This window comes from Danio rerio, chromosome 9, assembly GCF_049306965.1.
Source record: "Danio rerio strain Tuebingen ecotype United States chromosome 9, GRCz12tu, whole genome shotgun sequence".
Lineage (NCBI taxonomy): Eukaryota > Metazoa > Chordata > Actinopteri > Cypriniformes > Danionidae > Danio > Danio rerio.
In genome coordinates this window covers 18,345,777-18,467,672 of record NC_133184.1, presented here as the reverse complement: position 1 = coordinate 18,467,672, position 121,896 = coordinate 18,345,777, and the positions used below count along the sequence as shown (strand labels likewise).

The 121,896-nt window shown below is 34.2% G+C and overlaps 4 protein-coding genes and 1 long non-coding RNA gene across 8 annotated transcripts; 4 read left to right on the top strand and 1 right to left on the bottom strand.

Annotated features, from left to right (window-relative positions):
* Nucleotides 1–878: 878 nt before the first annotated feature.
* fbxl3a (F-box and leucine-rich repeat protein 3a) lies at nt 879–14,846 on the top strand. The gene is given in 7 exon segments (NM_001005773.3): nt 879–1,203; nt 1,968–2,346; nt 5,615–5,737; nt 5,820–5,991; nt 9,900–11,900; nt 11,983–13,016; nt 13,069–14,846. Coding segments are annotated over 4 exon segments (1,296 nt in total). The 5' UTR covers nt 879–1,203; nt 1,968–1,986; the 3' UTR covers nt 10,541–11,900; nt 11,983–13,016; nt 13,069–14,846.
* A 484-nt stretch (nt 14,847–15,330) lies between these two features.
* Nucleotides 15,331–24,446, bottom strand: cln5 (CLN5 intracellular trafficking protein). The gene is made up of 4 exons (XM_009304580.5): nt 24,250–24,446; nt 22,570–22,744; nt 22,272–22,497; nt 15,331–19,830 (listed from the first exon to the last, which is right to left on the bottom strand). Exons 1-4 carry the CDS (start codon nt 24,351–24,353, stop codon nt 19,346–19,348), a joined length of 990 nt encoding a protein of 329 aa, XP_009302855.2. The 5' UTR covers nt 24,354–24,446; the 3' UTR covers nt 15,331–19,345.
* A 266-nt stretch (nt 24,447–24,712) lies between these two features.
* On the top strand, nt 24,713–42,324 carry rsph1 (radial spoke head component 1). 4 transcript variants are annotated; one of them, XM_073912558.1, is made up of 8 exons: nt 24,713–24,858; nt 25,059–25,155; nt 25,248–25,353; nt 27,156–27,246; nt 28,690–28,825; nt 33,396–33,467; nt 41,113–41,218; nt 42,044–42,324. In XM_073912558.1, the coding sequence occupies exons 2-8, from the start codon at nt 25,063–25,065 to the stop codon at nt 42,064–42,066; spliced, it is 627 nt and encodes a 208-aa protein (XP_073768659.1). In that variant the 5' UTR covers nt 24,713–24,858; nt 25,059–25,062; the 3' UTR covers nt 42,067–42,324. The 4 variants fall into 4 exon arrangements, with proteins under 4 accessions (XP_073768659.1, XP_073768657.1, XP_073768658.1 ...); XM_073912556.1 differs by having other exon boundaries at nt 25,059–25,172; XM_073912557.1 differs by having other exon boundaries at nt 24,850–24,987.
* Nucleotides 42,325–45,354: 3,030 nt separating this feature from the next.
* stx19 (syntaxin 19) lies at nt 45,355–57,766 on the top strand. The gene is made up of 2 exons (XM_009304578.5): nt 45,355–45,568; nt 53,535–57,766. Exon 2 carries the CDS (start codon nt 53,635–53,637, stop codon nt 54,523–54,525), a length of 891 nt encoding a protein of 296 aa, XP_009302853.3. The 5' UTR covers nt 45,355–45,568; nt 53,535–53,634; the 3' UTR covers nt 54,526–57,766.
* Nucleotides 57,767–107,079: 49,313 nt separating this feature from the next.
* Nucleotides 107,080–109,681, top strand: LOC137496423 (uncharacterized). The gene is made up of 6 exons (XR_012385251.1): nt 107,080–107,233; nt 108,518–108,697; nt 108,782–108,883; nt 108,958–109,017; nt 109,109–109,283; nt 109,380–109,681. It is a non-coding gene; the product is annotated as an uncharacterized lncRNA (long non-coding RNA).
* The last annotated feature ends 12,215 nt before the right edge of the window (nt 109,682–121,896 follow it).

The following is a 121,896-nucleotide window of genomic DNA, read 5'->3' as shown; positions in this document are numbered from 1 at the left end:
GTGTATTTGTCTGTCTGTCGAATCTAAAATTGTCCTGCACTTCTGGTCCTCTAAAAGGCGTGTACAGAGAAGCTTTTTTTTTTTTTTTTTTTTTTTTTTTTGTGTACAGAGAAGCTGATCTGGGAACAGTTGTATGGTGCGCGTCAGTCAGCGCTTACATGCATTCACTGGTTCAGAGGTAGCATATGAAAGGCGACTATCGCACAGCTTTAATGGAAAGAAAGTGAATGCAGATATTTTTAATATTACTTTCAGCGTGCTTTCAAGATTAAAAATCTATTAGAAATATGGGAAAATACTGAATGATAGGAAGATGGGAGAATGGTGAAGTACGGGATATTCGGCAAAAACGCGAGGGTTACTTGAATGAAGTGAACAGGAAGTGTTTTGGGGAAACACAGTTTTGCGAGATAACGCAAAACATCAAGGGAACGCACAAAAAATTAAAAATATGTTTTCCTATCACTCTGTTTTTTTGTTCTCCCACCATTTTCCCCACCATCACGTTCCCTTCTGGGTCTCCGTAGAAATAATAAGAAAAGGAATCATTAATAACGCTAATTGTAATTTATTATTAAGCACTGCGAAAGAGCTGTAGACTACTAAGTGGTGCTTGTTACCTTTCTCCGCGCTTTTTAGGCTCCACCAAATCACAGTTAGTTGTCACTTTTATAGTTTGTTTATAGAGCTAATTTCCATGGCACTCGCATGTGAATAATTGGAAACGTAAATTAAAAACGCAAAAGCTTAAATGTGGTGTTTAAACGTCGATTCGAAGGCAAAAAAAGTAGTACTCTATGAGAGGATTTGGTCTCTGAGCCACCGTTCGCCCCCTGGAGGAAGAAACGAGTTGGGTTATAGAAAACAACAACAGGAAACCGCCCAATGTGGTTCGCGCTTGTCTCGACAACAACATCGCCATTTTCAGCTCTGGAAGGGAGGCGGGGACGCCGAAATCTCCCGCGGTACAGCAGAAGTAGGTCAACCAGCAATATCGCTGAGACATACGCACACAGGCTGCCGAGAAAACAACACGTATTAACTGAAATCTGTGCTTATTCGTTTCCAATGCGCGTGCTTTGCTCCACTTCGATGATTTCGGATTCCGGGCCCGGTTGACATTCGGTTGATTTTTCTGGTTTCGGTTTATTTTTTACTGTTAGCGAGCGAACTAGACGGAGAAAACAGTAACACACAAAACAGGTAATTTGGGGATTTGCAGCAAGGCTTAACCTTACTAGATCTTTCTGTGTAAGTTATGTCTAACTTATCTAACCCAATGTGTGTTTACAGGACTGATTATGTTTTATTCAGGGATAATATACTGTTTAGCTGCTTATGTTTACTCAGATAGATGGTTGGTTAATGGCCAGGCCAAGCTTTTAAAAAAACTTAAATTTGCTGCGAACAGACATTCATTCAGCCAAACATGATTTTGTTTTTGTAAATATGTTAAGTTAACTTGTTTTGAGGATAATTTAAACCATTTTAACGCAATTTAACGTTACATGTATATACACCCTGAAAATAATCAATGATGCATGTCATGGATGCTTGCAGCTGGTACTGGTTGTGTATGTTGAGGTAAAGTTGGTTTTATATTTACACATTCTAATATAATTTCAGAAAAGTATTATTTACAATTTGTAAATATCAAAATTATATTAGCAATAACAATCAAAGTACAACATTGTTCAAAGTCAAATAAATACTGCTAATGTTGTATCGACGTTATAGTCAGTGATTTCAAACCGAATATTCAAAGTGACATCGCAAACAATATAGGGAGTATGTCATAAGTTGTCACCGAACGAATCTGTGAATATAAAACTAATTTTACCTTAATGTTGTGTGTTCGTTTGTTTATCTGTCTGCATATGTTTGTGTGTTTGTACATTTGTTAATGTCAATGCGTGTGTAGTTGCTTGCACCTGGTTTGTTTACACTCCACATCTTGTTCTCAACAGTTCCCTCAGATCCCCAAAAATGAAAAGGAGGTTGAGCAAAGAGTGTGAGGACAGCACCTCATCATGCGAGGGGCAGACAGTGTCCTACAAGAGACCGAAACAGCCCTCCGAGGACTTTGGAGATCTGCAGTCCAATTGGGTTCGACTTCCCCAGGAGATCCTGCTTCACATCTTTCAGTACCTGCCCCTTCTTGATCGAGCCTTCGCATCACAGGTTTGCCATAACTGGAACCATGCCTTCCATATGCCAGAGCTGTGGAGATGCTTTGAGTTCGAACTCAACCAGCCGGCCACCTCTTACCTGAAGGCCACGCATCCTGACCTAATAAAGCAAATAATAAAGAGGCACTCTAATCACTTGCAGTACGTCAGCTTCAAGGTGAGAGGCTCATGTTGGAAGGTCATGTAATGGTCAACAATTCTGGTATGGGGAAAAATAGAAATGCTACTACTACTACTTATGTGGTAGGTTATTGGCAGATTTGTCTTGATTTGATTTTAAACAGTTTACAAATCAGGCTGGCTTTTAAATGGTTAGTTCATCCAAAAATCAAAGTTTAGTCACATTTACGTTCACCTGCATCACGGTTTTTGGGGTGATATTTCATATAAAATGACATCTAGAAGAAATTTAGCTCCTCTCCTGTTGTTCCAGATATGTAGGTTTTATTATTATTATTATTTATTTCTCATATGAACGTTGGTAACCAAATAAATTCTGGTTTATTTGACTTAAAGCAGGGGTGGTCAATCCTGTTCCTGGAGATCTACCTTCCTGCAGATTTCAGTTGCAACCCATTTCAAACACACCTGTCTGTAATTATCAAGTGGATTTCAGGTCCTAATTAATTGGTTCAGGTGGGTTTGATCAGGGTAAGAGCTAAACTGTACAGGAAGGTAGATCTCCAGGAACAGGATTGAGCCCCCCTGACTTAAAGGATCACTCCACTTGTTATTATTTTGATCTAAATGTGAATATCGGTATATGGAAATGTTTTTACTTAAATGTGGCATATTTTACCAAAACGTAATGAAGGCATTGGGAATTCAAATTTATTAACACTTTTCTTTGTACATAAATGGAGATATGGTGGATATTTTACACTTGGTTGATCTGTTAGGCTAGAATTCTTTAATAGCTTTGGCTACTTTTTAAATTTTTTTTGGTCAAATACACCCTCAGTGAAGAGCTAAAATTTCTCAGGCTTCATTTGAAATGGCCTTCTGTGCTTTTGTGTCATTTGGATTTGTCATGATGATGAGTAAATGATGACTGAAGCTTTGTTTATTATGAGTCACCTCAAGGAAAATTTGTAGACGTCTTACAATTATCTAGATGTTATTAAATCAGGGGTGCCCAAATCTTTTCTTATGAAAGGCCAAAAACCAAACTTGATTGAGGCTAGTTAGCTAAAGGTCAATATAGTCGGGATGGGTATTTTCCACATTTATTTGATATTATTTATAAAAAGTCTAGAAAATATTGCTTTATATTAACTAATACACTATATATTTTTTCATTTTGTAATAACGTTTATAACAAAGAAAATTTTTATACCAACAAAACAAACAAAAAGGTTACGCCAAATTAGAAATGATGATCTCTGTGTTAAAGGCATTCGCCTCTCAGCTTAACATAGAAGATTATAGTAAATTGTAACGGTGTCACTCCAGTTTTCAGAGTGGAAGTTCAGTTTAGTTCAGTTCAGTGGTTTAATTTTCACTGCTGAAAGTCCAAGCATTGAAGAGCAAATCCATCCACGCGCAGCTCCACAAGTCCCGAACCATGCAAGCCAGTGGCGACCAAAGGCAACTTTAATTTTTACACGGTTTACATTAAGTCTTGTGCACACTTTTTAGGAATAAAATAATTATTTAAATAAACAATGAACCCCAAAACCATACATATTCAACAGATACTAGTAAACATAATAATTTCAGGCAAGTCTTTATAATAATGATCAAACTGTATGTGTAGTTGTGCCTGGTTTTTAGATGGAATGTTTTATCGTTATATACACTAAAAATTTTTGCAAATGAGCAGCTTTCTGTTTATTCATGTTTTTATGTTAAATTTTTCTGTGATTATTCGTGCTTTTAAATCAAAATGTAGTTTATTCTGTCAAAACCTAAACACAATAATTCAGTTGATTGAACTGTTTTGAATATTTTTAGATCTGTGTGTACAAAGATGCTGGAACACATCCAGCATCGACCAAAGCCAACTTTAATGTTTACACAGCTTACATTAACTCATGTGCAAACCATTAGTAGGCCCATACGGAATCTGCATACACAGAAATCCGCAGATTTCTGCAGAGTTTTAGCTCATCATTGAGTCTATGTAATTACTTGCGTAAATGTGTGTAATTTTATATTTATTTATAGTTTTTCAATTCATTTCACAAATATTATTGTGATATAATAATAATAATAGTAATATTAAAATGTAGATATGATTTTTTTTACAATACGGTATTTTTATATAATATTGTCTGTCTTTTAGTAGACGCATTATATGAGACACTTGCTTTGTTTACCAAATAAGTGGATCTAATTGGATTTGCATTGTAAACATTAAATACAAGTTAAAGATGTATTATTTTTATTAGTAACTAAATAGTTTTTAGTTATGATGCTCCTAAAATTATTCCACATAAATCCGCAGATTTTGTTTACAAAATTCTTTGCAGAAATAGCAAGAAATGTCCGCAGGTTCTGTCTGGCCCTAACCATTAGTAATATAAATAAATAAATTTTTAAAATAAACACTGAAACCAAAAACCATAAAAGTGCAACAAAGTCAAGTAAACATTATGAATTCCGACAAGTCTTAATAATTAGGATCAAATTGTATATGTACTTGTGCCTGTTTTGAGATGGAACACATTTTTAGCTAAAAACACAAAAAAATATTGTAAATAAGCAGTTTTTTGTGAATTCAGGTTTTTATTCAAAACATTTCCCTGATTATTTATGCTTTTGAGTTATAGGACCTTGATTTTCTTCCAGCAACACTAACCCCTGTAAAGTTTAAAAAAAGTGGCTTTTATTGATGTTTTAATAGTTTAAAGTGATATTGTCTGGGTTGGTGTTCTGTATTATGGTACAATAACTTGGCAGTAAGCTGCCATTACATTTTCTTATTCATTATTATTTCGATATTTCATTTTTTTTTTTGTTATTTCAGACTACTTAAATGTCAGTAAAAGTCACTTTGTTAAACTGTAGCATTGATCTAAGGTCTACAGAGCAGAGATGAAGGTCTCATAATGTAATTCACATCCGTAAATAAACAGAAAACACTTGTGAATCACAAAATATGGAAACTAAACTTTTTACAGTGTAGAAAATGTGTCCGTATATAATCATGCACTTAACTGATGTGTTTGGCTGTAAGAATGCATCTACAAATGATTCTTTAAACAGTCAGATTTTCCACCAGAGAATTGAGTGATTTATGAATTTATAAAATTATTTATTTTTGCTAATTGTTATTTCTGCTATTATTATTACTATTAGTTTTTCAGTATCTTTATTTATTTATTTTTTTTTAGTTTTGTTTACTTTTAAGTTGGCCATTTATTATGAAATTGTCGTCTTATTTCACTTAATGTTAGTGTTTTTGTTTACTAAAATCTGTACAGGTGGACAGCAGCACAGAATCAGCAGAGACGGCATGTGATATCCTTTCTCAGCTGGTGAACTGCTCGCTCAAGACCCTCGGCCTGATCTCCACTGCACGACCAAGCTTCATGGAGCTACCGAAGGTATTAGTCAATACTTCATTATGGCTGAGCTTTAAGTTGACGAGGTGGCTTGTTTTCTGATGTTTGATTTTTCTTCCTTCAGTCTCACTTCATCTCCGCACTTACTGTGGTATTTGTCAACTCAAAGTCTCTTTCTTCTCTGAAAATTGACGACACGCCAGTGGACGATCCTTCACTCAAGGTTCTGGTGGCTAATAACAGTGATACACTCAAGCTGTTGAAGATGAGCAGCTGTCCACATGTTTCTCCTGCAGGTATGATTTGCTCATCTGCTGCTGGAATATGCTGTTAACTGAGGGATGATTATAGATTTTATGATTATAGATGTTGGTCAGTTCCTCCATACCTGTTTTGAGTTTTTGAGAATGCCCTTTTATTTTAAAATAAAAAAAATAATAGCTTTATTAAATGGATTGTTCAGGCAAAAGTTATAATTCTGTCATCATTTACTTATCCTTCACTTGTTTCAAATCTGTTTGAGTGTCTTTTTTCTGTTAAGTACAAAAGGAAAACACACTGAAGAATGTTGAATAAAAAAGCCATTGAATTCTATGGTATTTTTAGTTTTACTATGGATGTCAGTGTCTGCTTTCTTCCAACATTCTTCATAATATCTGGTTTTGTTTTCAACAGAAGAAACTTGTAAAATTTTAGAACCACGTCATTTTTTTCTTTTTTTAGCTACAGAAAAACTTAATTTAGTAAACAATTAAGTAGCACAACCTACAAGCATCAAAACAATAATAAAGGTAAATTGTGACATGCGTAAATATTCAGATCAAAAATATTGTTGAATATTATTAAAACAGTTTAATTTACAAAGGATAAATTACATTTGTCCAAGTGACAGTAAGTGCATATATAATGTTTTCATAAATTACTTTCACACAAAAAGTTAAAAGCTGTGTTCAACATTGATTATAAGAAATGTATGAGTGGCTAGTGAGAATATTAGAATGATTTATAAAGGAGCCTGTAACAATGAACTCCAGAAAATCCAGCTTTGAGATTTTATTGATTATTTTAAAAACATTCAAATATGTTTTTATGACAGTATTACTGTTTTTACTGCATAAGGTACTTAAAGATACAAAAGATACTTAAAGAAACATTAAGAACAACTTTTGGACAGTGCCGTATGGGTAGAAAAACAATGATCTCAAAATATATGCCTTCCAAAAATGTATTCATTAGGTCGTTGTGACCTACAACAGTTTTCCGGTTATGGCCAGTAAAATGTCTGACAGTGTTGTTTGTCTGTGACGGTCATTGTTCAAACTCTATTAGTCACATGCTGCTAATAAACGAGGCGTGAACAGGCTGAATATGATGATAACTTTGGTTTATAGCTTATTGACACGCCTGCAATACTGGCTGGCCAACTCGATGGAGGAACAAACTAAATAAAGAAACGCCTGTCTGCTCCTAATAGAGGCTACCGGATTTATTGTGATAGACGCACATCAGTATTTTCTCTGATACTGAATGATTCCAATAGTGGTGTCTATTTAGCTCCTACTTAAGAAAAAATATGCATATTTCATGTAATTTGTTTACATAAAGTGTAAGGCAAACTAATATTTTTTTAGAAGGATTGATAGTATAAAACACTTGTCATTTCCTCACTTTTTTTTATTCTAAATCTTTATGACTTTCTCTTTCTCATGAATTTGAAGTATTTTTCCATATTGTGAAAGCGAACAGTGATGGGTACTATTAAGTTACAGATTCATCAAACTAGTGCAATGTATTCCATATAACGTGTTATATACAAAGGTTTTTTTTCCCACTCCACCCTCCATCTCAAATTTAAATGGGTTACAAAAGTCATATGGATTGTGTGCAGCTAAAGATAGTGTAAATTAGGGCTGCACAATTTATAGTTTCAGCATCGTTATCGCAATGTGATCTTTCTCAATAGTCACATCGCAAGTATATGCAATATTGAGTCTGCATTATAATTATATAATATAATAAAATATATTATATAATAATAATAATAATAATAATACAAAGTTTTTTTGAGACGTGTGAGGGTTTTAAAAGCATTCAGGCCTAAGAAATTGTAATGTCAGTAACTTTGACACATCAATAACGGTTGAATTGTTTTTTTAAAACCTAGGCAGTATATTTTACATTTGATCATTTATTTGATTACATTGATTATACATATGATTAATACCTGAGTACAGTTCGACCCCTCTGAAAGCAATCCAACACTATTTAATTTTTGTATCTTTTTCTTTATTGTATTTATCTATGCTTCTAGATTGTTATTTATCTATGCTTGTAGATACATACATCTCGCAGGATAAAAAGTATTGTATTGTGAGATTTTTCTAATATCGTGCAACCCTAGTGTATATAGTAGGTTAGTCAGACGGACTAATGCAAGTCTGCTTTTTATTTACTATTTCATTTAATTTCATAATGTTTATGAATCCCTTTATACAATGTATTTGTAGACAATACCACAATGTATGACACTATTTTGACAGAACCAATTGAATCTATATTTAATATAGGGTTGCCTGGTTTCCACAACATAGCTAGCCAAATGACCAGTCAAAACTCATTTTATTTATCTGTTATTTTTTTGCCGAGGATAACATTTTACATGAGGTGGTTTCAACAACCACCTCCTTAAGTGGTTTGAGCTATTCTAGAATGGGTTTCAGAGGGCATTTATTTACACATGATCAGATAGCTATTCAGTCAGAAAAACAGCCCCCTTCAGTCTTTCCTCATGTGCCCCTGCAACTATCAAATGTGTGCTTGTTCTATTTCAGCATTCTAGCACAGTTTTTATCATTGGTAAAATACACATTTGGTATAGAATAACATTTCATTGCAGCCATTCATTCATTTTTCTTCGGCTTAGACAATATTTTTATCAGAGGTCGCCACAGGGAAATGAACCGCAAACTTAACCAGCATATGTTTTGCAAAGCGGATGCCATTCTAGCTGCAACCCAGTACTGGGAAAGACCCATACACTCTCACATTCACACACATACACTAGGGCCAATTTAGCTTATCCATTTACCCTATAGCGCATGTCTTTGGACTGTGGGGGGAACCAGAGCACTTGGAGGAAACCCACACAACACGGGGAGAACATGAAAACTCCACATAGAAATTTCAACTGACCTAAATGGGGCTCGAACCAGCGACCTTGCTTTGAGGTGACAGTGCTAACCACTGCGCCATCAGGCCACCCCTTCATTGCAACCATATAAGTATAAATGCAATATGTCATCTTTAACCCTGGAATAAAAATAAATAAGCCTGCGGCAAGTTGTTAAAAATATAACAATTCCACTGGAAAACCACAGACTAGGCAACCCAGGATGTGCATCACTTATTTTATTTCTTTACACTTAATACATTTTTCTTGCTGCCCGAGTTTCCTGTAAAATGATACCAACATTTTGCATTTACACTTGCATGCGAGTATGGAAAGCTTTTCATTTTGGGTAGGGCAAGTCCAAGCAAAAACCTGAAAAGTACATTTCCTCACACTCAAGTGGTTCTAAACGTTTATGAATTTATTTGTTTCTTTTGAATCTGATCAGTGCATTAACTTCAAACCAGCATAGGGAACTTTTTTTTTTCATTATTGAAGCATAGTTTGTTGTGAGGTATCATTTCAAAATGCAGCACAGTGAATGTGTCACTGATGGACGACATCAAATTTTGGGCATGTTTTCTTGTGCGTGTCTGTGCTTGGTGTATCTTCTTTGTCCTTTAGTCTAACATTATGACAGCTGAGATCTTACAGTTTGACAAGGAAGTCAAGTTCATTCAGTTTCATTTTACTCATTTAGATATGAGACAGTGTTTTGTTGATTTGTCCTACCCTTTTAGATTGTCCTACCTTCTATTTAAAGTAGGCAGCACATTTTGATGATGAAATATGCAACCCATCAGACACCATTTGATGTGGGATTTCAGGCTATATTACCACTTTAAATCACCACAACCTCAGAACCATTCAAATGCAGTGTTGGTAGCAAAACCTGAAAGGTAGGATAAAATGTCTGGGGTTTAGAGTCTCTAGTCAGATGTTGATGTTAAATTTGAATAATAATTTGTAACGCTTGTGCTTTATAAGCCATGGCTATTGGTTACAGATGAACCCATCACTGTTCTGTTGTTGCAGGAATTCTGTGTGTTGCTGATCAGTGTCATGGTCTGAGAGAACTGGCGCTGAACTACCACCTCTTGAGCGACGAGCTCCTGTTGGCACTTTCTTCAGAGAAACACGTTCACCTGGAGCATCTGCGCATCGACGTGGTAAGCGAAAACCCCGGCCAGCAGTTCCACACCATCAAGAAGAGCAGCTGGGACGCCATGGTGCGCCATTCGCCCAAGTTCAACCTGGTCATGTATTTCTTCCTGTATGAGGATGAGTTTGGGCCCTTTTTCCGGGATGAGATCCCAGTCACGCATCTCTACTTCGGCCGCTCTGTCAGCAAGGAGGTCCTGGGCCGCGTCGGCATGAACTGCCCACGTCTGGTAGAGCTGGTGGTGTGCGCGAATGGTCTGCGGCCACTGGATGAGGAGCTCATTCGTATCGCAGAGCGCTGCCAGTTTCTATCAGCCATTGGACTGGGTGAATGCGAGGTTTCCTGCAGCGCTTTTGTGGAGTTTGTGAAAATGTGTGGCCGTCGGCTCTCTCAGCTGTCTATCATGGAGGAGGTGCTCATTCCTGACCACAAATACGGTCTGGATGAGATCCACTGGGAAGTCTCCAAACACCTAGGACGTGTTTGGTTTCCAGACATGATGCCCACCTGGTGACATTTTGCATTTGAAAAGTCATCAGACGCAGCACGGGACACTCCTAATTTGGTAATACGGACTTTTTTGTTCTCACAGTTACTTCACAGGGTTTGTACATGGATTTGATTGGAGATTGAAATTCCTTCTATGTTAGTAATGAATTTGGACTGTGATGTCAGGAGAATTTCACCCAAAAATTACAATAATGGTATTTACTTTCCTATAAGCTATTGAGAAAAAAAAAGAAAAACAAAATACACTTGTTTTTGTTCTATAGAAGTCATACAGGCTTGTGTAATTGCACAAGGATGAGAAAATAATGACATCATTTTTATTTTTGGGTGGACTATCCCTTTTTCTTGTTGTAACATATATACCAGGCCTATTGAGGTCACGATCTTGTTAAAATCAAAGGTAAAAATATATAATTATATTTAATTATATTTTGCATCAAAAATGCCATTTTAGGACTATTATGTCATTTATTTGGTCATTGTGTAATTATTTTCACTATATATTTGTTGTTATGCGTTGAGTAATTCTCATTACTATAATTATTGTTATTTTACAGCTCTATTTTTACTACAACAAAATACTGCCATGATCTATAACTTTTACACACACTTTTCACAGCGCAAGACGAGAGCAATTTTAGGGCTGACAGGACACAATCAAAAACAAATAGTGATTGTATGGAGCTAGATAAGTGTAAAAAAAAAAATAAATTTACAATATATAATTCATACATCCACAACGCAATTCACATTTACAAAGTACAGTTTGTTAGCTCAAAACACATTTCGTAATGCACAAATCCAATTCATAAACTTAAACTCAAAAATACACAAATCTAATTTGTAAATTCAAACCGCAATTTAAAAATAAACATCTAATTTGTAAATTCAAAAGAAGATTCAAAAATACACTAATCCAATTCTAAAATTTAAAACATGATTCAAAAATACACATCCAAAAAAAAAATTCAAAAAACAATTTGAAAATTCAAGACGATTCAAAAATATGCAAATCCAATTCTAAAATTTAAAAGACGATTAAAAAATACACAAATCAAATTCTAAAATTTTAAAGATGATTATTCAGAAATACACTCGTCCAATTCTGTAATTCAAAAGACGATTTAAAAATACACAAATCCAAATCGAAAATTCAAAAGGCAATTCAAAAATACACAAATCAAATTCTAAAATTTAAAAGACTATTCGAAAATACACATCCAAATCGAAATTTCAAAAGACGGTTAAAAAAATACAAATCTGATTCTAAAATTTAAAAGATGATTATTCAAAAATACACACGTCCAATTCTGCAAATCAAATTGTAAAATTTGAAAAACAAATCCCAATTGTAAATTCTAAAGGCGATTCAAAAATGTCCAAATCCCAATTGTAAATTCAAAAGACGATTCAAAAATACACAAATCCAAAACGTAAATTCAAAAGACGATTCAAAAATACACAAATCCAATTCCTAAATTCAAAAGACAATTGTAAAACCTACAAATTCATACTCCTGTTTGGCAAAAATATACTTGTGAATTCACAAATTGTGTTGTATTTTAGTATTGTGCTTAGTAAATATGAATTGTGCTGCGCATGTTTGAATTTTATTTTGTTAATTTATTAGTTTTGAGACTGATCTGGCTCCATATTAATTGTACCACATAAAAAGTCAAGCTAACTTTTTGAAGTTGAAGGTTTATTAATTTCTTTTTGGAAACTCGTGTTTCCAATTGAACATTTTCTTTATAAAACTAAAAATAGGATTGTTGTATACATTGTAGGGCTGCACACTATTGGGAAAATCTGATATTGCGATATTTTTCTATTGCGATTATAAATACAGTTTCACCTGAAGGTTTGAATAGCACTATTTCATGGTTTTCAGTGGAGTTTAACACAATTCAGATACAAAAAATTGACTAATCACAAAAACACAAAACTAAAATTTTAAGAAAATGTTTTTTAACATAAATCGTAAAAGTCATGTATAAATAGAGTAATTAACTACAATTCTGTAGCTCCTGTAATATATAATCCAGAGTAAACATTGCATGTCTTGCAATATGATTATTGCAGATGCGCACATTGCGGTATCGATGCTGAAACGATATATTGTGGAGCCCTACACATGGTATTATATGTTACAATAATTCACTTTTTCTCTGCTGTGTCTCTGTTTTCAGTGGCTAATCATTGTCCATCTTCTATTCAGTCATTCTTTTAAATCACAAACAATGGTGTTTTCATAAGAATTTAAGCTAGAATTTAATTCATCCAACCAAAATTTGTCCAAAATTCTTTTTCAAGCTAGGGTGACTGATTATCCACTTGTTAAGTGTGACGCCACGCAAATCTGCTTCCGGGTCCAATAGCTGTATCAAACTGTATGGGGAGACTCATCAAATGGTTGTAATAAACGTTTACAAAGATAACATATATATATATATATATATATATATATATATATATATATATATATATATATATATATATATATATATATATATATATATATATATATATATGTATAACCATGCCTAGTATCGATGGCTAGAAAGTTATCAATTTTTTTTATAAATTGTTACAATTTTGGTATTTGTGATGCAGTAAGTGCAGAGACTGTTGTGTTGTAATGATTTGATATAAAATTCACTTTAATGTGTGATATAAATAAATATTTTCGCTATTTAAATGAGTAGCAGCTTGGACCTGGAAACGGTTTTCCATTCGTCACTGATATGTCACAACTTAAATGGATGGAGTCATACTGGTGGAAAGGATGAACCGGTTAATTCCAGTTCTCACTAGGAATCTTCAGCAGCTTCTCCTAGTGGCTTGGACAGCCATAACACTTTAGTGAGAGGTCTTTTTCCCCTCATTAATTAGTTCAAATAATAATGTTTGCTCAATTGAAAGTGTGCTGACTTGGTTATGTAGATAATTAACTCCTTTATGTGATTAATACTTTTGGTATTGCAGTGCTTTTTGTACAAAAATAAAATATGTATAGTTGAGGATAAAATGCACCTTATACCATACCAAATGAAAATATTATTATTTTTTCTGGTGGTTTAGGAGGATGGAAAGCAATTAATTGTTTTTATTTTGATGTAGCAGGATCAGGGCTTAATTTGTGGCCGAACTAGCTGGATCCGGCACCTCATTTTACCGATTTTCCCCCCGCCTCACACGCAACCCCACCTTGCCCTTCACTTTCTTCGGCGACCTCCCAAAACCTCTTCACTTTTATTAGTCTGCGACAGTCAATTCCCACCACCCCAACTCGCTCTTCACTTTTGTCCGAGACACCTCTCCCTCCTCTGGTAACATGCCGGATCCGTTAACCCGATCTTTCCCTGGACCTCGCAATTTACAAATTAAGCAGTGAGCAGGATGGAGGTTGCAGAATGACATATTTTCAAGGTCTTATGTATGTTGGAGAGGAAGGAAATGAGAGGATCTGTGTTTAGCTCACAAAACACACGTCCTCAGATTTAGAAAGACACAATGAAGCATTGATTGGTTTCTATTAGATTGTATGAAGAATGTTGTGCATTGACAAACCGAATAGAATGAAACAATGAATGAATTCATCTGGATATGCAAACAATTTTCGCTTATCGACCTCTTCGGTGGTAACCCCTTTCGTTTCAGTTCAATATGTATTGGAGTGAAGCAGAGAAAACCTTTTCCTTTAAGAAGGAAGCCCCATGTGTCTGTATATAAAATGCTGTGTGTTTTGATGTAAATAGAAATACCGGTTTCTCTTGCACCCTCTGTGGAGGTTTGAAGTGTATTTTGTGCTGATTACTTATTGATGAGTGGGAAATTTTCCTTGATGGATTCCTATACCCTTGTAATTAGAGTTGATCATTAGTGTAATTTATTTATATGCTGTTTTTATTTGAATTAATCGCTTACATCGATAGCTTAACTTATCAAATGTAATGCTCCTTGATGATTTATATACATATTAAGTATCACGTTTATTAAAAGTAGTAGTTTTCATGCAGAGTAATGCTTGAATGATCAAAAACTTACCCAAAAAGGGAAGCAGCAGCAGCTTAAACATTCACATACAAGTGTTATTTTATTAAAAAAGAATGGAGCTTAAGTTTTAGTCTTGATTAACTCCGTTTAAAACAACATCAAACCAAGTGCTTATGTATTTGTTTTTCTGAAGCAAGTGAGCATATTGCTTGTATTGCGAATATGAAATCACATTTATTTTGAGCTGTAAAAACATGATTAAAACATATTGTCTTATGTTGAATTAAATAATGGCAAATAAACATTTGTGCAGACGTTGTGTGTTTGAGTCAATGTTTTACAAATATTGTTCATTAAGTTGACATTTGTAAATGTGTTGTATAAAAGTAGTACAAAATTTAACATGCATCTTTCATATGTTCATCTGTAGTGTAGAAAATTTCAAGCAACACTTATAAAAAAAAAAAAAAAAAAAGGCTTATTTTTAGTCAAGTCCCCTACAGTTAAACAGATCAGTTTCACAATTTTTTAAATCCATTCAGCTGATCTCCAGGGCCCAGTTTAAAAAAAAATAAAAAAATTCTGGTTCAAATTAGTCCAGATTTAGAAATCCCATGTTTTGCTATCCAGGATTAATTGATCTATCTTAATTTTAAGAGAGTTTTAAAGAAACATTGGGTTGAATCACTATTATCCAAATACCAAATTTCAGGATTAGCAAATCCTGTTTTCAGAGCCTTAATTGGAACCAACAGTGTAGCCTACTGGCTTAGCAAAGAACATCAGGTAGGCAAAATACCAGTGTCCACAAACAGCCATTGTTTGTTTTAATGGCAAGAAACAGAAACACTAATCAACAAATATTTGACATTTTTTAGTTTGTTCTAATACAATGCTGCTTTAATATTTTGTTGTTCACCGTATCTCATTAGATGTGACATGCATTAATATTGCTTCAAATACAAAAAAAATTTATATATCCATAACCATTAGGGTGACGTGGTGGCGCAGTGGGTAGCACAATCGCCTCACAGCAAGAAGGTCACTGGTTCGAGCCTTGGCTGGGTCAGTTTGCATTTCTCTGTGGAGTTTGCATGTTCTCCCGTGTTCGCGTGGGTTTCCTCCAGGTGCTTTGGTTTTCCCCACAAGTCCAAAGACATGCGCTATAGGTAAATTGAAAAAACTAGATTGGCCGTAGTGTATGAATGTGTGTGTGAATGAATGTGTATGGATGTTTCCCAGTGATGGGTTGCAGCTGAGAGGGCATCCGCTGCGTAAAACATGCCGGTTCATTTCGCTTTGGCAACCCCAGATTAATAAGGGACTAAGCCGATAGGAGAATGAATGAATGAGTATCCATTAAGTTTGTGATCATTCACTTAAAAAAATAAAACTTTTATTTTAATTGGTTTATTTGGTTGAAAAAAAATCACAACTGAATTCACCACTGTGATGCCATCCGGATAATACTGCTTTTTTATTTTTATCAAATATATCCCCATCTGAGTTCAAGGTTTTGAATAACGCAAAGGGCAGGTTTGATCTAAATCAAATGTAAAACTGGATTGCATGGTCTGATTTTAATTCAAAATTCCTGTTACTTTTGAAAAAAAAAAAAAAAAAAAACATTTTCAAGATTTGATGCAATCCATGATCCAAAAGCCAACTGGATTGCTTTTGAAAAACTGGGCCCAGGTCTGGCGGTAGCATTGGTAGCTTAGCCTAGTATAGATCATTGAATCGGATTAGACCATTAGCACTTCACTCAAAATGAGTTTAGATAATTTTCCTGTTTAGATCTTGACTCTTCTGTGTTTACTGACAAAAAATTTAAATGAGCTATTTTTTTTTTTTTGCTGATATGGTTTGGAACTGTAGTAGTCAAAATTTGAAGTGGATCAAAATTGTGCGAACACAAGTACTGGTGTCGTTCAGTAATTTTAGGGTGGTTATATATAAATAAAATTCATTAGCAGTTTTCTGTATATTGTGATTCATATTTAAATTTGGTCCTGTTTGTTTATGCACTTAAATTGCATTTATGGGTTGTTGTCGATCTTTCTTTCAACAACATTTAACATTGAAAAGTTAAAAAAGTGTCTTCTATGAACATTTTTATTAGTTTGAATTGATATATTGTCTGGGTTGGTGTTGTATACAGTGCATCTGGGAAGTGTTCATAACGCTTCACTTTTTTCACATTTGTTTATGTTACAGCCTTTTTCCAAACTGGATTAAAACTATTTATTTCCTCAACATTCTACACACAATACCTCATGATGACAATGTGAAAAGAAGTTTTTTTAAATTGTTGCAAATTTATTAAAAATAAAAAACCTGAAAATCACATGTACATCAGTATTCACAACCTTTGCCTTGAAGCTCTAAATTGAGCTCAGGTACATCCTGTTTCCACCGATCATTCTTGAGATGTTTTAGAAGCTTAATTGGAGTTCACCTGTGGTAAATTTAGTTGCTTTGAAAAGGCAGACACCCGTCTATATAAGGTCCAAGGGTTGACAGTGCATGTCAAAGCACAAACCCAGCATGAAGACAAAGGAATTGTCTGTAGACCTCCGAGACAGGATTGTCTCAAGGTGCAAGGCTGAGGAAGGTTACAGAATTTTTTTTGTTGCTCCGAAAGTTCCAAATAGCACAGTGGCCTATCATCCGTAAGTGGAAGATGTTTGAAATCACCAGGGGCCTCATGTACGAAGACTTGCGTGGAAATCTTACTAAAACATTGCGTACGCACAAAGCTGTAAATGTGCGTACGCAGAAAAAAATTCAGATGTATGAAACACTGCGTACGCCAAATCTCACGCATATTCTTTTGTACATCCGAATGAACGCAAAACTGAGCGCAACATGCACAAGCACAAAACCCCTCCCTGCCTCCTCCCCCATATGAATATGCTAATGACTCTATTTTGGCAAAACCCAACGAAAAAGCAACGGCAAAAGCAAGCAAAAAGAGAAACTTTGAACAGAATGTGAATTGGAGATGCTGCTTTCAGAGGTAGACCGGAGAAAAGCGGTGTTATTTGCAATTTTGTTCTCCGGAATGAAAAAAAAAAAAAAAAAAATAGAGTGGGAGAGTTTAGCTGATGCGGTTAACACAGTTGGGTCTGAACATCGCACTGAGTGAAGTAAAAAAAAAATGGTGTGATTTATAGGTGAAAAATGCTGCAGTTCCCATAACAGTCTCAGTGGTGCTGCTTGTAAGACGCATGTCAACAAGTTTTGACACGTTCGAGCATGAACTCGGTTCGAATCCAGCGTCTGATGAACTCTTTCTTCTTTTTTCCCCGCTACATGTCAGATTTTGCCAACTATTTATCACGAGAAAGACAAGTAGGAATCATTAATAAGTTTGTGCATCATATTTTATTTGCACATTTATTGAATGGAAATGTTTCTGATTTACACATGCAAATTCATCTTCAGATAGTGTCTTTATAGCAATGTGTGTGCAGTAGATAGCTCAGATTACATTGGGAAAACAGGCGACTGCTGCAAATTGTGCTTTAACGTTTAGCTGGTCAACTGTATAGTATGGAAACCTTATATACCTGCTAGATGAACCCGTCTCATACAGCTGCCATTGCAAGGCTCAAAGACACTTTGTAGAGAGCAATTTAACACAACTGCCTCTAGGAGTCGCCAAAGGAAATAAAACAGACACACACAAAAAATGTGCGTACGCCAGCCAGAAAGCTGGCGTGGAGCTGCGCACATTCCCACATTCAGTTCATCGTTAGTAAATCTAAACATGAGCGATTCTGAGCGTGAAACCTGGCGTACGCAAAGTTTTTGTGCGTACGCAGCATTGATACATGAGGCCCCAGGACTCTTCCTAGAGCTGGCCGGCCATCTAAGCTGAGTGATCGGGGGAGAAGGGCCTTAGTCAGGGAGGTGAACAATAACCCAATAGTCACTCTGTCTGAGCTCCAGCATTTTTCTGTGGAGAGAGGAGAATCTTACAGAAGGACAACCATCTGTGCAGCAATTTACCAATCAGACCTGTATGGTAGAGTGGCCAGACTATATTAATGGAGTGGCTTCACAACAACTCGTGAATGTCCTTGAGTGGCCCAGCCAGAGCCCAGACCTAAATCCTATTAAACATCTCTGGAGAGATCTATAAATGGCTGTACATCGTCACCTCCCATGCAACCTGTTAAAGCTTGAGAGGTACTGCAAAGGCAAATGAGCAAACATTCCCAAAGACAGGTGTGCCAAGCTTGTGGCATCATATTCAAAAAGACTTGAGGCTGTTTATGCTGCCAAAGGTGCATCAACAAAGTACTGAATACTTGTGAATACTTGTACATGTGATTTTTCATGTTTTTTATATTTGAATCAATTTCAACAATTTTGAAAAAAATATTTTTTCACATTGTCATGATGGGGTATTGTGTGTAGAATTTTAAGGAAATAAATTAATTTATTCCATTTTGTCATAACGCTGTAACATAAAAAATGTGGAAAATGTGAAGCAATATGAATACTTTCCGCATGCACTGTATATACATTACATTATCCATTATATTACTTCAAACTACTAAAATGTCAATAAAAGTTACTTTGTTAAACTGTAGAGCTGAATTTTCAAAATCAAAAGTCGACAGAGCAGAGATCTACGTCCCATAATGCAATTTGCAACCATAAATTAACGGATACGGATAACACTTGTGAATCACAAAATATGTAAACTAAGAATTTACAGATACTTTTTCACAGAGTACAGAGTGTTCCTTTAAAAATCTAATGCTTATGTTATACCAAATCTATTTTACCGAAAAGTGTTTAGTCATGGAAAAGGAATCTCCTCGTAGGTGATCTTTAGATAAGGATATTTCATGGGCAACTTCCAGTACTGAGAGTTGTAGTAGAAATAGAAAGTCTTTTCCACGACCATCTTTTCAAGAGCCTCTAACAGACTTTTGATCATCTCTACCATTGATTGGTGAGAGCGAAACGAGTAATAAAACTGTCTGATATCTGCGGCCAGATCTTTTGTAGAAGACTGCTGAAAGATGCTGTCATCCCCCAAATAGAGAGGCTCCCCGCTGTACAGATAGATCTTTGTGTATTTCAGTGGGGTCTGGCTGGACAGTTGCGTTCCCAGGTCCATTAGTTTCTTATATGTGCGGTGAACAAACTGGGAACAATCGTAGGAGTCGAACCACGTTGTGGCATTTGCACCGGAGTCAGACTTTACAGTCCAAGTCTCATAATAAACACCCGTTTCATTGTCCTCCTGAACCCAGCGAGCCATTTCATTAAACAGCTTGCCTAAAAAAACAAAAAAATATGTGAGAAAAACAGCATAAAAATGTCAGCAACTCAAAACAGAAATATTCTTATGTTCACTGTTAATATAAACCTATTATAAGTTGTAGTACTTTAACATAAAACCAATGTCACAAATGTAATATTATCTAACAAAATGGGTTACCTAGAATGTAATAATACAGTTGGAAAAAATACTTTATTTTTTAAATACTCCCATAGTGCTTTTTAACGGAAGATTTTTTTTCCAACAAAACTTTCTAACTCATTTCTAATGACAATTTCTTTTGTCTTTGCATTATGACAGCAACTATTATTAATCTAGTTATTTTGCAAGATACTTGTATTCAGCCTTAAGTGTAATTTAAAGGCTTAACTAGCTTAACTAGGCATGTGAGATAATTTAGGAAATTCAATGGACAACAGTGTTTTTTTCTGTAGAAAATTGGGAAAATATTTTAGGGGACTAATAATATTGACCTTTAAAGCAGTTTTTACATTTTATTTCAGCCAACCTACAAGAAATAAGACTTTCTCTAACATTAAAAAATATAACAGGAAATACTATGAAACTTTCCTGCTCCATTAAACAGCACTTTTGAAAAAAAAAAATTAAGGGGAAAAAGAAGGACACACACACACACACACACACACACATATATATAAAACAGTATATAATAATAATAATAATAACAATAATAATAAACATTAAAATAAACAAATATACAAATACAATAAATATATAATTGTGAAAAATATTGAAAAACACTTATACTGACATAAACTTAGTAACATATCCAAAGGAATTTTGAAATAAAAAAAAAAACTTGAATTTTAAATTATGACAAAAATCTTGCTGCCAAATTTGCTGCCAAATCTATTTGTCTGAAGTAATACATTTTTAAAATTACAGTTCATTTGTTTTTTTGGCCTCAGATACGATCCACAACAGAGACTTCAATTAAAACAGAGTCATTAAACAACAGGAGTTGTTGGATTTAAATATTTCAGATTGAGTTTTTTGTCTTTTCTTTTTAGGTTTTTTTGATATATAGATTTTTGACTCTGGACCACCAATGTTGGGGGGGGGGGGGTCAAAATATAGATTTTTCTGTACAGATCAAGTTCCATGAAGATATTTAGTATATTCCCCAATGTAAATATATCAAAACAAATTTTTTGATTACTTTTAAGAAATACGAGTAGACTATATTATAAAGAAGTAATATGTGAGTCAAAGTTTGAGTAATACCCACTGTTAAAAACTTGTTGAAAAAATTTGTAGGTGATTTTTTTTAAACTCTTAACTTTTTACTCTTAAACTCTTAACTTTTAGACTTGATCAAATTTTGTCTTATGATAACAAACCATACATTAATGTAAAGCTTATTTATTCAGCTTTAATGCAATGGGTGTTTTATGTAAATCATGTTATTTACTAAATTATTAACATATAAAAATAATCAGGAAATGTTATGAACAAAGTAATTCATATATATTTACACATTTTGCTTTAAAGCGGACCTATTATGCAAAAAAATAATAATAATTATAAGGGGTTTAAACAGTTGTGTGGCAATAGTCTGTGAATATAAGAAGCTTCTAATGGTAAAAAGGTTTTAATTTTTTTTTTTATAATCACATTTCATAAAAACAATCCGCAGAAACACTTTGATTGACATTTGTACGTGTCATCAAAGGGGAAAGCCTTGCTCATTAGTGAGGATCTCTCCTTCATTAGCACATGAAGTTAGTCTTGCTTTTGAATCTGCCACTATGCTGACACGTTAGCATTTGTAGCTCCGCCTTCTTTTGAAAGTAGGGCTGGGAGCAAAATCTCATTTCAATTAAAAGTTAACCAAAATAGCACTAACAGGGTCAAAGCCTAAAAGGGGAAGTTTCAAATAGTACATTTATTTATTCATTTTCTTTTCGGCTTAGTCGCGTCACCAAACAGGGGTCACCACAGCGGAATGAACTGAAAACTTATCTAGCATATGTTTTATGCAGTGGATGCCTTTTCAGCCACAACATACACACTCTTTTACACATACACTATGGCCAATCCAGCTTATTCAATTTACCTATATTTTCAATATTCGTTGACCGAGGGAAACCTATGTGAACACGTGGAGAACATGCAAACTCCATATAGAAATGCCAAGTGACCCAACCAAGGCTCGATCCAGCAACCTTCTTGGTGTGAGGTGATTATGCCACCATGACATCCCATTTCAAAGAGTTAAAAAACATTATTTGTTTGGTATTTTGAACTAAAATTTCACAAACACACTCTAGGGAAATCGGACACTTACTTTAAATCTAGTAAAAAGACACATAATAGGTCCACTTAAATGCTTGAAATCATGTTTCATCTTCAATCTATATATACAATAAACGATAAGTGTTTTTTTTCATGAATAAATTAACGTTAAGAAACCTACCTGAAATTTCTCCTATTTTCTCCAGACTCCCATTCTGTTTCCAGTGTATATCATCAATGCCTTCATAGAAGCAAGCGGCTCCCTGGTTGCACCAGAAAGGAGCACTCAAACCCTCTCTTTCATGAGGAAACGTGCAATTCCCAAGCTGAAACAGCTCGTACCACTCCATAGTGTAATTTCTTCCGGTATTTGCGCTCGCAAAGCCGACGGCATCATGCATGATGTGCTGGACAGTGCAAAACACTTGATTAGACTCTCAAATAAACTCTTAATGAAAAAAAGCAAAAAGTCCACTTACAAACTTTCCCATGATGTCACCGTATTTGAACTCCCACACAGGAGTCTGAAGTCTGAAGATGGAGATGAGGTCAGATTCTTTCATGACAGGTATCTGACCAGCTGGATCTCCAGTGGGGCAGAATGGGTATAAAGCCTGGCAGAAGGGATCAACATCTGGACGCTTGTCGACTCGCCTAGAAATTGATACGATGGTGTTAAAGTTGCTTTTGTATGTTTTATTAGGAATGTAATTAATTAATTACAAATAGCAGTCATAAGTTTGGGATCAGTGAAATTCAGTAAGAAAGCTATTCTGCTCACCGTGGCTGCATTTATTTAAAAAATACAAAATACAGTATAAGGTGTAAAACTGCAAAATACTATTACACTTTAAAATTACTGTTTCCTTATTAAATGAACTTTAAAATGAAACGTGTTTAAGCATCAAAACTCAGTAGTGTCTATAGAGGACAAAACCTGCAGAAATAATAAATAAAAATGCAAATAAATAAAAAAAATTAACAAACCCACAAATTCCAGCATAAAACAATAAATAAATATGCAAATAAATAAATATATATATATATATATATATATATATATATATATATATATATATATATATATATATATATATATATATATATATAAAACCCACAAATTCCTGCATAAATAAAACAATAAATAAATATGCAAATAAATACATAAATATAAATATTAAAACCCACAAATTCCTGTATAAATAAATATATAATAGTGCGAGCATGAAAATTAAATAAATTGCATGGATGTTTTCGGAATAAGAAAATGCTAAACTGAAAGTAGATTTTTCCCCTTTCACACCGCACTATTAATTATTTATATAATTATTAATGCAGGAATTTGAAGATTTATATACATTTATTTATTTACTTATTTATTTGCGTATTTATTATTTTTATTTATTGTTTTATTTAAGCTCCAATTTGTGCATATACTTATTCATTTATTTGAACATTTATTTATTAATCGTTTAACTTATGCAGGAATTTGTAAATTTATATATACATTTATTTATTTATTTTTGAATTTATTTATTTATTGCTTTTGCAGGTTTTGTCCTCCATAAGTGTCGCACCGTCGTTTAGAAATCATTTAAATGGGCTGTTTTGCATTTCTGTTATGATCAATTATTACTGTTAGTGCCAGTAATAATTGATCAAAATAGAAAAGCAAAACAGCACATTTATTACTGGCACTAATTATTTTTACTGGCATTAATAATAAGTTGTACAATCAACAATCTTGAATTTTTTTTGTCTGCTTCCTGTAATACATTCTTTTATTAAAACAAAATAACAGCATTTATTTGTTTGCATCATAAATGCTTAAGTTCACTGTGGACAATTTAACATGTTGAAGTGAAGTAAATACAGAAATATAAAGAAGCAGCCCTAGCCAACAGTTTTCACCACAGACATTAATAATAAACTATATATATATATATATATATATATATATATATATATATATATATATATATATATATATATATCAAATGTATGTTTGATGAGGTTTCTTTAAAAATATGTTTAAAATTAAATCTTACTCATCTTAAACGTTTGTGTATAAGAAATCATTAAATCATTTAACATTCAAACCATGTGATCACACACTCAGCAAAAAAAAAAAAAAAAAAAGTCAAGTGGCTGCAACTCACTTGTAAGGCACTGGCCAGACCTGCTTTCCATTTACGATAGAAACGACCAACCCCACAATCCAACAGTGAAGCACGGCGTGAAGAAAATAAACGGAATACTTCATTTCTGCCCCAGGCTCGCAGAAACACTAAAGTTGCTGTCTTTCTTGCAGCTCTGTATATTGTTTCTAGCTCACATCCTTGTTTTCGAGAACAACGGTCACGTGACAGTCTAAATTGAGTCAAGTGGTCTGTCACGAGCTTCTGTACAGGCTGCTATCCCGTCAAAATAAAAGCCAGCCGTTCTGTACTCGCCCCTCTCCTATATTAATTATTATTATTTTTTTTTCTCATATGGAATGTGATTTCAATCAATTAGTCAATGAAAATGAAGTTTGTAAAGACTTTGAAAATGAAAATGAAGTTTGTTTTTCTTGTATTTATATGTATGTTGGAGTTAAGACGCACTCACGCACACACACACACACACTAAATATAACGCAACCGAGTTTGGACCGAGTTTGGACACCTCTGGAATCAATGTAATTAACCTGACTGTAAAAGTTGAAGCATTTGAAGGAGTGAAAGCCATTTCGCGCATGCGTCTTTAATACATACGGCGTTGCTATGGTAATAGTAAACAACCTTGAAGTCAAGTTTTTCTTTGGGATTGTTCTTTAGTATTTGCTCGTTAAGCTCAGGTTTATCATGTCTGACGTTGGTTCTGAAGAGTTTGACGAGGAGCGAAGCTCGCTGGGGGTCAGTCACTGTCGGAGGCTTTATTCAGATAACAGCAGATGACTGTAACTTTAGCTCCTTTTGTGTTGCAGGAATATGAGGGAGACAGAAATGAAGCTGGAGAAAGACATGGACAGGGCAAAGCTGTCCTGCCTAATGGAGACACTTACCAAGGAGCATATGAAAATGGCAAGAGATCCGGCCAGGTCATTTACTTGAATACACTATTTAGCTTTCCCAGTTTATGCCGTTTCTAAATCTTGTGTTGTCTGGATTATCAGGGCACGTATAAATTCAAGAATGGGGCCAGATACACTGGCGAATGGTACATGAATTTAAAGCATGGAGAGGGCACATTTTATTACCCAGATGGTTCCAAATATGAAGGTATGTATTTATTTTCCACATCACCCCAAGTATATCAATCTGACCATGAATGAACAACACAGTTTACAACTGGAAATAGACTGAAGACTTTCAAGTTTGGCAACTAACGTTAACTGGAATAAGTTTAAGTTATTAAAACGTATAACTGAGAAAAAACTTAAATAAAATTGACAAATATTATAAATATTTCTAAACTAAAATATTTAATAAAAAAAATGTCAACATACTTACAAAAATAATAAAAATTATATGATAGGTATAAAAAACATATTTTATATACATATATGGGATGTTCTACCAGAAATGTACATTACCTATCCCTGAAATAAAAACATTAATACAGTGAATTAAAAGTATTTCATCCCAAATATTTCTAAAATGGACTTCTACGAGTTATTCGTAAAGGAATATGTCATACATTTGGTTCTTAGATTTTTTTTTTTAATTAAAACACTTTACACTGTACAAACTAAGGCTGTGCAATTAATCGAAAACGAATCGCAATTTAAAACATTGCGATTAGTAAAATCGTAGGAGGCTGCAACATAAAATATATATGCATATATGTAAACAAAAATAATGAATAACATTTGAGGTAAAGGGGTGAGGCAGTGGCACAGTAGGTAGTGATGTCGCCTCACAGCAAGAAGGTCGCTGGTTCGAACCTCGGCTCAGTTGGCGTTTCTGTGTGGAGTTTGCATGTTCTCCCTGCCGTCACGTGGGTTTCCTCCAGGTGCTCCGGTTTCCCCCACAGTCCAAAGACATGCGGTACAGGTGAATTGGGTATATATAAATATATATATACACACACACATACACACATACATACACACATACATACACACATACACACATACATACATACACATACATACACATTTAAAGAAAAAGTTCCATTTGCTTGGATAAACTGAAATCATCATCCTCGCTAGATGGTGTGGTTTCTAGTACAGCTTTAACCCTCTGGTGTCCCTTATTTGGGAATCAAACTTGTGGTCTAAAAGCTGTGGTCACACTGGAATTTTCTCCCCATAGACTTCTATTCATATGCATTTGGATGCGTCAGACCGGAAATGCAAGGTCATGCGACAAGTTTCACAGTTCGCTGCGTTGCGAGGTTCAAGCTTGGTAAACTCTGACCTGCGAAATCGCATTACTTGACTGCGTGAAACCAACCAAATATCAAAACATGACCTTTCTGGACAGAAATTTAAAATATGGACCAATCGCTCAATTTTTAAATGTGTAATTATCTTGTTTAATCCCACCCCTTTTCACAGCGCCGTACACAGGATTTTGCACGCTCAAACTCTAGTTTTACTACAGCATGAGTCAGACCCTGTAATGATTTTTATAAGTAAAAATATACATTTCTGGTAGAATATCCTATATAGAAACTAAACCATTCTATTGCAGTACTTAATAAACTTTGTTAATGCCAATTTTACTTATACGTTTTTACATTAAAAGCTCAGAGGTTTTACCAATATTTATAGCTTAAAGCAGCGATCACCAATCTTAGTTCTGGAGGGCCGGTGTTTATGCAGAGTTTAGCTCCAACTTGCCTCAACACATCTGTCTGTAAGTTTCAAGTATACCTAGTAAGAGCTTGATTAGCTTGTTCAGGTGCGGTTGATTAGGAGTGGAGCTAAACTCTGCAGGACACCAGCCCTCCAGGAACAAGTTGGGTGACCTTTGGTTTGGAGTTTCAAATAAGGTTGTCTCACATAGTATAATGTTGTGTAAAAAGAAGGTTGTTTAAAATAAGGTTGTCTTACATAGTAGTTCTTTCTTCTGTTCAGGAATGTGGGTGGATGACCAGCGGCAAGGTCTTGGTGTTTACACATACCCTAACGGAGACACATACGATGGTGAATGGCTGCACCATCAAAGGTATTTAATTTGCTGGCTATTAATTGATATTGTACATTGGCTTTATGTAATGTAATGTGTATTTATAAAGCATGTTTATATTGTATGGCCATACACCCAAAGTGCTTCAAAATCATGAGAGGGGTTTCTCCACACCACCACCACCACCAGTGTACAGCATCCACTTGGATATATCAATGGCAGCCACCGGCCAACGATGCGCTCACCACACACAGCAGGGGGAGTGGAGAGACAGTGATAGAGCCAATTCAGTGGATGGGAATGATTGGAAGACTATGATGGTTAAAGCCCGAGAGGGAAATTAGCTGGGACACTGGGGTTACATCCCTAATCTTTAAGAGAAGTGCCATACGATTTTTAGTGAAAACAGAGTCAGGACCTTGGTTTATTGTCTCATCTGAAAGACGGCACCCACTGACAGTGTAGTGTCCCCTTCACTTTTACTGGGGCATTAGGACTCACACAGCCAATGATATTTTGAGGGAGGGGTCCTGTCGTTACTTCATCTGACCGCAAGGGGTCGAGTCGGCCGACTGCTCTGTAATATTCAGCATGCTAGATACTGGACTTTTGTCTGCGAGGTGTCGGCGACGCTTCAGCAAGTGTCTTTGATGCAGTGTTCACACATAAAGATTGCCGGGCACCTGCAGATTTCTTCTCGTTCACAGCCCGATCTATCGATGAGCTTGTTAACTTTTAATTTGGCCTCAAATCAGGCTTAAAATTCTGTGGTGTGTGTGTGTGTCTATATATATATATATATATATATATATATATATATATATATATATATTTATTTATTTGAAACTAGATTACATGATTACAATTAATTATGCCTAATTATATCATGCAACTAACCTTAGACCTATCCCTCATCATAATCCTTACTGTGACATGTGTGCACACAAAGGTAAAGTTCCAAATGAAGCTTTTTTTGAAACAAAGGAATGGTCAGACAGGCAGAGTCAACAGGAGCGAACAATACAACATGGGTAATCCAGTAGCGAAATCCATAAAGTCAGGCAATGATGTTGGCAGGCTTAAAAACACATCAGACATCCCAAAATGATCCAAAATCAAAACACGGGTAAATACCAAAAACAAGAACTGGGAAAACGCTAGTGATACAAGCTGAGATCTGTTGAGGGTGAGGTGTATATATAGTCCTGGATGTCAGTCCTCATGAGCTTTTAGCTGTGTAATCAGTGGTCAACTGGTGTGTGTGTGTGTGTGTGTGTGTGTGGAGTGCCCTCTAGTGTGTGTGATGTGCACTCAACTTGGTGGCTGTGACACTAACCATATACTTTAGTAAGTACACGTGGTTAATATATACTACTCAGTAGGTAAATGAACAGTTACAGTGTAACAAGGACACATTAACATAAAGTGTAACTTTAGTATTTTACTGCAGCTTTGAATTAAAATGTTTGTTTTTTTTTGCAGACATGGACAGGGTGCATACACATACCATGACACAGGTTCACAGTATGTGGGCACATGGATAATGGGTAAAATGGAGTCAGCTGGCGAGCTCATCTATCTGAACCACAGATATCAAGGCAACTTTATCAATAATAATGTAAGTTATGCTCTACAAATTATAATCTGAGCTGAAAACATATTACTATATCTATTTACACTTAGTTACCATCATGAGAGAATAGCATTTAGTTCTAAATGCAGTATCTATACAGTCCCTGACAAAAGTCTTGTCACTTGTGTACAAATTGACCTGAAGTGTAACTGAAATATTTCCTATCAAGATTTTTTATTATGTAAAAAATGGCTCAACAGCTTTTGTAAAAATGTTTCAATGCAAAATAAAACTGTCAAAGTAATGTAATACTCCCAGCTTTGTAAAGCCAATTAAGTCATTTTTTGCAAAGATGGAAGTGTTGTCACCTTGTCATATGAGCTTCACCTATGGACTAATGGATATGACTGTAACATATTGTAACCTGCATTCTGGAAATAAACATTCCATTTAACATTCCAGAAAACAATCTGGGTGAATCGCCAGGACAATAAAATCACTTGGCGACGAAAAGTCTGACTTAGTAATCCGTGGTGACATGTTAACAAGTCTGGGAGACTTTACAGAACCACTCTCTGCCTACTTCAAAAGAACATGACAGATAAGATAAGAAAGAAAAGAAACCCTCTTTAGCCAACGTTCTGCTCACAGACAAGACATTCCTCAAAATTAAACAAAGACATTTAGAACCCAAATCTCTTGTTTAATTTCATTTAACTTTTGTAATGTGTACAATCCCTGATATAGACTATACACATTCGTACTTTCAGGCCTTTTTAAAAGCATCAATGATGTAAGGATATGGGAACTATGTTAATGTACCTTTAATGTGATGTACTTGTAGAGTGTTTGGTGTCAATAGAATGCCCTCGACATTTTATAACACATGATGCATAGATCGAGACCATAGCTCACATTGTTTTATTCTTTAAAGCCCTGTATTAAATGCCTGTCCGCATGCTTTAGGCAAACGCTCAAATTTGCATACGCGCAGCCCAGAGACAAAGGAAGGTTCGCGCGCAAACTTTGCCCTGAAATCATTGGTCAGAATGCTGTACGGGTTGTCACGTGACCCGCAGGTATAAGCACACTTTCCCCCAAACATCTGGGCAGAAAGAGAACGTCCCAAAAGAAGAACATCATTGTCGGTGGCCTTCGGGCCACACGTGGCTTCCTAAGCCGCATGGACTTTTTCCCGCCACGTTTTCTTTATTTTCCGGCAAAGTAAATTCAGTTTAAAGTTTGCGATCGTGTTCGTCCGAACTACATTACAAACTCCACGCATCAAAGGACATCAAGAGTAGTTTTCATCACGACGGAAGAGAGACGCATAAAAGAGACCTCCAGACATGAAAAACCAGGTGATTTTAGTTATGCGATTAAGCTGTGCCCCTTTTATCAAAAAGGTGTGTTTTTTTATAGGGATGTAACGGTATTGTAAATACCCTCATACCGCAATATTAATTTTTTTCGATATTACCGAAGTCGCATGACTCGGTAAAACTATAGGTCTTCTGAGAAAATTTGCTCAGGCGAATGAAGCGAACGGGAGGTAACGAAAACTACAATTGCCATCAGCCCATGCTTGTCCATCATCCCTTGCGGTCTGTTGTTGCTACAGATCCAGTAATGCGGAAATGGAGTGTGCTGCTAGAAGCGGGGATGAAAAGAGCTGGAAAACTCTAAAGCAGGTCGCACACCAGAAGCGCCGCTCGGCGCCGCGACACGGCGCGTACATGACAGATTAAAGTATCGCACACCAGACGCGCACATTCAAATGATATTTAACATGAAACTAATCAGATGGCGCTCTGTGGCGCGGCTGAAAAATGAACTGCGTCCTGAGCCGTCGCCGGGCGCCGCCGACAGCCGCCGACTTGCGGCGCCGGTGTGTGTATCCTGATAGAAACCTATGATTAGAATTCTAAAATACATGGCGCTGCGTGGCGCGCCGCCGAGCGTCGCTTCTGGTGTGCGACCTGCTTTACACGCACAGTTCAGTCCTGCATTATCTCCGTGTAAGTTCAGACTTCGCAAGTTTGATCAAGGCTGCAGTCTCTTCTCAGTTTGATATGGAAAAGCAGATTATACCGAGGACACGGGTAAATCTTCAAAGGGAACAGTGTACTTTATAACTTCATTCACATCACCCTGGCTTCGTTGTTTCACTTTCTCAACAATAAAATGTAAACATGATTTAAGGAACTGCCTATTTTCATTTTAATATTAGCAACTTAGACAGCAGAAATGTTGAGGCGCCGTGCTGCATGAGCGTCATCACTGTGTGGATATTTATAACAAAACGGAGCCGATAACAACTGCCTCCTTTCAATTTCAGTGAAAATACGAAACACAGCCTCTCTTTTGCTGAGTATCAGTTTTAAGAATCGATAATGGCCATTTTAAAAGTATAACATACAATAAGTTTTTACATTATAGGAAATAAAGGCGATCAGTCAGTGGAGTATTTTCATAAGTTTTGTTTTTTCCTGTAAATGATTCAATAAATACCGTACCGTGACATTCATACCGAGGTATTACCGTACCGCGAAATTCTGATACCGTTACATCCCTATTTTTTTATATAACCTTGGTGGTCCTTAATGGTGCGTGTGGAACTGAAAGTTTTGTCACTCTTTAATCTGAAATCTATATTTTCTAGCTTTACTATTTCTCTTTGCTGTTACACGTTCTATAGACCCGATATCTCCACGTGGTTTACCTTTGTTTTGTGTTTAATGTATGTTTGTGCGTTTGTTTGTTCGTTACGTCTGACTAATCAATAAATTCCATTATAATCAAATGAATTGTATTGTTTGCCTCACGAGAAAATGTCACTGAAATACAGATTCCCCTGCCTAGCTATTATAAGTTGTTTAAAACTTTTGAATGATTAATCTACTTCACAAGAAGTAGCAATTAAATTCCCTTTTTCTAAATGAATAGATTACAGTGTCCGCTCGGAAGAGCGGCGGCTCTGCTTGTGTTCGTTTGGTCAAATTGACAATAAATTGATCCGGAATATTAATGATTAATAATAATTCGTTATTGTTGATAATTAATATTCATAATCTGGGAATTCGCTCGGTCGCGCGAGCATGATCATTTACAATCATATGTTTGTTTGACCAAACTGACTGAAGCTTAAGCCGGAATATTAATAATTAAGAATAAACCGTTATTGTTGATTATTAATATTCATAAAATGAGCTAATTTCATGCTACATGACTAATGGACTAGAATAATGGATCAATTAGGTCTCAGGTATGTATAAAAATAACCCCAGTACACTAGACCTTCACATCAACTGCAACTAGACCTCTGCAAACATGCCTAAGATTCACCCTGAGACTAAAGTGTTGATTATCAAGAGGCTGAAGACTAGATCCACTGCTGATGTAGCAAACACCTTTAATGTGTCTCAGTGTCAAGTACAAAGGATAAATATATATCGAAGGGACCTCGCAAGACAGAAGTGGACCGCTTGTTGGCTTAAAAATCCAAGGCCAGCCTATTTTCCAATGCAACAGAGCTCCATGAGACCTAGTCACCTGAAGTCCCTATGTCAACAAAACAGTTTGTCGGATTCTCTCGAAATGGCCTCCATGGCTGTATCCACACCCAGAAGACAGCACTAAACAAAAGACAATTGAAAAAATGTGTGGCATTTGCCATGGCCCACAGCCTGCTAACAAGATGGATCTGAAATTCACCCAGAAAACAGTGAAGTTTGGCAGTGGAAAAATTATTGTCTGGGGTTACATCCAGTATGGGGGTGTGTGAGTGATCTGCAGGGTGGAAGGCAACATCAATAGTCTAAAATACCAAGAAATCTTAGCTACCTCTTATTATCCCAACTAAAAAGAGGCCAAATTCTGCAGCAGGATGTGCTCTATTGCACACTTCCTTCTCCAGGCGAAGAAGAGTAAGATGCTGCAGGATTGGCCAGCTCAGTCACCAGACATGAACATCATTGAGTATATGTGGGGTAGAATGAAAGAAGAAGCATGAAAGATGAAACCAAAGAATATTGATTAACTCGAGGAGGCATGCAAGACGGCTTTTTTTTTTTTTTTTTGCTATTCCTTATGACTTCATTAATAAATTGTATGAATCCTTGCCAAACCACATGGATGCAGTCCTTCAAACTCATGGAAATCATACAAGATTAAACTAGGATCTCACAGCACCACTGCTTAGTTTTCTGACATTTTGTATTATTTGCAGTAAATTTGTTTAATTTTTGTATAGGTGACAACTTTTGTCTTTCTAAAATTTGACTATTCTGTCATGATTGAATGATAAATCTTTTTTTCAGTGAAACTAACTTATTTCACTGCATTAAAAATCATCTGGGAGGGTTTTAGCTTTTCATATGAGCTATTTGTAACACCAATTGATTAATTAAAAGTCAGATTAATAATAGCAGGTGTTTGTACAACATAGATAAACGCCAATACTTTTGTCAGGGACTGTATAGTATAAATGTTTAACATATATTTATATGGTGACCTCAAAACCAGAGGAGAGCCTACATATTATTATGTTCTTTATTAACGGCAGCTGTAATTATATGTATTTTACAGTTATTTTCATATAATCTTTTTTTTCTAGCCTTCTGGGCCAGGCAAGTATGTGTTTGACATTGGTTGTGAGCAGCATGGAGAGTATCTCCAGATAGAGCAGGTATGTGTGTTTAAACTATATGCATCATATATATGAGATGTAAATTCATGACCTGAAGTGTATTTCAGGTGGAAGAATCTGGCTTCCCAGGGTAAATTTATAAGACAATTGATTCCTGCCTTTTTGTTTTTCTTTGCATGTTTAAACTGTTTTCAAAAACTGGCACTGGTCCTGCTTTATATTAAATGGCCTTTACTATGACAATCAAAATATAAATACAATATATTTGATGTGTTTATAATGTATTGCAGAACACGCCTGGTGCTATTGAGGTAAAGATTTGGTGGTATAGGTTGGTTTAAGGGTGGGTTAAGGTGTAAGGGATGGTCAACAGTGTAATTATAAATGTACTTCTGAAAGAAATTACAGATGTTGTACATGCTGGTTTTTAATCAAGCATAAGTACAATGTAAAACTATGTATTTACACCATATTTACATTTATATTAATTACTAATTTCAGTGTAAGTTCATTAGTTAAGGCCATATATATATATTTTTAAACTGTTGTCTTTTAAACATATCCTTAGTTTTCAACTGTTTTGTTGTATTTGGCATATTAAGAGAACACTTTTGTGAAAAATGTGTGCGCAAAATTAAATAGAACGTGCGCTTGCAATCAGTACATTTGGAATTAGAGTTCTTTCATCAAAGACAATAGATGTAATTATGAGATATTAGATTAGATTAGATTCAACTTTATTGTCATTACACATGTACAAGTACAATGCAACAAAATGCAGTTTAAGTCTAACCAGCAGTGCAATAGCAGCAAGTGCAGGATACAGGAATAAGTTAGAAAGGGCAGTTATAGAAAAACTATGGTGATACTTACAGATGGATGTACTATCAAAATTATATACAGGTTGGATAAGCTATGAGCAGATTTACAATATATGAATATATGTGCAGGTTGCTATTAATAATCAGTAGAGTGCAGATAAATAAACATGATTACAAGTGTATATGTTACAATATATGAATATATGTACAGGGATAGATAAACATGATTACAAGTGTATATGTTACAATATATGATTATATGTACAGGTTGCTATTAATAATCAGTAGTATGCAGATAAATAAGCATGATTACAAGTGTATATGTATGGTGGGTGTGTACATAATTACAAATGCCCATATGCAGTGGGTACGTACAGTTCAATAAGTAAACAGTTCAATGTGGTGCAGTGAATGTGCAAATTTTATATGTGCAAATGTTAAACAGTGCAGTTATTGCTAGGAGTTTAAGTTAGAGGAGAGTGGGGGGTGTATTGGGGGGGCAAAAGAGTCAGTGTGGGGCAGAGTTCAGGAGGGAGACAGCTCTGGGGAAAAAGCTGTTCCTCAGTCTGCTGGTTTTTGTCCGGGGGAGCCTGAAGCGCCTGCCGGAGGGCAGGAGAGAAAACAGTCTGTGAGCGGGGTGAAAGGTGTCCTTCAGAATACTGCGTGCTCGGCGCAAACAGTGTTTCTTCTGGATGTCCTCTATGGCTGGCAGTGTGGTCCCTGTGATGCGTTGGGCAGTTTTCACCACCCGCTGCAGTGCCTTACGCTCAGCAACAGAGCAGCTTCCATACCAGACTGTGACACAGTTTGTCAGGATGCTCTCTGTTGTGCAGCGGTAGAAGTTCACCAAGACGGCTGATGAAAGCTGGTTCTTCTTCAGTTGCCTTAAGAAGAATAGGCGCTGGTGAGCCTTCTTGATCAGGCTGGAGGTGTTGGTGGTCCAGGAAAGGTCCTTTGAGATGTGGGTCCCCAGGAACTTAAAGGATGAGACAGGCTCAACGGCCATCCCATTGATGTGAATGGGATCATGTGAGCCTGTTCGTCCCTTTCTGAAGTCCACAATGAGCTCCTTGGTCTTGTTGGTGTTAAGGAGCAGATTATTGTCGGTGCACCAAGTGGCCAGATGCTGTATCTCCTCCCTGTAGGCCGTCTCATCATTGTTGCTGATTAGACCAATCACTGTGGTGTCATCTGCAAATTTGATGATTGTGTTAGATCTATTAACAGGCCTACAGTCAACGGTAAAAAGGGAGTAGAGGAAGGGGCTCAGCACACAGCCCTGTGGTACAGCAGTGTTGAGTGTGACGGTGGTGGAGCAGATGTGACCTGATCTAACATTCTGAGGTCTGTTAGTCAGAAAGTCCATAATCCAGTTGCAGAGTGATGTGTCGATATCCAGCTCTCTTAGTTTGATCAGTAACTTGGAGGGTATGACAGTGTTGAATGCTGAGCTGAAGTCCACAAACAGCATTCGTGCATAAGTGTTTTTATTGTCCAGGTGTGTGAGTACAGAGTGCAGTGCTATAGAGACTGCATCATCTGTGCTCCTGTTGCCACGGTAGGCAAACTGATGTGGGTCCAGTGTGGATGGCAGAGAGTCTTTTAGATGTGCCAGGACCAACCGCTCGAAACACTTCATGATGATGGGTGTGAGTGCTACAGGCCGGTAGTCATTCAGGCATGTTGGGCTGGAGTGTTTGGGCATTGGCACAATAGAAGTGGTTTTAAAGCATGTTGGCACAGCTGCTAGTTTGAGCGACAGGTTGAAAATGTCTGTGAATCCCCCTGCGAGCTGTTCCGCACATGCTTTGAAGACACGCCCAGGAATACCGTCTGGTCCAGCAGCCTTACGCACATTGTGTACTTCTGAGGAGGTGAGTGTGATAGGTGAGTGGTCGGTGGAGGAAGTGATCCTGGTGAAGGGTTCTTTATTGTCTCTATCAAAGCGGGCGTAAAAGTCATTTAGCTCGTTCAGGAAGGAGACGTCTGTGGCTGTGGGTGTGGACTGGCTGGGTTTGTAGTTGGTGATGGCCTGGATGCCCTGCCACATGCGCCGAGGATCAGAGTTGGAAAAGTGCTCCTCTAGCTTTAGCTTGTAGCAGTGCTTGGCCTTTTTGATGCCCCTCTTCAGATTAGCCCTGGAAGTGCTGTAGGCCTGTGCATTCCCTGATCTGAAGTCAGTGCTGCGTGCCTTCAGCAGGAGGCACACCTCCTTGTTCATCCATGGCTTCTGATTCGGGTATGTGGTGATTTGTTTCTGGGTTGTAACACTGTCTATGGTGGTGTTGATATATTCTAGAACAGAAGAAGTGTAACTGTCAATGTCTGTGTGAGAGCCATGTGTGGCCTGGGAAGCAAACATACCCCAGTCTGTGTGTTGAAACCTGTCCTGGAGTGTGGAGTCTGCCCCCGCTGGCCACACTTTGATGGTCCTCACTGATGGCTTCACACGGTCGATGAGGGGTGAGTATTTGGGGGTAAGGAACAAAGAAAGGTGATCTGACTGACCCAGGTGGGGGAGGGGGGTCACAGCATAGGCTTCAGCTATGTTTGTGTAAACATGGTCCAATGTTTTGTTTCCCCTTGTGTGGCAGATGTTTTGATGGAATTTAGGGAGCACTGTCTTAAAGTTTGAGTGATTAAAATCCCCCGCAACAATAAAAGCAGCCTCCGGGTGAGCAGTCTGTTGTTTGCTGATGGCTGCATGAAGTTCGTTCATAGCCAGCTTTGCATCAGCGTCGGGAGGAATATAAGCAGCAGATATTATGGTGGATGTGATCTCCCGTGGTAGGTAAAAAATATCATTAGATATCATTTAATCAACACTCTAAAAATCCTGCTATAACTATGATACACTTCCATTCAATTGCAATTTAAATACAATTTAGTTTATAAAATAGTCCACGTTATTTGACATGAAATGTACATTGAGGCCCCGTTTACACTAGTGCGTTTTAGTTTTAAAACAGTGTTTTAGAATGAAAGCGATCCGCGTCCACACTAGCGTATCACCCAGCGTTTCTGAACAGCTCTCCGTCTACATTAAATTCCTGAAAATGCACATCATGTGACCACACACACACTCTCGGGCAAGCGCTGCAGCCTATCTACCCAGATGAGAGCTGTGCTAGTCAGACTTCTCATCAAGCATCTCCCGCTGGATCTTATCTCACTATATTTATTAAACGTGATATTTCATTCATCTTGTTGTCTATATCTAACGACATTCCCCGACTTTGGTCATTGGAATCTATTACTTGTTCTCAGGTAACGTGTTTTGGCTAAGCGCAAATATAGGTTAATAATTAATGTAACCACATAGCCTACATTCTGTATATTGAATAATCGCTTGCTTTTTTCTATAATGTATAAACCTATTGTATGTTATACATTTATAATGGCAATTATAGATTATTAAAACTGATATTCAGTAAAAGAGAGGTCACGTTTCGTATTTTCACTGAAATTGAAAGGAGGCAGTTGTTATAGGCTCCGTTTTGTAATAAATATCAACACAGTAAAGATGACGCTCATAAATGCAGCACAATGCCTCAACATTTCTGCTGTCAAAATAGGCAGTTTAAATCATGTTTTCATTTTATTGTTGAGAAAGTGAAACAACGTAACCAGGGTGATGTGAATGAAGTTATAAAGTACACTGTTCCCTTTAAAGACTTACCAGTGTCCTCGGTAGTCTGTTTTCCATATCAAACTGAGGAGGGAGAGTCTGCAGCCTTGATCAAACTTGCGAAGTCTGAACTTACAAGAAGAGGATGCAGGACTGAACTGTGTGTAACGTTAGGCTACTTAATAGTGAGAAAAAAAAAGTCCCAATCAGATAGGCTAATGTCGGCAGCCCCGCCTCCCTTTTCAGATATCTCTGTTTTCCCCCATCCACAGTGAGACGGAGCAGCAGCGTTTTAGAATGAAAACGGCCTCTCTACCGTTTCCAAAATGCTCCATTTTCAGCACTCGAAAACCCTGGCGTAGTGTGGACAGATGGCGTAACCGTAGCAAAACATGCGTTTTAAAACGAAAATGCATTAGTGTAAACGGGGCCTAAAAGTATGCTGATGTGCACATTTTCACACTTTTTTATTACTGAATCTAGCCAGTACTAAAGGAGACAACTAATAATGAATGGAATTTTTTTTAGTTGCGTTCTCCTTACCCCCATCAGGGACAGAGCTTCTCTATTGCTATTTTGGCTTTTGGAGAAGAGGTTTTATGAGCTCTTCTGGATATATTGTTGCTGTGCTTCTTAATGGTGCAGTTTGCCTGCTGCATGCCAACAGCTCTCATGCAGTGTTCTTTTTTTTTTAGACTAATCAGGAGTGGAGTTTTTTTGTTTTGAGCACTTAGTTTTTCAGATTAGTATGCTAGTAAACATTACCAACTACTAGATAAAACTAAATGAAATATATTTCAATTATGTTTTAAGCAATGACCCTCATGAAAACAGATTATACCTGAATACATGAAAGCATACCAAGACACTAAAAACCAACCAAGGCTCATTATTAAAATGTATATTATTTTTGCAGGTTTGTTTTCGCAAATCTACTAGAGGCTGCTGTGTAATCCTTTTCAGATATCAAAGTTTTTTCGCAGGTGCTATTCGCGCATACTGTTCTCGCAGAAATCCACTAGAGTCTGCTGTTGACTGACTGACTGACCGACAGACCGATATCTCCACCCCCCCCTTACCTAAACCAAACCGATAGTGTTTTTAAAAGCACTGATTGACCCGATCACCTAGTTCCCTAAACCCAACTGTCAGTGTTTACAAAAGCATTCCAGCAAAAGATAAGCCCTTGTCCAATTTTTATCACGTTTTCAGATCTTACCACATTCTTACCCTGTTATTTACTTCATTCTTCTTACTACATTACTGGTTATTTACTACATTCTTCATCAGACTCGAACCCCTTGTGTGCAAGCGCCCAAGAGGATGCGACGCTCCGTGTGGAGTGCGCTCTCACCGCTGGGGGACACTGCTTGCTCTGGCTTTGGAAAGTAAAGGAGATGGCATCCACGATCCTGTGGGCCAACCTCTGTTTAGATGTGGCACTTCCCTTTTGCTGACCACCATAACAGACAAAGTGCTGCTCAAAGAATCTAAAGCTCTGAGTGCGATGCACATAAACTTCCAAAGCGCGAACAGAACACCGTAATTAAAGGGCTGGGTCTGCCTCCCCCGTGGGTAGTGCTTGCAGGCTCACTACCTGGTCCTTAAACGGTGTGGTAGGAACTCTCAGGACAACGTGAGAGTAGGCCGGCCCAAATTTCAGGCACGAGTCACTGACTGAAAATGCCTCCAGATCCCTGACCCTCTTGATCGATGCCAACGTGACCAGCAGAGCTGTCTTCAGGGACAGAAATCTCAAGGATACTGAGTCAAGTAGTTTGAACAAATCTTCGTGTATGCTCATAAGCACCACAGCGAGATCCCAAGAGGGCATGAGAGGAAGCGGAGTGAATTTAAGCCACGTAAACTTTCAGTGTGGAGGGCGACAGCCTGCGCTCCAACCTATCCTGAAGTTACCCAAGTCTTTCTCGCTGCATCCAGGGACCATACGTGGAGGTTCCAAAGATCTGGGTGAGGGTGCCAGATGGTGCCCTGTCTTTAGAGAGGAGGTCTTCTCTCAAAGGGATCTGGCAGGCAGGGGTCGTCGCTTCTTTGAAGGTCGACCTGTTTGCTTCCTTGAAGCAAGCCCATATCAGCTGGACGGACTCGGAGTGGAGTCTCCATTCTCCCGGACGTAGAGACTGCCGTGAGAGCGCATCGGCTGCACAGTCGAGCTTGGCGAGCGAGCGGATACGCCACCGTCACTGTGCTGTCCAGCCTGACCAGCACGTGTTCCCCCTCCAGCACTGGTAAAAGACGGCACAGAGCGAGAAATACTGCCAACAGCTCCAGGCATATGATATGCCAATGCAACTGGGTCCTTTTCCGCAGGCCCATGGCTGCATGCCCGTAACACATGGCTCCCCATGCTGGAAGCATCTGTTGAGATGACAACATGCCTGGACGCCTGTCGTAGAACCACTCCGACCTGTAGAAACGCAGGGTCCCTCCAAGGGCTAAGGGTGTGGTGACAGTGCAGTGACAGTTACTTGGTGTGTGCCTGCATGCCATGTGCATCTGGGGACTTGATTATGAAGTCAGTGCTGAAATAGTTTATATGTAGCAGTCCGAGCAGCGTGACAGCAGCTGCGGATGTTGTATGCCCCAGGAGCCTCTGAAAAGATTTCAGGGGAACCATAATTTTCCAGTCGAACTCTCTGTTCTGCCCTCTCCATGCTGCCCTGGTTTAAGTTTAGTTAAGTTAAATATTAAAGTCTCTCTCATTCACACTACGGCCAATTTTGTTTAATCAATTAACTTATACTGCATGTTTTTAGGGGAAACTGGAGCATCTGGAGGAAACTCGCGTGAACACAGGGAGAACATGCAAACTCCACACACAAATGCCAACTGGCCCAGCTGGAAGTCGGACCAGCGACTTTTATTTCTATTACACTTTTTAGAATGTAGATTGTGCAAAAGCAGCTTAACAAGTTCTAGTACAAATCTTCAGTTCAATAGATACAGTTGAAGATCAATTTAGTTCAGTTCAATGTAATGTACTGTAAGTGTCACTGCTGTAAGCCCAAACACTTCACCAATGCACAGATTTTGCACCGAATTCACATTGTATTAAGTGAAAGTATTCAGTTAATATAAACACATTTTGGGATCAAATCTTTTTATCTCTAAATGAGTTTTTCTCTAGCAAAATGTTTTGAGATACATTTTGAAAAATATTGCTGTGCAATGATTTTGTGTGGAGCCAAATTCAAATGACATTTGTTGACGGTAGGTTAAAGGAGATGCAGAAGAAGAAGAACCCGCAATGACAACCATTCTAAAATGGAAACCCAAGGCAATTACTGCGCTTTCTGTTTGGACCACTGAGAGGGACTCAGGTGCTGTCAAATTCATATATTTTATTTATCATTTAATAGTTATGTATTAATATAAAACAATATTAAAACACAGTTATATGTCACTATATAACATTGGTAGTAATTTTGTTGTCCTATATGTAAATAAACAATGCTCTGCATAAATGTAAAGCCCAATTTTGAAAATGTATACATATTTTTTATTCATTTCCCAGTGAAAATAGACAATATATTTTGGTGCATTTACACAAAACAGTTGCATTAAACAGTTATATTCATGAAAAATAAGAGTTTTGTTACTTAACACCTTTAGGAATAACTCAAATGAGTTAATTGCATTAAAAAAAAAGACAAATTAGTTTGGGAGTACTTATTTTTAGACTCTGATATTATTATATTTTTAATTTAATTTAATTTTATTTATAGTTTTCGGCTTTGGCACTGGCTAATCTAATGTATGCACAAATATCATCCTATAGATCATTTCAATGTGGTGATGTCATTGGCCCATAACATTTCCTGCTTGTTATTAAACTATTTCATAACTGTAATGAGGGAATTCAATCATAACTTAATGTTAAAACAGCTATCATAACATTATTTATCAACATGTGACTCATTTTGAATTCTCGAAAGATATAGAAATTAAAAATGTAAAACAGGAAATATTTTGGGAACATTGTTTTTGTTTACATTCCTCAAAATGGTCTATAGAAAATATTAGTTTAAAAGAAATCTGTGAGGGGTGTACTCATTCATGCTTAGAACTTTATATAAATTATGCTTAGAACTGAAGTTTTTCAAAAACAGTAAATTGAACTGAAGTACTGTGTTTGTTTATTGCAGGTCACACTGCGGTGGAGGAGTGATAAAGACAGACCTTCAAAAGACGAGGAAAAAAAGAGCGGAGAGTTGAGGTCCTGTTGAATAAACCTGCAATACAGTGAGACTGTGAGCTATGTCTTGTGGAGGAAGTGGAGTGATGGGATCTGTCACAATACTAAAATAAGTAATCATGGTCCTGTATCAGCCAGTTTACTTCGCAGTGATAACCGTCTGACTATACATTATCATGATTATTGTTGACACATAAGTTAATTCCTTAATAAATGCTAATCAAATATCAATTCCAGTTTCAATTATTGCGTCATGTTGGAGGAATGAGAGTATTGAGCTCTTGAGTTTGTAATTGTAACAGTAGCTGATTTAATACAGTATGTATCATCTTTAAACATAAATATTCACTCTTAAGCCTAAAAACTTGTTTGAGAGGGGTCTGGATGCAGACCTGGTGCAGTGCAATCTGAGCTGCATCCAATGCTTTTTAATGGGCTCACCTAACCCCACCCCTAACCCTACCCCTCACCGTGACGTCACTCGCTCAATTTGAGTGCATTGTATCTGACACTGCATCACTGAGTGATGCAATCTCAGCTTGCATCATCAAGGCTGCATCCAGATACTATTGACTTGTTTAGAGATCACAAAATCTGATTCAATAATACAATACCTGATAACAATGTTTAGTTTTTTAACATTAGTAAAACCAATTGCTAAAAATGTTAACAAAAACTAATAAGGAAAGTTAATAATCAGTTAATTTTAATTGTAGCATTTACTAGCCCAATTAGACAAAAAAAAAAATGACCACAATGAAGTTTTATTAACTAATGTTAACAACTTTTGTAAAATAGTCTACCACATCAATGTATTGGACATTATTGTTACTTAATTCAAGACACTAACGTTTATCAATAGGAGCCATTTTTAAACTGTTTCTGAAAGATCTTCGTTTGACTATTTCAATGTGGTTGTGTCTTTGACTTCTGGAAATTTCCTGCTTGTTATCAATGGATTTAATAAATGAAACCAGGTAATTCAAAGCTAACTTAATGTTAAAACTAAAGCTATCTTAATTTTTTTTTATCAATATGTGGCTCTTTTTGGATTCTTTTTGGATTCTATAGAAGTTATAGAAATTAAAAATGTAAAACAGGAAATATGCTGGGACAATTGTTTTTGTTTACATCCCTCAAAATAGTCTAAAACTGAAAAGTGTTGTATCCTTTTGAAAACACCAGATGGCGAAATAAACCAGACAAAAAAATGTCTAGATACTGCAACCAAGATTAACATTTTATTTATTATAACACACTAAATCAAGTTTATTTTCATTAGGGTTGGGGTTTAAATGTTTCAACATTAGAAAATACAGCATACATATTTTATTTTTTTCTTAGGTGGTGCTGCAGTGGGTCTTTGTTATGATAAATGATGTTTTGCGCATTATTATTTACTCATTAAATTTTTTTCCTTTAGTTTAAAATAGATTAGGATTCAATAGAAAAAACAGAGAATTTTACCATATTTAAAAAAAATCTGAATTATTTAAATAATTTGTGGTAAGACGTTAAAAATTAAGCTTGAATAAAATAAAATACTGAAGAAAACATATTCAATATTTAATGTTAAATATTAAATAATAAAAAAAGTAAACAAATAATGTCTTGGCAAATACTACTACTACTACTACTACTACCACTACTACTACTATAAATAATAAGAATAAGAATAATTCTTTGAGTAGTTGCGATGTAATTCAAGACAAAAATAAATAATTAAATAAAATAATGAAATAATTAATACTTTATTATTTTTTTTTTTTGACTGGACGTTAAAAAAGGACCAAAATCTCAGTAATTTTTGAGGCACACTGCACTGTGACATAGGAGTGCGGTTTTTCCCGCCCATCGAATTGCTTGTCAGGTGCCATGTCTCCATAATAACAAGTATACACATGTCCACAGAACATTTTTTTGCAAATAAACTGAGATTAAAATGTTTGTTACAACTCTCTGTGATTTTTATAAATTTAAAACGTTTTTAAATTAGCATGTTTGTAATAAAGACAGAAAAAAACGCTATTCTTAATCGCTATAATCACTACAACCACATGGTGTCAGTAAACACGCATATACAGTTAAAGTCAAAATTATTAGCCCCCTGTTTTTTTTTTCCATTAAGTTTTTTTTAATAGAGAGAAGTTTTTCAACACATTTCTTAAAATAATAGTTTTAGTAACTCATTTCTAATAACTTTATTTTATCTTTGCCATGATGACAGGACAGAGTATTTGACTAGATATTTTTCAAGACACTTCTATACAGCTTAAAGTCACATTTAAAGGCTTGACTAGATTAATTAGGTTAACTGGGCAGGTTAGGGTAATTAGGCAAGTTATTGTATAACGATGGTTCTGTGGACTATTAGAAAAAAAAAAAAGCTCAAAGGGCATAATAATTTTGACCTTAAAGACGAAATAAAACAAATAAGACTTTCTTAAAAACAAAACAAAACTAAACAAACAAACAAAAAAATTATTATTAGAAATACTAATAATATTTATTATGGGGGGGGGGTGGTGGGGGTGCCCTTTTAATATTTATTTGTGCATGATGTATTTTACAATTAGTTTGATATTGTAATTATCATTATTTTAGTGGTGATTCTTGTTACATTCTAATAATACAATTTGGTTTTAATGATTAAAAAATAAATAACATAAATAAAAATAATGACCCTATTCTGCAGTCACAATCTTCAGTAAAGACAGAGGCTTATTTACTGTATATAATCCACACACTGCTCTTTGCTCCATTTAAGTCTGAACCCAAAACAGTAATATGAGTCATTCTGTTGACCCAATCACCGCCCATTTGGAAAAACAGCTTAACCTATATGTATTCATAACTATAGTGTTTTTATGTTTTAAAACATTCTTTTACACATTCACATTTTGAATGACTGTTTTTGCTATCATGCAACACTTTAAAACTAGGTTAAGAAAATACAAAATAAGAGATTGAGAACAGGCACACTTCAAAGCTTTGTCAACAGTCTTTTTAAGATGCTTCCTGGTCCCCATTGTTGTCTGATATACAATAGAGGATGCTGAGAGGCAATGTTTGCTGCACTGCATGTGTTCTTTCAATTCCTTTCTAAATAATGAAACCGCATCACTTCTGCCTACCAAACTTCGCCCTCCATTGGTCAAACAAGACTTCTAACTGTGACTGGGGAGGTGTGGTTTCAACTGGCTTGACCAGATTTCCCTGGAGTCTCTCTGTGTGTGTCCGTGTGTTTTGTTTTGTTTTTTCATAGGCATAACTGACACCATTGGAGCAGAGGGAACACTCGCACTAGGACATACTTGTGTCTCTGAGAGCCGAAAACGATGAAATCCAAGGACTTACTGAATTATCAGGTCCAGCTTAGATCTTACTAATCCATGGCCGAGGAAAGGCTTGAGTAAAATTCCTGGCAATATAATGAAGCCACATTCAGCACTCAATGGATTAAAGGCAATAAGAGGTAATTTTGTTCATTTTTATGTTTCTTGTTAGTTTATCAGTTTCTGAAGAAACGTAATGTATACACATGATCTAGATTTTCAAGAAGCTGCTATGGAATAGGGAATTCAGCATTATATCTAATTATATTTTATATATACAGTTGAAGTCAGAATTATTAGCTCCTGAATTATTTTTTTTCACAATTTCTGTTTAACAGAAAGAAGACACATTTTAACACATTTCTAAACAAGTTTTAAGGGGTCACGAAACACCAAAACACATTTTTTTAGCTGTTGACAGTCGTATATGTGTCCCACACTGCTAAAAATACTATTAGGACACATATATTTCCCTATTAATAACGCTATTAATTACTCATTTCTAATAACTGATTTATATTATCTTTGCCATAATGACAGTAAGTAATATTTTACTAAAATTTTTAAACATACTTCTACACAGTTTAAAGTGACATTTAAAAGCTTAACTAGGTTAATTAGGTTAACTATTAGCCTAGGTTATGACCAGGTTAATTGGGTTAATTTGGCAGGTTAGGATAATTAGGCAAGTTATTGTATAACAATGGTTTGTTCTGTAAATTATTGAAAATTGTAAATAATATTTTACAAAATATTTTTTAAGATACTTCTATACAGTTTAAAGTGACATTTAAAAGCTTAACTAATTAGGTTAACAGGTTAGGGTAATTAGGCAAGTTGTTGTATAACGATGGTTTATTCTGAAAAAAAAAAAATAAAGGGGCTGATAATTTTGACCTTAAAATGTTTTTGAAAAATAAAAAAATTAGAAATAATTAACAATTTAGACTTTCTCCAGAAGAAAAAATATTATTAGGCATACTGTGAAAATTTCCTTGCTCTGAGAAAAAAAAAAATTCAAAGGGGGCTAATAATTGTGTCTTTAACTGTGTATATACTGTAAAGAATGCTGAGTTACATCACAATTCCTTCATGTTATTTCAACACAAATAAATTAAGTTGACTTAATCATTTTAACAAATGATTAACAAGTTGTTCCCTCAAAAAACTTAAGAATTGTGTTTGAACAAGCAGGAAAAGTCTTTAAGCGTTTTAGAAAAAGAGGTATCTGAATCTGAAATGGTGTTTTTATAAATACTTTGAATTACAATTCCATTATTTTTAAAATTGATGTCTGCAAAGTTGTTTCAAACAATTTAAACAAACATATTTAATGTAATAATGTTTAACTTAATTTGTTTGTTTAAATTCAGCCCCAATAATTGCAAATTTAATAATAAAAAATTTTTGTAAATCCAAGGACTCATCTTTGAATCATTTGTCCTGTGTATGAAGAGTTCAGATTCAAAAAACCTCTAAGTGGCATCTGAAATTTTCTTTTAATATTATCATTTTTTCAGGCTCATATGTCTTGATTCGGAAGTTTCACTTTTATGGCAAATAATAGGTTATTTTCATCACTTTTAACATGAAATAACTGAACATAAACATGGGAGGCTGAGAAATGCTCATTGTTGATGAAACTTCAAGATGGCACTTGCATCTGAACTCTTCATATATATTATAATGTACATACACTATAACAAAATAAAAACAGCAGACACGAATAACATAAAACACTGTATAATAAAATTGTAAATTGTAAACAATATTTTAAAATTGTAGTATAGAAATAACATTTGCTTAAATGTAAATTGCAAAGTACAAATGGTTTACCAATACATTTTATTATTATTCAAGTAGGATATAATTGCATCTTTATATGTAATTTCATAATTACTACTGTTATATTTGAAAATTTTTTTGGTCAAAGTGCAAATATGCTGTACACACAAATATATATATTTTTTTGCTTGTTCAAACTACTTATTTAAAAAGAGCTGAAAAAGAACACAATTCTTGAGATTTCATTGGGACAACTTAACACTTTTAATAAGTTTATGTGGCTTAAACATAAAAATATTAGGTTAACTTAATTGATTTGTGTGGGACAACATGAATAAATTGTGTGGAACCTTGCATTTTTTCACAGTGTGGCTTTATTTGTATTATAACTCACATGCCATTTATTTAAATGTATTTTTATTTAAACCATGTCTCAGGACCTACAGTATATGTGTTTACTTTTAATACTTGTCTTTTATCGGGAGATAACTGTAAAAATGGTTAATAGCTTCGAGACTTTAATGTACAACTATAAACTTGCCTGCAAAATTTTATAAAACTATATACTGAATTAAGGTAGAGGTGGCACGGTGGCTTAGTGGCAAGTACTCTAGCCTCACGGCAAAAAGTTTGGTGGTTTGAGTCCTGGCTGGGCCAGTTGGCGTTTCTGTGTGGAGTTAGCATGTTCTCCACTTGGTTTCCTCTGGGTTCTCCAGTTTCCCCATAAACCAAACACATGCGCTGTAGTGGAATTTAATAAATAGTGTGTGTGTGTAAATCCAGAGTGTATTGGTGTTTTCCAGTACTGGGTTGCGGATAGGAGGGCATCCACTGTGCAAAACATATGCTGGAATAGTTGGTAGTTCATTCTGCTGTGGGGACCTCTGAAATAGACACTAAGCTGAAGGAAAGTGAATAAATGCAGCTAGTTTTAATTTTTTGTTTGTTTGTTAATTGCTGCATTAGCAGTTTATGGCTATTTCATGGCAAGATCAATACAATAAACAAGATATTACATAATAATAATTACAACAGCTTTATACATCAAAAAGAAACAATACGCTTGTTAAGAGTGATGTCACGCGAAGTGGCTTCCGGGTCCAAGCGCTCTATTCAACTGAATGAGGAGACTCATGAAATGGTAATAATAAACGTTAACAAATCGATTTAATGCTTTCGAAAATCACAATTACAATATATATGTCCATGCCTAATATCCGATGCCCAGAAAGTGATTCATTTTTTATAAATTGCAAAATTTTTGGTATTTGTTATGCAGCAAGCTCAGAGATTGTTGTGTACACTATGATTTTATATGAAATTAACTTTAATGTGTGATAGGAATAAAACGTGATCATAAACAAATGATTTCTCCACTCAAATGAATGGCGGCTTGGACCCAGAAACAGTATACATACGTCACAAACACGTCACCACTTAACAAGTGGATACAAAATACACTTTGAATTTTACAATTAAAACATTAAATATGATTTTTAAGAAGTTTGCTCAGTGTACCCTTACTTAGTAGTCTTTAATTGTTTACATTCGCAGTATTTATTATAATGGTCAATATTGTTTGTATAGTATATATACAAAGTTAGGAACGCACGTGACCTGAGGATTATTAACTTTTTTAAACTTGTTATTTAATACAACATTTATAACAAATCCAGAGAGTCATTCTAATCACGTGTATGAAAGTATTTTGGCTGTCCTAAAAAACATAATGATAATGGAAAAAGCTGGTGTGGGACCTAAATGTTTCTTAGGTTATTAATTAAAGATGTTTTCTGTCACTGTTTGTTTAGCCTGCATTAATGCATTCAGCGTAAAGCTACACAATTAAACGTTAAAATATCCTGATTCAAACCTGCACATTATGAGTGATAAATGATGATGATTTGCATATGTTTATTAATCCTTCAAATCTGCGTCAGTATTTACACTTTTTTTAGTTAGTTACAAACAATTAAATAACACAGAAGTGCTGGGATAAGTTTATAGTTCAGATATAAACACTGATGTTTGTGGTAAAGATTAAAATCACCGTTTAATGGAACTTGATGCTGGTGAATGTTGTAGCAATTACATTGCATAGTCAATGGGTGGTGACAAACAACCATGAAAATTATGTCACTGAATAAGTTTTCAAAAATGATCCATCTATAATTAAGCATGAAGTTTTATGTGTGAATTGTTGAATCATTAATTGAAAATAAATATGACATGTGGTACAAGATGTTCTAAATATCTATATTTAGAATGATCAACAACAGAACGAAGATCATTTTTCATAATGAATATTTTCATTTTTTTAGTTGGTTCTTTCTTGATTTTTTTATTTTATTAAAAAAAATGACAGGTTCCAAGTTATGTTTGTTAAAACCAATGTTTTTGCAGTAATATTTTTGTTTAAATGGAAAGCAATAGACATTTTTTCTTCCTTTTTTGCCGGTCCGAAAAATTATTTTTTAATGAGTTAAAAACCGTAGTGTGATCTGAACCGTGAGATTTTTGATCTGTTACACACACACACACACACACACACACACACACACACACACACACACACACACACACACACACACACACACACACACACACACACACACACACACACACACACACACACACATATATATATAACTTAAATAACAGAACTTCTTTAAACTGATCAAATCAGAGTGAATAAGGAATAGATGAAACCTAATGTAATGAAAAAATACAGTACTGAGGGCTGGAATTAGAGAATGTTGTGCAATGTATTTATAGGTTGTGAACAGTAGAAAAGGAGTGTGACTTCCTCGAATGTCCTTCAGAAAACAAAGGCCACTCTTATATTCATAAGCTTCTCCCTAAGGAGCTTGGGTGGGCTGTTCTAACACACGCATGCAACAGCAGTCCTTCCTGTTTGAAAATCCCTTCAGTAACTGGAGAGCCAGTGATTTGGGAGCTCTATTTTACTTTACTTGTACTCACCTCAGACAAAGTTCATTGGCATTGTGCTCACTTTCCAAAACCACAGTCCGGGCAGCTCGAGGAAACAGCAGCAGCCCTGCATCTTACTTTTCACACAAGGAAGCGGGTCGGCGAGCCGTTTCAAAAAGGGAATTGTACTGTATCATGTTCTGTAGAGTGTCAGAACAGACTTTATAAATGACTGTGATCATGATGAATGTGCAGCGGTGATATGTGGAGTGGGAAAAGTGCACAGGTTTTGAGCGGAGGCCTTCCTTTAATCCTTCCTGGCGCTGAAGGCAGAATGTGTGGAAAAGCATCTGACAAAAATGTGACCTTTTACTTACAGCAAATAGAGTCTGTTTTCTATAACTTATTTCCAAGGATGTCTATGATTTTGCTGGAAAAGACCTAAGTGTTGGTGTTATTAACTACAATTGATTAAAAATATAAAATCTTTATTTTTATGCATCTAATCTGCTTAATTTTTGTATAGGTTCTCTGATATACATATACAGTAGGGGAAATATGTATTTAACAGGTAACCATTTTTCTCAAAAACATATTTCTAAAAGTGCTGTTGACTTGAAATTTCTCTAGATGTTGGTAAAAACCGAAGAAAACCATATATGCAAAGATTAATTATAAATAGTTAAAAATTTAAGTTATGCATAATAAAATAAAAAAAATAAAACCCTTGACTTCTATTTAAAGTAAATGGTGAGGAAATGTTCATTGTTGGGTAAGCTATAGCTAACAAAGCAGTAAAACAGTAGAGATTTTAACATAATTGCAAAAAGAAAAATTGATGACAGGCCACTGAATTTTTTAGAAAAATATTTACTATTGTTTAAATTTTATTAAATAAATTTTAATTCAACTCATAGTCAATATTCCTATTATTTTACTACACTGTTCAGATGTAGCAGCATATTTCAAGACATTTTTCTGGTTTACTGTGTGTCTCTAAACAGCTCATGTGTAGATCAGGGGTTTTCAAACTGGGGGCCGCGGCCCCCTGGGGGGCCGCCAGATGGCGCTAGGGGGGCCGCAAAAAAATTTTAGATGAGGGGTAATCAATGGGCCCACATGGATGAATTTTGTGTCCCGCATCATTCTGAAGGTTAATATATATTTTTTTTATAATTTGAGCTCAAAAGTACTGCAAAAATTAAGCTTTATGCTTATGTCATTTAAATGCAGTTGACACTTTCGTGACACAGAAAAAGAAGCGCAGCGCCTGCCTCTGTGCACGGGGACTTTTATTGAATAAGCGCTTCTGGTCATGCGCTTCCTGTGATTTTTGGCGCTTGTCTGCTGCACCTGACGGCGTTTACCTTTCACTTACGCTTACCTCTTTTACGCTAAACAACTAAATGAATGTTCAGGTCTATTTAACTGACTATATTTCAGTTAAAATACATGATCAATAAGAACATTATCGGTGGCTGAAAGCACTTCCCTGTTTATGGCTGCCGTTCCTAAGTAACCGATCAGCTGGGTGCTGCGGAGAGAACAAATAGCATTTTAAAGACACGGCACAACATTGCACCTCGTCCACAGTGCGACAGGCTTTACACTTTGCATTGTACAAATATCAGACGGTCCTCTTTGCAGCATGGCAAACAATCATATTAAAATTGTAAAGCAAAAAGTGCTGCAGTACAATGAGTGGAGCTGTCATCACATCAGCAAGTTCTCAGAGTTTCACTCCTGTTACACTAATGACAGCTGGATGAGCTCTGCAGTGGACCTCTTACTCACATTGGTTCATAACTGGATGATTTAAAAAAAACTAAATTGCATACACCCTGAGTAAAACCACTATAGCCTATAAAAATTATAATGTATCTGTTTTTGTTATGTTATAGGGCTAATTCATTATTAAATATTAAAATGTATTAGTGCTCTGTATTTAATGGAGCTCAACATATCTGATCAAATTTTAATACTCTCAATATAAATGCATTTTTTTCAAGATGTTCCACTTTTTCCCATTTTTATTTGTGTAACTAATTTAAATGTAATTTGAATACCCTCTTTATATTAAAAGAACTTGAATCCCCAATTCTAGATTGCATTTAGGAAATTATTTTTTATCAGTGTAAGTCAGGATTGTCGACCTGAGTAAATTATGATGTGCACAAAAAAAAAAGGAATAAAAATAAACAAAACACACTGAACCACTACAGCCTCCATTGTAGTATTGCTAGTTACAACAGTACAGTTAACTGTTAACAGGCTGATGAATGACAAAACTCTTTAAAACTTTAAAGCTTTAAATCTTTAGATACATTTAGACTCTCAGCTGTAAGGGTAAATACAGAAAAGTCTAGCTGTGCATAGGCAAAAAAAACATAAAAATGGCATAAAAAACTGTTTAAAGTGACGACTCGTTCACAAAATATGTCTTGATGGAATCCAGTGAGGGCAGACCACAATGAACACTGCGCATGAAGATTTGATCAATAGATTGAAGCACTAAAACCATGTCAACTCAACTAACATCTTACAAAAATTTATCCAGATAATGAATAATATAAATTTATTGAATAATATATAATAATATAAATGTACTGAATAATACAATTAAAAAAAAATTAAGTACAGTTGTTAATTTGAGGGGGTGGCGTCATTTTTATTTTTTGGGGGTCCCCAAAAGAATTCGCCCTACACAAAGGGGCCCTCAGCTGAAAAAGCTTGAAAACCCCTGGTGTAGATAATTTTGTGTCTTTTTTTAGATGTGATTTGATATGACAGTCATAGACTGCGAATTGCCTGTAATAGTTCAGCCTAGTAAGAACACAATTCTTGAGATTTCATTGGGACAACTTAATTTTTATGTTCAATCCACATGAATGTGTTAAAAGTGTTAAGTTAACTTAATTTGTGTTGAGACAACATAAATGAATTGTGTGGAACCCTGCATTTTTAGTGTGTAGTGAGATCAGGAATTGCCCGGAATTACTTTACCTTAACAAATAATTGTACACCTTGTATGAAGCATTAAGCAACCTTGTAGTACCTCAAGTCAATGAATATTTTTAATTAAATTCAAGTTTATGAGTATAGCGCTTTTCACAATAACTAATGTTTCAAAGTAGCTTCACAAAAGGTGCCCATTATTACATTACAATCAAAATCAGAAAAGAGAAGGTTATTAGTTACTATAACATTATTAGTTACCAATAACATAATAACTAATTAACTAATTATTAATTACATCATCAGTTAAGTTATTATATGTAAACATAGTTAACCTGCAGTTATATAGTACATAAATGGTATCTATGTGTAGTTGTTCAATGAAGTATGATGTTTATGTGACAATTATCTAAATTCTCTGTCTTCTATTTACAGGTTATGAAAAGAAAAGGAACATTTTACACACAGACAACACTCAAATCTAAAATCAAGTTTTCACCTGATCCACATCAGGTGCACATCATATTGTGCAGTCATGAAGGACCGCATGGAGGAGCTGCGTCAGCAGATGAAGGCTAGCGAGAAGCTAGTGGACAGCAAACCCTTCAATAAGGAAGAAGACGAGGACATGGACCCGTCCTCACTGATAGGCCTGCAGGCTGTGATCTTCGAGGCAGAGCCTGTCCTGGAAATCTTTCTAAAGGACGCTCAGGGCATTCGTGACAGCATAGAGGAGCTGAACTCTGAAGTCAGTAAGTTTAACGAGCAGCAGAAGAACTTTGTGGCCACCATGAGGCGCCTCAGCATCATGAAAAAGGAGAGTAACATGACTCGAGACATCAAGCTGTTGGCTGAGAGTCTGCATAAAAGGTTAGATGCTCTTTCCAAGCAGGCTAAGCAAACCGAGGCCGAGCTGGGCCCAAACGCCACCACATCCCGTATCCAGAAGATCCAGCACGCAGCTCTCTTCCTCCAATTCCATCAAGTAATGCGTCAACACAATGACGCAATCTTAAGCAAGCAGGAAAAATGCAAGCAGTTTATCATCCGACAGCTTGAGGTATCAGGACGCGAAGTGTCTGAAGAGGAGGTGGACAACATGATAGAGCAAGGAAAGTGGGAGATCTTCAACGAGAACATCATAGTAGATGCTAAGATCACTCGAACCCAGCTCTCGGAGATCGAGCAACGCCATAAAGAGCTTCTAAATCTGGAAAGCAACATGAAGGACCTGAGAGATCTCTTTCTAGATGTGTTCATGCTGGTGGAAGAGCAAGGTCACCAGATTCAGAACATACAAGCCAATGTGGAAAAGACGCAAGATTATGTGTCGGTCACGAAGGAGAAGTTCAAAAGAGCTGCGAGATATAAGAAGAACAACCCGCTTAGAAGACTGTGCTGTTGTTGCTGTCCTTGGTTTAGATAGCAGAGCAAGGCTGGCAGGATAAAATGTGGGAAAGCTTGTTATTTACTGCATTCCCAAGGGAAGAACTGATGGCCGAATACACTACATGAAGACATTGACCTCTGTCTGACGAAGATAAAGAGCAAGGGCACAAAGCACTTTTAAAAACATTGAAACAGGAAGGCGTAACAGTTGGGTGTTGACATGCAATACAAGTAGTCATATGAAGATTTTCTAAGAGATTGGAACGTTTTGTTACATCACAAATGTTATATAAGATCTAATGAAGGGTAAATTAAACAGAAAATTCATCCTAAAATGATCACTTATTCAGTCTCAAATGGTTTCAGACCTTTATAAGTTTCTTTATTAACACTACAGAAGATATTTTGAAGCTGAAAACCTGTAACCATTGACTTTCATAGTCAAAACTAAAACTATGGAAGTAAATGGTTAAAGCTTCCCAAAATGTTTCAAAATATATTCTTTTGTGCTTAACAGAAAAAAAGAAACTGGTTTGAAACAAATAAATGGGCCGGTAAATGATGCCAGGATTTTTTTTTTTGGGTGAACTATCCTTATAATTTGGATTTTATTATTGTAAAAAAGGCATGCTTTTTAAAGTTGCCATTTATTTAACTGATTTTTTAAATGTATTTCAGTATTATTTGAATCAGTCAACTTGAATAGCTTGTGTGTTTAGATTAAATATTTGAGCTAAATATCAAATATCTAAAGACAAAGGATGATGAATCTGTGTCCAATAATATTCAAGCTATACAGAAAGACTCCTGGAAGTTCTTCTAAAGCACAATTTATACTTGATACTTCTTTAAGTTTGCTTTGGTGTGCTTGAACATAATGGTATCAGCAAAGAGATGTTGTTGACCTTGGCCCTAAACCAAATGACACACTTCATGTGTGAATATATGGAACGTGATCGGGGACAAAAGTCTTCAAACAATTTGTGTAATTTGATTGTGTCAACAAGCATATTTTGGGTGTGTTAAGATAATAGTTCCCACAAAAATAAGTAAGTTGTTACAAACCTGAATGATCTCTCAACATAATATATATATTTTTCTCCCCAAATTCTGTTTAACAGAGAGAAGATTTTATTCAACACATTTCTTTTACTTTTAATAACTTTTAATCTTTAATAACTGATTTATTTTGTCTTTGTCTAGATATTTGACTAATATTTGACTAGATATTTTTAAGACACTTCTATAGAGCTAAAAGTGACATTAAAAGGCTTAAAAAGGTTAATTAGGTTACCTAGGCAGGTCAGGGTAATTAGGCAAGTTATTGTATAATGATGGTTTGTTCTGTAGACAGTCAAAAAAAAATGCTTAAAGGGGCTAATAATTTTCACCTTAAAATGGTTTTTAAAAAATTAAAAACTGCTTTTATTCTACAAATAAGACTTTCTCTAGAAGAAAAAAATATTATTAGACATACTGTAAACATTTGCTTGCTCTGTTAAACATAATTTGGCAAATATTTAAAAAGGAAAAAAAAATTCCAAGGGGCCTAATAATTCTAACTTCAACTATATATATTCGTTTGAAAGAAAAAACTCATATAGATAGAGGATGTCTTGAGGGTGAGTAAATTGTGGGTTAATTTTGTTGAACTATTCCTGTAAGAGTAATTGATTCAAGAGTGGTGATAAAATGCTTATTAGCACATATTCATTCCAGTATGCCATTATGATGTCCTTCAACAATAAGCATGGGATCTGAGGTTTCTAGAGTACTGCATATCCTGATGTACCTGGCTTCATCCTAAAGCTTAGCTTAGTTGACTTGGTGCACAAAGACACCTTGGAATTCTAACTTTGGAACACCTCCATGTAATCATCTTTGTCCAGCTTTTGGACACAAAGAGTTGTCTTGTCCAAATACCCACACTTGCGGTTTGGCTACCTACATGTGGTAGGAAGTGTGCCAGTCTGTTCCATGTGTTCCAAGGTGCAGTATCCTAATGGGTAGTAAACCCTTAATGGATACTAAAATCTCGAATATCGCTTCGGAGGGTATTTGAGGCTAAGCATATCCATTTTGTAACTACCCAGCAGGCACAGGACCTCAACATGATGTCACATTGACGATATACCCCAATGTCATGGGACATTGCTTTTTGTTTGGAAATGAAAATCGGGTTGACGTCAGATGTTTATTGTTGTACAGACGTTACATTTTGGTTACTTTCCAACACAATCTAAAATCAACAAAATATCAACGTCAATTCATGTTGTTATTGGACGTTAAAATAACATTGTTCTTGGACACTGGTGACCTAAATCTAACCTAATATTAAGGTCTTATAATGTTGTGTCTGCTGGGTGATTCTGGAAGTACCAGACTTGACTGTGACCGTTAATTAACTGTTGTATACATTTTGAAACTGCTGTAAATCACATGATGAGACAAATTAAAAGGGCATCTTTCATAGAAAATCAACTTTTGGAAGCTGTTTGGACATACCTGTGTAGTATATTATGTACGCAGCCATATTAGAGTAGTATAGACACATCAGTTCCCTTTTTTATAAATATTCTAATAGTTAATTATGTTCCAAATCCCAAATGTGACGTTGCAATGTGGTTTTTCCTGGCCACCGAATTGATTGACAGACACATGTCTGTCATTATGTCTTGCTATTAATGCAGATTATCATGTCCACAAGATAGGATTTGCAAAGAAACTGTGATTAAAAGATCTGTTCTAACTATATGTGATCAGCTGCACCACAAGAAGTCTTACAAGTTTATAATATTGCATGTTTTTAATGAAGAAAAGGCAGAAAAATTGCTATGCAATTCATAACCACTTCAATCACCACAGCTGCGTAGTGTCAGTACAATTATAAACAAAAAGCTTCAACTACACAAATGAGTCCTAATCTGAATAATGGATCCAGAAAATGGATCTCCATACAACAGCATATATTGACTTTATTGTCACGAGTAGATATGCAATTGCAGTGCAAAGTTAAATGTGTGTACATGCATGTACAGCAAACCGTATGGCCAGTCCTAAGCACTTGGAACAACACTTCAATATAGCGGCCCTTCAGAGGGTATCCCATTTGGAACGCACTGTATATCTTTAGATAATTGAACACACCTGAACCAGCTAATCAAGGTCTTGAGCTTCAAATTCTAAACTTGTGTTATAGCTTAAATCTGCTGGACGGTGTCCTTGCAGAAGCAGGTTTGAAACTTTTGCCATAATGTTTGCATTAAATTTTTTTTCACTCATTTATTCATTTTCGTTTCGGCTTAGTTCATTTATTAATCAGGGGTCACCACAGCGGAATGTACCGCCAGCTCATCCAGCATATGTTTTACATTGTGAATGCCCTTCCAGCTGCAACTCAGCACTGGGAAACACCCATACACTTTCATTCACACACATACACTATGGACGATTTAGCTTACCCAATTCACCTATAGCGCATGTCTTTGGACTTGTGGGGGAGCACCCAGAGGAAAACACATGCCAACACCGGGAGAACATGCAGACTCACACAGAAATGAAAACTGACCCAGCTGAAAATAAATGTGCACTTGGTATTACATTTCAATTTCAAACTAACAGTTAGACTGCCGCTTGTTAACACGCACAGTTAAGATGTCAAGGTTTATTTAGTATGCATGCACAGTTTGACTGTGTTGAGGTTGCAATTTTTATTTAAGACAAGATAATCGCTGATTTTAACTTGATTTAGAAATTATAAATACGAATAAAATGTAATGTACAAGTAATCTGATAATTGCTCATCTTTAATACTCTATTGCTTCATTACTCTAGAGCTGATTATGAAACTGGTTGGTTTCATGATAAGGTAAATGATGACCATGACACTGAGTCAACAGAGCAGGTATCAACTGTAAACACCATTTCTAGGATCTGGGTGTGTCTGTTTGCACACGAAAATGTGTTGCACAGAAATTGTAGGTGGAAATATTAATAGAGAATGCAACAGAATGTGACTGTTTACAGATAACAGAAAATATAAAAATGATGTTTTGGTGTAGGGTGACACGGGGGCGCAGTGGTTAACACAGTCACCTCACAGCAAGAAGGTCATTGGTTCGAGTCCTGGCTGGGCCAGTTGCCACTTTTGTGTGGAGTTTGCATATTCTCCCCGGGTTGATGTGGGTTTCCTCCAGTTGCTCCGGTTTCCCTCACAGGCCAAAGACATGCGCTATAGGTGGATTGGGTAAGCTAAATTGGTTGTTTGAATGAGAATGTTCACTGTATGAATGTGAGTGTGTATGGGTGTTTCCCAGCAGTGGGTTGTGGCCGGAAGGGCATCCGCTGTGTAAAACATATACTGGATAAGTTGGCGGTTCATTCCACTGTGGCAACCCCTAATAAATAAAGGGATTAAGCCAGGGGTGCCCAAACACGGTCCTGGAGGGCTGGTGTCCTGCATTTTTTAGTTCCAACCCCAATTAAACACACCTGAACCAGCTAATCAAGCTATTTCCAAGTACTGTAAAAAATTGCTGTTAAAAAACGGTCAGATTCTACGGTAAAATAATGTTTTTTCACTAAAACAGTAATATTCTGTTAAAAACAGTGCATTCGGTAACATTTTTGTTTTCAATATAGTAACCAACTGCAGAAAACTGTAAGCTAACAAAGTTCAGATTCGACATTTTGAAGTCTGTGTTTAAAATCACACTTTGTGCCCTTGTTCACTATTCCATACACTAGTTCACCGATATAAATCACCTGACAGAGTTAATGAACACTAATGAGTGAATTCAGACACTGATGAACACCTGCTGTTGATAATCACATTACTGAAGGAAAGAGAAACAAGAAACGCAAACAGTGACGTCAGTTACAACATTAAATAAAATCAAGTAAAATGAAACACCTTCAGTCTCTGGAGAGGATCATTAAGCAACTCCACAAACAACAGCAGACACACTTATTACTGACTGATTTGACTTCCATACTATTCTCATTGAGATCCAACAGAAATTTAGGTGTTTTTTGAGTCACCGTTATGGAGTGAGGGGCTGATTTAGTTGGGCTCTTCACCCTTGAGCTTTTTAATTCAGACTCTCCAACTGCTGTAATACAGAGTTAACAAATTTTTTTATTACAGCAATAAAGTTGGAAAGTCAATAGATAGATTAATTTAGTTGTCTGAAATTGCTTATGATAAATGTTTTGATATAAATCTGGATGAAGGGCCTCATGCAATAGATTTTATGCTTAGTTGCATATATTAATTTAATTAATGAGAAGTGGAAACAGATAAGATATACATAATTGCTTAACAGTTAAGAAATAACATACAAAAAACAGTTCAGTTATGACACAGACACACTCAGACCTCATGAATCTGACCTTGTACCTCAACAATGGTAACAGTTCAAATGTTTCATGCTGCAATGCATGCTGGTTGTGGCACAGTACAAATATCCCAGCATGCATCGCGGTATAAATAAATGTAGTATAATGGTCTAACAGTTTTCTTTATTTGTGTTTGATTCTGCTTTTGTTTATGTTTAGACATTCAGTTGCCTGTTTGTGAGTTAAACCGTTAATTTTGTTAGTTGTCACCATTATTGAAGTCTCTTTGAGTGCGATTTGCATTATAGAGCAAAATGTTTTTGTCCAAGATATTCTTAAAAACTTCCAAAAATCATTGCCACAGACATATAATGTTTAAACAATAGATTTAAAATTGAATAAGAGCAGTAAATTATATTGTACTAAATTAGAACAGACTCTGCCATTAAATAGCAACATAAACATCACCAGATCTTATTTAGGTTTTTGGCTGGCTTGCCACATCAAAAGAGCTGTTTAAACAACATTTTTGACAATTGCAGCAGCTAAAATATATAACTGATAAAAAACTGTCAGGACTAAGAGCCCAACTAAAGCAAACTCTGTTCTCCATGATGGTGATTTAAAACTTTAACTTTTTTCTCAAGAAGAACTTTAGTAGATGTTATACAAAAATAAATGTTTCAGTAATAAGTGTAGCTGGTGTTGTTGTTTGTAGAGTTGTTTAATCATCCACTGATAATTTAAATGATTTAATCATTTGTTGTTCTTCAGGTTATTTCATTATAAAGCTGTGACTAAAGTTGTAGTTTTGTATGTTCTGTTCTTGTTTTTTCCCATTCAGAATTTTTTCATTTGTTCATCGTTAATCCTCAATTATCATTTAATTAGTCATTTAATTAATTAGTTTACTTCAGCTTTGCTACATATTTTTTGAACACTCAGTAGTGTGGACACTTCAATTAAAACTGAAGTATATGCTCTGAGGTTTAAAGGGTTAAAGGTAAGAGGTAAAAACACAATGTAAAAATGTATTTTAACTAATATACTGTTAATTTAAACTATGGAAGTAGACTGTGCAAAACAGTATATTGCTGGCAACCACAGCTGCCAGTAGTTTATCGTTAAATCAAGGAAAAAACTGTATTTTACTGTAAAACCTAAAGCAAATTTCTTCTGTGTGTCACCGTTGTGGAGGATAGTAGAGCCAGTGTATGAGTATGAACAATGAACTGCTGATGTTATTCTGTATGTTTCTTTATTTAAAGACAGCGGCTGTTTGCTGATGCAGTCAGAATCTCTCTGGTAATTCCAGATTTAAATATATGTGTGCTGTTGTGAAATATAAGACATTAGAGTTAAACCAAACTTTTCTAATTAACTAAAATAAGTTATCATTATAAGTATATTCTAAACATATATAGCACAATACTTCATAAACTCATTCAGCAGTTGACCAATTTCAGGTAGTTGCTTTCAGTAAGCAAAATGAGTTCACTTGAGTATTGTGTAAATCAATGTAGTCCATGTATTTTTACAGCAACATACTGTAAAATAACAGTACATTGCTGGCAACTGCAGCTGCCAGTATTTAACTGTTTTTTAACGGGACAATTTTTAACAGTGTAGAAACTTCCAGGCAGGTGTGTTGAAGGAAGTTGGAGCTAAAGTATGCAAGACACTGGCCCTCTAGGAACGTGTTTGAGCAACCCTGGACTAAAACGAATATTTTGGTGATTTCTATGTTTTTTTTTTTAAATGTAAAAACAGCGCTTTTCAGGTTACTACTGCATTTATATTGACTACAATAACAAATAAGTAATAAGTATATGTAAGATTTTGAACAGTAAGATTTTATAATCAATATTTGGAACTATTTGGATCTGCAGTACTAAAGTCACTTTTGACAGTAATACATTGCAATTTTAAGCCTATCCTTAAAAAGTAACACACTTAGTTACTTTTTAAAAAATTGAAGACATGATTCATGATTGCAATATCTAAAGCAGTTGTTTTGAATAAGAACAACATACAGAATGTGTGAGCAATCGCTCCCAATGAGGACTTAAGTTGAAAGGCTCTGATAAATTTTTTTTAACTCCAAAACATTTGAGTGTTCAAGTTACAGTAAACAGCAAGTGCCAAGATTTTAGACAAAATTGCCACCCGTTGACAAATCATTAAAGTACATTTAGAAATTTACAATTACAATTAAATTTAGTATTATATTAAGAACCGTGGCATCCCTAATATATATATATATATATATATATATATATATATATATATATATATATATATATATATATATATATATATATATATATATATATATATATATGGGTTAGTTGGCATTTCTGAGGCATTTCTGAGTGGAGTTTGCATGTTCTCCCCGTGTTCGTGTGGGTTTCTTCTGGGTGCTCCGGTTTCCCCCACAAGTCCAAAGATATATAGTACAGGAGAATTTGGTATGCTAAACTGACTGTAATGTATGAGTGTGTGTATAGTTAAGTGCAATTTAAAAGCTTAACTATAGGCTAAACTAGGCAAATTAGATTAATTATAGAAAAGTAAACAAAGTTAATTAACCATAATTTGGTTGCTCTGTGTGAATATTTTTGCCTTTAAATGCATCTTGTCGATATCTTTACCTTATAATTAGCTCTGTGACATTGACATTGGTTGACTCCTGATACTCAATGTTAAAAACATAAAAGGAACCAAAGAAAACAAAGAGATGGCTGCAGACAAATTTATCTTATCATCAATGCATTGTCTCACTTTCTCCTCAATACTGACCATACACATACCAAAACTGAACAGTATATATATATATATATATATATAAACATAAAGCAACATAAAGCATAAATATATATATATAAACATAAAGCAACATAAAGCATCAGAGTACATGGGGTAATAATGGTTGGGCAGTAATTTACCATTTATTATCACAGTAACTGTAATGGGTACATAAAGTAAATTACTGTAATTTATTCTTTGCACTACAAAATTTCATACAAATCCTGCTCCTTTTACAGTAAAATACTGTTTACTTTTATTACAGCAAAATACTGGCTATTTTACAGTTATTTACTGCATAATCTACAGTAAGGGTTAACAGTGTATAGCAACATTTAATATACTATCTTATGGAAATTTCCACACATGAAGAAGGTAAATGGTTCAAGTGCCGGCTGGGCCAGTTGGCATATCTGTCTGGAGTTTGCATGATCTCCCCGTGTTTGTGTGGGTTTCCTCAAGGACCTCTGGTTTCCCCCACAGTCCAAAGACATGAGGTATAGGTGACTTGGATTAACTAAATTGGCCATAGTGTATGAGTGCATGTGTGAGAGTATGTATGGGTGTTTGCCAGTACTGGGTAGCCGCTGGAACGGGCATCCACTGCATAAAAAATATGCTGAAATAGTTGGTGGTTCATTCTGCTGTGGCAACCCCTGATATATAAGAGACAAAGCTGAAGGAAAATGAATGAATGAATGAATGAATGAATGAATGAATGAAATATAGCATTTTTCTGAACTTCTACAATCTATAAACAAAATTAGAAATTAGAAAGAAATTGATTAACATTAATTTAAACATTAACAATTTAATTAAATATAAAACATGCTAATTTACCCCAACACCAGAGGTTAAATTATAGAAATACAATATATATACATTGTGTGTACATGTATACACAGACACACACACACACACTTGGCCTTGAACGTTGTAAAAATGTCCCTGATTTCCATTTGACCTCAAAGTAAGGCCTATTTTTGAGAAATCCATGTGGGACTTCACTGAACAGGTAATGTCACAAAAATGAAGTATCATTATGTTAAAGTCTTCAAAGACTTTTAGAAGTGTTTCTTCATAAGGCAGACAGAAATTCATCACCACCCTAAATCATCATCTGGGTTATACTGTAGGTAAACAATCAATCACAGCACTTACACAAAATACCTCACATAGATGTTTACAGATTCATTTATATAGAGTATTTTCATTGCTCAAGGTCACTTAACACACATCCAGTAGAAACACTTAAGGCCATTGAAACCACAAAACGAATGAAAATATACTTTTCACCTGAGTCTTAAATATACACAATGTATATAACTTAGCATAACTTATTTCATAACTTAGCAGCATTTACACCAAGGCCCAATCCCATTTTTAGATCAGTAGATTGGTGTTGATGGCTTAGTTAAAGGTAGTTCACTCCAAAATCAAAATTTCCGCACTATTTACTTGGCTTCAAGTGGTTCCAAACCAACTATGCTTTTCTTTCTTTCTTTCTTTCTTTCTTTCTTTCTTTCTTTCTTTCTTTCTTTCTTTCTTTCTTTCTTTCTTTCTTTCTTTCTTTCTTTCTTTCTTTCTTTAATTTTTAAATTATGTTGAACATTTGAGATATTTTGAAGAAAGCTGAAAAACCTCTTACATAGTAGGAAAAACAAATAGGCTACTATAAAAGTCAATGGTTACAGGTTTCCAGCTTTTGTCAACATATCTTTTGTGCTAAACAGAATAAAAAAAGGTTTGGAACAAGTAAAGGAGGAGTAAATGATGATAGAATTTTCAGTTTTAGCTGAACTATGCTATTAACTGCTACGCCATGAGTGCAGGGTGCTAAAATTAATAGATCATGTAAAGGTAGGTTTTTATTTTTGAAGCTCATATTTGCTCTTGCAGGCGTTCATGTCGTTACAAGCTGTTGGACACTAGATGGTGCTATAACACCAACCACCAGCTGAAGGACAATCCGTTTACTGTGATAAATGAAAACGTTTTCTGCGAAATATTCTGCAACAAGTATAGACCATGATCAACGTGATGCTAACAAATGATTGAACTGGTTCAGAAACAACAACCCACACAGTAATAAAATAAATAAAACAAATAAAAGTCCAAAAGATAAAATATTATCAGACACTGTGAATTTTTTTCTTGCTCTGTTAAACATAAAAATATCAAAAAAAGAAAAAGAAAAAATAAATTAAAGCGGGGCTAATACTTCTGACCTCAACTGTATTCGTCTTCTTCTTCTTCTTCTTCTTCTTCTTCTTCTTCTTCTTATTATTATTATTATTATTATTATTATTATTATTATTATGTTGTATTTATGTATATATATTTAAGTTGCCTAGTTGACAACATGGTTTAATGAATGTCATCTTTTCAGTGAAGTGGATTTTGTACTTTTGTTTCTTGAATTGATATAGGCTTAAGTAATTTTAAAGTAACAAGCTGCTCACAAGTATAAAACAATAAATAAAACCTCAGAAGTGCTTTAGTGATCTCTGCAAATAATTATAATGATAAAAAGTAACACACGCACGCACGCACGCATAATTATAATGATAAAAAGTAACACACGCACGCACGCACGCACGCACACACACACACGCACGCACGCACGCAAACACGCACGCACGCGCACGCACACACACACACACACACACGCACGCACGCACGCACGCACGCACGCACGCACACACACACACACACACACACACACACACACACAGACAACTATATACAAAAGTATACAAAATTATTCATAGACCTGGCACTGAGAATACAGTTTTTAATACGTTTTTAAATATAATTATTAAAACCAGTAGAGATTATTCAAAAGTTTTTTTAAAAGGCAAAAATACATTGATAATTTTCGGCCAATTTTCTTTTGCCAAATTCTACAAATGTTATCTTATATGAAATATTAGGCTATATTATATGCTATTATATTAAAAGCTAATATTATATTATATTATATTATATTATATTATATTATATTATATTATATTATAGGCCTATTATACATTTTGTTAAATAAAACCATGTTCAAAACTGCTCAAAACACATTGGCTCTATTGACTTGTAGGCCTACAGTAACATTGATTAAAAAGGTTAATTCTGGTTGATGGCTTTAAAATTTGATCAGATAAGAAAGATTAAACATCCCAATGGCCATATCACGGGATTTGTCCTGCTGAACAACTTGCTTTTTGTGGCGGTACGGTCAACTCAGCATTTTTTTTTTTGCTTAGACTTGCTTAGACAGTCACAAATGATCTTCAGATTGTTTGTGCTTTGTAAGGAAGAAACTATACATCTTATTAATTCTTTCAAGAGGACAATAAAGACCTCTGCTCAGAGGTTACTGTTAAACAAATACATACAAATGGAAAATGGAAAAGATAAATGTGCGAGTTCTGAGAGAAAGAGAAAGGAGAGAGAAACTGGCTGGTTGGTTTTCAGGCCAATTATAACAATGAATTGAACCGTATACAGATGTAAAGTATACATTTGATACCTAATACTTAAAACCATTAGGCTATCTTAAGCCACTGACATGAAATTTATGAAACTTCCTACCAAGTAGGAAGCAGAAGGTTAAAAGTGAGTTAGCGCATCCTTAACGGTGAATTACATCAGTGGTTCAGTGTTTAAAAGATCACATCAGCGGTTTAATAAACGTTCACAAGCCGACCGCTTCGGAATCGGTTGAATAGAGCTCTTTGTTTCCCAGTGCCGGACTGTAATATTTTGGCTGAAACCACCGGTTCCCGATGTGGTTCATCAGCTCGGCAGACTGCTGTGTACCTGGAAGAGTCTTTCACTGCCTCAGGAAACACTTGCACTCAATAGGAGCCACCCAAACCCCAGCTGGCCCTCCTAATTTACCGCCACTGGTGACACTCATTCGATGAACCGTGAATATTTGGAAGGGCTGTACTTCCCAAATACTGCTTTATTTTGCTGCCTCATTAGATGAACTGGGCTCCAGGGATGAACTCACTCTCAGTAAAGAGTAAGTTTCGTGGTGGATCATTTAGTAAATGTCACTCAGGTGATGGTTTTCCCACAGTTCTCTAAAGTGTTTGCTTAAAATCACTTTTCAGGAAATGAAAAGGTCAACTATGAGATTTTACACTGAAGTAGTGATACTGTAACTGAACCTGAATATTATGATATAGGCTACACTGTAAAAAATTGCTGTTAAAAAACGGTCAGATTCTACGGTAAAATAATGTTTTTTCACTAAAACAGTAATATTCTGTTAAAAACAGTGCTTTCTGGGTAACATTTTTGTTTTCGAGAAAGTAACCAACTGCAGAAAACTGTGAGCTAACAGAGTTCAGATTAGATGTTTTGAAGTCTGTGTTTAAAATCACACTTTGTGCCCTTGTTCACTATTTCATACACTAGTTAACTAATATAGTTCACCTGACAGTTTTAATGAACACTAATGAGTGAATTCAGACACTGATGAACACCTGCTGTTAATAATTACAATTACTGAAGTAAATAAACAAGAAATACAAACAGTGACTTGAGTTACAGCATTAAATAAAATCAAATAAAATAAAACAGCTTCAGTCTCAGCAGAGGATCATTAAACAACTCCACAAACAACAGCAGACACACTTATTACTGACTGATTTGACGTCCATACAATTCTCATTGAGATCCAACAGAAATTTAGGTGTTTTTTGTGTCACCGTAATGGAGTGAGGGGCTGATTTAGTTGGGCTCTTCACCCTTGAACTCATTTAAGAAGACTTTCCAACTGCTGTAATGCAGAGTTTGCAAAACGTTTGTACTATAGCAATAAAGTTGGGAAGTCAATAAATAGAGAAATCTATTTGTCTGAAATTAGTTCTGATAAATGTTTTGGTATAAATCTGGATGAAGGGTGTCATGCAATAGATTTTATGCTAAGTTGCAGCTATTAATTTAATTAATGAGAAGTGGAAACAAAAAAGATACCTCCGTAATTACTTAACAGTTAAGAAATAACATACAAAAACAGTTCAGTTATGACAAATACACACCCAGACCTGATGACTCAGACCTTGTATATCAACAATGGTAACATCTCAAATGTTTCATGTTGCAATGCATGCTGGGAATGGCACAATATAAATATCCCAGCATGCATTGCGGTATAAATAAATGTATAATGGTCTAACAGTTTTCTTTATTTGTGTTTGATTCTGCTGTTGTTTATGTTTAGACTTTCAGTTGCCTGTTTGTGAGTTAAACTGTTAATTTAGTTAAATTTTGTTAAATTTGTTGTCACCATTATTGAGGTTCATATGCTGATTATTGATGTCTCTTTGAGTGCGGTTTACACCATAGAGCAAAGTAATGTTGTTCAAAATATTCTTAAAAACTTCCAGAAATCATTGCCATATATATATATATATATATATATATATATATATATATATATATATATATATATATATATATATATATATATATATATATATATATATATATATATATATATATATATATATAAATAAATAAACATATAATACTCAGAGTCTAATACTGTTAATTTACACAACGGAAGTAGACTGTAAAAAAACAGTATATTGCTGGCAACCAACAGCTGCCAGTAGATTACTGTTAAATCAAGGAAAAAAACAGTATTTTACTGTAAAACCTGAAGCTAATTTCTTCTGTCTGTCACCGTTGTGGAGGAGAGTAGAGCCAGTGTATGAGTTAAAGATGAACAATGAACTGCTGATGTTATTCTGCATGTTTCTCTATTTAAAGACAGCGGCTGTTTAGTTGCTGATGCAGTCAGAATCTCTCTGGTGATTCCAGATTTACATGTATGTGTGCTGTTGTGAAAAATAAGACATTAGAGTTAAACCAAACTTTTCTAATTAACTAAAATAAGTTATCATTATAAGTATGCTTCTAAGCATATATAGCACTTTACTTCATAAACTCATTCAGCAGTTGACCAAGTTGAGGCAGTTGCTTTCAGTGAGCAAAATGAGTTCACTTGAGTATTGTGTAAATCAATGTAGTCCATGTATTTTTACAGCAACATACTGTAAAATAACAGTACATTGCTGGCAACTGCAGCTGCCAGTATTTTACTGTTTTTTAACGGGACAATTTTTAACAGTGTATGTAGTTATTTGTAGTTATGGTAGTTGTATGTTTGGACATATTTAGGTCTTGTTTATTTATAAAAAATATTGTGATTATTATTATTGTTGATCATTTTTATTAGGATATGGTAAACTATTGTGAAAAGGTTTAACCGTACTAGGCAGGGGCGGATTTAACACACAAGTGAGGTAAGCAGTCACTTAGGGCCCAGGGAATTAAGGAGCCAGACCAATGCAAAGAAGACTATATTAATCATACATCTCTTTTATAAATTTTCTATCACATGTTGTAACATCTGTCTGTAACCTTTAAGATTTTAATGGCAATTTTTTTCAAAACCGTGGAATGCTCTTTCCATACTGCAAAATCACAAATATGGCTAATTAAGTGTACATAGTTTAGCTGAACTAGTTTTTTTATTTGTGAATTTATTGTATTTAATTTTACATTAAGGAGATAAAGCTTCCACCTAAAATATATTTCATATTTTAGCATGCAATTTCTTTACAACAAATCTGCACTCTCAGAAATAAAGGTATGTGAACTGTCAAATTTGTACCTAAGAGGTCCATATTGATACCCTAAAAAGTACTTTTAAGGGACCAATATAGACCCTTTAAGTACAAATGTGTACCTTTTGAAAAGGTACGACCCAAGTGAAAGCTGAGTTCACGTACCTTTATTTCTGAAAGCGTACAGAAAGAAAGAAAAAAATCTGTAGAGAAATAAAGTGTTTTGAGTTTCAATGCTAGGGCCCCATATCTGGAATTGCTTAGAGCCCCCAAATCACTTAGTCCGCCCCTGCTTCTAGGCCTGGTTTCACAGACATGTCTTACACTATAAACCAGTATTAGGCCATATATATATTTAACTTTTTTCTTTCAGGTCTATCTTGAGACCATCTTGAGAATATATTTTGAGAACAGTTTTAGTTAGGCATTCATTTTAGTCTAGGACTAATCTTAAGCCGTACATAAACATACACATAATACACTTCCTAAAAAGGATCTGTCAAATTAAATGTTTTACATGGAAAAATACATCTTAAAATTATTATTTTTTCAATTCATTCTAATATTTATAGAGCTTTTATAATATAGATTGTGTCAAGGCAGCTTATCATAGAAGATTATAGCAAATTAAAACTGTTTCAGTCCAGTTTTCAGAGTTTAAGTTCAGTTCAGTTTAGTTTAGTTCAGTGTGGTTTAATTTTCACTGCTGAAAGTCCAGACACTGAAGAGCTTCAAAAGTCCCGAACCATGCAAGCCAGTGGTTACAGCGGCGGGGAACAAACTTCCCCAATTGACGAAAGTGAAGAGAAAAAACCATGAGGGAAACCAGGCTCAATTGGGCACAACCACCTCTCTTCTGGCCAAACTTCTTGTGCAGAGCTGCAGTCTAGGAGCCGGAGGTGGGAGAACGCTGGATGTCTATCGTGGAAAAGCTGCAGGTGGGAGAAGTCACCAGCTGGTGTACAGATTGGCCCTTCAGGATCAATGCGAAGACTCATCCGTCACTGGGATCTTACAGGAATCAGTCTCATGCTCTCCACTCCTCCATGACCACCACAGCAGCTGCTCATGAAACGGCCTGGTCCAGGATTATGGAAACCTCTGGAATAATAGAAACAGACCAACATAAGCGCTGTTAAAATTATAACGTCTTTTGGAAAGTGTTCCCGGCTTTAGTTGTCCTAAGTAATGCAATCTAACAATCCTTTAGAAGATTTGGGTTTCAAAAGCATTTGTGTTTTATGTGTATGCTAATACAAAGAGATGTGTCTTTAATCTAGTTTTATGTCTGCTTCCTGAACTGTGCTAGGAAGGCTGTTCCAGAGTTTAGGTGCCAGATATGAGAAAGATCTACCGCCTAGTTGATTTTGATATTCTGGGAATAATCAATTGTCCAGAATTGATTGAGCATAGAGGACGTAATGGGCTGTAATACACCAGGAGCTCCCTTAAATATTTTGGAGCTAAACCATTCAGGCTTTGTAGGTAGTCAATAATAAAAAAAAAAAATTACATGATATTTAATAGGGAGCCAATGCAATGAAAGAACTGGAATAATATGAGCATATTTCATTGTTCTAAAAAGCACTCTACAGCTTTATTTTGAACTGGCAGAAGTTTGTTAATTAGGCCAACAGGGAAACTGTCTATAACGCATTATAATAGTCTAAACGAGAGGTCATGAAATTGAATTTTGCTAACTAACATACTAAAACGCTATAAAACATTTGTTTAAAAGTGTGACTGCCGTGTGTTAATATAAATTTTAAAGTTAACATATTTCAAAACTACAATAAATGTAATTAAAATATACTAAAAAGTTTGAATACATAAAATTTAAAGAGAACTTACATTTAAAATAGCATTTATTTTTATTAAGCATGCTTAAGGAAACCTAAAATATTCACATTTCCTTAGATATTTATATGTAAGTTTTAACATCAATTTGGCATTTAACATAATGTTGATAAAAAAAGAATGTGCACGATATATGAGATAAAACCCCTGTAATAAATACATTTTAAACTAAGATTTTTGGGAGAATAAAAAAAGTCAATTTCCATAGAAATTGCCCCATTTGTGCATTATGAAGGATAAATTTCAGAGAGTGACAGTGAGAGATGCAAAAGATCCGTGACATATTACTTTCACTGTGGTCTTGATATGAAGGCACCAGAAATGAGAGTGAAAAATGCTAATCAGGAAATAGATTTAATCTAAACTGTGTGGTGAAGACATTTTTCGTACAATGCATCATTTACGGCTTTGCTGGAGTTAATAAGATTTCAAATGATCCAAATTGAACAGCATTTAAACTGTTATTTAGCCTAGAGGTAATCCTTGCTGGAACTGGAGATTCAGGAAGGTGACAGATATCCATTATGCCATGAAATGCTTTCAATCGATACTGGATAACAGGCGTTTTGGCAAAGCAGTCAGGAGAAATGTTGTGGTGACGAGTGCATTAGACATTTGGTCACCAGCGAAAGAGGCCTTCAAGGATTTGAAGGTCTGTGATTGGGAATGTGGCTTCAGATCTCTGTCATTTACTGACAAACTAGGAAGACAGTGGAAATCTTGAATTGATGTTACAATTTGACAACTCTTAAGACGTGGAAGAGCATCGGGAATTTCGATGAGCAGTCAGCAGTGTTTGATAGGACTGTCAGGGCTCAAGGGACATTTGTCATGTCAGATTTGTTAAAAAAAACCTTAGAGGTTTGTGCTGTTGAAATCCCCAAACCAGGGCCGGCCCAAGCCTTCAGGGGGCCTTAAGCAGGATTTTATTTGAGGCCCCCTTGGTGCAAACAATATGACAAATTATCATCAATCCTTGATAATACGCACACTATAAATTTAAAACACACATTATCGATTTTATTCGCTGTAGCTGTGTTGCTTACATCATAAAATATATGTTTTAAGACATTTCTAAATATTTTTCTGCAGAAACAACTTCCTATTGATCCAACTTTTTATATGACTTCTTGCCACAAATCTAAATAATTAGACACAAAACATTAATATGGGCTGGCAGAAACAAAAGCAGCTGGAAGTAGCCAATAACATACTTATTTTTATTATTATTCAGGCACAATACGCTGCCAAACAGTCAAACATAGTGACAATAAAGATACTTTTTAAAAAATTGGATATAAATGTTAACACTGAAAACAATTCATATTGTATTTTGTAGTTCAAATAACTTAAAACATCTATTTAAATTAAAATCAAATTAAATCAGTAAGCATTTTCTAGACATACTCGCATATAAATCAAATGAATAAATATGTACAAAAATTATTCAGTTTTCAGAATTTTTGTGAATTTTTTTTGTGAATTCAAAGTGAATTTTTTTTTTGTAAAATAATTTAATCTGCCAATGGGATAAGTAAAATAATCTTATTTAAAACCTAAAACAATATTTTTTTATTTACCCTAATTGGCAGATTATTGAGCTTTTTTAATGAAAAATTCACATAATTTTGTCTAAAAATCCTTCTAGAAAATGTTTATTGGTTTAAGAATTTTTAGATATTTGGACTAAAAATCACACAAAAACTATAAGAAAGAAAATCATTTTTGCAGTGTATTTACCAACTGTTAATTGTATAAATCAGAAGCTTTTTTTTAAATCGCCAAGTTCATGAAAAATTATTACTTATTACTTATTATTATTTATTAAAACACTTATTACAACTTGACCAACTAATTTTGTGTAAACATGGAAACATTTTGTGCTTGGCCCTGGTTGATTTTTAATAAAAAAATATGTATTCCGACTATTTTTTCAACTGATCAAAATCCTCTGAGAGGTGAACACAGACTCCTCTGAGCACGTATGTTTTCAGCAGTGGAGAACATTAGTTATTTACTCATCAATTTAAGTTTTTTAATTCCCCAAATTTTTTTTTTTTGCCAAAATACCATCTACAAGACTTTGACAAGGTATGTAAGAGTCAAATAAACGCAAGGCCCTCCTAATTAAATGTTCATGTCCTATTGATATCTTTATATATTTTGGCGGAGTTAAAAAGTTTGAGCACATAAAAAGTTGCACTGGCCGCGGGCACGCGCGAGCGATATAGCGAAGTGAAATCATGTCTGTTAGAAAGAAACTAGTGGCAAATTCGGGGGAGCTAAATGTCTGCAACACACAAATACATTGGCCCAGCTTGGACAGAAGAAAGTGTCTGTATGCTTGAGATTTTCACCATTGCAATAGCTCATCTGTCTGTCAGTTGTTTACATGACGCTGGTGTATGTCCGATGCTCCGCCATTACGGGAAGCGCCACCTGGTGGCAGCTGGGTGTACTGTAGCTAAAGCGGTTATCTGCTGCAGTCATTGTGGAAAACTGATTAATTAAATCAGATCTTTTGTAAATTTAGGTAAATATCTTGGCGCCCGAGTATGTATCGCGGTCAGAAATAACACTATAAATGGGCATATATTTTGTCCCACCACTAATCCACAACTCAACAAACTAAAACGAAAGTCACACAATAATTTCAAGCACTCTTGGGGGCCCCCTGGTGGCCATGGGGCCCTAAGCAGCCGCTTAGTTTGCTTATGCCTTGGGCCGGGTCTGCCCCAAACATTAGAAATATTCTGGTGTATACAGCTATGGAAAAGAAGACCACTTGAAAATTCTGAGTTTATGGATTTACTTAATTTAGTGTCAGCGGGTCTGAGTAAAATGCAACCCAGGCTCATTATTGATAAGTACCATTATATACATTACTTGAGATTGCAAAATAGGTCCCAGGTGGGGTGTTTCTTTGCTGTTTTTGTGAATCCACCAGTGGTGCTGTATATTCTTTTTTCGGCTCTTAAATTTCTTTTCATGAGTGCCGTTCGCGTCCGCTGTTCTTGCGTAAATTCACCAAAGGCTGCTGTCTACTGACGTTATTTACTTGTTTATTTGATTTTTTGCCTTTAGTTTACAAAAAATAACCCCTTGAACACACCACATTTTTAAAAATGATTAAATTTATATGGTACATTTTTCATTTACAAACATTTGCAAATCTCTAATCCCTATTTTCAAAACAGATCTTTTACACAGATATATTTTTAAAGAAAACTTGAATTTGAATCTTTTCTATATGTTTTTATTTTATTATTATTTTAATATCGCTGTAATGAAATTTTGTTGTCTCTTGTAACATTTATTTTATTTAATAGTTATAATACAGGCTACATTATTAGCCTAGGTTTTTTAACACATTCTTAAACATTATAGGGTATATGCAGAACTAAGAAGAAGATATTTTTTTCAGTAACCTGGTCAAACCCTTCTGTTGAACTGTTCCAAAATCACTGCCTAATTGATATATGATATAAAATGGGTCTCAGAATGTACAAGAAGCACTGCATTAAATTACATTGCCATTTTCTTAAATATAAACATTTAATGGACATTTGTCTTAAATATAAACATTTAATGTACCCCAGTATCTTCAAGGGTGTTTCTGCGCCTGCATAGAGGCTTTTCATCTTCTTTTACATTTAAACAAGTAAATTAATTTATTTAACTGATTATATTATGGATATGACCCCGGTCAAAAAAAAATCCCCAAATTACTAAATATATTCATCTGGAGCTGTTTCATTGTAATTAAATCGTTAGGATAGAACAAATAGGCTAGTATACATTAGAAAAGCTGCAAATAAATTAGCAAGCAGTTTAGCCTATTAAAATGAATAGCTATTATAAAGAGATTAAATAAAGTTGTCAAATCTCATTAATAATTTCTGCACTGTATAACTTAAACATTTTGATTAAAGAGCAACAAATGACTCTGTTTCGTTTGATTACATTAAATAACAGAGGTGTCATTTTTAAAAATGCACACATCGAACATTATAATGAAAGCATTCGATTGCTTTCCTTACTTTTTATGCTTATTTGGGACAAAATTAGTTGTTTTTGAAAGAAAACCCAGCAAGATCGACATCTTTTGAAGTTATTATTATTAATTATGTGTGTATGTCTGTTTAAACAAGCACCCAAAACCACTCTGCTTGAAATCGCGTGTACAGAATCCGTTTGGGAAACAGAGTTTATTTATCACTAGAGAGTTTTATAGATAGTATAGGAGGGACAACAGCACTTGTAAAAGAAAGGAGGGGAATCCCACCGTTTTTTTTATTTATTTCAAACATTTTTCATACCTAAATAAAGGGAAAGCACAGAACAGATTCACATTTAAGAGCAAGCAGCATCCCCTGGTGGTTTGACGATACAGGTTGCATATCGGCTCTATTGCCACCCTTAATAAAAGAATTGAAAATACAGAAGAACTATAGGACAATACTTTTACGAGGCGAAAGCGTCATAGAACAGTAAAATATGGGAGATGCCCGGGAAAAACTGGAAGATTGACAGGTATGTCAATGCTGTAAAAGGAAGCATATAAAATTGAAAAAAGTCACATTAACCGTTCACCGGCAGTTTATTGTTATGGAAAGAAACACAAGCTGTGCATATGCTCTCTAGTATTTTATTTTATTCATTTATTCATTTTCTTGTCAGCTTAGTCCCTTTATTTTAATATATTATTTTACTATATTATTCTGCAAGAAATAAGTATTCAGCTTGAAGGGCAATTTAAAGGCTTAATTAGGGTAAGTTAAACTAATTATTAAATTAATTAAATTATTAAAATCAGGTTTATTCTTGAGCGAGTCAAAAAAAAAAAAAAAAAAAAGTAAAGACATTAAAAATTAGAAATAAGACTTTTTCCAGAAGAAATATATATGATTAAACACTATAAAGAATTATAAAACAAAATCACAGGAGAGCTAATAATTTTGCCTTTGACTGTATGCTATACTGTATGTACTTCCATTTTAATGTCTGTGTTTATAACTATCCTGTGTCATCCCCTGGCTATGTCTTTTTCTGCTTTCCTTGTTTTGTCTGCTCAAGCATTAATAATCAAAAATGAAAAAAGGTAATGACTGCTAAATGCTTCAGACGTTCCAACCATTAATCTGCTTTGCTGGAAACAGATGAGAAAATAATCCATTCGTCGAGAGTGCAATAGAATGCCTTGTTATCTGCGCTATAACAGGTCTAATGGACATGGAAATTACTCTCCCTTTACCCCTTGCTGTTCTTAGACCTGTTCCTTCGCTCAGATGGCAGGACATCTCAGCACCTGCCCTGAAAAGTCAGGATCTGCTAAAAGTGCCACATCTCTTTTTCTCCAAGATGCCCCAGTGCTATGGAAGTCGGGTGGCGTTCTGTCAGAGAGAGAGAGACAGATTCTGGCTTCCAAAATGAAACCGATACTCGTGAATTCCAAGGTGCAGGCTTGAAGAGGACCGTGGCTGTGACATTTTGATGTCACAGCTGCCACAGTTGTACTTCTTGAATTTCTTATTTGAAAAACTCTCATAAATATTGCCAGACGCTTTAGCATACCGGCAGCTGCTTTTCTCCACCAGCCACATTCTTCTTCAAATGTTTTGTAATGTTTGTATTCAGATGCAGCTTTCATGTGGAGGTTTACAGCGAACAGGTTAAAGATAAATATACTGTATCAATAAAATGTATAAATGCATACTCAATACACACTAATAAAAGGTTTTCATTTTTCAAAGTTTATTTTTTCTTTTATAGAACTTGTATTTTTAAATATTCATTATTTTGAGCTCTATTTAATATGATCAAATGATCAAGAAAGAAGTTATAATATTCTAAAAAGCAAATACAAATATTCATTCATTTATTCATTCATCTCATTATATTTTGACTTAGTTTCATTGACTTTTGACTTGATTTATCAGGGGTCGCCACAGTGGAAAAAAACACAAATAAATAAATAAATAAATAAATAAATAAATACATAAATAAATACATATTAAAACCCCTAGTATATATAAAATACTATTTGTTTTTAAGACGATTCAATTGTTTTCCCAGAAATCTATGTACAGTTGAAGTTAAAGTTATTAGCCCCCCATTTAAATTTTTTTCTTTTAAAAATATTTTCTAAATGTTTAACAGAGAAAGAACATTTTCACAGTACGTCTGATAATATTGTTTCTTCTGAAGTCTTATTTGTTTTATTTCGACTAGAACAAAAGCAGTTTTTAATTTTTAAAAAATTATTTTAAATTCAAAATTATTAGCCTCTTTCAGCTATGTACAGTTAAAGTCAGAATTATTAGCCCCCCTGAATTATTAGACCGCTTGTTTATTTTTTTCCCAAAAAGTCAGCAGATTTTTTCAACACATTTCTAAACATAATAGTTTTAATAACTTATTTCTAATAATGGATTTATTTTATCTTTACCATGATGACTGTAAATAATATCTGACTAGATATTTTTCAAGACACTTCTATACAGCTTAAAGTTACATTTAAAGGCTTAACTAGGTTAATTAGGTTAACTAGAAAGGTTAGGATAATTAGGCAAGTTATTGTATAACAGTGGTTTTGTTCTGTAGTTTATCAAGAAAAAATATAGCTTAAAATAGCTAATAATTTTGTCCCTAAAATGGTGTTTAAAAAATTTAAAACTGCATTTATTCTAGCCAAAAGAAAACAAATAAGACTTTCTCCAGAAGAAAAAATATTATCAGACATACTGTGAAAATTTCCTTGCTCTATTAAACATCATTTGGGAAATATTTAAAAAAGAAGAAAAAAAATTGAAGGGGGCCAATAATTATATATACAAATATATATATACAAACACGCACGCACGCATGCACGCACGCACACACACACACAGAACAAACCACTGTTATTTCTACAGAACAAACCACTGTTATACAGTAACTTGCCTAATTACCCTAGCCTGCCTTATCAATCCAATTAACCTGGTTAAGCCTTTAAATGTCACTTTAAGCTGTATAGAGATGTCTTAAAAAATATCTAGTAAAATACTATTTACTGTCATCATTACAAAGATACAATGAATCAGTATTAGAAATGAGTTATTTATTTTTTATTAAAACTGTTATGTTTAGAAATATGTTAAAAAAAATTTCTCTCCGTTAAACAGATATTGGGGAAAAAATAAACAGCGGGGCTAATATTTCTGACTTCAACTGTATCTCAGATTCCAATTCATTAAATGTGTCTGGGTCATATTTCAGACCAAGATTAGGAGAGAGACAGAGGAAGAAAAAAAGACATTAGCTTAAACATAATTAAATCTATTTTTAGGTCTTTTAGTATTATAATTTCTTGTGACATAATTTCTTGATAATTAAACACCCCCTTCCTTCAAATTCCCAAATGCTCAAAAAAAAAAAAAAAAAATCTCATTACTGTAATGTAAAAAAAATTAATAATAAATTAACCATGCATTTAAAAATAGTATTTTTTTACATAAAATTTTGTAAAAATAACTTTTATACCAATGTAAAATTTGTGTCATTTACTAATTACAATAATGTAAACTACAATCAATCAATCAATCAATCAATCAATCAATCGATCGATCGATATTTATTATTGAATAAACAATGCATTATTGTTCAATACAGATTTATATACAAGCAAAAAAGTATTTGTCATATGGCTTGATAGTTTGTGAAATTGTGATAACTTCCGCGTTGTTGTTTTTTATTTGTATATTAATAAATCCCCCAAAGACTTATTCTGTTTAATGTATTATTCTTTCCAGATATGATCACACAACATTGACCACTAAATTATATCTTGAGGTTTTACTCCTAACCCCAAAATGAAATAAGTTAATCTCAATACAATTATTACAAAAATAATTAAAAAAAAAAATGTAAATACATTTTCTTTATTTATTTTCTTTTCGGCTTAGTCCCTTTATTAATCTGGGGTTGCCACAGTGAAATAAACCGCCAACTTATTCAGTACATGTTTTACACAGCGCATGCCTATCGCAGCCACAACCCAACACTTGGAAACCCATGCACACTCTTTCATACACACACACACACACACTTACTGCCAATTTAGCTTTTTCAATTCACCTATAACGAGTGTCTTTGGACTGTGAGGGAAACCGGAGCACCCGGAGGAAACCCATGTGAACACTGGGAGAACATGTAAACTTCACACTGATGTGCCAACTGACCCAGCCAGGGCTCGAACCTGCGACCTTCTTGCTGTGAGGCGATTGTGCTACCTACTGCGGCACAGCGTCGCATTATTAAAAATAAATAAATCAATCAAATAAAATAAAAAAATAAAATAAAATAGGGGTAGATAACATAAACAAATAAATAAATACATAAATAAATAAATTAACCTCTGCATTTAACTTCTTACAAGAACACTTTTAACAAAGGCAGATACATTTGACTTTTACACAGGTAAAATAAAATACAAAGAAAAAATTCACGATAGCATATCTTTTATCTTAGTTATTGCACATATCCATGAAGTAGAAGCGTCATATGCATCCTTGCCACAGACAGTTCCATATTTGGGATTTCCAAGAACATATACTATACATCCAGTGTTTCTGGTGCAGGGGATGTGGAGGCTGCCAGCGTAAAGCTAACATTGTTTTTTAGTTGCTGTTAAAGCAGAAAATATTATTTTTTTCTGAAATAAAGAAAAGTTAAGGAGGATTCATCATTTAAAAGGAAAAGCTTAGGGCAACATGGTATGTCTGATTCCAGTATGTCCTTCAAGGTCAGAGACACATTATGCCAAACGTTATTTACTTCAGTACATTCCCAAAACATATGTTTGTATGTACCTATGACATCCTCTGAGCAGAAATTACAATTTGGAGATGATGTTAGTTTCATTAAGTGACATTTCCTAGGGGTGAGGTAAATTCTATGAATCATTTTATAATGAATTAGCTGATGATTAGGATTCTTTGAGGTAAGTTTAAATTTAGTCTATATAAAGTACCAATATAAATCTTTAGTATTTGTAGAAAAGTTTGTGTCACACAATTCTTAATGTTCATAATTGGTAATTTTTGTATTATGCCTTAAAAAAATAGATATAAAGAAGATACTAGACCTTTAGTATTTACTTGTAATATCAAAGTACTGTGATTTCTAATGAAGGGAATGTTTACTTCCCACGGGACACAATAAGCTTTCATTGCAGATCTCAGACGTAAATAAAAAAAAAAAAAAGATGTCCCTGGAAGATTATATTTTGCCTGAAGATCACTAAAGGAGCACATGCCATCTTCCCTCCAAATGTCTACTAAAATGTGAACGCCTCTACCTGTGATGAAACTTTAATTCTCACTTTAATTCATTGTTTATTATTATATTTACTGCAAAACTGTGCACAAGGTAAATCCCTGTATTTCCTATATTTTTTTGTAACCTGTATTTTGCAGCCCAGGAACATTTTGAAAATGTACTGCTTTATATACACTGTAAAAAATTGCTGTTAAAAAACGGTCAGATTCTACGATAAAATAATGTTTTTTCACTAAAACAGTAATATTCTGTTAAAAACAGTGCTTTCTGGGTAACATTTTTGTTTTCGAGAAAGTAACTAACTGCAGAAAACTGTGAGCTAACAGAGTTCAGATTCGATGTTTTGAAGTCTGTGTTTGAAATCACGCTTTGTGTCCTTGTTCACTATTTCATACACTAGTTAACTAATATAGTTCACCTGACAGTTTTAATGAACACTAATGAGTGAATTCAGACACTGATGAACACCTGCTGCTAATAATTACAATTACTGAAGAAAATAAACAAGAAACACAAACAGTGACTTGAGTTACAACATTAAATAAAATAAAATAAAATAAAACACCTTCAGTCTCAGCAGAGGATCATTAAACAACTCCACAAACAACAGCAGACACACTTATTACTGACTGATTTGACGTCCATACAATTCTCATTGAGATCCAACAGAAATTAAGGTGTTTTTTGTGTCACCGTAATGGAGTGAGGGGCTGATTTAGTTGGGTTCTTCACCCTTGAACTCATTTAAGAAGACTTTCCAACTGCTGTAATACAGAGTTTACAAAACGTTTGTACTATAGCAATAAAGTTGGGAAGTCAATAAATAGAGAAATCTATTTATCTGAAATTAGTTCTGATAAATGTTTTGGTATAAATCTGGATGAAGAGCCTCATGCAATAGATTTTATGCTTAGTTGCAGGTATTAATTTAATTAATGAGAAGTGGAAACAGAAAAGATACCTCTGAAATTACTTAACAGTTAAGAAATAACATACAAAAACAGTTCAGTTATGACAAATACACACCCAGACCTCATGAATCTGACCTTGTATCTCAACAATGGTAACATCTCAAATGTTTCATGCTGCAATGCATGCTGGGAGTGGCACTGTACAAATATCCCAGCATGCATTGCGGTATAAATAAATGTTGTATAATGGTCTAACGGTTTTCTTTATTTGTGTTTGATTCTGCTGTTGTTTATGTTTAGACTTTCAGTTGCCTGTTTGTGAGTTAAACTGTTAATTTTGTTAAATTTATTGTCACCATTATTGAGGTTCATATTCTGATTATTGATGTCTCTTTGAGTGCGATTTACACCATAGAGCAGTGTTATTATCCAAGATATTCTAAAAAACTTCCAGAAATCATTGCAATATATATACATATACTGTAAAACAATAGATTTAACATTGAATAGGAGCAGTACATTTTATAATACTAAATGAGAACAGACTCTGCCATTTAATAGCAACATGAACATCACCAGATCTTATTTAGGTTTTTGGCTGGCTTGCCTCAACAAAGGAGCTTTTTAAACAAAGTTCTTAACAATTGCAGCAGCCAAGATAAATAAATGTTAAAAATGACAGGGCTAAGAGCCCAACTAAAGCAAACTCTGTTCTCCATGATGGTGACGTAAAACTTTAACTTTTTCTCAAGAAGAACTTTAGTAGATGTTATACAAAAATACATGTATTAAGTAATAAGCGTAGCTGGTGATGATGTTTGTAGAGTTGTTTAATCATCTGCTGATCATTTAAATGATTTAATCATTTGTTGTTCTTCAGGTTATTTCATTATAAAGCTGTGACTAAAGTTTTGTATGTTCTGTTCTTGTTTTTTCCCTTCAGTATTTCTTCATTTGTTCATTGTTAATCCTCAATTATCATTTAATTAGTCAGTTAATTAATGAATTTACTTCAGCTTTGCTCCATGTTTCTTGAACACTCAGTAGTGTGGACACTTCAATTAAAACTGAAGTATAGGCTCTGGGGTTTAAAGGGTTAAAGGTGTGAGAGGTAAAAACGGAGTGTAAAAATGTATTTTAACAGTAATATACTGTTAATTTACACAACGGAAGTAGACTGTAAAAAAACAGTATATTGCTGGCAACCACAGCTGCCAGTAGATTACTGTTAAATCAAGGAAAAACAGTATTTTACTGTAAAACCTGAAGCTAATTTCTTCTGTGTGTCACCGTTGTGGAGGAGAGTAGAGCTAGTGTATGAGTTAAAGATGAACAATGAACTGCTGATGTTATTCTGCATGTTTCTCTATTTAAAGATAGCGGCTGTTTAGTGGCTGATGCAGTCAGAATCTCTCTGGTGATTCCAGATTTACATGTATGTGTGCTGTTGTGAAAAATAAGACATTAGAGTTAAACCGAACTTTTCTAATTAACTAAAATAAGTTATCATTATAAGTATGCTTCTAAGCATATATAGCACATTACTTCATAAACTCATTCAGCAGTTGACCAAGTTGAGGCAGTTGCTTTCAGTGAGCAAAATGAGTTCACTTGAGTATTGTGTAAATCAATGTAGTCCATGTATTTTTACAGCAACATACTGTAAAATAACAGTACATTGCTGGCAACTGCAGCTGCCAGTATTTTACTGTTTTTTAACGGGACAATTTTTAACAGTGGCCAGGAGGTATGTTTTACTTCAGTTTTTGCAAATTCACCAGAGGCCGCTTTGTATGCTTTTTCAGATCTCAAAATTTCTCTCGCAAGTGCTGTTCGCGTCTTTTCTTCTTGCGTAAATTCAACAGAGGCCGCTGTCGAATGACTGAATGACTGAAGGACTGAATGACTGACCGATCAACTGACCCACCCTCCTCCTACCTAAACCTAACCAATAGTGTTTTCAAAAGCACAGATTGACCCGCCAACCCACTTTCCAAAACCCAACCAATAGTTTTTCAAAAGCACAGATTGACCCGCCAACTCACTTCCCAAAACCCAACCAACAGTTTTCAAAAGCAATGCAGAAAAAGAAAAGCCCTCGCCTGATTTTTACCAAATTTTCAGATTTTACCACATTCTCACCCTGTTAGTTACTTCATTCGTTCATTTTCTTGTCGGCTTAGTCCCTTTTTCATCCGGGGTCGCCACAGCGGAGTGAACCGCCAACTTATCCAGCACACTTTTACGCAGTGGATGCCCTTTCAGCCGCAACCCAACTTTGGAAAAACATTCACACACACTCACTCATTCATTCATTATGAACAATTTAGCTTACCCAATTCACCTGTACCTGTCACCTGGACTGTGGGGGAAACCGGAGCACCCGGACGAAACCCACGTGAACGCAGGGAGAACATGCAAACTCCACAGAGAAACACCAACTGAGCCGAGGTTCGAACCAGCGACCTTATAGCTGTGAAGCGACAGCACTACCCACTGCGCCACTGCGTCGCCTCTGTTAATTACTTGTTTATTTCATTTTTTTTGGCTTCTGTTTTTGTCTTACCTGCTTTCAGGAGCCGTTCTTTACCAGACTCGAACACCATCGTCGTGGTCAACACCTCTCTGCATCTCAAGTCCACCAATGTACAAGGCGAGCTGATAAACTGGTAAAAGTAGTAAAGCCATGCATACAGAGGTAACCTGTCAGATGGTAAATATGAAAAACCACCCCATAGCGTTCATTTTAAAAAAGGAAATAAAGCCATAGGTACTTCTGGCTACATAATTTGTGATTTGCAAAATGTATATAGGGCTACATTTTCAGAATGAGTTTATGTTAGTATTATAATCACATGGCACTAAGGTTTTAATGGCACTAAGATAAAATTTCCCACAGTGCAACTTTAAAATACAGTAACATGCATTACTGTCATACAGTAAAATCCAATTAATATTACAGGTAAATATCGTAAAATTTACAGTAATCATTAACAGTATACAGCATGGGTGCCCAATCCTGTTCCTGGAGATCTACCTTCCAGCTTACCAAGTTAGTTTAATTGTGTTTGATTAGGGTTGGAGCTAAATTCTTCAGGAAGGTAAATCTCCAGGAACATAGTTGAGCACCCCTGGTGTACACATATGGTCACTGTTTGGTTAAATTCTATAAACTCGATAGATCATCATCCACATCATAACTATATTCAGAGGGCCTGAAGTGCTTAAAATGATGGGTTTAGCCTTTAGTTTCATACTTAAAATTGTGCTTACAAATTGTTTTGCTAATAAAAAAAAAAAAAACTGTAACAAATTAATAAAATACACATAAATACGATCCATCTGAAAAATATATATATAAAAAAACATGTTGCACCAAAGATTACAACACTGACACTAGTAGAGAGAAAAGGAGTCTTCCTAAAGTAAAAGTGGGACAAAGTCTAGAAGGAAAAAAGGAAAAAAGAAGAAGTGACACAAAAATAAAAGGCTGAGAAATATGTGTAGAGCTGTGGAATTGATTTGGTGTGTAATGTGAAGGCCATGTTTGGTCTGCTCTGATTCTCTGGCAGCAGGTCTTCTGTGTGCTTTAATCCTGCCAGGAACATCAGGTCTTGAAAAACCGGACAGAAATCCTTTACGCTGACCACCCTCACTGACATCTGTTTGCCAACAGCATCCACCCAAACATCCCATCTGCCACCAGCTTGTGTCCAAATATTTTACAATGTTGTGTATCAAACTTGAATCATTCTAAGTCGACGCGATCACTTATTTATGGCCCTATGAATTATTCTCCCTGATATGAGCCTCAGTCACGTAAAGCTAATTTGGAGATTGCGCTGTTTGGTCTGACGGAGCATGGCTGCTTCTATTCACGACACTCACACGCACAAACTTCAGGCTTTCCTCGATTCTTAATGGCTAAATGCACAAGGGAACGCTTTAGTCTTCATTTAGGTCACAATAGAGATGACTGCGCTCTCTTTGTGGAGTGTGGTCACATTCAGTCTGCCTTAGTGTTTTAAACACTTCCCATGCTTATTAGCTGTCTGAAATGCTACCAAGGCTTTGAAAATGTACTTGTGCTGCTTATTTTGGGGTTGATTTTATTTCAGGGTTTTGAAGTAAACAGCCCTTAGGAATAAAAATCAAGAGAAACCATATGTCGTAGGCTACTTGATGCACACTACTGTTTGATTGAGATGAAGGAAATGTTCCCACATGACAAGTAAGCTGCTGTCAAATAAAGTAATTCATGGGCAGAAAAAAAGCAATTTTTGGAAAACTGTTTAATATGTTCTGTGATAATAAAGCTTTAAGCCATGCATTCCAGCAGATTTTACCAAGTGGAAAGGATGTTAATAAGGGTTTTACTGGCTTTTATAGCCATACATAAATAATCAGAACTGAGCTAAAGTTCAGATTATTTAACTGGGTTTAAACTGTTTTCTTTTAAGTGACTTACAATAACCTAAGTTTCTTTTCTTTAAAAAAAAAAAACAAAAAACATTCAGTTCGCAGTTAAGTACACATTTTCCATACACGTATGCGATAACATTATAAATTACATTATACATCTAATAATAATAATAAATTACACATTGACAATATTCATCTTATAACAAATTTTTAAACAAACAAAATCCCAAAATTTTTCTTGAGTTTTTTAAAAGAATTTATCATAAGAAAACATGAGTTTTCTTAATACAACACGTCTGTTAATCCAGCAAAAAACTAAACAAAAAACAAAACACTAACAAAATAACAAGGCTTTTTTTTATTTTATTTATTTACAATAATAAATGAAATCAATTAGCAATAAATAATTAAATGTATGTAATTTCTGTACCACTGGTGTCATGAAAAAAAAAACTGCAAAATAATAAAAAATAATATTTAAACAAATAAATAAATAAAAAGTCTTTTTTCTTACATAAGTTGAGTTTTTGGTATTTTTGAAATCTTTCTGAAAACATATTTTAAATCAACACTTGACCTACAACATTATTATAACATACGCTCAAAAGAATATTATTGCTGCTTGTTCAAACTTATGTAAAATCAGCTAAATCAACATAATCAATTAAAAAATATATTTTATTAAACATTTTTGATTTGAGTAAATTAAAATAAAATTTTTGAAAAAGTAAATCAAAATAAAAACAGTAATACTGTAATAATAGGTACATAATCAGAATTTAAACATATCTGATACTGTCTCTTTCACATTTAACCAAAATAGCACCATTTATTTTGGCTGTGGTGTATCCCAAACTAATGTCCAGTATAGAGCCTTCAGGATAGATCAGCCAGAGCAGATGAATCCAGCCATATTTTCAGGATTACTTTTTTTGCAGCAGTCAGAACAACAGACAGAAACCTTTTTTTGGTTCATGCTTAAGGAGAGTGATGAATCGTCTAGCAAGAGATAAAGCAATGAGTCGCATTGGATCAATATAATTCTTGAGTTTATTTTGGGGACAACTTAATTGTTTTATGTTCAATCCAGTCAATCTAATCAACAACATAAAGGAATTATGTGGAACCCAGCATTTTTTACAGTGTATAACTAATTGTTAAACAAAAAAAGGAAAGCAAAGCACCTTAAGTTTTTCTTAAACCAAATAATAATAATAATAATAATAATAATAATAATAATAATAATAATAATAATAATAATAAAATAAATAAATAAAAATAAAGTAAAAAGCAACAAACACAAAAAAACTGCCTTTTTTAACCAATCTTCAATAAGCAACTGAATGTTAAAATGTGTAATTTCTGCACCACTGTTATCACAAAAAGAACATAAAAAATCCCAAAACAAAACAAAGTGTCTTTTTTTATTTTATTTTATTCAAGCTAACTTTTTAAAAACATTTTTAAGATCTTTTAAAAATCATAATTTTAAACATCACTTGACTTGACAGCATTGTTTTTCCTCTTTATTTATTCACATTTTATTCACTTCACATTTGTAAGTCTCTTTGAATAAAATTGCCTGGCTTCTAAATAAATAAATAAATAAATAAATATTTGTACAAGTAAATTTTATTGAAGCCCCTGGTCCGAATAGTGCAAGTTTTTATAGTGTAAAATATCATGGTGTTTATTTACTGCGGCAGAGGAATGAGCAGTTACAAGTGAATAAAAGCATCCATAAAATCTTTAACATCCAGAGAGGTCTTTAAACCCGCCTCGTCTCAGATTGAAGCTGCATGAAGCCGCTCCTCCTGAAATGTTCAAACTCCTCCTCATTAATACACTCAAAAATGATGTTTGCTGTTTGTTCATATTTATTTACTTACTTCCAGGGCCATTTTTATTGAAGTTGATATTTAGCTGCACCAAGTTAGTGTTTTGTACATCTTATTTTTAAGAGGTGGTTCGTTAGCCCAACTCTAACCCCCAACCTGGAGGACCAGGGCATACAAACACACACTACGGACAATTTAATTCAATTCACCTTTATCGCATGTCTATGGACTTGAAAACTGAGCACCTGGAGGAAACCTACGCGAACACAGAAAGAACTCCAAACAGAAAAATCAACCCAAGCAACCTTTCTGGTGTAAAACAACAGCGCTACACACTGTGCATTTGTTCATACTAATTTAAAATGAGCTGAAACAACACAATTTTACACAAGTTTATTTTTTTGGGACAACTTAATTGTTTTATGTTTAATACATTTAAATTTGTGAATACTATTAAGGTAACTTAATTCCTTCATGCTGTGACAACACAAATCAATTGTGTGGAACCCAGATTTTTTTTTTTTAAAAAGTGTATAAGGATGAGAAAATGTTTAAAGATTGAATAATTTTTTTGCGTTGGTTGTTAGGTTTATGCAAGAAGCAAATACATTAAAGCTAAAATCGTACTGAATTCGAAGTTTCAAGTATATTGTTACATTATTTTGCAAAGCACACAGAGAAAGGTTTTTAGTCTTAAATCTTTCATCGCGAAGACTGTATACAACACATTTAATGCTTTTCTGTTTCATTTTTCAATCCAGTAACTGAATTGCATTAAAACCCTCTGACAATGCTCACCTGAAATTCCATTTCATCCGGCTTCAAATTATAATATCATCTACATTTTCTTTGGCAGGAGGTGATAAGCAATCATCTTCCCAGATAACTTAGACTTCCCAAAACCTCATTGTGCGAGGAAATGGCTGCACATTTCATTACCGTTTCATGCATTTCATCAGCATTAGTGATGTCATTGTCAGCTTAAAATGTGAATCTGCACTGATATGTGCTACAGCCGACACAATTAGTGATGCATTTGTTTCAGCTATGGCTGTTTCTTCAGCTAGACTATGTTGACCTTGTGAACTTTTAAAAAAGACAAGTCCATGTGTTTTGTTGACAAGCAATGACCTGTAAATATGTATTTAATGATGTTTTGTGATGGAATTTTAAGCGTTTTCAGAGATAAACTACTACCATGTTGATTCCAGTTGATTCCACAACCAGTATTTACATCACATGCACAAAAACATCAACATTGTGTCTTGCATTCAAATTACATTCTTATATTGGATTAAGGGAACAAATAAGGTTTTTAATGCACAATTGTTCAAATCTTAAAAACATTCGTTTTCTCAAAGTAATAGTTTACTTCAAACCAGCAGTTTTCATGTAATCTGTCCACATGTTACTGATATGAGTTTTGTTGTTACCACCTTGAGTGAAATTTATAGCAATAAATGTTTTATGACATGGCGCGTTATCCTACTTGAAGTAACCATCAGAAGATGGGTACACTGTGGTCATAAAGGGATGAACATTGTCAGCAACAATACTTAGGTAGAGAACTCTGTGGGGTTGACATGATGCTCAATTGGTACTAATTGGAGTCTTCTGCATACCTCGGTATGAGTGGTTATTTGAGTTATTTTTGTCATTCTATCAGCTCGAACCAGTCTGGCCATTCTCCTTTGACCTCTGGCATCAACAAGGCATTCGTGCCAACATTGTACCCACTGCCGCTTACTGGATATTTTCTTTTTTTCGGACCAACCTCTGTAAACCCTTAAGGTGGCTGTGCGTGAAAATCCCAGTAGATCAGCAGTTTCTGAAATACTCAGATCAGTTCATCGTGCACCAACAACCATGCCACGTTCAAAGTCACTTAAATCACCTTTCTTCCCCATTCTGATGGTCAGTTTGTACTACAGCAGTTCGTCTCGACCATTTTGTGAATGTATTTTTTGTTGTTGACCGCAATAAATATTTTTGATTTAGATTAAATTACATTTTATTGTTTGAACCAAAATTAAATTATACTTCGAGAAAAACAACAAATACCAAATTTTAAAGTTGGTTAAAATTGTATTGTTTTTCAGTGTACTAAATAATTTTCACACGTTTTGTGTTTTTCAAGTTGTGTTGTGTAAAAAATTACACTTTATTTTGATGGTTTGTTTGTTGAATTTAAATAACATTTTAACTAACACTTACTGTATAATTTTCATTAAATTATAAGTAGACTGTTAAGTTGGGTTAGTGTTGAGGTTAGGGTTAGTGTAAGTTGACGAATTTGCAAAGTTACTGGTAGTCAGTTAAATGTCTGTTGAAGGAGCAGTATCAACAGATATCAAGCAGACAGTCTACTAATACTTAAACAAACCATCAAAATAAAATGTTACCAACAATTATATTAGACAATATATGCCAAACAATTGTTATTTTTCAATTCAACCAGTTAAACTTAACACTATAACAGGATTAGAAAATTGCAGGATTTGGAAAGGTGCACTCAAACTCAGGATGCCTGAACCACTGGGCTATCACACAAACTAGAATTGATTTTTAATGGTTAAATGCTATGTATGAGATAAGAGAGAAACAATGAAACACACACACACACACACACACACACACACACACACACACACACACACACACACACACACACACACACACACACACACACACACACACACACACATGCACGCATGCAATGCACTTCATTCATGCATGCATAACTTCAATGTGGCCTTTGCAAATAATAGCGGTACTAATAGTAGTTTTAATGGTAACAGTAATACTACTGTACTACTGCTACTACTACAAATAATAATAATCATATATACAGTTGAAGTCAGAATTATTAGCTTCTCTTTGAGTATTTTTCTTTTTTTCCCCAAATGATGTTCAACAAAGCAAGGAAATTTTCACATATGTCCGATAATAATTTTTCTTCTGGAAAAATATTTTATTTGTTTTATTTCAGCCAGAATAAAATAGTTTTTATTCAAAATTATTAGCGCCTTTAAGCTATATATATATATATATATATATGTATATATATATATATATATATATATATATATATATATATATATATATATATATATATATATATATATACAGAACAGACCGTTGTTATACAATAACTTGCCTAATTACCCTAACCTGTCTAGTTAATCTAATTAACCTAGTTAAGCCTTTAAATGTCACTTTAAGCTGTATAAAATATGTCTTGAAATATCTAATAAAATAATATTTACTGTCATCATGGCAAAGATAAAATAAATCAGTTATTCGAAATGAGTTATTAAAACTATTATGTTTAGAAATGTGTTGAAAAAATATTCTCTCGGTAAAACAGAAATTAATGAAAAAATAAACAAGGGGGCTAATAAATTCAAGGGGGCTAATAATTCTGATTTCAACTATATATATATAATCAAACCATGATACATCAAAGATTCTGAAGGGAGCTATATTAAAACATTTCGCTTTAGTTTTTTTTTTTTTATATTTACGTGACATGGTTTGTAATACCCTTTTTAGGTTGTCAGGGTCAACATTGGTCTAACTGTGCCACCGTATAACTATAGATCTGTTAAAATATAATAATAAAAAATATATATGCATATATATTCGAGTCCTGATCGAGAGGTAATGAACGATTCCTATCGAGTCTAAAACCGTGTGATCGGATCCGATTTTCAATTATGTGATCAGATCTGAACATCCCTAACCAGTGGAACATAAAAAAAATCTATTCTAAATCATAAAATTTAAAGTTAATTAAGTTTGTTCATTTGTGACCCAGATTTAGACTGAAACAACATACGATTTTTTTATTATTATTTTTTTAAGTGTAGTCTGCTTTACCTCATGTATTATGAAAAACATGTACCAACTTCGTTTGCATCAAGCAAGCTTTTCTGAGCTGAATTGAATTGTGAGTTTAGAGAATGCACTATTTAAACTGTGGTCCTGAATCATGACTGAGTCATTCTTGTGTCTATTGCGGGCCCACAGGGCTGACTGGAGTGCTTTCATGTAGACTGTGATTGGAATCATGCTGGGTGCCCGGTGGAATCACGGAAACAGTGAAGAAAACGTCACCAACACATAAGCAAACCATTTTTCAAAGCCAAGGCTGTCATCATAAGAAAGAAGCTGAAAGAAATCCCACCATTTTAGAAATACCCTGGCTTTCCAGCTAAATGTTTGTGTTCATGTGGATGTTCTGGACTTGATTCTGACCTCATTATGTCATATGAATGATGCATGTCTCACAACGACTCGTCTATTAACAGGAGAGGAACTACGGAGATCTCACGCAGAGCCGTTTTGCACCAGTCGTTTTCTTCCAGCGGGGTAAAAAAGTATAACTCAGCACGGTCACTTCCTTAGTATGAGTGACTAAGCCAAACGGTGCAAACGCGGTAACAGATGCCGAATAAACTCATGTACTCAACAGCAACACACTGATTATTGATAACACATTTGATTCTCATATATGGAGAATGTGCCACTTGAATCATGGAATATATCCTGACTGTTGAAAGCTCGAAAACAAGTTCGCATTTTACTATGGCTGTTTGATTACAAGCATTTTTCCAACAACCTGACAGTGATATATAATAGGATCAAATATCACTTTCCCTTAAAAATGTACCACCAAACTCCATCATTTAGCTAAATATAAATAGAAAATGAATGCAATTATAATACCGTAACCACTTTGCTGTAGCACGGAATATAGGGCTCCTGGTGTGAGCAGAAAACCACATCTGTGCTGGGAGTGGAAAACTCTCTGTTCTAGTAAAACTAAATGGGTAAAAACCTCATAATGTCTTTCTTCTTAAATAAAATGTGGCCTGATGTTTTTCAAAGAAAGACAGTATTATCTTGAGTTTTTTTTTTTTTTTTTTTTAGCAGAAATTACAGTTCTGACAGAAACTACCAATTTCTTTGTGTGTTGTGCTATGCCAAAAAGTAACCATTATAACTCATGAGTAATGAAATAGATCAGATTTTGAAATAACATTCACAGAACAGTATTTCAGTCATGAAAACTCTTAAAATTGAGAACTGGGTTCTCAATTACACATTACATTACATGCTGCTACTAGCATGTGTTAAAATTTCTGATGAAACATAACAACATGCTTTCTCTCCTAACATGAGAGGCTGACTGTAGTATTGGTAACCTGTAGAAACCAACAGTAAAGAAGCAAACATAATGGAGCTAATTGGTCATGTGGTTATAATGTTTGTTTATTTGTTAAATGTAGTTCCATCTCCCATTCTTCAAATAAACTCTTTATCACACAAAACCAAATCCAGGATTTTTATTCAAAATTTAGCATTTCCACCACTCGGTTCTCATAAGATACCTCAAAATGTGCATTAACACAGGGTGATGGAAAACCAGCTATTCATTTAAAGGATCACAATATTATTGCAAGATAAATTAGGGAGAACAGCAAATTTAGGCGGAAGAGGACTAAAGAAAATTGTAATTTAACAGTTTCACAAAATCCTATGGTACCTATGGTGAAAAATCTACTTTTCAAGGTGTTTGGACAGACATGTGTGTAGGTATAGTGTATAGGCTGTCATATTGGGGTGATATAAACACACCCAGTCCTTTTTTTTCAGTTTAACAACATAAAAACAGTGGACCAATTGGAACGGTTTTCAGACCGACCGCAACTTGTCGTAGGAGTGCTTTTCCCCCGCCCACCGAATTGATTGACAACTGAGTATTAACATGTCCCGGTAGTCACATGTATAATCATATCAACAAGACAGGATGTGCGCAAAACAACCAGCAATAAAAGGTCTGTTTGCTAGGATCATTAGTCATCATCAAATGTGATCAAGAGTGAGTTTTACAGGTTTAAAATGTTTGAAAACATTTGTGTAATGAATTACAGCGATTTACTTCAGCTTTACTTTATCCACACAGCAGCGTGTCAATACAATTATAAAAGAAGACGCTTCAATACCGTACACTAACATAACAGATATTCATACAGCAGTGGATATTAACCTGTATCCTGTCACATTTGCGTGCAAAAAGAATGCAAAGCTAAACACGCGTGCTGTCTGTCTGTGTGTGTGTGTGTGTGTGTGTATCTTTGTGTGTGCGTGAACTTTGACTAGCCTTAAAGGCGCAGTATGACAAAACTGCTACCTGATGCAAAAAGGTATAAAATAAAAAAATATATAAAAGCTATAATAAAAAATCTGATGGGTGTTTTGAGCTGAAACTTTACAGACACATTCTGGAGACACAAAAGACTTATATTAAATCTGAAAAAGGGAGAAACCTCGGTCCCCTTTAAATTCTGTCAATTAATTACTTAATCCCCTTAGACACTCATTCATTTTTTATCAACACAAATAAATACATTTTAGACATCTGAGAGCTCTCTTATCCTGCAGCTATGGTCCTGAGATGTTTAAAGTCCAGAAAGGGAATTGTCAACATCCCTTGTGCCTTCAGTGGTTCAACTGTAATCATACGAAACACTAAAAATACAAAATTTTTTACCAGGTTTTCAGATTTTACCACATTCTCACCCTGTTATTTACTTGTTTATTTATTTTTAGCTTTTGTCTTTGTTCTACCTGCTTTCTGGAACTGTTCCTTACCAGACTCAAGCCCCATCATTGCGATTAACTCTTATCTGTGTCTCAAATCCGCCAACGTACATGTCAAGCTATCGGACAAACTGATAACAGCAAAGCTGTCCACAGAGCAGTCAGCTGGTAAGCGCTTAAAGGAACGATGTCATACTGACCTGTAGCATTTGTTTTAAAGATGAAGTGCAGCTATTCGTAGCTCTGGCTACATAATTCGTAATCTTCAGAAATGTATATAGAGCTACGTTTGATGGAAGGATGGAGGTTTGATTGTGTTACTGCAGTCTTTCTTACAATGATGCTCATACTCCTCCTTCTACAAAAGACAAGAAAAAAAAGGAAGAAAGGTTTTTACACCCCTCTAGTCGGTCCGGCCATGGGGAACTTTTCTTTCTTCTAAAGACAAAAAAAGTCAGCTTGAACCAATCAATTACTTTGAAGATTTTAATGGCAAACGTAGGCTTCAGACCTATAGTATGTTGAGAGGCATAGTCCTCAGAACACTTCCCAAAAGAAACTGCAATAATCTTTATTCTGAGGTTAACATAACCTTGGATCCGGACCATATTCAGAGTAGATTGTTTTCACTGTCATCAACGAGTCAAGAGTACAAGACTGAATACTGCAAAGACATACATTGATCCTGTCGGCTAGTCTGAACACCAAGCTAGTGACCTACAGTACCTGCACCTCCTCCACAATTGATGCTCTTCCTTCTCAAGCCCTCTGACATCTTAGACTTTGCAACTTTGGGTAATTTGTTCTCTACTTAGTTGTTTTGTAGTGAATTATCCTTTAACAGTGACATTTTTATTAAAATGGAATAAAATCAGTTTTTATTAATTTTGAACTACACTAGCATTCTACAACTAATATCCTGCTTAGCTGATATGCTGGTATGTTTTAATGGTATCTAGATGCAGCCTTGATGATTCAAGCTGAGATTGCATATCTTAGAGATGTAATGTCAGACACAATGCACTCAATGGAGCAAGTGATGACACAGTAAGGGGTAGGGTTAGGTGTTGGCATTAAAAAGCATTGCATGTTGCTTAGATTGAAACTGCACCATGGGGTTGTTTCATCAAATTCATTTAGAAAAATGGGGAATAAAGTCAAAAACCTGACTTCAATGAGCTGAACTAGACATCCATGCTTAAATTGGTTCCATATTAGTAAGTTGAAGATCATTTGATCTAACTAATCTGAGTTCAGTTTAAATAATCTAGATAACATTCCGAATATTAAAGTAATCCTCGTTCCCTGAAGAGGGGAACATAAATGCTATGTGGAAACTTCCACTATGGGAATTTCATCAGAATCCAATCATCTGTAAGAGTATATAAACGGGACAATGAAATGCCAATAAGTTGGCCACGTCAGCATGCAGAGCTGTCGCTACTTACAATCAATTTGGAATAAAAGTGCAGCGCGTGCCAAGCAGAGCATCCTTTTACAGCTGAAGAGACTTTAACGTCCAACAGCTAAGGGCAATCATTGTGGCGAAGTAACATAGCTTTTCCGTTCCCCCCTCAGGGAATGAGGGTTACTTTAGTAACCAGAGTGTTCCCCTTCGGGAGGGGAACTTTAATACTATGTGGAAACTTCCACTATGGGGAAATGTATGGAAAACGCCACAATGATTGAACCTACCTTGCCCCCAATGAGAGGTAATGCCAAGCCAAGAGGATGAGCGCACCTGCATCACCGGAGGCGCGGCCTTTCAACGTGTTCCTTGGCCCTTACTGCATTATAGACATAAAGATGACTTTATGAGAGCGTTATATGAACAGTACAATTATAAGGACATTTTCAGTTCAATATTCAGTAAAACCTAGCACGAGAGTTTGAACATAAATGGGCCACTGAGGATGAAGTGCCGGTGTGCCGCTCAAGAATTATGAATTGTGTACTTTAGACCTTCAGTCAACAGCTGAGAATGTAATGAGACACAGTCTGGCCACTTTATCATATGCCACTACATGAAAATGACACTGAGGCTCCATACATCACCAGTCTATCCAAATAATGCCCTCGCACATAAAGTAAGACAGTCTAGTAGCTAGGGGTCAGGCAGCCTGGACAAGCACTCTTTTGCAGTTTAAAATCTCATCACTACTGTTTAAGAACGCACCTTAGCAGATTTATCATGCTTCAGAGTAACTCATTTACTGACAGACGGTTTGCCCCTCGATTCGATTCTTTCTAAAGTCTTTCTAGAGACTAAAAGCCCGATCACTCTCTGGCTTTGGGCAACATATTGGACATCTGAGGCTGATTCATTTTATTTATCAGCCTGACAGTCAACAAAACGCAGATAAATCAGCTGGATTCGAAGCTGTGCTCTAGAAAGAACAATAAAAACGCATGGAGACAATAAAAAGTGTGTTTGACAGGAAGCATGCAAAAAGTGTCATGTTTTTGGCTTGACATTTCCAATCTCTTCATTGATGGATGACCCACAAAAGGGACCCGTGACTTTTGAATGCAGCGTTTGAGCGTCTTTGTATGTCATAAATTAGGCAGGGTTGGTTGTATTGAATAGCATGTCCCGCTCCTCATATTGCATCCAGATGTCACTGCATTTCAATTAAATTCAAAGACAGAAGTACGTGTTTCATAAAAGTCGAGTTTGGCGAGCAGGTGCAGGATGATCAGAGTGTTAAACAATGCAGTGGAGATACGTGATCTGTGTGAATCTCCGATTACTTAACATCTTTGGCGCAGACACACATTCTCGCCTTTGGCAATTGATTTATTTGCGTTTGAATCAGTGGTAACCTGTGATGGACTGGAGTTCTATGTGGTCTGCCCGAGATGGTGAATGGACTTCAACATCCCAGAGATTCAATTTAGGGGGTTTTGCAAATGGATAGATCAGTGTTACAGAAGAGGAAACGCCTGTTTTATATTGTTCAAAATATGTGGGCTGCTTATTTTAAGTAATATCATCCACTAAGCAAAATTCTTTTTACAGTATGTTCAGGGAGTATCACTTTATATTGATGGTCCCTATTGCACATTTTGTTGTCAATAAATTACATTACAACTACACACCAACTAATTCTCATTAAAGTTTAAGTAGACTGCTTAATATCTTCTCACACTGCTCTATTAAGACATTCAACTGACTATAAAAAAACTTTGCAAGTACATGTCAATTTACACTAACCCTAACCCTAACCGCAACCTTACAGAATACTAATATGCTAATAAGAATTAGTTTACATGTAGTTGCAACATAACTTTAAAATCAATGAAATGTGTTAAAGGCACCATTAAAATGCTACTATAGTAAGTATGGAACATGTGTAAGGACAGATATACATATATATATATATATATATATATATATATATATATATATATATATATATATATATATATATATATATATATATATATATATATATATATATATATATACATTTCAATATAGAATTTGTTTCCAGCATTAGTCCATATCTGTACTGATTAAAGATATTTTAATTATTTAAATTACAGGTCATTTACATAATGGCACATTCCGTTAATAAAACAACAACAACAACAACAAAACTGATCATTTGAAAAAAAAAAGAAACCACTTAGATTTTATTGTATATTTTATTCTGAAGGGTCAGAAAAACTGGCACATTTTTCAATATCAGTAGATGCTTGCAAAACTAATTCTATTATTCACACAATGTAACCTGAAAATGTATGTTGTTTGCATTAAAATAGCTGAAGTGATAATGAAAAACATAAATGAAAAACACAATATGTCTTAAAGAACTAGGTTATATAAAGCAACTACTTGGTTAGGTTCAGAGGGAGCTTTATGGAAAAATTTGTTATTATTTTTTGTTATTATTGATATTATTTGTTCGCAAAACAGTGTATGCAATCCAAGACTGCAAATAACAAAATATGTATAGAACTTGATATTGATGTAAAACTTAAGGATTGATCTTATTTGGTGTGACAGCACATTTGGCAGGATATTTAACCGTTAGATTTAGTTTTTTTCAGCCAATAATGAACTTCTGGTGAAAGTTTTGTGACTGTGTTTTCAATTTCATACGGTTCCTTTTACAGCATCAATGTTGTGATGTTATTAAAATACATTCAGCTAAATAGACTTAAGCATTCATTTGGTTGTTAAAATGTAATAAGGGATTAAAGAACGCAGTTGACTTCGTTAGTTGCAGACTAGCGCAGAAATTCTATTAAAAATACTGGGGTAAAATTCATTTCCATATTTTAAAGACGTGGCGTGAAAAAAAATGTTATTTATGACAGCTTCTTCTTTGGTCCGATATCCACTTTATATCATATCTCAGCCAGGCAGTGAATGAACCGCCAACTTATCCAGCATAAGTTTTACACAGCGGATGCTCTTCCAGTCTCAACCCAGTAATGGAAAACATTCATAAACTATGGCCAATTTTAGTTTTATTCAATTCCCCTATAGCGCATTTCTTTGGACTGTGAGGGAACTCGGAGCACCAGGAGGACACCCACACCAACAAAATACAGCAAAACAAAAATAAATCAAATAAAAATATAATCAGAAATACAGAAAATTTCTTTTTGCTTTGTTAAACATCATTGAAATATATGAAAAAAATTAAAGTACAGAGGAGGGCTAATAATTTTGCCTTCAACTATATTAAATGTATTACATTTTCATTTAAAGACAATGAACAAAATACTACTTCTGCTACTAATGTAGTTGTAGATTTACCTTTTATTATTATTTTTTTTTTATATTTTCTTCATTGTCAGCATCTCTTCATCAGAGCTATATCTGTAGCTTGTTAGTGACTTTGTCTCGTGACCCTGTTCTTCATGACAGATCATACCTGGAATAAATCAAGTCAATGAAAATTCCATTATGCTCTCCTCCAATGCCCTATAACTCAATAAGCAAATGTGAGCCGTGCCCTTGCTGTTCAGAGGGGAAAAGCATGTGGGTGTAGCTTGTTGCAAGTGATGTACACTCACACATGGACGCATACAAATGGGTAATTGCAAGAGTGCTGTAGGCAATGTCATTTAGGACTCTCGGCTGGCCACCTTCTTGCTGAAAATTCCATACTCTAAAAAAATCTATGTATATTATAATGTAATACAAAAAATGCTATGTATTTAAGAGTGGATTTATGTTAGATTTTGTTTTGTAAATTGTAAAAAATATATATTTAATACAGACATATGTGCATGTGCACACATTTTACAACATTTCTTAAAGAAAATACATTACTTGTTTTGCTTTTAATAAGTGCTGTCAATCGATTAAAAAAATTAACTAATTAATCACACTTTTTTTGAAAATTTATCACAAGTAATTAATCACTTGGCTATTTTGGCTATTCAAATTTAAAATTTTATGTAAACGCAAAACAACAACTATATTTAAATTCAAAATATAATTGTTTAGCAGAATTTTTGTTAAACTTGTAACACAGATTTCTTCATGTAAACAACATACCATCAATAAACCATCAAGATCCTGGCTTGACAACCATATTTATTACAGAAATTAAAACACTGGCACGTCAATGCCATTTGAATTTCAAAACAATCAATGCCGATGAAGAAAAAAATGATTTCCAAGTTGGATTCTAGGTGGACTGCAAAAAAAGTCAAAATACAGGTATTGCAAATATGGAAAATAATAATAACAATAACGTATTTAATAAAAACAATTGTACTCTTTGTAAAGTTGTATTTCTGTTAGTTGAGAACATTAATTATAAAGTAGAAACAATTTTGCTTTGTCCTCCTTTACGTTCAGCCAGTTGTATATATATATATATATATATATATATATATATATATATATATATATATATATATATATATTATTTCCACTTCACTAGCAGGAGGTTTTGTGCATGTGTCAAAGAGTGTGGGACTTGAATAACTGTTTCGACCTTTTTTCGGTGTAATATCCAATACAGTTCAGCACATTTAATTATTTAAACTTGGTTAGGTTCAGAGGGAGCTTTATGGATAAATTTGTTATTATTTTTTGTTATTATTGATATTATTTGTTCGCAAAACAGTGTATGCAATCCAAGACTGCAAATAACAAAATATGTATAGAACTTGATATTGATGTAAAACTTAAGGATTGATCTTATTTGGTGTGACAGCACATTTGGCAGGATATTTAACCGTTAGATTTAGTTTTTTTCAGCCAATAATGAACTTCTGGTGAAAGTTTTGTGACTGTGTTTTCAATTTCATACGGTTCCTTTTACAGCATCAGTGTTGTGATGTTATTAAAATACATTCAGCTAAATAGACTTAAGCATTCATTTGGTTGTTAAAATGTAATAAGGGATTAAAGAACACAGATGACTTCGTTAGTTGCAGACTAGCACAGAAATTCTATTAAAAATACTGGGGTAAAATTCATTTCCATATTTTAAAGACGTGGCGTGAAAAAATGTTATTTATGACAGCTTCTTCTTTGGTCCGATATCCACTTTATATCATATCTATATAAAGTGGATATGGATATCTTATTTGGTGTGACAGCACCAAAATATAATTGTTTAGCAGAATTTTTGTTAAACTTGTAACACATATTTCTTCATGTAAACAACATACCATCAATAAACCATCAAGATCCTGGCTTGACAACCATATTTATTACAGAAATTAAAACACTGGCACGTCAATGCCATTTGAATTTCAAAACAATCAATGCCGATAAAGAAAAAAATGATTTCCAAGTTGGATTCTAAGTGGACTGCAAAAAAAGTCAAAATACAGGTATTGCAAATATGGAAAATAATAATAACAATAACGTATTTAATAAAAACAATTGTACTCTTTGTAAAGTTGTATTTCTGTTAGTTGAGAACATTAATTATAAAGTAGAAACAATTTTGCTTTGTCCTCCTTTACGTTCAGCCAGTTGTATATATATACACTGTAAAAAATTGCTGTTAAAAAACGGTCAGATTCTACGATAAAATAATGTTTTTTCACTAAAACAGTAATATTCTGTTAAAAACAGTGCTTTCTGGGTATCATTTTTGTTTTCGAGAAAGTAACCAACTGCAGAAAACTGTGAGCTAACAGAGTTCAGATTCGATGTTTTGAAGTCTGTGTTTGAAATCACGCTTTGTGTCCTTGTTCACTATTTCATACACTAGTTAACTAATATAGTTCACCTGACAGTTTTAATGAACACTAATGAGTGAATTCAGACACTGATGAACACCTGCTGTTAATAATTACAATTACTGAAGAAAATAAACAAGAAACACAAACAGTGACTTGAGTTACAACATTAAATAAAATAAAATAAAATAAAATAAAATAAAATAAAATAAAACACCTTCAGTCTCAGCAGAGGACCATTAAACAACTCCACAAACAACAGCAGACACACTTATTACTGACTGATTTGACGTCCATACAATTCTCATTGAGATCCAACAGAAATTAAGGTGTTTTTTGTGTCACCGTAATGGAGTGAGGGGCTGATTTAGTTGGGTTCTTCACCCTTGAACTCATTTAAGAAGACTTTCTAACTGCTGTAATACAGAGTTTACAAAACGTTTGTACTATAGCAATAAAGTTGGGAAGTCAATAAATGAAGAAATCTATTTATCTGAAATTAGTTCTGATAAATGTTTTGGTATAAATCTGGATGAAGGGCCTCATGCAATAGATTTTATGCTTAGTTGTAGGTATTAATTTAATTAATGAGAAGTGGAAACAGAAAAGATACCTCTGTAATTACTTAACAGTTAAGAAATAACATACAAAAACAGTTCAGTTATGACAAATACACACCCAGACCTCATGAATCTGACCTTGTATCTCAACAATGGTAACATCTCAAATGTTTCATGCTGCAATGCATGCTGGGAGTGGCACTGTACAAATATCCCAGCATGCATTGCGGTATAAATAAATGTTGTATAATGGTCTAACGGTTTTCTTTATTTGTGTTTGATTCTGCTGTTGTTTATGTTTAGACTTTCAGTTGCCTGTTTGTGAGTTAAACTGTTAATTTTGTTAAATTTGTTGTCACCATTATTGAGGTTCATATTCTGATTATTGATGTCTCTTTGAGTGCGATTTACACCATAGAGCAGTGTTATTGTCCAAGATATTCTTAAAAACTTCCAGAAATCATTGCAATATATATACATATAATGTAAAACAATAGATTTAACATTGAATAGGAGCAGTACATTTTATAATACTAAATGAGAACAGACTCTGCCATTTAACAGCAATATGAACATCACCAGATCTTATTTAGGTTTTTGGCTGGCTTGCCTCAACAAAGGAGCTTTTTAAACAAAGTTCTCAACAATTGCAGCAGCCAAGATAAATAAATGTTAAAAATGACAGGGCTAAGAGCCCAACTAAAGCAAACTCTGTTCTCCATGATGGTGACGTAAAACTTTAACTTTTTCTCAAGAAGAACTTTAGTAGATGTTATACAAAAATACATGTATTAAGTAATAAGCGTAGCTGGTGATGATGTTTGTAGAGTTGTTTAATCATCTGCTGATCATTTAAATGATTTAATCATTTGTTGTTCTTCAGGTTATTTCATTATAAAGCTGTGACTAAAGTTTTGTATGTTCTGTTCTTGTTTTTTCCCTTCAGTATTTCTTCATTTGTTCATTGTTAATCCTCAATTATCATTTAATTAGTCAGTTAATTAATGAATTTACTTCAGCTTTGCTCCATGTTTCTTGAACACTCAGTAGTGTGGACACTTCAATTAAAACTGAAGTATAGGCTCTGGGGTTTAAAGGGTTAAAGGTGTGAGAGGTAAAAACGCAGTGTAAAAATGTATTTTAACAGTAATATACTGTTAATTTACACAACGGAAGTAGACTGTAAAAAAACTGTATATTGCTGGCAACCACAGCTGCCAGTAGATTACTGTTAAATCAAGGAAAAACAGTATTTTACTGTAAAACCTGAAGCTAATTTCTTCTGTGTGTCACCGTTGTGGAGGACAGTAGAGCTAGTGTATGAGTTAAAGATGAACAATGAACTGCTGATGTTATTCTGCATGTTTCTCTATTTAAAGATAGCGGCTGTTTAGTGGCTGATGCAGTCAGAATCTCTCTGGTGATTCCAGATTTACATGTATGTGTGCTGTTGTGAAAAATAAGACATTAGAGTTAAACCGAACTTTTCTAATTAACTAAAATAAGTTATCATTATAAGTATGCTTCTAAGCATATATAGCACATTACTTCATAAACTCATTCAGCAGTTGACCAAGTTGAGGCAGTTGCTTTCAGTGAGCAAAATGAGTTCACTTGAGTATTGTGTAAATCAATGTAGTCCATGTATTTTTACAGCAACATACTGTAAAATAACAGTACATTGCTGGCAACTGCAGCTGCCAGTATTTTACTGTTTTTTAACGGGACAATTTTTAACAGTGTATATATATATATATATTTTTTTTTATGTGCTGAACTGTATTGGATATTACACCGAAAAAAGGTCGAAACAGTTATTCAAGTCCCACACTCTTTGACACATGCACAAAACCTCCTGCTAGTGAAGTGGAAATAGAGTGCACTCGTGTAACAAAAGGAAAGCACAATAAATTACCAGCATTATTTCAGAGCGAACCCTTCCCTTGCTCATACATAATATGGGATTACCATTTCCAATCCATATTTCATTCCAGTGGAGTCATTCGGGGAGTAAGACCCATCCAATCACGCAGGGATCCCTGCCAAAAGCTGTAGATTAAAATCTGCAGCTCAGAATTCATTCAAGAACCCTTCAGTAGATGAGCCACTGTACATTGATCATTTGCGCATACATGATGTCATATGTGATAATCACATTTAAAGCACACGCAACCGTATGAATCAAAACTAAAATGTAAATGAATGGATTTTTGCCTGCGTTGGGCATCAGCAAGTGTGTTTTTCTTTTGCCACCTCAGCCACCTGCTGAGGTCTGCTTGACCTTCAGTACTTTGTTTGTTTTTTTCTTTAACAGTCACAGTGTACAGTATGGAGTTTATAGGCAGGTGTTTAACAAAGTATTTATCAGTTTCCAGACAGGACACCTTCTTAGTATGCATGGTGATGAATTAGTCTCCTACTGTTATTTTTTTTTATTGTGTGTCAATAAGTTTGCCTTGGGAAAGTTCCCTAAAATATAAGAAAAAACATTCATTAAAATAATATTTTTTTATTGAGAAGGGGACATTATAAAATTATCAACAGAGACTGTGGAGAGATTTAAATCGTCAATAATTTTCAAAAAATGCTTCTATTATGTCTTTTAATATTGATAGCTAGTATGTAATAATAAACACATAAACAGTAAACTTAGCACAATTTGTCAACATTATAATTTATATAACACACTTTGCAATATTTAAATATGTATTTATTCCTTTCTCTGATTTTTAAATTGGTTCATATTCTATATACAACTATATCTTTACAGTTAAAGTCAGAATTATTAGCCCCCCTTTGAATTTTTTTAACTGTAAACTGTGAAAATAACCAATAAAAGAAGGCTTTTATTATTTAAATGGCCAGATTGTTTTCTTTCTAATTTTAATAATTCCCAATAGTTTTTTTTATGATGGATGATTTTCATATTTCTAAAGTTCTAATATCAATGCATTGTATATAACTATAACAACTTGTAAATAAACATAAATTTTTGTAAACAAAAATTAGTATGATAAGGACTTTGACAAAAATGTAGGAAGTATTTTTGCTGCATCAGTAAGTGTGGTAATGATAATTCAATTAATTATTTCTATAGCACTTTTACAACATAAATTGTGCCAAAGAAAGACGTTCTAGTAAACTGAAACTGTCAGTGCAGTTTTCAGAGTTGAAGTTCATTTCAGCTTAGTTCAGTTCAGTGTAGTTTATTTTCACTGCTGAGTGTCCAAACACTGAAGAGCAAATCCATCGATGAGCTTCTCCACAACAAGTCCAAAAAAAAAAAAAAAAAAAAGCTCACGTTTTACTATGTAACTGTACATAGTAACATAGTAATAAAATAGACATGTTGACAGGTTGAGTTCAAATATAACTACAAAAATCGGCACAATAGCATCAAATAAGTTAAGGAATCAATATTTGGTGGAATGACAAATTAAATCACAAACACACATTTGTTATTCGGTCTCAAAGAAAAAAAAAGAAAAACTATTTGGATTTTTTTAAAGAACATTCAGACAATTAAAACCAAATATTATTCAACCTACATTCCTAATAAATATGTTTTTTTGGTAAATAAATAAAATATTTACATTTATATTTCATGACAAACAATCACAGCACATACCAAAACAAAAATAAACAAAATGAATGTATAAAATTCTGCACAAAACAAATAGCACAAAACACAAAACAAAGGAGCAAGAGATGTCCCTAGCATCATCATCAAAGTGTCGGCTGAATGCAGACGACCTTCTCCTCCTGAGCAGGTCCAGTCTTTGATTAGCAGCATTATAGATGGATGTTTGAATATCAGATTAATTAGACCCAGCACACGCTTCATTCATAGCTCTCCTTCAGCCACCTGCTCCCCACGGTTCACCTCACACCTCATGAGTCCAGTCCTGCAAGGTCAGCCAGATACTCTAGCCCCAAAGCTCAATGTCGCAATACAAAGAGGTGGAATCTAAGTTGAAAAATGGAAAGAAGGAAAACAATCATTTACTTTTCATGCAATAGGACAATGAGGTATATGCTTGGCTTCCGTGAATGGAAAATAAGAGCTGAATAAGGCCTACTTTAATAGGTTTAAGCTTCAAGGAAGAACTTTTCCATAATGAAAGCCATTCAGTTGGCAAGCCCTGCTGCAAAGGTCTCCAAAGTTCTTCTGATTGAAAGATCAAATGGCTTATTTAAGTTTCTAGGCCCAACCTTTGATTTGAATTGTTATTTTATATATAGGCAAATGCACTCATGGGTCAGTGACTTGACTCTCAATTTTATTTATTTATTTATTTACACTAATTAAAAATAACAAAACGTACTTCAGGTACAAACTTTAATTGGAACGTAACACTTTGGTCTTAAAAAAGTTAAATCACATGGTAAAAAAGAGCAGTCTGGAATCTTAGAATGTTGAAACATAAAATATGGAACTTTTATAAAATTAAAAGTTTTTTTCTCTCTATAATGATAAAAGAATGGCATTACAAGCATTTGTTAAAAGTGTTATATATGTAAAAAAGCCAACATGTTCTCACTCCCAACTCGTCACATACTGATACCAATAGATGTCAACGCAATTTTTTAAAACACTTTTTTTTTTCTCACATATAACGTTGGTCATGCATTAGAACAATATATACATTTTAAGATAAGGAACAGTGTAACCAGATTGTTGTTTTCCACAATAGAATTCGTGCAGAATCTATATATAATATGCAATATGCAACTGTAATAATACAAATGTATTCGTAATTGTTTCAATATTAAAGAACATCAAGTGTTTCCAACGGTTTATTGTAAAAACAATTATTTTCCATGCCTTTAAAGGAAAAAAGTCAGAAATTTTGCCCGTCTGAGCACATTTTATTCATTGTAAAACACAAAACTAAACAAAAAACAGCTATATACAGCTATATATACAGGTGTAAATTATAAGGTGTTCACTGTTCAGATATGAATATTTTTTCTTTGCTCCTTTCAGGTTCTTTAGATTTCTTTGAAAATCCAATTTTGTTTTCTAATAAGCAAAAACTTAAATCACTTTACCCATGTTTATATGTTAAATTGCACTTGTCTCTCTCTCTATCTCTGTTAACACATTTGTATTTGTTTGATTAATTCTTGTGTCTTTCAGCCTGTTTCTGCCTATCACCATGAGTGATTCCTTTATACTCAGATTTATCATCAAGATCTCAATTATAAGCTTAAGTCTTGATGACAACTTGATGATCTGCAGGAAGCACCACCATGTAAGGAAGCCCAAGACCACTCTGGAATTAGTCAAGGGTTAGTGGAGTTTTTCATTCCATGTATATTAAATATCTACATTGTTTAGGCATATATGATTGTATGAGATAAAATGCATTTATTCTTTCACTACTATAGTAATAACAGAAAGAGACGCATTAGTTTTACTATTACTATTGTTTATGAAAAACATTAAAAAATTACAGCATAAGCTCACAAAATATTGTGGCCTAATTGTTTAAAACTATTTGTTCTGGGTGTTGATAGCGGCCAACCATTTTTTTTCTTTTTCAGAAAGTATTTTGTTTTGTCAGATTTTATGACACCTTATAGGCCATCAACTGTCCACATTGGGGTTTAGGAAATTAGAACTGCTTATGCTGCTTGTCTACTAGTCTTAGGATAAGTTAGAAATGTTATAAATGTAAATGTTTTGTTGTTTTTATCTGGTACAGCTCATAGGAACTCCCATCTTCCCAACTGTGAGAGAGCCTTGCTCCAGTGACTGTCAGTGTGTACTTCATTGTTTCCATTATACCCTGTATCTGTAGACCTAGGTGACAGTGGACTAGAGTCAAATTTTGTTTTTATTTAAACTAAGGCATACTGATGGCCTTTTTATCTCAGATTTGGTCATGCAAGTATTAATATATCCTAAAATATTTTTATATTCTTTCCATTGGTGGAAAAGATGTTGGTATAATTATTTTTAATGGACTGCTAAGATCTCAGCAGACATTTTTCTGAGATATTCTTGAGAGTGAGTCGGTGCAATACAAGGTGGATAGTATTTGCAAGGAAGAGTCCTTCATCTGTCCTGCTTCCACACTAGATATACTGCCAATTTAAGTAGATATGAACCATAAGCATAATCTTTTCATGAATGCACAAGGTACTTTAAACTGTATGTGTTGAAACTAAATTAACAAGAAAACAGCTCTGTGATGTTCACCTAAGAAAATTAGATTAGAAGATATAAACTGTTATGCACTTGTTCTGTACTGTTTCATTCCTTTTTCAAACACTGGCATTTTTGAAGGTGTATTTACAGCTAAGGATTAAGGATTGGCAGGAAGATTTGTGGACTACATCAACTAATGACACTACCTCCAAAGAGTTGCAAAAAGCTGTTTAAAGTTTCAGCACCATCTTTAAGCCCATGATTTTAGTGTGTTTCTTGCCTAAGCACATGAGTTTATATCTGAGATAGATGAACTATGTGATTATCTTAAACTGATCTACAAGTAAATGCCAAAACTTATTGGTTTACTTATTTGTTTGTTTGTTTGTTTGTTTGTTTGTTTTTTTGTATATGTTAACCAGGTGAAATGGAGTGAGGCATACAAGGATATGTGTGGTTTTACTCTTGGGAAGGAGGTTGAACAGTGCAATATTTCTTCTATAGGATTGCAGTGACATGCTACTGTAACTCTCATGGTCATGTGCTGGAATTAGCAGATATTCAACAATTTGGCCATCTCGCTGACCTATTGATATCAGAAGGTAACGATATCCAGTAGAATTTGTTTTAGTTGTTCAGTAACCTATTTGAATAGTATTGTGATTTTTGATTGCTTATCACTGTAGACCGCTCTGCAAAGCAAGATGCAAAACAGAATCCATGAAACTGGTAGTGACTGGAAACCAATTGGAAGACTTTGGTTTGTGTTGTAGAGGAGTGGGCAGAGGGTGAGGAAATTCTTATTAATATTACATGTAGTCATGAAAAATTGTAAGTGTTACTATTATTGTCATTTTTTCAGTAGCAGAAGCAAAGACAACAAAAAACAGAAGTGATATGGATGTCTTCGTCATATGGCATTGTATGTACACTAGACTTCTGTCAGTGTTGATTCTTTAAAAGTTGACGTATAATCCTTGTTATACAACTTTCTTTTTATAAATATATTTCAGACTCTGCTGACCCAGCAACAAAGAGGAGGGTGTTCAACATCATCCTGCTAGTCAGGATTCTTCAGGAGAAGCAGTGGATTCTTGTGGCAGAGATGGCCAACCACTATAAATACCTTTCAACTCATCCTGGTTCCTTCAAAGAACTTTCCTGCTTGTTTGCTTCTGAAATGTACTGGTATGTATTTGTATTATTTGGCTCAAACTTAAGCATAAGGTTACCCAGTCCAAAGGATATTAATATATTTTTATGTTGTTGTGTTCTTCTTTTAAGATTCGACATGTGGCCTAAACAAAGAGGGGTTAAAAGGTCTATGGAACATCATTCTCAAAAAGCAACAAAATAACTGAGAAATAAACAACAATACGATGGTGCAATCTAGAGACCTGCAAGGTACCTGCAAGTTTTGGCTGGAGCAGAGAACAGACATTTTTTTAAATAAAGCTCCAGCTGATGAGTATGACATTGACTGTGGATTTTCTTTTACTGTAATCCAGAAGAGGATGACCTTAACCCTGAATCTAAAGCATGTGATAAAATCTGTAAAAATAAAAATAAAAAATTTTCATCATCTATAACCAAATTGTTGTCTCTTTTTTTTAAATACATAGATATGTACAGTATGTAAGCATTCCTCTAAAATCAATCAGTGTTGTAAATTAAGAGCATTATTGTATGCCTAACTGCTTACAACATATAACGATTAAAGGAACTCTATATTAAAATAAAATTATTACATTAAATGACATTAAGAGCTTTTAAAATATTAATTTTATGATACATTTTTATGATAAATTTAATTTTTGCATATACTTGGCCAAAAAATGTACATTATTATGGTCAACTGCTCAGATACCTCCAGTCAATATGTGGCTGAGTCAGGCAACCAGACTTCTACCTCTGGAAAAATTAACCTATGATTTACATCAAAAATCTGATGGATCCATTTGGTCCTCATGGATTTTTCTTAAAAAAAAAAAAATTAATCTCCTTTTATTTTTGTCCTTACTTTGAAACATTTGTATTATGTTACGGTCCCTAACTTAAATAAGACTCGTGACCAAAAGACGACGTAACATAATAAACAACGGCCAAAGTTCTCCAGCTAAATTATTTATTAATATAACATAACCAACAAAACAATCCAAATTGACAAGAGATGGGGAGCCCAACAACATAATAAAGAACAACCAAACAAACCTAAAGCAGGTTGGAGCTCCCCACTCCAAACAAATATCAAAAGGAAAGCATAAAGGAGAACACAACAATAAAGCCGTCAAAGACTGTGGTGACGTGGAGGAATGAGGCCGTAGAAGTCCGCTTCCATTCGTTTTAAAGGCCTGACGCCACCAGATTAACCAATAGAAAACTAAAAAGGGAAAAGGACAAACAAGATCAATTGAAAGTAATTATTAAGGGCAGGAGTGAACGCCACACGCAACATATTCATTTGTTAGAATGTCTAACAAAAAACTGCTGCTCTTGTTGTAAGATAACAGTGCCACTGTTGTTATTCTGAAAATAAAAATTAACTTTGTATAATGTTTTATTGAATGCAAGATAAAAAATAAAATATTTTCCAAGAGATGGATTGCGGCTGGAAGAGCATCTGCTGCATAAAAACATGCTGGAAAAGTTGGCGGTTCATAGAGCTGTGGCGACCCCTGGTTAATAAAGGGACTAGGCCAAAAAGAAAATGAATGAATGAAAATAAAATATGTATTTTTGGTAGACATAGAACTACACAGTAACTTATAAATACAGCACATAACTATTTTACTTCTAGTTTAGATAATTTAAATGTTTGCATTTTTATTTTGTTGGTTAATGGCTATGCATTTTTAATCATTTGGAGGTTTAAACTATTCGCAGCATTTGAAAGGATATCTTTTCGTCATTGTTACCTCATTTCTCAATATTTTCATGATTCTTACAATGCAGCGAATCTTACAATCATTTGATCATAAAGAAAATAATTAACAAATTAACCCACATGCAGGACAAAGACATTATGTGGAATCATTTTTAAACACAAGTTCATCCATTGTCATCAAAACATACTGTTACACAAACAGTTGAAGATTTAGAAAGTAAAAATAATCAGATAAAGAGTGGTTTTTAAACAAATACATGTCTTTAAAAATGTTTTATTTATAAACATTTACATATTTTAAAATAACTTTTATCCATATTTCATATAAAGTGAAAACAATTAAATATCACATGATGACCATTAATGAAACACACTTACAGAATTACATCCACACATATTATTCTGAACTCATAATATTTGTGATGAACATAGATCACTATTGCTAATAACTTGTGATTAAAGAGGATACTAATGTTTAGCTTCTTTTTACAGCTTTTTTTTATCACAACTGTACATGTGACAATACTATTTCTTGTCCATGTTGAAGATAATACATCTACATAGGTTAATTGTCCTTTTACTCAAAGGGATGAATAGAGCCCCGTAGAAAAGGAAAAAGTATTCACACTTCAAACGAGAAATGAGTGAGAGAATATCAGCAAGACTATTACCTGTTCAATAAATAATGTTGGATATAATAGTCTGATATATATACTAATCAAGTCAATAAAAGCTGTTTTTAAAAAAAAAAAAACTCATTGTAAAATAACAAATTTATGCCTGGCTTTCATATATGTCATAAATATATGCACAATGACCTTATTCAGATAGTCTTTAGTTCATTAAAAATTGTATTTGTTCCATTTTATTACAAAAAGGCTTTAAACTACATAACCCACAATCCTTTGTCTCTGTATAGATGGGAGGGGAAAGACATGGCGCTACAAATTGTAGTTCATTGAAAGGTGTAGATAGGGTTAAGTTTAGGGTTACGATCTTGGTTAATCGGTAACTATTTGAAACACAGCGATAACTCATTGATAAAGGACACTGTTAGTAAAGTGGCAAAGTTAGCAAAACATAGTTAGCAACACGAAGGATCTTTTAATTTGGCTTTGAATTTATAGTCCAATCACAACGTCGCAATCTACTTCACACTTTGTCTCTATTTGGTAATCTTCCGGTTGAAGGTAGATTATAAAAACCTTATAATATAACTTAAATATCAAAATGTGTATTAATATTACATGTTATTTATTGTCTTATTAAAAATACAAATGTATATTTACCGTGAGATTCCTTTGTGGGGGCAACCTGATGTGCAAAATGATCATAGTAAAACAGATCATAGGCAGTATACTAAATTTGAAACGAATAATACAATAATAAAAAAGCTTCATGTTTGAAAACATTTCCAGCATTTCCTGTAACTAAACCCTGCATCATGTAGGTATACAAATATAAATATATGTCAAACTTAAATGACAACTATAGTGCCCATTAAATAGTAAAAATAGTAGTTCATTGTAAATGAGTATGCAAATTAACACAATACATTTTTAATGAAACATTTATAATTTATTTATAATGCCACAAATAAAATAAATAATAAAAATCACGCAAAAATGCAAAAACAAAAAATATATATTTTATAACAGTTTTTAATGCAATAATATATTACCATACATATATAAAGGATTAAAAACAATTATAATTGAAGGAAATGTATATTTTGTATTATTATTATTATTATATTTATTTTGTGATATTTATTCATGTCATACATCTGGTATGTTAAGCTCAAGTAAAACTGCACTGCAAAAAATCTTTTCAAACGATGCCTTTGGAAATGCCATTATAATAAACAGCTTTCACAACAACAAGAAGTCAATTTCATGACAAATGCAAATTATGTTTATAATAACAACTTTCTGAACTTAAACATCAAAAGTAGAATAAGTTCAAAACATATTCAAGTATTTACTGAAGAATAGCAAAAACATTTTTTTCAAAACACTGAGAACCAAAGTGTGCTTGGTGAGTCCAGGTGTTTATGCTGACTAGACTGTCATATTGGAATCCGGTTAGCTGCAGCATGAGGAGACTTGGGCGTAAAGTGTCAGGAATTCCTGGAGGGCTCCCATGTGTTATTCCAGGTTTTGCCACTGTAAAGTATTAGAAGTGCACAATATCATTACTGAACAAAGAATGAGTGTTAGGTTTCATTTAGAAAGTTCAGTGATATTTATTTATATATGTAAAGTGTCATTAAACCTGGCACTCTTGAATTAACTGTATAATAGGTTAAACATTTCCAGCATGTTTCCATGTATTCAAATCTGTCAGTTCTACAAACTCAGAGATCAGGATAGTGACTGCACTTCTCATTATGAACACCCTTATCCTTCTCATACATTTTTATCACCACTGATGTCCACTGCTGTAGTTTTCATTGAAGGGAATGCTGACACAAATTCCAGCATGTTTTTTTTTAAATAGCAGAATATGGGTATTATTGGGCCAAAACCTTAAAAAATATAAGATGCAAGATTTGAATCTTGATGAACATATTGTTAATTCACTTCTTGCAATTTAAAACACACATCTCATGTTTGACTCATCAATTATATGAAAACTACAACAGCATACTGTGCTCCACCCTAAAAATATTTCCAAATTAAAACAAGCTTATTGCTTTACATGGCTAAACATTTATTTTATGCCTGCAATATTCACTGCTATTACTGTAAACCATTACACTCTTAACCCAAACTAGTTGACTTTATTCTAATTAAGTCAACTAGTTTGGGTTAAGAGTGTAAACTGCATAGAAGCATGTTACCTTAAACCCTTTATGTTTTTACACAAGGTGAAACTAAACAGCCCACTTTAAATTAACCTAGAACCTTTACAATCTTCTTGAACTTACAGTAATATTTTAATTCAAGTATGGCTGTTAAGTTGTACCTTGTATAAAATGTAAGGGGTTTAAGCCACTGGGTTTCTATACAATTTTCTAGTAAAGTCAACTAGATTGGGTTAAAGGAACAGTTTAACTATTTACTCTCCTTTAAGTGGTTGTAAACCTTTTTTAAAAACTTCCAAGTTACTTTGTGTTGAACATGAAGGAAGTTTTTTGAAGAAAGCTGAAAAGCTGAAAACATTGACATACATAGTAGGAAAAAACAAATACTATGGAAGTCAGTGTTTGCAGGTTTTCATCTTTCTTTAAAATATAATTTTTTTTGTGTTTAACTGAAGAAAGCAAGTCAGACATATTTGGAACAAGTGAAGTATGAGTCATTAATGACAGAATTTTCCTTTTTGGGTGAATCTCTTTAAGAGTATACTGAAAGAAATGTCCTACTCAATGAAGCTAACTTCAGCTGCATGTGTAGCCCCATAAGTACTTATCTAGAAATCAAAACAATGATCACGTCAGTCCCATTTTAGGCCCTTTATATCATTTTGGCCACAGAATGGACTACTTAGTATTGCAATAAAATTAAAAAATTAATAAAACTATGACTTACCACACAATACAAGACAAACAGTGAATCTTCAGCTCTGCCTTTGCTGTACACAAGATGAGGTTCCAGCTTCAACACTGATTTTGAGTGGGGCAGTTGTGCAGCTCTGTGAGGTTGTGACTGTTCAGATGCAGTGCTGTGAAGAGTTCTTTATCAAAAGAAAGTACATTCTTTTAAAATCTGTACATAATAACAAAGAAAATACAATGATTTTAAATAATGATTAATTCTGAACAAAAACCTTACCCTAAGTCAAGATGAATTCATATGTCAAAAGTTTCTGCATCTGAAATGAATAAAAACAGATGTGACATTAGTTAAACCCACTAAACTACTAGATACATCAGTACTGCATTAAGCAGTTGTAAAGTAATGTAAGTGTAGTCCAAAATGAGCCTTAATCTATTTAAGATAATGATTTAAAAAAACGCTGCTTGTGTTAAAAACAATCCAGCCACTTGTAATAAATATGATCAATGGTAAATTTCTGAGAAGGTGCAAGGTAATCCTTGAGTTTTACCATTACCATCCTGACTGACATAATATTTGACAAAGAAGACAGCTTGTTGTGCCTCTTTACCACAATTTAGAGATGATAGATTATTTCTTTTATTAAATAAATTGGTAAAGGCCAAATTATACTGGTAATAGTGTATGATAGTCATTGTGTGACATACATCAGCTTAAGTTATACTTGAGCTTTTGTTATGCTATATATATATATATATATATATATATATGTGTGTGTGTGTGTGTGTGTGTGTGTGTGTGTTTGTGTGTTTTAAGGCATGGAAAATAATCGTTTTTACAATGTAGCCTTTAAACCTTTGGAAACACTTGATGTTCTTTAATATTGATACAATTACGAATACATTTGTATTATTAGAGTTGCATAGTGCATATTATATATAGATTTTGCACGAATTCTATTGTGGAAAACAACAATCTGGTTACACTGTTCCTTATCTTAAAATGTATATATTGTTCTATTGCATGACCAATGTTATATGTGAGAAAAACATGTTTTTAATAAATAAATTAGTGCTGGAGTTCCTCCCAAAGGGGAACTACTGTTATACAATGACTTGCCTTATTACCCTAATTAAGCCTTTGAATTGCACTTTAATCTGAATGCTTGTATTTTGAAAAATATCTAGTAAAATATTATGTACTGTCATCATAGCAAAGATAAAAGAAATCAGTAATTAGAAATGAGATATTAAAACTATTATGTTCAGAAATAAGTAAAAAAAAAACTTCTTTCCATGAAACAGAAATTGGGAGGAAAAGGGTTGCTAATATTCAGGAGGGCTAATAATTATGACTTCAAGTGTTTACATACAGTTATTTTCCACCCTGCAAAGGAAAGAGAAATAAATACAATAGAACAAAAATATTAAACAAACTGTGCTTTAAGCATCTTCACTGTAAGAAAAACACTTTAGCTACAGCAGTCCTTTAGTCAAGACTAGTGAGGGATTTTCTCGTTGTTTGATTAATCATAAAATCAGGCAGCAGCAGGAATATTTCTCGCTGTTTCTTTGGTTTCTCTTTCACATGTCTTTTGATCCTCAACTCGTTTGTTTATTACACAAATGAGGGTTAATATAAATAATCACTAAACACCGCGTTTTGACACCTATTTGACCATTAAAGCGCTCACGTTAATGACTTTAGATGTCTGCGCTCCTCTGCTCGTCTCAGTGTGCGAATGAGAGCGAATGCTGACCGGCTGCATGCTTCTGACTGAGTGTGCGCTCCTTCGCGCTTTTAAGAGCAACACATGTACAACTGTAAAGGTGGCGGTATATGATGCAATAATCCTTTATCTCGATTAATGCTTTTTTTATAATTGTTTGAAATCGAAATCAGATTTTCGATTAATTGTACAGCCCTATATAATAGTGGAGCATTTTTATGCCTTTTTCTACCTCAACACTTATCCTCTCCCGCGCCCCCCTTGGACCCCAGGTTGGGAACCACTGGTTTACATGACGCTGGTGTATGTCTAATGATCCGCCATTACAAGAAGCGTCACCTGGTGGCAGCTGGTTGTACTGTGGCTAAAGTGGTTATCTGCTGAAGTCAGAGTGGAAAACTGATTAATTAAATCAGATCTTTTGTAAATTTAGATAAATATCTTGGCGCCTGAGTATGTATCGCGGTCAGAAACAACACTATAAATGGGCATATATTTTGTCCCACCACTAATCCACAACTCACCAAACTAAAACGAAAGTCACACAATAATTTCAAGCACTCTTGGGGGCTCTTTGGTGGCCACGGGGCCCTAAGCAGTCGCTTAGTTCGCTTATGCGTTGGGCCGGCTCTGTCTCTGAAGCGAAAATGATGCCTTAGCCTTGCTCTCGCTGTGCTTGTATTGCTAAATTGACTGCAACGAGCATCAGCTACGCAAGCTGACGCTGCCAATTCATTTTTATTTCATTGGCCCGATTATATTCTCTGTCAGATAATTGGCTTTCTGAACGAAATCCCCATAAGTGGATCCTCCACTATAGCATTTATGTTCCCCATCTGAAGGGGAACTGCAGCTACACATGCTGTATTCTTAACATTTATAATGTGCTTAATAATAGCACTTTTATACATTGTTACTTATTAATTTTTCATTTCTAAACTCAGTATTACATTAAACCATATGCATTTAAGAGTAGTTAATGGCTTTTAGGATCATTTAGAATGAGTTAGTAAACGATTGATAAACTATTCAAATCAACATGTATATGTTTTATTATTCAGGCATGTAGAAATGGTTACTCTTTATGTTTATAAATGCTTTATTAACTCAACTTAATCCAGTTTTGTGACCTAATCTAAAGTGAGGACTATTTATGCTTTTATAAATCCCTTATAAATGGCAATTAAAGGCTTAGTATCAAATGAACATTAAATGTTTGCAATCTTATCTAAAAAGTAAAATTACTGTAAACTTTAAACATTGCTGATGCAATTAGCAATAAATAAAATAAAATAGGATAAAAGTACCAAATATTATGATTTATGATAATTATTATGATATATTATGATACAACATTTTAAAGTTATTTAGCAATGATTAAACTGTACAGTAATTTTGTTTTACATAAGACTGGAAGATTTACTTTTCATTTGAGTTTCATTTGTGTATCTTGAAATCTTTTCCCTGTTTAGAATAAAACTGAGGCTTTAATTGTCATTTATAAGAGATTTATAAAGCATAAATAGCCCTCAGTAGATTAGGTCACAAAACTGGATGAAGTTGACTTAACAAAAATCATTTATTAAACATAGAAATGAGCTATTATTATATGCCTGAATAATAAGATATATGATTGTTATTTTTTTGTTTATTAATCATTAGCTTAAGCATTCTGAATTACCTTAAAATAGCACAATCTACTCTTAAATAACTAGTTGGTAAATAATGCAATACTAAAGTAATGAAAAAAATAATAATTAAAAAAGTATAAAAATACAATCATTAACATCATTAATTATTAATTTAAATATAAATTAATTTAATTATAAATGGATTTAAGTTGATAATACAGCATCTGCAGTTGTATTTACAAACTGCTTACTAATGTCTATTAATGTAGTTAACACTTAACAGATAAACAATTATCTATTTGCTAATGCCTAATTATTCATAGTGTGTAGTTATTATAGTGTGACTGCTTTTTTAATTTGTCATTTTTGTGATACATTTAATAAAAATCTCTAATTTGTCATTTTTGTAATGTTTTTACACTGTCTATTGAAGTACAAATTGCTAAAATAAATAACTTATTTAAAAAAAGGATATTTGTTGCAATAATTCATACACTGAAATGTATTTAAAAACAAATTATTGCTTATAGTTGCAATCAGAGTTATTAAACCCCCTTTAAATTTTTGTTTTCCTTTTAAAATATTTCCCAAATGATGTTTAACAGAGCAAGGAAATTTTCACAGTGTGTCTGATAATATTTTATTTGTTTTATTTTGGCTAGAATAAAATAAGTTTTGCATTTTATAAAAACATTTTAAGGTCAAAATTATTAGCCCCTTTAAGCTATATTTTTTTTCAACAGTCTACTGAACAATCCATCGTTATACAATAACTTGCATAATTACCCCAACCTAGTTACCCTAATTTTACTAAGCCTTTAAATTTTACTTTATGCTGAATACCAGTGTTTTGAAAAATATCTAGCAAAAAAAATTATGTGCTGTCATCATGGTAAAGATAATATAAATCAGTTATTTGAAATTAGTTATTAAAACTATTATGTTTAGAAATGTGTTGAGAAAATCTTCTCTCCGTTAAACAGAAATTGAGGAAAAAATAAACGGGGGCTAATAATTACGAGGGTCTAACAATTCTGATTGCATCTGTATGTATATAAATTGAGTAATTCCAATTTTTTTACATAAACATATGTGCTTTTAAAAAAGATAAACTGCAAGTAACTAAGGTTTGTAATTTTATTATTTTATGTTTTTGAGAGAAATTATATGCTTTTATATTATGACACCAAGTGTCATGAATTCCAGGTATTATTATTTCACATCATCAGAGTATTAAAGCTAATGAGAAGTCTGTCAGATTGTCCTAAGTCTGGAGAATTTGCCAGTGGCAGTACAAGATCAGCATCCCCTGGTATCACATGTGCACATGCACCAACTTCCCCATGCAAGGGCCAGAACTGGGGGTCTCCAGAGGCCGGCTTGAGCACAGATGCTTTAGCTGATGTCACTGCTGGCCATGCATGAGTGGATACAAGGTTATGAGGTGCTGCTTTTGCCTTTCTCCATGCTGGAAGAGAAAAATGCAGAAGGGACGAAGCTGCTGACAGTGACGGAACAGCAAATGGAGACAGACTGACGCAGTGCTGACCAGAAATAAATGGGGAAAAAATGCTTGTTTTTATAGAGATGTGCTCTTTTGTCAAGTTTATCGAGAGTATTTGTAGAATTCGATATTAAATAAATGTCTACAAGGCTATTGACAAAACTACCAATTGTTTGGATATGCAGTTCTGTTTTTTTGCTTGCATTGTTGTGTTAGGAAAAAAAATGGCTGCAGGGAATGGAGGAAGGAGAACAAAATTCGTTATTAAAAATGTCTTGAATTCCCGATAGGGTAACTTTATAGTTAAAAGCATAGTTCAAATAATACATTTTTACACAACATTTAATCACCGTCGATTGGGTCCAAAGCTTCATGTTTTTCCTTTTGCTGTTAAACACAAGGTCAGATTAAACTGGTAAAAACATAGTCAGAAGAACAACTACTATGGAAGAATTATATTCCAAATATTTTCTAATAATGTAAACCAATTCTTTTAAAACAACAAGCTGACTTTACAAAAATAATGTAAGTAAACCCATTGTAACTTGGAACTATTAAGTTGACTTAATTTTTATAATTATGCAAATGCACTTAAAAAAGTAAACTAATCAATTTTTTCCCACTACACCTTTATTTTTTGTTTTGTTTTTTCCCAGCTTTTTGTATCTAGCAAAATGACACATTAAGTAAAATAAATCTACTTTTCCAGACTCCAGTGTGTCTTCTAAATTCAATACAGGTTATAATTGTAAATTTTATATGACTTAATGAAACACCAAATATATAATATTGTGATAATTACAGTAATTATTCGAAAAAAGACATGCTAAAAGAGTCAGCCACCGTTAAAAGGGATTGGTTGACTGTAAAAAAGTAAGTACAATTAGCATAATTATAAAACTTAAGTCAACTTAACAGTTCCTAGTTGCAATGGGTTTACTTAAGGCAATGGGTTTACTGAAGGCAATTGGTTTACTTTAAGGCAACTGCTTTAAGTATTTAATCATTTTTACAGTGTATGTAAAAAATAAAAAAATAACAATTTTGTTACTTTACCTTAACTTATTTTAAGAATTTTTCCATGTTTCAACTATATTTTTGAAGAAATACAAAGTACAAAGAATCTAATTTTTTTTGACAATTTGACTGATTTAATTGGAGAATAAAAAGTATTTTATTATTATATATGCTTTGACAATTCTATCTGGCGCCCGAAGTAAATTTAAAACAAGTGATAATTTTGAATTGTTTATTTTTTTCGTTGCAGATTCAACTAAATATTTTAAGGCAGAATTATATTTTCACAAAAGAAAAGCTTGATGAAACTAGAGTAAATGAAATCATTTTTGGTGACAATTTAGTTTAAGTAACAATTCACACCATTTACTAGCCTTTATACATTATTTTTAATCTACATTTTATTTTGACATTAAACATTTATTACATTGTAAAACCCAAAAAGTTAAGTTAAAAAAACTAATCATAACTAGTACTCTGAACTTAATTTATTTGAGTAAATGAAGCAGTTTGAGCACAGTAAAACTCAATAAATGAAGAAAACTCAAACTAGATGAGTACTGTAAAACCTAATAAGTTAGGGAACTCAAACTCTTTGTGTAAACCGATTGGTACAAACCATTTTAGGTAAACTAGTCTATAGGAGTACTGTTAACTTACTCTATTTAAGCTGAAGTAATGAAGTATTTAATTAACTCATTACCTTCAACACTGAATACAAAACTGTATTCCAGGGGTGGCCAACCCTGTTCCTGGAGAGCCACGTTCCTGCAGATTTCAGTTGCAACCCATATCAAACACACCTGCCTGTAATTATCACGTGGTGTTCAGGTCCTAATTAATTGGTTCAGGTGTGTTTGATATGTAGCAACTGAAATCTGCAGGAAGGTGGCTCTCCAGGAACAGGGTTGGCCACCCCTGTTCTATTCAAATGAGTAGAATTAAATTTCAGTCCATTTTTAGTTAACAACACTCATTTCAATTGAATTGTGGGGTTTTGCAATGTAGCACTTACAAAGCACAATGTTATTTTACAACTCTAATTCTACACTATTAAAACTCTTGCTGCCTAAACATTTTTTAAATTGAATCACGTTAACTTTTCTTGTCGTCTCACTTCACATAAGTCAAGCTGAATAAAAGTTTTAACTTTGTATAACTAAAAATATTCAGTTGGAACCAATTAACTCATTAAAATTTGTTAAAATAACATAAAACATTAGTTGTCATGCTTTGTCAAATTTTTTTTTACAGTGTATAATTATAGCTAAACCCAACTACTAATTGGAACTAATGTTTCATTTAAATGTTATCACTTGACCCAATGAAAAACAAATAATTTGCCTTAAACAATATTTTCTATTTCCATGAGAACAATTATATACAATATAACCTGGTACATATTAACTTTGATTATTTAATTTATTTAATTATTTGTCTTGTTGAAGAAAGTCAATAAATTTAAATTATTATTTTTTTTTGTTCTAAACAAAATATAGCTTTAATCAAAAGAACAATTCCCATAAATAGTTCATT

Excerpts from the sequence above, each read along its gene's own strand:
- rsph1 (XM_021478871.3), top strand. The coding sequence starts at position 24,937 with ATGTCTGACGTTGGTTCTGAAGAGTTTGACGAGGAGCGAAGCTCGCTG. Across the intron at positions 24,988-25,058 it reads AGGAGCGAAGCTCGCTGGGG|GAATATGAGGGAGACAGAAA; the intron begins GTCAGTCACTGT and ends TTTGTGTTGCAG. Across the intron at positions 27,247-28,689 it reads GAATGGCTGCACCATCAAAG|ACATGGACAGGGTGCATACA; the intron begins GTATTTAATTTG and ends TTTTTTTTGCAG.
- stx19 (XM_009304578.5), top strand. The coding sequence starts at position 53,635 with ATGAAGGACCGCATGGAGGAGCTGCGTCAGCAGATGAAGGCTAGCGAG.
- cln5 (XM_009304580.5), bottom strand. The coding sequence starts at position 24,353 with ATGAAGTATTCCGTTTATTTTCTTCACGCCGTGCTTCACTGTTGGATT. Across the intron at positions 22,745-24,249 it reads GTCTGGCCAGTGCCTTACAA|GCGAGTCGACAAGCGTCCAG; the intron begins GTGAGTTGCAGC and ends ATCAATTTCTAG. Across the intron at positions 22,498-22,569 it reads GTGACATCATGGGAAAGTTT|CACATCATGCATGATGCCGT; the intron begins GTAAGTGGACTT and ends TGCACTGTCCAG.